At 42.7% G+C, this 144,179-nt stretch overlaps 7 protein-coding genes across 8 annotated transcripts in view; 3 read left to right on the forward strand and 4 right to left on the reverse strand.

Moving 5' to 3' along the window:
- Positions 1–291: 291 nt before the first annotated feature.
- On the reverse strand, positions 292–14,761 carry pcyt1ba (phosphate cytidylyltransferase 1B, choline a; the record flags this gene model as incomplete). Of its 2 annotated transcripts, none has more annotated exons than XM_080049811.1 (8): positions 292–519; positions 1,556–1,744; positions 2,413–2,555; positions 2,697–2,775; positions 4,297–4,448; positions 4,647–4,763; positions 9,953–10,052; positions 14,678–14,761. In XM_080049811.1, 8 exons carry the CDS (start codon positions 14,759–14,761, stop codon positions 292–294), a joined length of 1,092 nt encoding a protein of 363 aa, XP_079905937.1. The 2 variants fall into 2 exon arrangements, with proteins under 2 accessions (XP_079905937.1, XP_079905936.1); XM_080049810.1 differs by lacking the exon at positions 14,678–14,761 and adding an exon at positions 13,038–13,132.
- A 1,814-nt stretch (positions 14,762–16,575) lies between these two features.
- On the forward strand, positions 16,576–81,261 carry pola1 (polymerase (DNA directed), alpha 1). The gene is given in 38 exon segments (XM_080050638.1): positions 16,576–16,709; positions 17,195–17,325; positions 17,993–18,089; positions 18,181–18,258; positions 18,384–18,499; positions 18,641–18,703; positions 19,109–19,210; positions 19,344–19,494; positions 19,586–19,748; positions 20,108–20,280; positions 20,378–20,490; positions 20,662–20,775; positions 20,898–20,972; positions 21,090–21,228; positions 21,394–21,548; positions 21,689–21,773; positions 21,894–21,955; positions 22,254–22,343; positions 22,475–22,591; positions 22,676–22,851; positions 23,848–23,977; positions 24,462–24,581; positions 24,693–24,783; positions 24,889–25,013; positions 25,250–25,300; positions 25,303–25,401; positions 27,344–27,466; positions 43,023–43,055; positions 43,835–43,927; positions 44,029–44,234; positions 44,354–44,486; positions 44,640–44,771; positions 45,282–45,456; positions 45,949–46,130; positions 56,043–56,174; positions 66,542–66,658; positions 73,695–73,791; positions 80,330–81,261. Coding segments are annotated over 38 exon segments (4,425 nt in total). The 5' UTR covers positions 16,576–16,660; the 3' UTR covers positions 80,467–81,261.
- A 5,176-nt stretch (positions 81,262–86,437) lies between these two features.
- Positions 86,438–92,041, reverse strand: arxa (aristaless related homeobox a; the record flags this gene model as incomplete). Its single annotated transcript, XM_080049809.1, has 5 exons — positions 86,438–86,693; positions 87,414–87,748; positions 89,514–89,559; positions 90,964–91,534; positions 91,852–92,041. The coding sequence occupies 5 exons, from the start codon at positions 92,039–92,041 to the stop codon at positions 86,438–86,440; spliced, it is 1,398 nt and encodes a 465-aa protein (XP_079905935.1).
- A 13,340-nt stretch (positions 92,042–105,381) lies between these two features.
- On the forward strand, positions 105,382–112,872 carry hgd (homogentisate 1,2-dioxygenase). Its single transcript, XM_080050670.1, has 14 exons — positions 105,382–105,505; positions 106,806–106,877; positions 107,004–107,092; positions 107,198–107,303; positions 107,427–107,486; positions 107,582–107,673; positions 107,823–107,857; positions 107,996–108,075; positions 108,259–108,358; positions 108,605–108,729; positions 110,633–110,737; positions 110,879–111,005; positions 111,539–111,720; positions 112,255–112,872. The coding sequence occupies exons 1-14, from the start codon at positions 105,491–105,493 to the stop codon at positions 112,396–112,398; spliced, it is 1,332 nt and encodes a 443-aa protein (XP_079906796.1). The 5' UTR covers positions 105,382–105,490; the 3' UTR covers positions 112,399–112,872.
- Positions 112,873–113,318: 446 nt separating this feature from the next.
- On the reverse strand, positions 113,319–115,687 carry ndufb4 (NADH:ubiquinone oxidoreductase subunit B4). The gene is made up of 3 exons (XM_080050497.1): positions 115,506–115,687; positions 114,370–114,513; positions 113,319–113,464 (listed from the first exon to the last, which is right to left on the reverse strand). Exons 1-3 carry the CDS (start codon positions 115,680–115,682, stop codon positions 113,402–113,404), a joined length of 384 nt encoding a protein of 127 aa, XP_079906623.1. The 5' UTR covers positions 115,683–115,687; the 3' UTR covers positions 113,319–113,401.
- A 106-nt stretch (positions 115,688–115,793) lies between these two features.
- LOC307268072 (sperm-associated antigen 16 protein-like) lies at positions 115,794–116,633 on the forward strand (the record flags this gene model as incomplete). Its single annotated transcript, XM_080050590.1, has 1 exon — positions 115,794–116,633. The coding sequence occupies one exon, from the start codon at positions 115,794–115,796 to the stop codon at positions 116,631–116,633; it is 840 nt and encodes a 279-aa protein (XP_079906716.1).
- An 8,353-nt stretch (positions 116,634–124,986) lies between these two features.
- The window catches only part of LOC307268074 (uncharacterized protein), a gene marked incomplete at its 5' end in the record, with an annotated part of 26,291 nt that continues 7,098 nt past the window's right edge, over positions 124,987–144,179 (reverse strand). The window contains 7 exons of the mRNA XM_080050592.1: positions 124,987–125,426; positions 125,603–125,683; positions 125,945–126,061; positions 126,675–126,785; positions 127,913–127,960; positions 129,942–130,237; positions 141,308–141,419. Coding sequence (XP_079906718.1) covers positions 125,355–125,426; positions 125,603–125,683; positions 125,945–126,061; positions 126,675–126,785; positions 127,913–127,960; positions 129,942–130,237; positions 141,308–141,419 — 837 coding nt within the window. The 3' untranslated portion in view covers positions 124,987–125,354. The remainder of the gene's footprint in view (positions 125,427–125,602; positions 125,684–125,944; positions 126,062–126,674; positions 126,786–127,912; positions 127,961–129,941; positions 130,238–141,307; positions 141,420–144,179) is intronic.

Consider the following 144,179-nt stretch of genomic DNA (forward strand, 5'->3'; position numbering starts at 1 on the left):
ATCCTCTTCCTCTTCTTCTTCCTTCTGCCCACTTGGTTGCCCAGACAACAGAGTCAGCGTTGACTCCCTAGCCCAGCGGCACAAAACTTCATTTCCCATGATCACTCTGCCTTGCATATTAGCAAAGTCCTTTTTGGGGGGGGAGAACTGTTTTAAGTATCCAGACAGTGTTTAGTGTTGAAGTGTGTGTGTGTGTTAGTGTGTTAACCACAGTTCTCAGGCAGTGCAGGCCTACTGTGAGTGCAATGTGTGTGTGTGTGTATGTGTGAGTATAGTGAAAGTGTGTGTGTTCTACTTCTCATCCTCATCCCCTTCGCTCATGCTGCTCATAGAGGCAGAGGCTCCTTTGGGTGAGGTGGGGGGCGAGGGCCGTGCGTTGTGCCAGCGGGCCGGGGGTGATGGGGGCGAGGAGGGGGAGCGCAGGGGGGAGAGTTCCCTAGGTGGGCTGTTGCAGGGCGACCCCCGCGGAGACATAGCGTAGGACAACATTCGTCCGCTGCGCTCCTGGAACACCTGTTTCTGCATGGGAGAGAGGTAGGGTCAGCACAAGAAAGCTGCTTCTTACAGGGTTCCAAGATCCTTAAAGAAGTCTTATCAGGCATTGAATTCATTTATCCAAGATCCAAGAAAAAGGCATTAAATTGCTTTTAAAATGGCTTAAACCTGCAGTGTGTAGAATTTTGGGTTTTATTTCCTTGCAGATTTTGTAGAAAGTAATTATAATATCCATAAGTACGTTTAATTTAGTGCATAATAGCTGAAAAAATTATTTTAATAATTTTTTTCCCCCTTAGAAAGGGTCTCATACATGTCCATATTTCTGCATATCTTGGACCAAGGCCTAGTGCCGCCATCTTGAAAGTGTCATAGTTGGAATGTCATCAGGTGCATTGTTTAAAATTTAGAATTGCTCTTGTCCTTGAAGGCCACTGTAGCTTCTGTTCTGTACTATTCGAAAGAGGTGGGGTTACCCAGGGAGTGTTGCATTCTAGAACTTTGTAGAACTTTCTTGATGATGTCATATTACACACTGCACCTTTAAATCAATCTGGCAAAAGTCTTAAAAAAACACATGAAAAGACATGGGGAGAAGGATTTTATCAATCGTTTTTTTTATTTAGTTAAGTGTTTTTTAAATGACCTGAAATAAAATAATGACACACCAAATTAAAAATACCGATTTTTTCAACTTTTCAGTTCAATGCAAAATTGTCCCTTTCACAAAGTAATTGATGAAAAATTTTCTCTACAGTTTTGTTTTTCGTAAAATTGGTCTTTAGTTTCATTAAAAACAGTCTTAAATCTTACTCTGATCCTAACACAAATTATGTTAGACAATATTTCACAAGACCACAAAAAAAAGTGGTTTGGAATGTGTAAATATTTTAGAATGGAGTGGAAAATGGAGTACCCATTTTTAGATATCAAATAATGTCTGAAGTCACTTTTAGGTATCATCAAGAACAATGCTTCAATAGAGCGATATGGCACTAAAGAAATGTACCGACCGTGACAGCAGCGATTGTAATGATGCCTCTATCAAAGACTCACTTACCCAGGTCCCATCAGGTCCAAAAAGTTCTAAGAAGTTGCCTATAAACTCTCTGGATTTCTCTTCCCACTTCTGAATGAGGTCTGCGCTCTTCTCCTCCACGCGGTAGACAAAATGTTTGCTCTTCTCCTCCACCGTGCGAACCTTCTCCTTCATGCGGTCAACTTGGTTCTGCAACCGGTACTTCTTCTCCTGAGTGAGGGATTCAGTGTTGAGATAGAGAGAGAGAGAAAAAAAGGTTAAGGCTGTGTTCGAAACAGCCTACTAACGTCCTCCCTACTACATACTCAACATGTATACTACATACTGTTTACTTGAATATCGATTGCGTATGCGAGGATCATCGGACCGTTTACACTGAAGTATACAGAAGCATCTCAGCTGACATGAATCACGTCACCGTCGACTATAGCTACCAAACCGCTCTTATAAGTAAAACATTTTTTATAACAAATGTATTTTTACGTTTGGTCTACATTCTTTATGTTAGGACTTCCAGAAGAATGTTAATATAATTTTTTTTTCTACAGTTCCTTGTTCTCCGTCGGCTTCCATGTCGTTGCAATAAAGAATTAAAAAATAAAATTCTGTGTCGTTTGAAAAGACGCAATGCATTGTGGGGCGGTTGAGTAGGAGTAGTAACCTATCGATCCATACACAAAATCTTCCCGGAAGTAAGTTCTCATCCGGGCATTTCTCGCCTACACAAACTCGCATACACAACCACAACATACTCAAATTGATGTCAAAATTAGTATGAGTAGGATGACGTTAGTAGGCCGTTTCAAACACAGCCTCAGTGTTTTACTAATGAATCAGTAAAGAACCAGAACCTTAGGTAGAATGGGTTGCACTCTTACGTTGATGTAGCTAACGTTAAGCTCTTTGGCTGTGTAACCACGTTGGAGGTTACGTCGGGCGTAGACGTCGTAGTCCCTGACAATTCTGGTGATCAGGTCAGATGTTGAGATTCCCTCTGTCCGTTGTGTGGGCACGAACATCCCTGACACACACACACACACACACACACACACACACACACAAAACAAAATCATATGAAATTGAAAAGAAACTGCCCAACAAGGTATATATTTCTTTAAGAAGGAAACACACAAAGTTGTAGGCTATTGTGTTCCATGCTGACCTGCCTCCTTGATGTGTTTGTAGACATCCTCGCTTCCCGCTGAGGAGTATGGGATATCATCGTGAGCCACAAAATCAATCTGAGAACCAATCAAAGGACACGTACTGTATGGTGGAAAACACTGCACATGTCAGATATGAGGTAACATAAGAGTTAATCAAATATACATCATGGTCATTCACACACATGCATTTCACACACAGGTGTCAAAAAGGCCGAGTAGAGTCTAGCTGCAGTCCCGGAGAACAATACGCTGGCGGGGCGGAAGTACTGTGGCTGGGTGGAAGTGGTGTGACAGACGTGATTTTTGACTATTTAGCTTCCATAACATGTCTGCTGCTACGTCACTCACTTGCCCTAACCCTAACCACCCAGCTGTGATGCCTGAACATAATCTAATGTTCTATCTATATATATTCTAACCTCTCCCTATCCCCTTGCCCTAACCCTAACCACCCAGCTGTGGTGCCTGAACATAATCGCCAAAACAATATCATTTGTCTAAATAACTCCTGAGGTAGCCTATTTGTCTAAATAACGTTTGAAACATTTTTTTATTTTTTTGTTATGTTAATTTCAGCGATAAATACGTTTATTTGTCTAAAAAAAATAAGAATTCTTAGGTCACTTCCGCCCAGCCACAGTACTCCGCCCCGCCAGGGTATTGTTCTCCGGGGATGCAGCTGGATACTATTGAAAAGGTTATCTAATCTTACCACTAGGCGTCCTCATGCCATTGAATGATATCAAAACCTATATTCAATTACTGATTAAAGTCAGTCAGATTGAAACATTTATTTTTAAACAACATTAACAATTGAATTAAACTGTATTCAGTTGTAAATGAAGGTCAATTACAACAAAGTAAAATACTGACTTGTTTTTTTGACCAAATAAATATTCATCTTTTAACAGAGTAGGTCAACACTTACACATTTTTCCACCACATAATCTGTCGGTGGCCATGACATCAGTTTGATTTATTGATCACCTTGGGTTTCAGGAATGATTCTTGCTTTTTTTTTTTTTTTGTAAGATATTTTTGGGGCATTTTTATGCTTCATTGATAGTGTAGAGACAGAGGTGAAATGGGGCAGAGAGGGGAGTGACATGCAGAGAACGACCGCGGGCGGGAATCGATCCCGGGTCTGCTGCTTGGCCCGGCCCGGGGTGGGACGCCCTACCAACTGAGCTAAGGGCGCCCCCAGACAGCTGAGATCTTTAAAGTTCATGTGGTTTTCGATAGGCATTTTTCCAGTGTCCAAGTCTGTTCGCAGCCTCTGACTGTGAACAGGTCGGAGTGACTAAGGAGTCACTCTGCCTCTAACATCTTTCAGACTTAAGACTTGCTTTTAGTGCTTAAATGCTTTTGTGATTTCCCCCTGACTCAGGTAGGATCTTCTTTTAGCCGTAGGATGTTTTGTGGTTACAGCCCCTGAATTCTTCATGCACTGTTTAACACACGCACGCACGCACGCACACCCACACACACACACACACACACACACACACACACACACACACACACACACACACACACACACACACACACACACACACACACACACACACACACACACACACACACACACACACACACCTTGTGTTTCTCCAGGAATTCTGGTGTGAGAGTCCATGGTGCATCTCTCAAGATCTCGTCGATGTACCGGCAGTGTCTGAGCGCTTCATAGCGTTCAATCTCCGTCATGACTGTGAAACCCTTGTACTTATGGGTCAGCTCATCACTGCACACTGTTCCAAGCACATGGAAAGTAGACAAATATGTTACTTTTAGCAGTGGCACAATGGTGTCTGTCTGTCTGTCTGTCTGTCTGTCTGTCTGTCTGTCTGTCTGTCTGTCTGTCTGTCTGTCTGTCTGTCTGTCTGTCTGTCTGTCTGTCTGTCTGTCTGTCTGTCTGTCTGCCTGTCTGCCTGTCTGTCTGTGTTTACCTCCTACTATGAGGTAGGTGTTGGGGAAGAGGTTCTTGGCCTGCATGAGAGCGCGTGCGTGTCCAGAGTGGAACAAGTCAAAGATGCCATCTGCGTAGACTCTAACCGGTCGGTCCACTGAAGACACACAATAATAAAACAACACTTTTGTTCAGCTAACTGCGGTGGTATTATATACAGGTGAAACTCGAAAAATTAGAATATCGTGCAAAAGTTCATTTATTTCAGTAATTCAACCTAAATGGTGAAACTAATATATTATATAGACTCATTACATTCAAAGTGAGATATGTCAAGCCTTTATTTGTTATAATTGTGATTATTATGGCTTACAGCTTATGAAAACCCCAAATTCAAAATCTCAGAAAATTAGAATATTACATAAAATCAATAGAAAAAGGATTTTAAATACAGAAATGTCGGCCCTCTAGAAAGTATAATCATGCATATGTACTAAGTACTTGGTTTGGGCCCCTTTTGCACAAATTATTGCCTAAATGCAGTGTGGCATGGATGCTATCAGTCTGTGGCACTGCTGAGGTGTTATGGAAGCCCAGGTTGCTTTGATAGTGGCCTTCAGCTCGTCTGTATTGTTGGGTCTGGTGTGTATCATCTTCCTCTTGACAATAGTCCATAGTTTCTCTATTGGGTTCAGTTCAGGAGAGTTGTCTGGCCAAACAACACAGTAATACCATGGTCAGTCAACCAGTTACTTGTGGTTTTGGCACTGTGGACAAGTCTTGCTGGAAAAAGTAATTCAGCATCTCCATAAAGCTTGTCAACAGACAGGAAATATGAAGTGCTCTAAAATATCCTGGTAGACAGCTGTGGTGACTTTGGACTTGATAACACAGTGGACCAACACCATCAGATGACATGGTGCCTCAAATCACCACTGACTGTTGAAACTTGACAGTGGTCTTCAAGCCCCTTGGATTTTGTGCCCCTCCACTCTTCCTCTAGACTGTGGAACCTTGATTTCCAAATGAAACGCAACATTTAATTTGGATCAGTGATGATTTGAGGTATCATGTCATCTGCTGCTGTTGGTCCACTGTGTTATCAAGTCCAAAGTCACCACAGCCATCTACCAGAAGATTTTAGAGCACTTCATGCTTCTGTCTGTTGACAAGCTTTATGGAGATGACAATTTCCATTTCCAGCTAGACTTGGCACCTGCCCACGGTACCATAAATCACTGGTAACTGGTTGACTGACCATGGTATTACTGTGCATGAATGGCCAGACAACTCTCCTGACCTGAACTCCATAGAGAAACTATGGACTATTGTCAAGAGGAAGATGATACACACCAGACCCAACAATACAGACGAACTGAAGGCCACATCAAAGCAACCTGGGCTTCCATAACACCTCAGCAGTGCCACAGGCTGATAGCATCCATGCCACGCCGCATTTAGGCAATAATTCATGCAAAAGGGGCCCAAACCAAGTACTTAGTACATATGCATGATTATACTTTCTAGAGGGCCGACATTTCTGTATTTAAAATCCTTTTTTTATTGATTTTATGTAATATTCTAATTTTCTGAGATTTTGAATTTGGGGTTTGTTAACAGAATTTAGTTTGCTTTATGATTGTATAATATTTTAATGCACAATACATGCTTTCTGCCTATTGAACTTTGTCCCAGAACCTGAGAACTCCAAAGTGTTTTGCTACAAGTTTGTTGTTTAGCCTTGAAGACTGCCTAATAAGATTTTGGCCCATACAGAGGTATGACGCATTCATGTGCACAGTAAGAAAAGACTCCCTAAAATTCCCATATCCTGTTATCTGCCAAATTAAAACATTTCTGCTTTCGCCAGCAAAACGGGCTGGACACACCAAACCTAGTATGTGTTTGCGCACACACCAACTTCTCTTGCATATAATCTCTGTACACTGTTCATTCGATGTATTCAACCATGTATCAATCCAGGTACATTGTTGTTTGACCCTTGTATGCTGTTTGCAAGTAAATTCACCTGCTTCCAAGAAGGCCTGACTCAGTTTCAATTATTCAAACACTTGGTGAAATAATTCTAGTAACAAATGGTCCTTCGAGTAGCCGGATCCAACATCTTCTTCTCTGGACAAGACGAGCCTGCACCGTGACGACGGGGGAGTCCACGACTCTCGACAAAAGACCTCCAGTGAACATTGCTACAAAAGAGGCTGTCAGCAGACTCGACTTGGACGGAGAGGGGTGACGGAATCCGGAGCCTGAGCGAATCGGGGCTTTCTTGAAATCAGGTGAATATTAACAGCTGATTTGTTTTGTTTTGTTATGTTTGTCGATAGTCTACATCTGCTGAGTAGATTTATTAGTTTTGTTTAGAATACATCACATAGGGTGTTCTAGTTTTAAATTGGTGAATTTTGTTAATCAATTGGAGGGAATAGGGGTGTTCACCCTGTTTAAATAGATTACTGGGTAATTTGATATTAGATTTTACATTTTAAAAATTAAATTACTTGTAAAATGGATACATTTGATATAAAAATAAGCAAAGACCAGCTTAAAAGCCTCCTTAAGACAAGTGAAGAACTAACATCTCAACTCCGGCAGCTAGTTACAGCCTGTGAGGAGGTTGTAATTAACAATGAGGTAATTCACCCGACAGCTGAAAGAGGCAGAAAAAAAGAGTTTAATAAGAAACAATGGGGAGGTGGGAAACAGAGAGGGGCCACAGAGAAAGAAAGGCAAACTGGGTGTTTCAGATGCGGCCAGAATGATCACTGGCTTCGCAAGTGCCCCCATCCCAGAGAAGGGAAAAATCAATCAGAGAGAGGTGGTGGCCCAGGAGATGAATAAGAGAATGTTGTTGAAAGTGTAAGAGGAAAAAGATTGTTTGGAACTGATTGTTATTGTTATAAAGAAAGAAAAAGTATGTAGGGGAAGGGAGATAGAAGGTTTTAGTAAGTGTGAAACGCTTTAAAGTTTAGAGCTGAATATCTCGCCAATCCAAGCTCCATAGTAAACCTTAAAGATTAAAGGTGCAGTCAATCATTTGAAGTCCCAGCATAAACTTACAAAAAAGCGTTCTTTTGTGTTCTTTTTATGAAAATGTTCACTAAAAAGAATTGTTCAATGCTTTTGATTTGAATTACAAGTTAAAGGGGATTTTTATGCTGAAAATATGATCATAATGTGTATTGTTGATATAAATTGATTCAAAAACTGGTTAACTGTAAAGACACCTATACTTAACCTACATGTTAACTTTTGTTATTTGAAGAACAAACTATAACACCATGTCAGATTTGGAGAAGTAGAGAGCTTCTCATATCTAGAAGGAATGTGGTGTGTGTGTAATTCAGTCCCATGCAGAAAAGGGAGGGCCTGTCTCACTGACTGCCTGTGTGTGCTTGAATGCTGCCCAAACACAGACAAAAAAATGTGGAAGAATGAAATCAAACCTATTCTAAAATGTTGTTGTGCGTTAATTGTGACATCTAGAGCAAGCAAAATGGATAGGATGATATTTTAGAAACAACCCTGGCAGAATGATGAGCATTTCTTTTGAGAACATGTTACTGCTCAAATTCATTCTGTTTCAGATGCAAGGAGAAGACCAAGCTGACCATGCTTCAATAAGGACAATTGGACACTGAGGAACAATCTGAATCGGTTATGGTAATATCCTACATAACCATTCCCCCAGTGACTGTGATATGAAGGACACTTTGCGTCAGAATGCCACAAAAGGACTTGTTGACCATCAAGACGATCTTGGTTCCTGTTCCCTGGCTTCTGCAAAAAACTGTCCTCTCTGAAACTGTACATAGACTGTTGCACCAGTACACAAACTTGCATTTTCACAACTGTGATGTTGATGTACTTGATATTATTCTGCTTGACTGAAATATATCTACTCATATGCTTTGCCCTTTTGCTTTGAAGTGTTGCAAAAAGTTGCATTAAATATTATAAAAAGGGTGGAATGTTAACAGAATTTAGTTTGCTTTATGATTGTATAATATTTTAATGCACAATACATGCTTTCTGCCTATTGAACTTTGTCCCAGAACCTGAGAACTCCAAAGTGTTTTGCTACAAGTTTGTTGTTTAGCCTTGAAGACTGCCTAATAAGATTTTGGCCCATACAGAGGTATGACGCATTCATGTGCACAGTAAGAAAAGACTCCCTAAAATTCCCATATCCTGTTATCTGCCAAATTAAAACATTTCTGCTTTCGCCAGCAAAACGGGCTGGACACACCAAACCTAGTATGTGTTTGCGCACACACCAACTTCTCTTGCATATAATCTCTGTACACTGTTCATTCGATGTATTCAACCATGTATCAATCCAGGTACATTGTTGTTTGACCCTTGTATGCTGTTTGCAAGTAAATTCACCTGCTTCCAAGAAGGCCTGACTCAGTTTCAATTATTCAAACACTTGGTGAAATAATTCTAGTAACAGGGTTTTTATAAACTGTAAGCCATAATAATCACAATTATAAAAAATAAAGGCTTCACATATCTCACTTTGCATGTAAGGAGTCTGTATAAGATATTATTTTCACCTATAAAGTTGAATTACTGAAATAAATGAACTTTTGCACGATATTCAAATTTTTCGGGTTTCACCTGTATATTATATATATATAGAGAGAGAGAGAGTAAGTAAAAACAACATAAACAACATATAACAACACATCTGATATTCCAAAATAAATGTATTAATAACAGTCTTAGTTATCTTACAACACAACTGTAACATTAGAACAATATCAATAAAGGCTTTTTAAATTTTTCTTCAACCAGAGTACCTTGGTTTCAACACTGTTCTGCTGTTATTATTCTCTATTAAGACTTCTAGCAACAAAAAGGGTTTGTACAAGTTTTCTTTTCACATACAGTTTGTAGTTTTCCTCCACAAAACCAGTAAACAGACTTCAATGTGTATAATCAGTGCATTTCCCCCTTTTATCATAAGCACACCTGGGTTACAGTTACATGGTGGGAAGCCCCCACTGCAAATATGAACTAAAATGAACCACCTCTGCACCTCTTACATTTTCTTTGTTTGTGACAACAGATGCTACCTGGACCCAGATGTGCTGTGTGGCCATTTTACTTAACCCATTCAATTCGAAATATGCGTTATTAATAGTATGCTACAAGATCAAGCAGGACCCATCTTGATGCCCTTATTACATAATGAATTGTACTTTAGTGGTGAATAATACCAAAGGCATCAGTAAACATATCAGTAGTAGTAGTAGTAAATAGTAGTGGTAGAAGCAGGTGCAGACTAGGGGCTTGGACTAAAACAGATCAGTGTACCCGTACCCGGGGTGCCTCTGCGGGCCTGGCCGATGGTGAGTTTCTCATGTGGTGCGCGGCAATCGCAGCTGGTCTCCCTGGCAAATATGGCGGGCTCTGTCAGGGCCTAGAGACAGATAGAGAGAGAGAGATAGAGAGAGATATAGAGACAGAAAGAGAGAGAGAGAGGCAGAAAGAGACAGAGAGGGAGGGAGAGAGAGAATAGGTCAGAGGTCAAACACGGCACAGATATGACTTATCTTTGGAGGACGAATGAACAGTTTTATATGAGCCCAACACCCTCTAAACAGAAACGAAAGCCACAGCCTTCACTTTAGTGGCAAACGATATGCCTCCGTGTTCATAACCGCCAGTGAGTTATCGACCACGTCTGATGCAGCCTGCTCCATATTAGCGCAACGGATGGAGAGACAGGCAGAGCTGCACTTAGTGTTATTGATCCCTGTGTGTGTGTGTGTGTGTGTGTGTGTGTGTGTGTGTGTGTGTGTGTGTGTGTGTGTGTGTGTGTGTGTGTGTGTGTGTGTGTGTGTGTGTGTGTGCGCATGTGCGTGTGAGCAGATTTACTTTGGTGTGTAGACGTATGTGTACTAACATGTGTTAAATAAAAGGGGCAGAGCTATAATCGCTCCGTTGTGGAAGGCCACTAAACAATCAGCTGAACATTTCAAAAGGGAAGAACAAGATGGTAGAGGTCAAGAGGCAGGACAGGGAGAAAAACAATTCACGTTTTCAGATTAATAAATGCAGATGGAGCAGATAAGCAAGGACTAAAAGACATAGGGACATGGCAACGAAGACAGCCGGGGCAAAAATTATGCTTGTCGAGGCTCCATCAAGGTCAAAAGTGTTGCTGTTTTGAGCCGGCCGGAAAAAAATATGTCTTTGTGTGCCATCTGTAGATGTTTGCTATAAGGAATACTGAGCGAATGTCATTCACACCTATAAAAGAGAATCTGAGTAGGGCGCAGAGCGGAAAAAAAGAAGGTGTGGGAGTGTGAGAGGAGGATGAAAGAAAAAATGGAAAAAACAGATTTAGTCTCTGTGGACGAGACTGGCAACTGACGTCAACAAATCCTTCAGGAAACAGCAACGAAAACCGGAGTCTGGCACAATGACACACCGGTGGACATAAAGGGAAAGGGGCTGTGTTATCAGGGACAGAATTGTACCCCTCCGCCCCAATATAGCAGAGGTGATTCCCCCCCTCCCCCCCCCCCCCATAAAAATAGTGATCCCTTTAATCTGCTGTATTCAAAGGGACTATTTCATGATGTTTTGCTATTCTTGCCATGTCACTTTTTGACGTTGAAAGAAACCTGCCAAATTGTGGACGGTTAATTGTGTCATCCATCTCTTGCATGACAGGCAACGACATCATCTATGAAGTAAAACAAAACAGGGGAGAGTAATTAGGTAAGAACAGGCCGGGAGTTATCTGGCTGGTGTTCAAAGGGAGCTCTAATAGGCAAACATCAGCATATGGGAGGTGACTGGGTCCTTACAGTAGCCCTGGGGGTGGGGGGGGGGGGGCTTAACAGCTCAAAAACATAATTTTACATTATTTTATCACCATGACTTATGACAATTGAACTACAATCGCTTGTAAGTGTGATTCGAAACAGATGACATGTTGCAGAAATCCACCACAGAAAATGATGCCCTATGATCCCCAATAACATGTGCTCATTTTAGGTGCTGCACATACCATTGTCATGTGATCAAAATATTATAGAAAAAAGTGTGTTACATTTAAAAGGAAAAAGTAAAGCTTTATCCACTGTTAGCACAACTTGATGGATGTTAAAGGTGAGGTCAGCGATTGAGAAGAATGCTTGTTGTCAATATCACTTTCTGTCAAAATTGGTGAATATCTCCTCCTGATCTGATACCTGTACTGTGTATGTGCTGAAAAGAATCCAGTGTCAATACACAGCCTAGGCTCTGTAAGCGGGCATGTTGCTAGCTACGGTGGGCCCCTTTTGTTTAAATACCAGTTTGTTGAACCTAGGCTGTGTATTAACACCAGATATTTAGCAGATCGCAAGGAGATATTCTCTGATGAACAAGCGTTCTGTTGAATCGCTGACTCCCAAAAAAAAACACACATACAAAGCATTCCATACGGCCAGTAAAATGACATTTCCCCTTTACTTCACTGAATCTTTGGGAAAAACCATGGATGTAGGCAGCGATTTCACAGGTCTGGGAACAGGCTTATTTAGCGTGGACTTTTTAATTACCCTGCATGCAACTGTCCGTCAAAAGAGTATGTGTAGGCGGCAGGCAACACATTGGGGAGGTAAACGGCTACAGCTACATGAGGCAAAGACATAAGCCCTGATGTCAGGTTGCTTTTATGATATCCTCGTTTCATTTACATGCAGAATTCAATGCAGAATGCTAGCCAGTGAAACTACAACAACACCAACAACAACACCAACAAAAAGGTTGATCATCACCCATGATTCCTTGGGCAAGGTTGAGAACAGAGGAGGTGGCTCTTTAGCACGGACGCACCAGATGGTGAAGCTTAAACTGACCGACCTGGGTGGCTCGGGCCTATCAGGACGGAGGGCCACAGCAAAGCCCTCCCTGGCAAAGGCAGCTAACATCTGGCATTGGAAGGATTAAAGGCGGGCAGGCCAATGCAGGGGGCATAAAAGAACATCGGTGCTAAAGCCCAGACAGACATAGCCCATATACAGTACATGAATGCCGGGATGACAACGCACACACACACCGAAGAGAAAGGAGAAAGAGAGTATATCCAAAACCTCACTGATTCTCAATGCCGCAGTGTCCCTTAAGGCAGCAGGACGTTCAGGCTGGGTCGGTCGTCCCCTGTGTGTGTGTGTGTGTGTGTATGAACCTTCCCCTCCTTCATTCAAATGTCAACTCAGCATTCTAAGCACATCCAACAGCCCACCACACAGGGGATCTGTTTCGTAACAGGAGGGAGAAAAAAGGAGGACCCCTTTGTCTCCCATCTCCCACACACACATTCACACACAAACACACACACACTCTCAGACACACATCATGCTGGACAAAAACACGGAAGAAAAAACACACACACATCCATAGGCCCTACCGTTCGGGGATGGGGGCAGGTGTGTTCGAGCTCCTCCATGATTCCCAAAGACTCATGGGATGTGGCCGTGGTCCCTCTGTTATGTGACTCAGCATCGGTGAAACGATGCCTCTCTCCTCTCCTCTCCTCTCCTCAGCACTCAGTCTCTTTCTCCTTTAGCTGGGCTCACTCCCCCGCCCACTCCCTGCTCTGTCCCTCTGTCTGTCTGTCTGTCCTCCTCCTCCTTGTCTATGATGCCCAGCGGCAGAGAGGTGAATGCGAAGAGGAGGTCTCACTCTGCAGCTTTTTTTTCCCTCAGCACCAAAAAGGGTATGAACCCTGCCCTGATTCTGATGTTGTTGCAAAAACCATTCAGTTTGATAAAAAAAAAATCAGTCAAATCTAATGACTGTTAAAGGTGGAGTCAGTGATTCTGGAGTGCATTGTCAAAATTACTTTTTGTCAAATTCAGCGATCTCCTCACGATCCGCTACCTGTCAGTTATGTGTGTGTATGCTGAAAAAATAAGAATCTGGTTTTAACACACAGCCTAGGCTCTGTTAACTTGTGTGTAGACAAATTGTATGTAAACGAAGGGGTCCCACCGTAGCTAGCAACATGCCCGTTTACAGAGCCTAGGCTGTGTATTAACAACATATATTTTTTTTCAGCGCACACACAGTATGGACAGGTAGCGGATAGATATTCACAGATTTTGACAAACAGTGGTTTTGACAACAATTTTTCTCCGGTACGCTGACTCCACCTTTTAGCACTGATTCAAGCTATAGAAGTTTGTAACAAAGTCAAACTTCACCAGGCACCTTTGGAATCAATGTTGTGTTACAGATGATCAATAACACAAATGGACATGCAAAAACTAGGGAATTGAAATGCATTGGTGTCAATGTATGTTTTAAGATGAATTATAATTATAATCTTAATCACTTTACTATTAAAACTGTGACGAAATGAGCAACATTATATAGTAGGATATATCTTGTAAGATCTTGTGTGTGCTGTGAGTGACTCATCGCTTCAACAAACTGTCTTCGTTCGTTGGCAGAGCTGATGAGCTCTCGCCATGGCGACGGGAAAAGAGGAGAGAGCTCTGAGAGAGGACCAATCAGAGCAGAGCTACAGCAGTCCAGCAGTATACGCAGCAGGGATTGGTGGAGCGGTATAGCACCATCAGTGAGATGGCACCACCGGGTATCACTCATTAGTCGCGTTTACATTAGTAATGGGTTGATCGTATATATTGAATCGCGCCGTACCTATTTTGTAAAAGGCGCTGACATAGAAAACATATCACGAAAGTTAATTATTCGGCACGCTCAAATGTTTCTTCTTGCATCATATTGATTGGCCTAGTTATTCCCCATTTTAGAGAGATCTGATCTGCTTTTCAGACTACAAGCCTACAGCACAAGCACAGCACAACACTTACTTTTGTTCATGGTAAACTTTAACATGTGTGTTTAGGATTTTAAACTACACAAACTGCATTTCTAGTGTTCTCTTTTTCCCCACCATGACATAGCCTCGGCTACTTGGCCAACTTTCCGTCGTCGGGTTATTAAAACCCATAGAATACACCAGAATAACTATTGAGCCTATTGTTTACGTTGATGTGTTTTTGAGCAGGGATGCGCACTTACCCTCAGTGGTGGTACTCTCCTGCAACAAAGAGGCGCAACAGCTGCGCAAGAGGAGTGCGCTCTGACGCGTCGCTGTTTTACCATGGCGTCCACTTCCAAACCGTCATATCAAGCAGTGATGATACTGGATGTGTGCTGCCTGGTTTTCTGTCTGCTTTGCTGTGTAGTCTAGTTGTCCTTGCTCGCAGCGCAGCGGGAACGTGCAGCAGAGCGACGACAGCCCGTCTGTCCGGAGGACGGATCAGCTGTTCACTCCTGATCAGCAGCGACAACTGTAGGCCACGGTCCATTTAACAGGCCCCAATGTAGACCATGGGGCTATAGATCTGACTGACCCCTCCTTCTATTGTAGTAGGCTACTGTCTATATGGGGCACCTCACTCTTGAAATCTGCAACTCTTTAGGCTTAGGCAATTTTGAAAGGAGTGGACAATAGGCCAACATGTTTTACAAAACTTGAACGGAAAAAAAATAGTTGTAACATAACTAAGACAACATAATATTAACCCACACAGTCAGGCTAATAAAAGGCCTACACACATGTTGCCACTGTTAGCAGTTGACAACATGCTAGGCTATTAAATAGCCTAACTACCCACTAATAGGCCTACACACTAGCTTTAGCAGGAGGCTATACATATGATTAATTTTGTAAAAGCATAAATAGACCATGGGGATGAAGGACAAACCAGGCGTTGTGTTTCCATTGTTTGGCGCTCTGTAGTGTCCCTGTGGCCTGGATCTGGGACAGGAGCCCATTGTGCCCTCCAAAATCCCTCCCTGTCACCATGGAAACGAGCTTCATCATTATACACAGGCTGGACATTGCCTTTAGAAAAAAGTGAGCAAACCAACGGTAGCCTAGACTGTAATTTGAGAGTCCTAATTTAGGGATACAGTTGTTATGTCATGACCTTGAAAATACAGACAATTTCAAATTGAAATAGCTTTTTTTGGCATGAACAAACACTTGTTGCCAAAGCCGTAGGCTAGCCTATAGGCCTATGCCTATGCACACCGAAATACAAGGGCTATTACCCTACATACGCTGCTATAGGCCTAGATATTCAATTTTATTCTTTGATTGCTGAACCTCATACACTTGCCCCCCAGAAAGTAGGCTATTGTAGTACAATTTATTGTTTTATTCCAAACCTCCATTTGTCCTACAGACCTCATAACTGAAACGCAGCCTATTTCTGAGGGACTTTTTTTTATTATAAAAGTTTGAATTGGTAGCCTACATTTACTACTGTAGCCTAGGTATTTAACTTAGGCTATATAGGCCTACTGAGGAAGAAAGTGTGTAGGCCTACTTTGGTTATCTTTACTGCATGCTAAATTATTATTTGTGTGGTTAAGGTAAACAAACTTTTAGCCATTGTGTAAAATGTCCTAAAGCCTATGGACAAATGTTGCACTATCCAAAATGTCCCAGATTATATAGGCTATTATTTTTAAACATAGAAAGGCCTACATTTCTGAAAATGATTTTTATGTCCATGTTTTTTAAATTACTTTGTAAACGTGTATGTTAATAATAGAGGGCATTTTTAAGTTAGAGTAGAGCATGATATTCTTTTTGTAGGCTATTAGCCTGTTATGTATTTTGCAAGTAAATATTGCATTTACAGATTCTACTATTTTTGTCGCATACATGTACCCAGTAAAAAGCCCTGTAAAGTACTCATGTCTCACATAGGCCTACTGTAAAGTCTGTTATTGTGGTGGTGTGAAGAGCCTGTGAAGTCAATAAACTGTGTTACATTGAACAACACCGCCCCCACGCGGACAGAGGGTAGACTACGCTTCATTTTGTTTCTCCTTTTAATTGGTTGACGGCGCAGTGATGTCACTTCCTGTATATGACTTTCCCCGGGAAGACGATTTGGCGCGGACTGGGACCCTGTTGTTGTGTTGACCTGCCGCTTTGAGCAGCTGTCAGCGAGGAAATAACGTTAAAAGCCATACAAATAAAGAGCCATGGCTCCGGTATCAAACCCAGAGAAAGACACGGACGGACCGGCAGGCGGTGAGTTGTTGTTTTGCGTCGCGCGCTAGCTGACTTTAGCGCACTTGCAGAAGCAAAGCGAAGGGGTTAGCTAACACTTTAGCTAGCGTGCACTGTCACTACAACAAGGGACACGTTTAGTCCAGTTATACTCTTGGTGTATATTACTAGTTTAGCTAAAAATACGTGTCTAGCTTGCGTTGAGGCTTAAGAAAGAACCGCAGACAAAGCGTAAAATTATGTTGCTAACTTAAGTGCGCTGCTTTTAACGTCTGTTGTTATTTTCACATTTGGCTTTATCTCCACACTGCAAGTTTATTGGCACTATACGTAAGATACAGCCATGACTCGAGTATCCATTATAGAAATAAGAACCAAAACAAAAAGTTACAAAGTAGGAAGATACTAGAGTATTTGTTGAGGTAAACGTCTGCCAAATCCGCTGTAGTGCTCGCAGCTGCTGCTTGCGCGTGCTTATGTCCGTTGGTCTCTTTGCCTGTCCTCAGACGATGGAGGCGATGGCACCTGCGGGCTGGCCAAGTCTCGCTCCAGACGGGAGAAGAGGGAGAAGGTGGGGAGGAAGTCTGCACTGGAGCAGCTCAAGGCGGCCAAGAGGGGCGAGAAGATCAAATATGAGGTGAGAGCCGAGAGTAAAGCATTGTGCCAAACAGCACATATCCCCAGAATACGTGTGCTATAGTTTTTTTTTTAATAATGTCTTCGTGTGAGAGCATATTGTTGCCCTAATTAAGAATACAGGAACCTCATCACCTCACTTGTTTAGGATCCATGAGCATAGTTTGTGCTGACTGTGTTTGCTCCTCACAGTGCCGGGATGAAATATGTTGCACATACAATAGAGCTACATGTATAGTAGGCAGTGTCTATCTAAACAATATTTTAGATGATCAAGTATGAGCTGGTTTGAACAGATGTACTGAATTAATCTTTAGATTCATGTTTAAAAAAAAAAATCTCAATCTTCCATTGACGGTGGCGGTGGCGGTGTCCTGTTAAAGGGCAAATATTATTAGTCTGTTCATTGGTTAGTTATTTAGGTGAAAATGAAATTGAAAATCATTTTGATCATTATTACATAAGCCCCCTGGACTCCGGGACACAATGATGTAATATTTATACTTCTAAACATACCTAAGTATTCAAAGATTGTAGAAATAATGCAATGTAAAAAAGCAATAAAGTACTTATTTTTCTGCAACCGTGCACATTGTGTTTGGGCCTTTAAATATATTCATATTTATGTAGCAGTGCAGGTTATGGTCAACCCGTGTATGTTTTTCCAGGTGGAGGAGATGACAAGCGTGTACGAGGAGGTGGACGAGCAGCAGTACTCCAAGATGGTCCGAGACAGACAAGAAGACGACTGGATTATAGACGACGGTGAGTCTCGGTGTACTGTGTCCGCTACTGGAGTGTGTGTGTGTGTGATGGAGAGAATCTAATGGGAAATCTTATTTTCAACTCTACTCAGATGGAACAGGCTATGTGGAGGATGGAAGGGAAATCTTTGACGACGATCTGGACGATGACGTAGCCGAAAACAAAAAAGGTACACATTCGTACAGTATTATGTTGCACATTAACTTTTGAGTGTGTGGGACAAATTAGGGTAAATTGTTTTGTACAAAGAGTGAATTTCTTGGCATCGGAAAATGATTTGTTTCCTTCATGCAGGAAAAGCAGGCGCTAAAGGAGCTGACTCGAAGAAAAATGCGAAGAAATCTGCCGTCGCCAAGCCCAACACCATTAAGAGCCTCTTCATGAACAGTAACGTCAAGAGGCCGGCGGAGGTAAGTTCATGCTAGCTTCACTGACTTGCTTGGTTGGTTGCTTCAAATTGAAATGTCCCTCCTACATGAAAAAAAAAAAGAGATCCTCTTAATTTTTCTTGCTCGTGCATTGACCATAGGCGTACATTTTTTGTCTTACAGAAAGACGTTGACCTGTCCAAAGATGACCTACTAGGAGACCTTTTACAGGACCTGCACTCTGAGGTTGGTACAGCAGAATTAACATAATTAAACATTTACAAACAGTCGACTTGTCCACAGCGACTAATGCATTTGACTTTCCCTGTGATAGCCGCATTGAGTCAGGTGTTTCGCCTGATGACAAATCAAATCGGTTTTATTTGTATAGCCCAAAATCACAAATAAACATTCATCTCAGTGGGCTTTACATTTCATACAATATGATACAATATGACACCCTGCCCTTACACCCTTAGCTCGGCTGAGAAAAAAACTCCCTGTAAAAAACCCTTTACCGGGATTATTTTTTTTTTAAAGAAATCTCAGGGAGAGTCGACAAAGTAAGGGATCCCTCTCCCAGGACGGACATAAACAAACCCATATACGACATGTTGTGATAATTGCTTTTCAAATCTCTCCATTTCCCAGAAACCATCTCTTCTGACTCCTCCGCCGGTTGTCACTCTGAAGAAAAAGAAGTCTCTTGGATCACCCATGAATCCCTTTTCCATCAAGCCTCAGATGCCAAAGGTATGTCATAACTTCCTGTCATAGCCTTGAGACAAAGATTAAATTTACGATTGGAATTATCCGTCAACTTAGTCACTGGCCAAATTTGAATACAATGATTCTAAACTATTGTATGTCACTTCTCTAATACCAGGAGTCGCCTTCGTCTACGGGGTTAAAGGCCAAAGTTATCAAGCCGCCGCCTTCTGAGCCGACCCCCAGGCCGTCAGCCCGTCTCCCTCCCTCCAAACCTGCTCCCCCTGTGGAGCCCAAGAGGGTCAAAGTAGAGAGGGATGAAGAGGAAGGTAAAGAAGACTGCTACGATTGTTTGAGCTTGTAGCTGTTTTTCTCCCTTCAAGCGCCTTACCTTTTTAATAACAATTTGTTATTTTTCAGTGAGTGACGCTCTGGCCTTTGACGAGGTGGACTTTGACGAGCCGATGGAGGTGGGCTTTGAGGAGGAGAAGCCTGAAGTCAAAGATGAGGCTGAGCAAGAGCCTAAAGCAGCAGCAACAGTTAAAGTGGAGCCCAAAGCAGAGCCCCAGGACCCAGTCTTATTGTGAGTCCTTTATCTGCTCTCTTTACTTTGACTTGATGAGAATTCATGCACATTATTCTGTCGCAATGTTAAAATGTTGTACATACAGTAAAGATGCACTATGCAGTTTATAGAGAGGGGGATTTGTTTACATTTGCAGAGCAACAGTATCCTTTGCGGTAGCTTTCTAACCTCAAACAGTGTTCCAGGGATCCAATTTTCCCATGAGGAACGTTTGTTTATTCAGTCATGAGAATATACCTTAGGAAATGTTCACTTCTCCGACACACGCAAAGTTACATAGTGCATCTTTAAGCTAACATGTGAAGACTTCTTAAACAGTGCAGCACAAGCTTAGTTTTAAACATCCCTTTTCCCAGGTCCAACAGGGCTGGCATCTCCTGGGGACAGGAGGAAGAGGGTGAAGCCAGCGAGGCTCCAGCAGAGGTCCAGGTGGACTCCAGTCAACTCCCACTGGTGGAGGGGCCAGACGGGGAGAAGGTTTTCCGCTTCTATTGGTTGGATGCCTTTGAAGACCAATACAGCAAACCAGGTAAGGGCATATATGAGATAGTGTTATGTAATCTCAAAATCGATCATGTTCAGATGTGTAGACCACTTCCTGATATTTTAACTTTACTGTGTCCTAGGGGTGGTGTACCTGTTTGGAAAAGTGTGGATTGAGTCCGCACAGTCTCATGTCAGCTGCTGCGTTTCTGTCAAGAACATCGAGCGGACCATGTACCTGCTCCCACGAGAATTTGTAAGTTCCCTGCTCTGTCACATTACTGCCATGTTTATGTGATTGGACAGTTTGTCAGTTTTCAGACAGCCATACTTTAAAAACATTTGTTGAAGCTGTATGACTCATCCTGATACGTACTCACATAACTGTTATTTAATAATCTTTGTATTTGTTTGGCTGCTCAAACAGAAAGTGAACACTAAGACTGGGGAGGTGTCGGACACGGCCGTAGGAATGATGGACGTCTACCAGGAGATTAACGAGCTCTCTGAGAAGTTCAAGATCATGAAGTTCAAATCCAAGGTCCGTGCTAACCTTAGCTATGTATATATATATATTTAAATCATGACTGTCATTTTCTGGCAAGTGGCAAAGTTGAAGTTTTTGTAACTGGTGCTTGTTTTGTCTGCGTTTCCCTGCTTCAGAAAGTGGAAAGGAATTACGGTTTTGAAATCCCCGATGTGCCCACTCAGTCTGAATATCTGGAAGTCAGATATTCTGTAAGTAGACGTGCACGCATACACAGCACCTAGTTATAAGGTAGAAGTTTTCCAGGCTTACTGCAGTATTTCAAATGTTTAATCTATGTCTATGTGGTAAATATTGTTGTTTTGCAGGCTGAGTTCCCCGCGCTGCCTTCAGACCTGAAGGGCTCGACCTTTTCCCACATTTTTGGAACCAACACTTCCAGTCTGGAGCACTTCCTCCTCAGCAGGAAGATTAAAGGGCCTTGCTGGCTGGACATCAAGACTCCACGTAAGAAAGATCCATTTTTGTGTCTGAATAACTAATGTAACATCCTGCATTTAATTTCACTTCATTTGCTGTCTTTGTCAGAATCTCTTGTTTTGGACAGTGGAGAAATTCATATAGAAATGATTTTGAAGAATGTAATTGTACCTCCCTCTGTCTGTGTGCCAGAGCTGATGAGCCAGCCGGTGAGCTGGTGTAAGGTGGAGGCTCTGGCCCTGAGGAGTGACCTGGTGACTGTGGTCAAAGACCTGTCCCCTCCACCCATCACTGTCATGTCTATCAGCCTCAAGACCATCCAGAACCCCAAGACCCACCACAACGAGGTCAGAACACTGCCACCAATCACACACACTGTTTACCCTTTTTAACAGGAAATGTATTGGGTATTAATAGAATGATTTGTTGTTATAATTAAGCTTATCCAAGTGAGCAAGGACCTGATGATCTAAATGTTCCCCTGCAGATTGTGTCCCTCGCTGCACTGGTCCACTATGGTTTCCACATGGACAAAGCTCCACCTAAACCTCCATACCAGACCCATTTTTGTGGTAAATTATTTATGTTCATATATTTATGTTTTCAATGCGTTGTAATACATATATGCTAGTAAGAAATGTTAAAGCTCTGCTGACAAGAGAAAGTCTGAAAGTTTTTTTTCTCCTTGGTAGTGGTCAGTAAGCCGGCCGACTGTATCTTCCCCTACGACTTCAAAGACGCTGTGAGGAAGAAGGTGAGTGGCCACATGGACATGGAGCTCAGCCTGTCGGAATAAGTCTAATGAGAAGGACAAGGAAAAACTTAGCTCTGAAATGTTAAAAGAGATGAGCAGTTTACATATTTAATGGATATCTAATGATAGAAATTGACTCTGAACAATTTAATGTTTACAGAGAGTTAGTTGAGTATAGATTTAGACAATTTTTTATTTCATTTTATTGGATTTGATGGAGAATATATTTTAGAATCGCAGCACATACCTTAATGTACGTGTCAGAGACATTGATGACATGACTCCCTTCTTTGGCTAGAATGGGAAAGTGGAGATAGCTGCTACGGAGCGGACTCTGCTCGGCTTCTTTCTGGCCAAGATGCACAAAATCGACCCTGACGTGTTGGTGGTGAGTAGAGGGTGATGAGAGAGTGATTCTATGCATTGTTCTGACTGGATTACAGGTGAATCCTTATGTGGAAAAGGATGGATAGGAAGCCCGTATGATGTGCAGTGAGTAAGCGTATTCTTTTCCTGTAGGGTCACGACATCTTTGGTTTCGACTTGGAAGTGATTCTGCAGAGGATAAACGTGTGCAAGGTTCCCCACTGGTCTAAGATGGGACGCCTGAGGAGGGCCACCATGCCCAAACTAGGGGTAAGAAATGGAACTATCCTGGCACCCTTTTCCCTCTTTCTTTACCACATTGTACATTGCTAAGGTTTTTGTTCTGCGGGTCAGGGTCGTGGTTCCTTTGCAGAGAAGAGCGCCACCTGCGGCCGCCTGGTGTGCGATGTGGAGATCTCAGCCAAAGAGCTGATTCGCTGTAAGAGTTACCACCTGACTGAACTGGCCGCACAGGTGCTGAAGACGGAGCGAGTCACTGTCCCTCAGGAGAACATCAAGAATCTCTACAGGTGTTTTATGAAGAGATTAATACATCTTTCGTCTACCACAAACTAGGGGTGTGCACGTGTACACGTGTACACGTGTAACCGTTTAGTAAATCATAACCGTTTAGGAAAAATCAATAAACAAAAACCGTTTTTTTTTTTTCAAATTTCAAAGTTTTTAAATATGTTCTGGAGACACGCGTTTATTGATTTTACATCACTAATAAACTAATTGGGGAGGATAAAAGCTAGTCTGCCGAGAATCTGTCTCTCTCTCGGCGAGTGTGTGTGTGTGAGTGAGTGTGTGTATCGGCGCACACACACACGGGGAGTCGCCGTGCTGGGGCTCGACTCACAGCCACGGAAGAGAGATGAAAGATAACCTAAATATTAAAGTTACTCGGTTGACGTGAACTACGCTCGTAAGTAGCCCGAACTTTATAACACCTGTTCAACATGCATTTAACGTGGACATGTAGAAAGCGATAGGCTATATTAATCAGGAAATGAATGAAGCGCGATTATGACGGCGAACGTGTGTGTGTGTGTGTGTGTGTGCGTGTGTGTACCATGGACCTATTATAAGAGGTGTGTAAACGAGCGTAGTTCCTGTCAATTGTGTGTTTACAGGCGAACGAACGCGTATGTGTGTGTGTGTGCGCGCGCGCGCGCCTACAAGACGGCGGGGGCACGAGGACAATGACGTCACGGTTAACCGTGTACACGAAAAAAAATTTGTCGTGTACACGGTTAGGCATTTTTGTAAACGTTCACACCCCTACCACAAACTACACTGTTCCATTATAGTTCATTTATCTTTTCTTATGTATACAAGTTGAACATGTTTTCCTAATCAAATTGTTTAGCTGTTTTGTTAGCCATACCTCAATGTGGGCCCAAAGAAAGTGTGTGTATCCTAAACTCTCTGTGTGTGTTTGTTTGTAACCTTTATTTAACCTCGAAAGATCAATTGAGGGGTGACCCTCTTTTACAATGACGTCGTGTGTGTTTGTGTGTCAGTGACTCTCCTCACCTGCTCTACCTGTTGGAGTTGACGTGGACGGACGCCAAGCTGATCCTGCAGCTCATGTGTGAGCTCAACGTGCTGCCGCTGGCCCTGCAGATCACCAACATTGCTGGCAACGTCTTGGTAGGAACAAAAAAAAGTCCACAGCTGCTACAAAATATCCTCTTATTAAGCTTCAAATAACACTCCTAACAAACATCTACCTGTTCACGAATCATCGCTGGAGAAAATCTGGCTCTCCGGGTCATAAACATATCTACTCTACCAAACTTATTTTTCTTTTAAAAGAAAATAAAGTATAGCATTTTAAACTTGCTAGACAAAAGAAAAATGCAGCTCCTCTCGCTTATTGTAGATTTGAAACAGTCATCTTAATTTGAAGACAACAGACCAGACTCTGTCTGTGAATAAAGAGAAAAGACCTGAAGCTTCTATTATGGGTGTGTTTTTGGTCTCACAGTGTGTTTCAATGAGAACTACAAAATACAATCCCAAGTGTGGTTAGATGAGTAGTCAAACGTGGCCTCCGGTTGACCACTATTTCCCTTTTTCAACAATGTTATTCGCCCCCTGCTTCACTTGGCCAATTTGCTACTGTTCTCTGCAGTCTCGTACTCTGATGGGCGGGCGCTCTGAGAGGAATGAGTTCCTGCTGCTTCACGCCTTCCACGACAAAGACTACATCGTCCCAGACAAACCCTCCTTCAGGAAGACACAGATGGAAGCGGTAAGGCTACACACAATTGCACATAGCCTCTTTTAATGTAAAATTACCCGCTTTTTTCCCCCCCTTTACATTATTTTTTCTATATATAAATGATTTGCTCTTGTGACCCAGCTGGATGGAGAGGAAGATGGGGATGCGGGGAAAGGCAAGCGGAAGAAGAAGGCGGCCTATGCTGGAGGTCTGGTGCTGGATCCTAAAGTTGGTAAGTCTGTGTTTTTTAATTGAATGTTTTTCTCGTATGTGTGTTTGTTAGTTTACATATTACCATAACCTCGGCCTTTCTCTGTCACTCTCTCTCTCTCTCTAGGTTTTTATGACAAGTTTGTGCTGCTGCTCGACTTCAACAGCCTGTATCCCTCCATCATCCAAGAGTTCAACATCTGCTTCACCACAGTGCAGCGGGAGGCTTACAACTCAAAGAAGAAGAATGAGGTGTGTGTGTGTGTGTGTGTGTGTGTGTGTGTGTGTGTGTGTGTGTGTGTGTGTGTGTGTGTGTGTGTGTGTGTGTGTGTGTGTGTGTGTGTGTGTGTGTGTGTGTGTGTGTGTGTGTGTGTGTGTGTGTGTGTGTGTGTGTGTGTGTGTGTGTGTGTGTGTGTGTGTGTACTCCACCGCCACATTCCGTTCCCAAGTTTCCCTCACTTCAAACTCTTGTTTTCTATTGGTTACAGATGGACGTGTCAGACGAGATTCCAGAGGTTCCCGATTCAAACCTGGACATGGGGGAATCCTGCCCAAAGAAATCAGGAAGCTGGTGGAGCGACGTAAGCAGGTCAAGCAGCTGATGAAACAGCAGGACATCAACCCAGACCTCTACCTGCAGGTACACACACACACACACACACACACTGAAACACACATGTACAGTTACAGAGGTATGGACACTGGCCTCCCTTTTTAAGCTTGTATGGAAAGGTTATGATTTGACCCAAAAAGTGAGTCTACCAGTGTTAAGGTGGTTTAAAGTTATAGTCTGCACAAAACCGTATTTTTTTTCTTTCATGCCCAGTCAACTTAAACATTGCAATTCCTGAAAAAAAGAATCAGAACGTCCATAGAAATTGATCAATATCCCCTTCACTCCTGTGCAATATTTATTTATTTTTCTCTGCAAAACTGTGTGCTAATCTTACAAACACTCTCCTCCTATTGTCAACTATGTTTATTTTTCTTAACTATCATCAGGGTTCGACATAACGTATAGCCCGATGGCCCGGGGCCAGTAAAATTATATGCAGGGCAAGTTGATTGGCCAGTCACTGTCCCGCCACGGGCCAGTGACTGGCCAATCACAGTTCAGTATCTTTTTGTAGACTACATCATGGTTCATTGAAATGCGCGTTGAGAGTCGGAATGAAAGCAGTGTTTATTTAAGACTCAATATAATAAACCTAATATAAAATATATTTTTTAATGAAAGGCCAGTGGACAACCGATGCGTGGGCGTTTTGACAGGCGGAGCAACAAGCGGGTGCACTCTCGCTCCGTTGGCAGAGCTGCCTACCGTCCGCCTGCGAGTCGACAAATCAATCGACTTGCTTTGCCCCCTTTCTTTCTTCCCACAGCAGAGGTTCAGGTGCAGAAAATGATAACTGCGCTTTTCCTTTAGCTGCCGCCATTATGTTACAGTATTTGCATGCAAGCCCCAATGGTAATACAAATGAGAGGCTTTATTTAAACGCTGTGACTGCGTCTCCGGTGATTGTGTCGGTTGTAGACAGAAACCAACGGAGGGACTCCGCTCACTGTACAGTTCCTATAGTCGCGCAGTTTGGCACTGTGTTTTCAGGCTCGAGACATTCAATCAGATCGCGGAAGTCTTTCCCATTGAAATCGCTAACGGGGGGAATATCCCCGGTTATTATTTTAGCCACAAACCACAGTTCATCTGCGCGACGGCTCACTCGCTGGCGAGATCACACGGTGAAACGCTGCTATGCTCGGACGAAGGCATTGTGTTTCTAAGGTGATTTAACGTCATAGTCTTAGACGAGCGTTTAGCATTATGCTGCATATTTTGCACTGCATTGTTTTTTATCAATAGTTTGAAAAAATGGTCCCACACTGGACTCTTATGTGAAGCTGACACTTCATGGAGAAGTGACACTCGCTGCGCGCTCACGACCAGACGTGAACTCACATACACGGTGAAATCTCCCATTAAAAAAAACGGCATAACCCCCTGATTTTTGGATTTCTATTCTATTTTTAAAGTCAACTTGAGCGCAAGTGGAAAACCGGTCATTCGGTCATTCACATCCCTAATGCATAGAGAAAGTAATAAAAACAGCCTACCACACCACAAAGACTGATCAGACCTTCATCTCTTATTTTGTTTTATGTTTGAACATGACTTCTGCAGGTGAACTATTCATTAAACTGCCCAAATTCAAGAATAAAAACAACCATCAAACTACTGGACTTTAAAATACTGGCCCACTCTTTCAACATACAGTTGTAGGCTTCAAATTCAATATGTTTGCCTGGTTTTATATTATGTGTATGAGCAATATCAACATTTCATATAATTAACTAAAAGAAAAATAACCAAATCTAAAGGGAATATATATACTGTTACAGTATAGATATTCCCTTTAGATCTGGTTATTTTCTTTATTTTTCTAATACAGGTATTATAATAGGCAGTAGGAAAAAAAAGTTATGTTGAACCCTGTATCATCATTGGAGCTTAGGTGTTTTTCAGTGGAACATGAAATCCTTTTATATCAGTTTTGGACTTATGTTGAATCTGTCTGTCCCATCAGTACGACATCCGTCAGAAGGCTCTGAAGCTAACCGCTAACAGCATGTACGGCTGCCTGGGATTCAGCTACAGCCGCTTCTACGCCAAGCCCCTGGCTGCTCTGGTCACACACAAGGGCAGAGAGGTGAGTCAAACCTGCGTTACTGCACAGTAAACATACCTGTGGTCTTTATAGGTGCCCAACGTTTTCCTTAGCTTTTGTACAAGCTAATACAGATCCATAAATACTGAGGTAAAATAAGCTTCTGGTTGAACTTATGAAGGCACACACGGGAGCACATTCTGGTCTTTGAAATGACCTGAATGCCAACAAGAGGGATATTTATCCCATTTTCATCCACAAGAGGGCACTGTTGCATCAATTTTCCACATTGTGCACCACCACTCCTACCACTATTCCAATTTTTCTTTCTCACTTCTTCCTTCTATTCTATTTCTATTCTTGTTTTCCCCGTCTCACATTTGTCATCCTCTCTCTCTCTCTCTCTCTCTCTCTCTCTCTCTCTCTCTCTGTCTCTGTCTCTGTCTCTGTCTCTGTCTCTGTCTCTGTCTCTCACTCCCTCCTTGAAATAATTTCTCATTTCCTTCACCCTGTGCCCTTCCCCATTCTAAAGAAGATAATTCCTTTGAGTTTGTTTTGTCAGAATAAAAGTCCTGTTTTAGTGTGTGTGTGTGATATCAATAGCTCTGTGTGAGTGTGTGTCGGTTACAAAACAGTGAAACACCACGGGCTCACACTCTCTCTACGTACGGTCTTGATTGTGTAATGATGACTTCTTTCAACACACACCAATGGAACGACGCGGCACGCACACTCAATACATTGGCGCAAAGAGGCATGTGTGCTGCATGACATAAACGGCTAAATTTGACTGGTATCGTAACTGAACACCCCACAGACACACACACACACACACTCACTCACACTCTCCCACCATGTCAGTGGCTGTACTCATGTTCATTTAATGAGCTCGAACAGTATACATCCTCAGCTGAGGCGTCAAGCTTTGCCTCAGGGGAGTGCTTCATTAAGATCCCCTTACACACTCATTGTGTCCCCTAATAGAGGGCAGGGCAGTAACTGTGTGTGTGTTATTTTGTCACTCTCGTTGTACGACTGACGGAGCTAGATTGTAAAAGGTGAACATTTGATTTGCTAGAACAGGTCTGACCTGTACCTTTGTCAACAGCCAGAGGTGGATGGGTTAATTACCGTACATTTGACCTCGTTCCGGATGTCTTATAAGCTAGCAAGAAGTTGGCTACGTTTCCATTGTCTGAATTTTCAAACCAACATATATGATGGTTAATTCAGGTCTGTATTCCTACTAGTTTGGGAGACTTAAATACATCAATTTACACTAAACTTTACAATTTAATACTCAACCCTGCATTAATAAAAAATAAAAAAACACATGACACCTTTTTAATTTTCTTTTTTAAACTATTGAGCCTCGAAAACTGACCACAAAAACCCTTTCAGATTTCTCCAAACGCCCCTTATAGCTAAATCCAAAGTTCTCACTTACAGCACTGGTTACATCAAACAAAAAATATTCTGCCTCAAAGCCATTAGCTGCTCAAACGGCTTGCTGTCATTGAGAAATATCAGGAGGTAAACATGTCCCATGTGCATCCAGAGTTGTTTAACAATTTTTTTAGTATGCTGTACACAAGCTTCCTACTTCAGTAGTTTATGAATATGCTGACATGGATATATTAGCGCTCACTTATGCTATTACATTCATCGTATGTCACATTGGAGTATATTTAAACACTCGCGTCCTCTCGCCGGTTGTTCCAGAAGTGAGGACTGTTGATGTCAGAGAGGTTTTTCCCTAGGCCCTAGGCCTTGGAGAATCTATCTATCTATTTTATCTGATGGGCTACATACTTTTACTTTGAAAACTAAAATCCCAAAAACCTAAAAAGTCTATGCTAAATCTAAAAGGCAAATAAGGGGCATTTTTCATATACAGTCAATGTTATCAACTGAGCATTTGGAGAGCTAGCATGTTGAGCATCTTGAGTAAATATTTGTATATATTTTGAACCAATTTCTGGCCAGGCAGGGGATAACAACTATTGTGACATATACAGTATTCTGATGGTTTAACATGGTTTCAGATCATTTCAAAACTCTGTGATATGACAAATTGAAAGTGAAGTGCATCAAAAGGTCATGGGTCAGGTCTGAAGCCCTGCAGCATGCTGAGTGCATAGCGCGACCCCTCCACTCGCTGAGCTAGCAGGAGATCCCCCTTTGCATGTCTTGGTGTTTTGTTTACTTTGTATCCATGATCCTAGACGCACCGGCTAAATTTATACCGCGGCTTGTGTGTTTGGAAAGAGTTGCGGCATCAACGCCACCGGGGAGTCCGGCTGTAAATAAGGGGGGGGTCGTAATTAAACGTTGTCGAGGATCAGTTAGCGCTCGCTCCGAAAAATCTATATTTGAACGTCTATATGTCAGATATTCCGTTTTTAAATGAACCCCATCGAGTTAACTTTTACGCTATCTCGTAACGTTCTGAATCCAGTTGGTCTAACTTTTTCTGATGCATCCGATCAGTCACTGCTGTTTACAACTGCATTTAGAAGTCTTTTTACATTACCAAGAGTCATTTATGTTGATGATAATGTGACATTTCTCTAACACCATCCAGCTTTTACAACACTTGCGGGCTGTATTTCCAGTACGTTGGTCTACCACACTCTGTTTATGTGTGTCTAATGGCTGGCGCGGGGCAAACACGCAGAGGAGCTGTCTGGTTCAGGCAGCCGTTTTATTGAATTTGTAAAGAGCCCTAAAGTTAAATTACCGTAAGCCAAGTAGTTCTTAGTAGTTTCCGACTGCAGCGAGCCAGAAAGGCCAGCTGGCATTTTATGGCAGGGCTTTCTAGTGTATTTGTGGCTATTGCCGTTTGCACCACCACCCCGCCCCCCCCTCCCATTTTAATCGTCACATTTGCACTGCACTCTTCATATCGTGATTTAGGAGGCTTTTTATTTTTGTAATTGTGACACGTACACCCGACCGCCACTCTTTTCCGCGGCGTAAATCCAGCGTTCCAGCCCCCCTCCCTCGGCGCGTTCCCCCCTTCATCTGTTGGGACCGGCAAATGTGCATGTGTTTCTGTGTATTTATTGATTGGCTTAGCTCTCATCTTTCTCTCACTCTCGTTTTAAATTGATGCCTTAACCCCCCCACCCCACCCCCCACACACACACTCCCCCCAACTGTGGCAAAGACGGGTCAGTCCTCGGCCCACAGTGTGTTTCTCAGCCCCAAGGAGGGTTCAGCTGAGGGGGGGGTGACACTCTTGCGGTGGCTCTTCTGATCACACTTGCCAAGTCCAGAGGGGAAAGCACCCACTTAGCCACTCTCCCCCTCCTCCTTCTAACTCTTGTATATGTGTGTGTGTGTCTTGGGGTATGCCTTGCATCTATCATAGGCCCGCCGCATGTATGTGTTGATGTACATGTGTCTGTTGCGGCACAAGTGCTACTGGCCCGAACTCTGCCCTTTGTCGGGAGAGGAGCATTTGTTGTGGCCCCCTACTCTGTCCTGGTATGTGTGGGGGGTATTAAGGGGAGTATGATGGGTATTAAGAGGAAGGTGAAGGTTTAGGATTACACAGCCACAGATTGATGTCCCCCTCAACCCCTGCGCGTTATTTTGGGTTCTTTTGTATGTTGGCCAGAGAACAGTTGGGGTTGCAGAGAAACAGATAAACGAAAAGGCAGACGACGACGAGGACGACGTTCCACGCATGTGTGTTATAATGGGCTGATCAAATGCATTGGTCAAGCCAAGGAGGAGTTTTATTGTCCCTGACGTCAGACGTTCAAATGGAGAGAAAGAAATGTGGGGAAATAGGAGGAATTTTTCTTCAGACACTCTTGTAGAACTCCACCACATTTTGCCTTGGTGTTTGTGTTGATTTCTTTTACTTTTGGGAATGTTGCTCGTCAAAGCAAATGGAGAGGGTGTCTGTCAACAGTCAAGGGCACTGAAAAAGCTGCTGTGCCTAGAGTGTAATTCATCTTGTTTAATGACCTTTAGTATATCTTCCTTTTCTTGTTTTACTATCTTTTACCTATTCATTTAAATGAATCTACCTAATTACAATTATTTGATTTGAATTACTCTTTTAATTTGTACTTTTACTCTTAGCATAAGTAATTTTCCTTTTTTTTTTTACATTTCTTTAAATACAGCCGCTCTGAGTTGTTGAGTGTTTAGGATAGCGTTTCCTCATTTACTGTTTTATTGTTCCATTGATCTTTAACGCCATTTTGTTTTGTTCAATACGTGTTTAGTGAGTTTGAGTGTTTTTAATTTCTGAAAGTAATTTGCTGCTCTGCCTGTGGATAAGGGCGAGGGTATTGTTCTTTTTCTTTTTATTCTGCAAAGCCCTTTATGTTGCCTTCACTGTGTATCAAAGGTGCTTTATGAATAATGATTGACTGATCTTTCATTTAACATGGACACAGAATGAATCGGAACCTCTTTTATTTCCTCCCCGATTCCTATGTTTCTAAGAAAGCATGCAAGCCTTCTTTTCTACCCAACAACACAAACTTGTGTGTGTGTGTGTGTGTGTGTGTGTGTGTGTGTGTGTGTGTGTGTGTGTGTGTGTGTGTGTGTGTGTGTGTGTGTGTGTGTGTGTGTGTGTGTGTGTGTGTGTGTGTGTGTGTGTGTGTGTGTGTGTGTGTGTGTGTGTGTGTGTGTGTGTGTGTGTGTGTGTGTGTGTGTGTGTGTGTGTGTGTGTGTGTGTGTGTGTGTGTGTGTGTGTGTGTGTGCGCGCGCGTGCGTGCGTGTGTGTGTGTGCCCTCCTTATCGAGTGATGTTAACAACAGAGGCCGGGTGGAAGCCGCTGATTGTTTCGGAACGCAGATTGGTTCGACCTCCTGACCCTTTTGCCAGCAAATCTGACAACCATTAGCAGCTGTGTGCGTCTCGGTGGACGGAGGACGACTCCTGAAAGCCGTGTCTGCTGTAATTGAGTCTCTGTCCTTGTGTTTAAAAACAGCCTGACAGGAGCCTGTAGTTGACATTATTGGATGGCATGCGGTGGGGAAGGGGATAGAAGCGGGCTTGGGTAACAGAGCAAACTGAGGGTGCAGAGAGGTCAAAGTTTGGCTTAGGTTAAACCCCGGTGCGTACTGTGTGTCGCTGGGGGGCTGCGTGTGCTTGTAATGAAGTCTAAGTCAATATTGTTGCCCCCCTGGTGTCCCACATTCAAGTTCCCTATCATTCCTCACAAATCATTTTCCCAGAATTAGACACGGGAATACCTAAAGCACACTATAATTTCTCAGTCTGTCTGTCTGCCTGTCTGTGCTTTGATGATGTGAGAGTAAATATCATTGCCCCCATTTCTTTCTTTCAGGGTCTCAGTCGCTGCTACCGTTGTCTCAGAATCACAGGGGTCATTTTTACATTTCCCCGAATTAGACTTAAGAATACATAAGCCGCCTGGCCCACACTGATATGTGTGTGTGTCGGTGTCAGTGCCATGCATGTATGCGTGCTCACGTCTAGGGAAATGAGGGATGCATGTTTCCATGGCCCCGTAGCCCCCTTAAAGAGCTGGCTTTACTCCTGATAGGAGAGGGCTTAACAAATAGTCACATGGGAGCAGCGAATGCTATTTTGGCTGTGACGGGCTGACAGTGGGACAGGACAAGGTTTCAGAATCTAAACTGCGTCTTTAGTAACACCTACTAATGAGGCCATTAGGGATTATAATTTATTAGAGATTGCTCTGACACATGGCGTCTCTAGCAAGGGGCTTCTGATAAGAGTTGTAAAAGAGAGGATAATTATCAGTAAATGGTTTCAGCACACTTGGCAAGTAGGTGATACATATGTTCAGTTCTATTAAAATCTTCACATTTCTCGATGTATTACCCCCAGTGAATTTGATCCTGTATTCTACTTTGCTGTGTTTATTGTAGGGATGATGAAGGCATCAGCAAAATTACACCATTTAGTGATAGATATCAGTTTCTGAATAATCTAGCCATTTAGTCTCCTGCTGAAATAATTAGTCAGTTGTCAGAAAATGAATCAATTACTGTTTTGATAGAAGGTAGACATTGGCCTTTCATTGACAACATCAGCAGTGGAGGCTCACAAATGAGCTGAAGGATACAGTGCATTGTTATAAATGTTTCATTCAAATGAGAATCTGTACCATTTGAAACTAATATGTTAATGTTTATCTGGTCTACAAGTCTAGTCAGTGCTGTGATCTTACTGCAGTTTTAATTGAGGGAATTTTATAAACATGGCAAACATGTTAGCTCGCAGTTACTTATTTTGAGACGTTACCGACCGACATAATCGTTTATTTGCCCTCGTGTTTGTGGCCATCTGGTCTGTTACACTCTTTTTAGCTCTGTTTTTGTAGATATGTTTTTTCTTTAAAACATTATCCGTACGTACATACGGAAGTGACCCTTCGCTTTCATTTGAAACATTACTATAAAAGTATTGTAAAAAGAGGCATACTAAAATGTATACTGTATATGAACTAGACCTGACTCATTTTATGAGCTGGCTGCTGATGTGTAGTGACAGACAGTCATTTCATCTTCCTGAACCATCTGTTCCCAGCTTTATCACCACTTGATGAGCCCTTTTAGCTATTTACAAATACATTAACTTGTTTGCCTGGCAACATTGTGAGGATTCATTGGTGACTACATTGACTGCCCCAGGGTCGAAGTGACACATCAGGATGTGTCCTTTCCAGCCACTAAAGTGCCATAGTTTTAATTGAGCAGACAGCAGGAGGATTGTTGTCATTGCCGAGTTATTCTCGGTGAATGCCGGCGTTTGTGATCTCAGCCGGTTGTATTAAATCAGACACAGCTTTACAGCAGATTGACCCTCCCAGCAGCAGACATGAGAACACAGCTATGGCATCTGCCAGGACAGGTGTGTGTGTGTGTGTGTGTGTGTGTGTGTGTGTGTGTGTGTGTGTGTGTGTGTGTGTGTGTGTGTGTGTGTGTGTGTGTGTGTGTGTGTGTGTGTGTGTGTGTGTGTGTGTGTGTGTGTGTGTGTGTGTGTGTGTGTGTGTGTGTGTGTGTGTGTGTGTGTATTCTTGCATGCAAGTGAAATCAATTCAGTGAAAGAAGGATTTTCATTCTCTGTGGGTGTGTATGGAGGTGTGTGCACTAGCAGAAGTAAATAAATCTTTTTTGCATCTTTGTCTGTGTGCGATAGTGTTGGTGCATGTGCATGCACACTCCTGCGCCTTGTGTACATGTGTGCACTATGCCCCCCCTCCCAGCCCCAGCTCTGACAGTGGTGTGTTCCTCCACAGGTGCTATTTCAGACGGTCGACTGTCATCCCAAAATGCTTTTCAGCTGAGTGCTTTTCAAAACAATCGTCACTGGTGTGGTGCCCCAGGCTCTTTTTACAAGGGCCCTCTGCCGCACTGAGGTTTAACATGCTGTCTGTGATCTGCAGATGGCTGTCTGTTGCGTGTTTGTGTGTGTTAGAGCTGTGCAATTTATATGAAATTGAATCGCAATAAGTATTTTGACTTCCAACAGTTATGAAAATAAGATAATCAACTTTTACAAGATAATGTTTGTCAGTAAGGTCAAGCCTCTGCCAGGTCATGGTTTTAAGAGTTTAAAAATATTTAAATTCAAGGATATCCACTGTTAAAAAGACAGCTTCTCCAATTAATAAAAAAAAAGTTTCCAAAATGCATGATGTTTTCAACGTAATCTAACTATATAAAGCAAGGAAAGTCTGTCTGTCTGTCATTCTTTCCTCCTCAACGGCTTGACCTATCACGCTGAAATGTCACATGGCACCTCAGTATATACCTGGCCAGAGACTGAAAGAGCCATTGATCTCAGTTGTCATTGCAAACGTTGAAAAAAGCTTGATTTGTGATTTCTGTGGAGCATTTCTGCTGCGATCGCTGCTGAAAATCCGTGCATGCGCAACTGGGCCGACCGCTTTCACCGGTCCGTGTCGCTTCATTTGCTGCCCGGAGCAAAAGGAGAAGCAATATTTTCTGATTTGTTTTGTGTAAGGGAGGAAACAATCTTCTGCGTGTCTACACATCTTTTAAGAAGCAGAAATAAGAAAAGTAATGGCTGGCAACAATTGGTTTGACAGTGAGATCCCTGAGCTATTCTCAATCCGAGCTGAGGGCGAGATCACCGCCATATCACGGGGACACTAAAGGACAGCCCTCTGACTGCCAGCTCCAGCTCTTCTGCCCTAAATTCACAGGCCATTGTTGTTTAGAAAAAGCAGCTGTCCTGTGCAGCGCTACATTTATATGTCAGGCCGCAGGGCAGTATTGCAACATGATAACAACCCCAAACACACCTCTAAACGACCACTGCCTTGCTGAAGAATCTGAGGGTAAAGGTGATGGACTGGCCAAGCATGTCTCCAGACCTAAACCCTATTGAACATCTTTGGTGCATCCTCAAACGGAAGGTGGAGGGGGTAAGGTCTCTAATATCCACCAGCTCACTGATGTTGTCATGAATGAGTGGAAGAGGATTCCAGTGGCAACCTGTGAAGCTCTGGTGAACTCCATGCCCAAGCGGGTTAAAGCTACCCTTACCTTTGTTGCATTTTTACACTTTTTTTGGATTAGGTTAAAATGGTATTAATAAGGTAATGACACTCTAAAATGCAAGACAGACCCACCTGGAGTAAAAACAAACAATGATTTCAATCTCATAATATTTTGTGAAAACTTCAACCAATGATATTATTCGGACCGAACGATTTGATTGGCCGACAGACCTGTCTGTTTGCCATCTGCTTCTGTATTGCCCAACTAGAGGGTTTGTTTTGATTCCACGGCAGACAGTAGCAAGTAGCGACCATTGTAGAAAAGGCCCCAACATTCATAAGTTACAGTGTTGTTATTTCTTACAGTGCGTTAAGATGTGTTTTGTTCAGTGTGGATAGCAGTCAGTTAGGGCCGTGATGTCAGTCGGCTGGAGAGTCTGTTTAGTAAGTTTCCTTTCTCTTCTCCCTCGGTCAGATGTGTGACAGTGTGAGTGTGCAAGTTGCCGCAGTAAGCGATCATTCCACATGGAAACGTGTTTATCTGAGTTTAAATGTGAATCACCCGTGTGTGAGTATGTACATGCAGTCCCGACCGCTGTTATAATATAGTTTGCATGTTATTAACGGCTGCGATTTGTGGGTTGCAACAGCTGTTCTAGGGATCTCCTCACGAGCGGAGTTTAAGCCTTTGCTCTTTTCCCGCGATCTATATGCGGCTGTGCCTGTGAAAGAAGGAAAATAAAGAGCGGATAAAACCCTACTCCTCCTCTCCTAGTCTCATGATTATAATCTGATGCCTGAGAATGGACCTTCTAGGGGGGTCTGGGGGCATCCCCCTGCAGAAGAAACCTTATCCTTTTAAAGTTAAATACATCAATCTGGTGCACTTTGAGAGGCGAAATCTGTTTAATTCTGTGCTCTGTAAACAACTGTCATATGTCCTGCCTATAACTATTTTCTGTAATAATTTGGAGACACAAGCCACGTAAACTATTGAAGAAAAACACGTGGATTTCAATAAATAAAAACAATAAACGCTAAGATCTAATATAGACAGGTCCTGTCTAGTACTCATTTCTGGAATAATCTGAATCACCTCACCTTGAAGCTAGCCTACTGAAAACATTTTATTTATTTGTTATGCAAATAGCCTTGTTGAAAATTAATTAATTAACATAGGCTACACATCATGATTAGCCTATCAACATGTGTGCTACATAAGGCAACTTCCCTATTCCGACCATTATATTTCATCTAGCCTATTTCTCAATTTAAAACATAAAAATAAAGTAGGCCTAGCATTGAAAATACAAAAAAATAAAGCTTGTAGGCCTACTATGGCCTGCTGTTTTCAAGATAACTTAACAGTTAAAACAATAAATAAATTAATATGTCCCCTGAAAATAAATGAATGCTTTTCTGAGAAGAATGCCAAAGGCAGTAGCAGTGAGGCACTACTGTAAACTTACTGAAACGAGTGCATGCCGTTTTTTTCAGCGCTGTCTCTGCTGTTGATACAGATTGGTTGTGTTGCCACGGCGACGTAGCAATTTTAACTTTCTAAGTTTTGCTCAGCACTTTTTCCTGTTCAACGTCCCTGTTACTGAGTCCTTAATATCTCCACAGAGCAGGCGCTGGTTTTATTTTCGCCACTAGTTCAACGTTTGCTTGCTAGTCATGCTCCTGCTCATTGGCTTCCGTGTCTAACAAGTGCGCACCGAATGCACACGCGCATCGCGCCGCGCGCAGAACACATAGACACACGCAGACACACAGATCAGCTGATGGGATGATCAAACGAGAGGTTGTAAAGACAGGCGCACACGAGGGGTACACCGACAAAATTGAGTTATTTTGACGGGACAGTACATTTACACTGTTATACAAGCTGTAAACTGACTACTTTACATTATATCAAAGTGTCATTTCTTCAGTGTTGTACCATGTAAAGATATAATGACATATTTGAAGAAATGTGAGAGGTGTACTCACCTTTGTGAGATACTGTATATCACTGATATCATTTTTGCGATAATCAGGGAGGCTTAGCGTGATTGTGTGCATATTTGCCCTTTTTAGATGAGGAAGCAAATTGCTCATTTGTCCAATCATGATTCTCTCTGTATTATCTTCACCGCTTCCTTTTTCTAATCCATAAAACATTTATCACTAAACCATGGCAGGCCACGTGTAGACCCATGTTCTGATTTTAAATGACAGCCTGACAAAAGATGTTTTGAGGAAGAGGCGGGCAAAGTGGGAAACAAAGGATACATGATAGCGACAAACGACAAAACACATAAATCCCTAATAGATGAGGGCAACAAATAGCTTGAGCGACAGCTGGGAAAAGGCGGATATCACAACAAAGCTAGGCCTCTCATCAATTAGCATGACAGGGTGCAATAACACACAGCTAATAATGGGAACAACACATGTGTACAGACAGGTTTTATAATGTAAAAATATCCAATCTCCAGTTGATTTTGGGTAGGGTTATGGTCACTCAGCTGACAATTTATCCCCTTATCAGTCATGACCAATTAAACAGAACTACAGGTGTGAAGGTCCCCCAAGGAGATAATCCTAGATAGTACTTACGCCAAGGTAAACTGATGACTTGTTTTAGTTTAGTAGTGTGTTGGGGAACGAGCAATCAGTGCATGACAAGCCATGCCATCTCATTTGCCTGATGAACCTCCTTGACCCTCTCACAAGCCCAAAAGAATGCAAACTGACACTGCAGCCCTCACCTGTATCGTGGCCTAAGAAGGAAGGATGAGTTGTGGGATTTTTCAATTCTTAAAAAATCTGTTCTACCTAGAAATCTTTGCGGGAGCGTTTGTCAGTGAGCTGCTCAATTACCGCCCAGTCTAATTGCACTGTATTAACAAGGAGATGAAAAAGAGAATAAGGAAGGAACATGAGAAAATTGAGCGATGGTTTACAGTGTGAAAAGAAGAGAGAATTAAAATGAATTGGAAGATTTCAACAGATTTGTATAGAAGTATAAAACAATTAAGGAGAGTGAGAAGAAGTAAATGACCTTGAGTTGCTGTAGAGATAAAACTATTCAAATGGGACTCAGAGTAGATTGTCTAAGTAGACTGAACTTGAATGGAGAAGTATCAAATCTTAACAACGGAATTTCTTCTTGTTTGATCGGACCGAAACCCAAAGATATTCAGTTTGCTGTCAGAAGAATCGGAACACAAATTTTCCTGGAACCCATGAATTGTCTGCGATTTTATGCTAAAAGAAAAATGATAATAAAACAATAAAGTGATTTATCAAAATAGTCGCAGATCAATTATTCTGTCTAGCAACTCATCTATTAATTGACTAATTGTTGCAGCTCTATATGAATTTGTTAACCTATAATGTGGCTGATGTGCAAAGACGCGGTCAAATTACTGAAGTACATCCCATAATATCTTGATGCCGTTAAGTAACACAAGTCCTCTGCCGAGCTTTTTCAGATGTTTTTCCCCCAGTATGAGCGGCATGCGCGGTGATGACTAGTGCAGTCATCAAAGGAAAGACATACCCCCCCCCCCCCCCCCCCGGGAAAACACCTAACCCCCCCCCCCCCCCGGGGGGGGTTAGGTGTTTTCATTGGTCCCTATAGTTTGCGCGTGTTGGAATGTACTCACACACACACAAACGGTCAGCAGTGCACATTGCATCATGGTCAAACGACTTGTCTTTCACCCGGTCCATTCCTTTAAAGCTGTCCGTCCTGCTAGAAGTGACAGCATATGGAAAAACCTGTCTAAATGAGTCCACACATCAATTACATCAACACATTCTCACCTCGCCGGCCTCCACCCCTCCTTTTGCCTCACTTTGCTTTCCCTGTCTTTTCCCCCATCCCTCCGTTCATCACTCATCTGCCCTTTCCCTCTGTCTATTCTCTGATCACTCCACGACTCCCCTGTTGTCTCTCTCTTCTCCTTCAAGGAGACTTCTCCTTTGCTCTTTTATCATTGAGAAAAGTGTTACTGCAGAGCCCATAGTTCATAATGGAAGCCTGATTATAATGTAGATTAGTCATCAATAATACTGCAGTGCTTGTTTGGGACCTGCTTGTTGCCACTTGGATTTTGATGCGCGTCTGTTCAAACTGTTGTGCACTCCCTTGGGTCCTCAGAAATACACCCGCCAAGTGTGAAGTAGATCGTATGAGTGATTGGCGATAAACTTGATGGACAGACAAACATACACACAGATACGACTTCCTTAATACCGTACTTTTCGGACTATAAGCCGCGACTTTTTCCCAATTTTTCGACCCTGTTATTACACAGCACAGTATATGTTCTGCAGCTACTAGGGATGGGCGTTAGTAATCGAGTACTCCTCGTTTCAAATGAACTCGATTGGTGGATGAGGAAAATCGTTTTTTGTTTTTTTTAGTGTTTAGCCTTTAGGCCGGCCGGCGGGCCGCCCCTATTTTAAAATGTTATATACGTGTACAAAACGGCACAAAACGGATAAAATAAAGTTTAACAAAATTAAATATTTTGATGCAAGTGCAATAAACTGAGCGTTGTGTCAAAAAGCAACTGCAAATAACTGCCACCGCAGCGCAGCCTGTATTCTCCACAGCACCGCGGAGCTGAACACGGTCGCTCCTTTCTCCAGAACATTGTCAGGAATATAACTGTCCAATTATTTCAAAGCAGATGATAAAATTACGTTTATAAAAAGGGGAGATGACACCTGTTACTCTCAGTTAGTAATGAGTAGCCTAGACTCCAGGTGAGCATGCAAGGTGCTATCCGCTTGGAAAGAAAAGTAAGAAGCAAGGCTTACTTCAGGCACATTCGCTCCGAGCCAACAACAGTTAAGAAGCCTTCAATAGGGAATATGGGGATAAGATTCAAAAACCGACCGGTGTAACGTTCCGTTAATGAGGAATTAGTCGCGGTATATTCACGGACACGGAGTGAGCATTACGCGGTTGGATATAGAACTATCTGCTTTGGTGAGTTATTTATATGTATTTAAATTGTAGGACAATCATTTAATATTATTTGCTGCCTTTCTTATTTTAAATGGTGACTTAGGCTATTTTTTTGTTACAACTACAGCCCATGCTTTTTTTCTCCCCAACGCAGACCTACTCGATCGGATCGGATTGTGGCCCGTCGATTTAATTACTTTCAGTGAGGAAAATCTGTTTTAAACTTGTGGGAATAAATCCTTAATATCATATGGCAACTGTGACTGTTTGACAATAAGCACTGAGCGCTTTATTGCGGTGAACCGTTGTTCTGCAGACAGATGCGTTGCGTTCTAAAAATAGAAAAAAGTTTAACGAGGAATCGATTGATCCTCGAGGAATGCAAGTGATCACAAGAGTAGCGAAAACACTCGTGCCCATCCCTAGTAGCTACTATTGCACTAAATAGTAACACTTACGTACGTTATGCAAATATGCAACTTGTTTGTTGAAATGTTAATAATGGGAGCTTCCTCAAGCAGCCATCTCTTTCCCGACAATCCCCTCTGTGCAGGAATTCTTACATATGGTAATTAAACATTATAACACCACCTGCGGTATATAGTCCAGTGCGGCTTATAGTGCGGAAAATACGGTAGTTACCGTACCTGATGACAGTACATTTTGTCTATATAAAGTGATTTTGCAATACTTAATTTATACTGAGGTAGCTCTCCTTTTTACAACCTGTATTTGCTAATAAAAAAAGATAGTTGTGCATTGTAAGCGGCAATGCAATATGAATCCAGGAAGTGTGATTTGAGATCTGTGAATTTAATCAGACGCCAATACAATGCTCCTGTGAGACAGGAGTTACCTTACAATGTCCTCTACATCGTATACGCGTCTGCATGTATTTGACTTGCCACATTGCCGCACCTTGATGGGTGACTTCATTCGCAGTAGAAAAAGCTGCTGGGATTCACATTTAAACATAGAAGGGTAAAACATAGAAGGGTTAACGTACAAGATTTGATAAAAATGTCTCTCTCTCTTTTGGCTTTTGGAGGTATTAAAAATTTCTCAATTTCATTATAGTCCAGTCAAAAATTATGGTGCTACGGTTTGTTACGCTCCTCTACTCGCATCCCGAGTTCATCCTAAGGCTTATATCATCTGACGGGACTAGCCATATTTTCTGCATTAAAGCTTTGCGGCACAATTTAGTGAGTGTGCGCACAGGCCAAGATGTGTGTGCGAGTGTGTTAGTGTGACGAGACCTTGACCTTGACTGCAGTCCCTAATGGAGGAGGCTGTTCTGTGAATGACTCAAACTCCCCCCCTCCCCCCCATCACTGTACAGCGGTATGTAGCAGCCCATAAAGCATGCTTAAGTCCCACTCTGGTTTCAGGGAGTGGAACGCCCCCCCCTTTCCTTGTCCTGCCACAGCCCGTTTCCGCCCCTTCCTCACACTCTGAAATAGCCACGTCCTTGTCCACCTCGCGGAGCACAGTGTGAGACTGGGTGTGTATATATGAGGCGGTGGTTGATTGAGGGGCAGATTGCTGGTGACAGGTCACACTGCGTTCCGTCCCTGCGACCCCCCAGATTAGCCACCCAGAGCCCCCCCCCCACCACTACTCACCCTGCCCTCCCTCCCTCAGGGCCCCCACCTGTTGGGATCCCTCGGCTGCTCAGATCTCTCCCTCGCACACACACACACACACACACACACACACACACACACACGGTGGACAACCTGCGTTAACAGAATTCTCTTATTTGTCCGTCACTCACTCAGCGGGCGATGAAGGCCATTAGGAGTCATTAAGGTGTGAGTGCGTGTGTGTGTTAGAGTGTGTGTTGCACGGCCGGGATGTGTGTGGGTTGAAAAAGACGCCCGTCACAGCACGCTCTCATAATTGCCCTCTTAGCCAATTATCCCCCATTTAAAACCAAGTCACCTGCTCTGCTCCCATGTCCACACGAATGCACTCGCACACGTCACACACACACAGGATAAATAAAGTAGAAACTAAACATCTAATCGTTGTTTGTTCTTGAGGGTTGTGTTTGTTTACTATGCCGAAATGCTTGATTTCCTGTAATGCTTTTTTCAGTTTGTGTAAGACGCTCCATTCACACTGTTGTGTCTGCTTTTCCCCTTCAGATTCTGATGCACACCAAAGACATGGTTCAGAAGGTGGGTCACAAACAAGCTTATGGTTGCTCAGTTCATATATTTTTCAAATGTAGTCGAGGAAAAGTAAAAAAAAATATGGTATATCCAATATATTAGGAAAAGGAAAAGACATCCTGCAGTGCATATGTAAGTATTAATAAGTGCAACATGCATTATATTATATTAAATTGGAACTCATAGATGTTATTAGTTCAAATGAATGGCAATCAGACAAGTAATATACTAGAAAGTGAGATGGAAGCTGCATTTAGTCCTTGCGACACAATACTTGACTGATTGAATACATTTGGTTTAGCGAATGCAATTCACTCTTGCACTAACTGGACAGGACACACTGAAAATGAAAATACATCAGTGTGCTTTTGTGCCTCTGAACATATGTAAATAAGGTGCATATGCACAGTCAGTGAATACAACAAACAGAAATGTATGAGAACACAGTGAATCTTAAGTACTCTTATAAACAAAATTAATATAACTTCAATAGCCAGTATCCTAGAGGCTCAGGCCTCACAGCAGACCTGAGTTTGAAACCGACCCATGGTTGTTCTCTGCATTTCATTCCCTCTTTGCCCCATTTCATCTCTCTATCTGCACTGTCAACAAAGCCTTGAAAAGCCCCAAAAATTATCTTAAGGAAAAAAATAGAACTGGAAATCGATACTGATATTGCGTAACTAAATATCGCGATATATCGGCATATCGATTTTTTGACACAGCCCTATTCACTCCTATAATAGTTTTTTCTCTTTGTGTCATTCTCCTGCTGTGTGCCTCAGATGAATCTAGAGGTCATCTACGGAGATACCGACTCCATTATGATCAACACCAACAGCAGGTCTCTGGAGGAAGTCTTCAAACTTGGCAATAAGGTGTGTAGTAGAGAAGTTGTGTGTTTCCTTCGGGGTTACTTCCCGTGTTGGACAATTTCACTTAATGTGTTTGTGTGTGTGTGTGTGTCTATTATTGTCAGGTCAAGGCAGAGGTAAACAAGCTCTATAAACTGCTGGAGATCGACATTGACGGCGTGTTTAAGTCACTGCTGCTGCTGAAGAAGAAGAAGTATGCCGCCCTGGTGGTGGAGAACCACGGCGAGGGACGATACAGCGTCAAGCAGGAGCTCAAAGGCCTGGACATCGTGCGCAGGGACTGGTGCGACCTGGCCAAGGAATGTGGCAAGTACGTCGGATAAGTCAAATGGAGTTCTAGCCCCGTGCTAATGTTAGCATCTTATGAGAAATGTATACAAGTGCTCGTTAGACGTGATACAATTTGATTCCTCCCCTGCGCTCTTGCAGCTACGTGATTGGTCAGATCTTGTCGGACCAGAATCGCGACGTCATCGTGGAGAACATCCAGAAGCACCTGGTGGAGTTGGGAGAGAAAGTAGCAGCTGGAGACATACCACTCAACCTGTATGAGATAAACAAGGTCAGGACATTGCTAAACATGGAAAGGCCTTCATCTGAATCCATCAGTTGTTCTTGACATACAGCAGTTGACATGTTTTGTGTTTTTTTTTTCTTAGCGGTTTTGTTGATTGTTGCTCTCTTTCTCCTGTCTCTGTGGTGCTCTCTCCTGCAGGCCCTCACTAAAGATCCTCAGGACTATCCAGACAAGAAGAGTCTCCCTCACGTCCACGTGGCTCTATGGATGAACACCCAGGGCGGTCACCGGGTCAAAGCTGGAGATACCGTCTCTTACATCATCTGCAAGGTGTGTGTATCACGAAAAAAGAAAAAAAACATAAATATCATCTGTTAAGGGTAGGGATTGAACGGTATGAACATTTCACGATACGATATACCTCGATAACGAGTCCAAGTTCAGGAGCGAGTCCTTTTCTAAAAGATTTATTTTATTCATTATTTTACAAATTAGGCCTACAACATTTACAGGGGTTCTGTCATCACTTTTAAAGCATTTTCAAACACAGGCATTGGCGCTAAAATATTTTTGAAACAGTCTTATTTCTCACTGCTGTTCATATATTAAATATAAAAGCAAACGATACCATCAGTGCAAAGAATGCTATTTTTATGTTTTTCTTAACGCCTTTGTCCGGGTACGCTCGCCCAGGAAAAGCTGGTGTTGTATAAACACGACCGCATTTGTCCAAAGGGGGTGCTAGAATGAACACAAACAGAAAGTTCCCCGTAGCCACTTAAAATGCATTTATTACTCCTGAATACTCATTAGACTGTATGCCTTCTCCTTCTCCTGTAGGACGGCTCCACGCTGTCAGCCAGTCAGAGGGCCTATGCTCTGGAGCAGCTCCAGAAGCAGGAGGGTCTCAGTCTGGACATACAGTACTACCTGGCCCAGCAGGTCCACCCCGTGGTCTCCCGCATCTGTGACCCCATCGAGGGCATTGACAGCGTGCTCATAGCCACCTGGCTGGGTAAGTTGATGGCAGCTCTGGTGCACTCTAGAGAAGACATGAGGCATCAAAGTATTTAATTAATATTAAATGAGTGAACCTTTTTCAAACATATCAGAATTTGAATTTGCAATTTAAAGGTATACTAATTGATAAATAAACACTGGTATTTGTGGTGCGTAGCCTACCTTGAGTGATGGCACTAATCCCTCTATGTGTTTAGCATTGGTCATTATTCCCGTTTTATAGTCTGTCAACAGCTGAGGCAGCCAAATATAGACATTTGTCACACCTAATATCACAACAGCCCAATAAAAGTGCAGAATAGATGTTTCATTGTTGTCTCAAATTCATAACATGAAAGGGTTTAAGTGTACATTTACCAAGTATTTTTTAGCCTCCTTGTTCTAATTGTTAGATTTATTATTATTAGATTAATATTGTAGATTGTGAAAAAGAGAACTGGGACGGGATTAAACAATGAAACAATGATGTTTTTGTCCACCACACCAGGTTTGGACCCCAGTCAGTTCCGTGCTCAGCAGCAGTACCAGAGGGAGGACGAGGCTGACGGTACGCTGGGCGCTCCGGTCCAGCTGACAGACGAGGAACGCTACAAGGACTGTGAGAGGTTCACCTTCACCTGCACCCAATGTGGCACCGACAACGTCTACGACAGCGTCTTTGAAGGAGCTGTGAGTACATGCAACACGGTGTCAACCTTCGTTATTGTCCCCTTAATTGTCTTATGCTGCATTTTCGTTTTAGTCCCATGGCAATGGAGAAAGCACATTTCAATACTGACTCTTTCTTTTTTTGGTCTTAGAAAATTATAAAAATTAACAGGAGTGAAACATCCGGTTATTACACCAATCTTAGTTTAAATAGAACTGTGTCTGTTTCTAAGTGTAGCCGCCTCTTTAAGGTTCAGTTTTTCATCCGTTATATGAATAAGTTTGCTAATGACTCCCGTTTTAACCACACAACCATTGTTGTCCATCCATCATTAAATGTTGCTTGAATGACGTATTGTTCTGGAGCATACAGCTGCAGGGTTTACCAAATATATTATGTCATGGATTACTCATGGGAAAGTCTTAAAAGTTGCTTCAGCCAGAGCGCGTCAATGAGCTGTTAATTCTACACTTGTCGCGTATCCGTTGTCATTTCTCAAAAAGATTTAGCCAGTCATCGTGGTCATTCATTTGTCAGACGGATTCTTGGGCTTATTTGCGGTTGGAAAGAGATTTAGATTTAAGTCGATGCAAACGCTTTTCTTTTTTTTTTCCTCCCTAGAGGAATGAAAAATATGTGCAACCTAACACCAGAGTTTACATCATCCCCAAGGAAATGTTCCCCAAAACGGCTCCGTGGGATGTTCTGCTTGAGAATCCTCAGTTCATTAGGTCCACCTAGCTAAAACCAATGCCCTCTAGTCCCGTACATACAGTAGAGGGGCTTGTAACTTAGACTGCAGCAGAAGAATAAGTCAATAGGGTCACATGTTGTTGTGCAGTACAGAGAATCTCTGACAAATACAAAGAAAAACTTCCAATGACAAAGGCAAGCTGGCCTCTACACTAATGGTATGTTCCACCCGGGTGTAATGAATTAATCAGTCGTGACACAGATAAGAGTGGTGAATGGTGTGTCCGAAGGCATTTCGGTCAAACTTCCTGTGAAGGCTTCATGCTTTAGTCATCCTCCATATTGTGTCTCTGTCTGTATTTTTAGACAGCTGCCTGGCTCCAATACGGACTCTGTTTTCATTGGCATAGTTTGGACTCCACAACTTGAAAAGCCTTTCCTTAACCCCCGCTGCTCTATGGACGGACACACATACACACACACACACAGATCTCCTACCATTTGTCAGGCCAAGGTCGAGTGTGTCTGTGTGTGTGTGTGTTATCAGCTTCTAATGAGCAGCAGGGCACACAGCTTTTTCTTGTCTGGAAGACACCAATAAAACTGACAACCCCCTGTCCTCTGCTGGCGTAGAGACCTTGTATAAATTAAAAAAGGAGTGTTATTCACACACTCCATAAAAAGTTGATATCATTGAACACTTCAACAGAGACGCTGCTTGTTTCTACTGACACCAGCACAGGAAACATGCAATAGTGCTGTATTAGATTCACTTAAAGCCCTACTTCACGGGTTTAAAAATGAAGGTGTATTGAACTCTGAGATCCTATGTAGTATAAATGTGCAAACATTTTAGAAATCGGTTCATCCTAGCCTGAGAAAAGGCATAAAGATTGTTTTATGGTCTCACTGTCTAACCCTACATTTCCCCATGTGTGACATCACACTAGTAAAAATGTAGGGTTAGGATTAACAGGACAGCTGGGCCAAGGGAAGACTGAGGGAAGAAAAACCTCATTCATTATATTATAATAGTGATTTTATAATAATAGAACGCCGGTTCCGTATGGGTGAAGAATTCCTTTAAATTTACATGCAAAATTTAAAAAATCACTTGTTAGTTCTGTCTGAATAATTTAAAACTATTAACCATGATTCGTGCAATTACTGGTGTTAATTTTCCACCAATGTGTCAGAGGTCTGCACACACATGCACACACACACACACACACACACACACACACACACACACACACACACACACACACACACACACACACACACACACACACACACACACGCACGCACGCACACACACACAGAGAAACTGATAAGACAGGAAGTTAATTAGGGTGGTGAACATGGTCTAACAGCTCAGTGAGAGGGGAGGACAGATGGGCCTTGACTCCACCACTGACACAGAGCCAGCAGAGATGGAGGGAGGAGGCGCTGATGGATGATGGAGGACAGACAGAGGAGTAAAAGTTTGTTTGATGGGGGTAGTGGGACAGGGGGATGAAAAGATTAAGTGAGGAAGGGAGGGAAAAAATAAGCTGAAGGGATTTCCCTGAGTTCAGTTTTATTAGTGAGTTGGATATCCCACATCGGGCAGTTAAATCAACACGCTGTAGAAACGGCACATTGTCAGACCAAAGACATGGATGAAAACAGCCGGCGTCAATGCTGCACACTGTAAATGGTGCTTTTAAATTCTTAATTGTTTTAAAGCCTCTGGAAACCTGGTCTAAAATACATGAATCAATACATGATATCTAAGTTGGGTGTGTCTCAATAAGCTTTTACAAAAATCTGGTTGAAAATAAATATTATAAAACTTAGTTCAAAAAACATATTTGTTTACAGTCGAGACCATTTGACAGGACTGTGTGGATGTGGCCGTATCAAATGGTGTCCATGGCAACATTGTTATTGTTTTGATAGAACGTTCGGCCAGAGAACTGTCGTGATTGGTTCAAAATGCTTGTTGTGTAATAAGAAGAACCAGGGCATAGCCTGCCCAGTCTAAACTGAATTCCTATAAAGTTTAGCAAACTTAAATTATATCTTTAATTTGGTTTGACTAATATGCCTAACTCCCTTCAGATGCTTACTGTCATGCAACTAAGTCCAAGATTGACAGGGGCTCTAAAGTTAACGTACTGTTAGGAGTGCAGACGTGAAGTGGGAAAGATGACAGTCGTTGTAGAAAGTACTTGGAGTGTTGAAAGATGAAGTCCTTGGATTTCACTATTTTAATCTTTGGAAAAAACACAGACTACTTTGGGTGTTTGTTTTCACATTTCCATTTAATTGCTCAGCCTTAAGTAATAACTGGCCAGTAAGTGCAGTGTCATTTTCCAATATAATTTGTTTGGGAGGGGGAATTCTGTTATCAAATTGAAGTAAGGAATGAAACGAGGGAGATAAGGAGTGTGGGAGGAGAGATCATGGAGAGAGAAGAAGGGAGGCTGCTTTCATCCAGGGAAAAAAAACATGGAGGAAAGGAAGAGGAGGATGTACTGGGACGGAGTGGTTAATACATTTTGTGTATCTGTGTATTAGAAGGAGTTTAAGGAGTTGACTGACTTGAACTGGCAGAAAATCTATTTTTCTCCCCAAAAAAAGGATTGACATAAGGCAATAAAAAAAAAACGAGTGGGAGTGGGGTGGGAGGGTGTCACATACGTATTTTTTTCAATGACTACCCCTGCAGAAAGCCCTTTTTGTTGCTGTCAATGTGACAGTTAAATGGAGTTCAGGTTTAAAGGGAAGTGAGTGTTTTCAAGCCGTTATATTTGGTGTAATTATTACGTACTGTGGGCTACGTTTTTCATTGCATTAACTGTAAACCCTGCTGTCAAATGGACAATTCCTGGATATTGAGGTCACGTTGACCTCTTTCCTTCAGGCTACGTTAACATTTACTGAACATAGGGGTGCTTTAAGCCCCTAACACCTTCCAAATGCCACGTTCTTGCCCACATATTGAAGGTGCACTATGTAACATGGGTGTGTCCGAAAAGTGAAAGTTCTCTAAGGTATTGTAGTGCCGAATGGTTTCCCCATGGCGACAAAGACAGAGGCGGTAGACTGGACTTTTCATCAGTGTTTCAGGTTTATTGAAGGGATTCCAGAAGACATACAGAGGATTTCATGGAGCATGGTAGCAGCAGGGTGAGAGCCGCATGGCACTCTCTTAAAGCCACAGTACTGCGTTTATATCTCTGTGAGTGCATCACGTGTCTTAAATCTTCTACAAATAGACAGATCGTTTCATGACAACAAGTCGAACACATGTCCTTAATTAGGTGTTTTCGTCTCTCACCAGTGACCTTCCAACCTTTAAGACCTACACGCTCAGCAACTCTGGTGAATACAGGCCATTTAAATCCACTACAGCAGGGGTATTCAACTAAAATTCAAATAGGTCCAGTTAGAGAAAATGTCCTCAAGCAAAGGTCCGGAATATCATAATGTCTAACTTGCGTTATCATTCAGTGTGATATATAGTGAAGTAGCCTAGTAGTTCTATCAACGTCTGCATGTAATCAATATAGGAAGAACAATTCAAAAACATTTCAACAATATTTATTCTCACTTTTAAACAATTATACAGATATATAATACTGAAGATATATGTATTATTTAAGGAGGTTCAACTGACTCAACTGAAACTAATCTCTTCATAGAAAAGAAGGGCTGCATTTAAAAATAAAATGGTGAAAATAAATATAGGCCTAATAATAATCTTAAAATAAAGATAAAATATATAATTCATTTTTGAAAAATAAAATAAAGTATAGCAGCAACTTCAGTGTTCCCTTTGTCTTTGTGAATGTTTTAACAGTTTCAACCAATTTAAAAAATATATATATCTCAACACCAGGCTTGGTTGCAGAACATAATGACTCGGGGTGCATCTGAGATTAGAAGGGGTGCAAAAAAAAATGAATTATGCAATTTGAGAAATATTTCAATGTATAATTTCTAAACTTCACTATACCTACTACGTGTGTTCAACATAGTAATCTCCCACTTTGTCTAATACTGGATTTTTATTTTGCGATTTTGAAAAGCTCTGAAGAAAACTGTCAGAAACTAAACCCCTGTAGGGGGGTCTGGGGGTATCCCCCCCAGAATTTTTTTGTGTTTTTAAAATGTAATCGGAGCATTCTGGTGCATTCTGGGGAAAAGAATAAAAGAAAAAGTCAACATTTAATATAGTTAAGATGAATAGAAAAATTAACAAAACAACATAACTTGCTAGCAGCCAGATGCTTAACAACTGGACTGAGGGACGGATGACCACTAGCTTTCGCTAATGTTAGTGGGGCTACTATCCAAATATCTTGCTAAAAAATTAACCTTTATTTATGAAATTCTGCCATTACTAAGAATATGTAACACTTAAAATATAGATAATTGAAACTACATACAAAATGTTTTTTTATTTGCCTGTTGCTGTTGTGGACAGTAGCAGTGCTGCTGGCGATTGGTGATGATGATGCATGTCAATCTTATGTCTGTGTCATTCACACATAGGACTACATCAAGGTAATAGAGAGTCCACATGATTGTACCTTGACCGGTTTTCACCAGTCTTACAAAAGGGGAAAAAACTCAGCTGTTGATCGCTCGTTAACTCGCTCACCCGCTCGCTGACACACGGAGCCGGTGAGCGAGCGGGCGAGCGAGAGAGAAAGCGAGAGAGAGTAGCACCTTAGCAAAAACTACAGCAATTACATATATATTTTTAAAGTATATTTATAAAACAATTCAGTCCGCCCTCTTTCCCTAATTGAGGATTCAGAACTAACATTTCAATTGAGGGTGCAATGCATGTTTATGCACCCCCTTAGAACCGGGCCTGCATTGAACAGTTTTAGCTTCTCTTTCTTTCCCTCTTTTATCCCACTCCCCCACTTTCTGTTGTTCAGTGAGAGAACTGAGCTCTAGCTTGTCCTGCCAGGAGTTTAAATCTGGGCTGGAAGGATGTCAGCGCCATTCTCATGCACATGTGCAGGTGCTCATATGTGAGCCTGGATCGATATTTACTTTTAATTATGTTCATGAGACGGACTGGTTTTGTGTTTCCAGTTGGAAGAATGAACATGAATGAGTCTGTCCATTCTGGATTGAAGGCTCTGTTTTCGCTGTCTACTTTTCTCTTCTTAGAGAGCGCCATTTGTAGTTATTTTTCTGTCTCTTTTCTGTCTCGCTGTATTTCTCACTCTTCTCTGCCTTCTCCCGCTGTGTAGCCTACTCACTCCTCCCGCTGTCTTATCGGCCTTCTCCCGCTGTCTCTCACTCTCCTCCCGCAGTCTTTCTCACCCCTCTAACGCTGTATTTCTCACTCTTATCTGACTTATTTCGCTGTAATTCTCGTAATTCTTGCACTTCTCTCTGTCATCTCTCGCATGATCGCTCACTGTCTCTTTGTCGGTGAGCCAGCCTGAGCCGGGAATGCACAGATTCGATTGGCTGAGTAGCAGGAGGCAGGATGGCTTAACTCGAATGCAATTGGTCGGTGGATTTCCTGAGTCGCTAAACCAGTACCGTAAAGTCTAGAAAAGCTGCGCCAGTCAAAATAGAAGCGCCCCGTCAAAAATTGTAATTTAAATAATTTATTGACTACAGGTCCGGGTCCGTATAGGACGGCGTCTGGGTCCGGACCCGGACCGCGGTCCGCCTGTTAGTGACCCCCGCACTACAGTATATTCTGATAACTGCATGAATAAACATTTCTTTACATGAGAATTGGATCCCTGGAACACTGTTTGGAGTTAGAAAGCTATCTGAAAACTTTGCTGTTGCTGTTTACATCAGCAGGGCCCACCGTTTTCTCTACAAACATATTATAGTCTTACCCTTGGAATCCAGGTGTCTCAGAATAATTTTGCGTTGATTTATGATATCATTATTCTGAATTACATGTAGAGTAAATATGTTTTGTAAACTAACTAACGGCTCTGCCAATGTAAATAAATCCCCCTCCCCTGAAACTGCATAGTGCACCTTTAAAGGCCAGGACACACCGGCCAGATAATCGCCGTCGTAGTGTCGGTAGGGGGTCGGGACACAAATCTGTTTGGTGTGTGCCGTGACGTCGGCCGACGTAGAGGTCGTCGGGCTTGTTTTGAGCCGACAATCGGCGGCCGACTGTCTTTCATTTGGAGCAATTTGATTGGTGGAGGGCTAGCGAATCAGTGAAGCCCGGAAGTGAGGTGGGTAGCACAAAGCTAACAACAGCTAGCCATCGTTTTAATGTGTTTGTTCGTTTCGTTTTGAGAGTACTCGCATGCATCAACCCTTGTTGACTGCTCGACACCATGCTCAACACTCTCTGCTAAAAATTGTGCTCTTATGGTCCATAAATATAAATACGTATTTCTATCTATGTTTATGCTCTAGAGAGCTGTCCCATCATTTCCGGCTTTCGTATTTTTTCGGGCCACAATACAGATTAGCGCCGCCTGCTGTTGTGGAGACATTACGTCCCGCGCAAGCGCAGAGCGTACGGAAAATAAGCAGTCGTCTCGGTGTGTTATTTGGCCGCGACGGGAAGACTGGAGCTTCCTGAAACGGCGACTCCATTTTTTGGGTAGTCGGAACGAGTCGGACTGGTGTGTCCTGGCCTTTATGCACCATTCAAGAAATCTGCTGGGAGTGAGTCTGGCACTGAGAGCGTAGTAACCAGTGGCGTTTTCTCCCGGAGGCCAAGGGAAGCCAGGCTTCCCTGTTTTTTAGGCTGTAGTTGTCATCCAATAAAAACATTTTTATTAACAGTTTCGGTATTTCTTTGGTGCTGTGTTGTTGTCATTTCTTCCCCATTTTTCTCCTCTCATTGAGCATTTCACAATGCGCGAAACGGCGCCCCTTTACATTTAGATTCTGAAGACGCGGCGAAACACGATACTGCACACTGTATGTCTGCGAGGAAGCTAGCCCGAGCTGGCATCCCTTGGTGAAAAAAAGAAAGAAGGATTGACCAATCAGGTGAGGCTATTGTCTTGACACTGCCCTCCTGTGATTGGTCAGGAGGGTGCCAAGGGAAGCCACTCGGCCCTTGGCTTCACACCAATCAAATCAAAGCATCATTATCAACGTCACTGAAATTTAACAACAATAACAATAGCGGGAGATTAGCATGTTTGCATTGTTATCATATTAGCAAGAACAGTTATGGAGGGTGGAGATTTTGAGTATTTAGTAAAAAATTATTTTACCAAACTGCCAATTGAGGAGCTGTTAAAAATCAAATCTGACGGCAGGCCAATGCGTGTGGAGAGAAAGAAATTTTATCGCACTTTCAGGGAGGAGAACTATGTCCGCACCGAGTGGCTAGCTGGTAGCGGCAATCTTCAGCTAATGGCCTTCCTCTACAAATAGTGAGTAAAATACACACCTTCTCCCGGCGCGGGTTAACTGTTCCCTTTACTGTCCGTTTAGCTATATGTTATGTTTTGTGTTATTTTATTGCTAATTGTGCCTTGATTAAGTTGCATTGGTATCCACTGAAGTTGTTCTGGGTTGTCTTAAGTAGTGTTGTATAATGAACATTTGGCCTAGTTCTTAAACGAAAAGGATGTATAGAAAGTATGTGTGTATGTCAAGCACCTAACTGATTGTGTGAGTCGTGTCTCACGTGAACGTGAAACTTAAAATAGCCTATAAAACGTCTCCTAATTATATTGTGAATGAATTCGAATCTGTATTGGGCATTAAGCGGCTAGTTGTGCATTCCGGTTGGGGTGGTGGGTGCATTTATAATACAATGTATAATTTAATAAAACTATTAGGAGGTGTGTGTGTGAGTGAGTGAGAGAGAGAGAGAGAGAGCGAACGAGCGGTGTCGGACAGATTACAGGCGTGTGCAAGTCCTGGTAAAGTGACCTAGCTCTTAAACGAAAAGGATGTATAGAAAGTATGTGTGTATGTCAAGCACATAACTGATTGTGTGAGTCGTGTCTCACGTGAACGTGAAACTTAAAATAGCCTATAAAACGCCCCCTAATTATATTGTGAATGAATTCGAATCTGTATTGGGCATTAAGCGGCTAGTTGTGCATTCCGGTCGGGGTGGGGGGTGCATTTATAATACAATGTATAATTTAATAAAACGATTAGGAGGTGTGTGAGTGAGTGAGTGAGAGAGAGAGAGCGAACGAGCGGTGTCGGACAGATTACAGGCATGTGCAAGTCCTGGTAAAGTGACCAGGCGCTATAATAGCTCTTGTATTAAATACAAGCTGCGACGTAGCCTACTCTTTTCTGTCCCCCACCTTCCAATAAACATGTAGATTAAAGGTGTTGTCTCACTTGGCTTCCTCAAAAAAAATCCCCACGCCACGCCACTGGTAGTAACAGTCACTTTACCTACAGACTATTAAAAAAAAACTCAACAAATGTGAAAGGTGAACTACAAATTCCAAGGTGATCTTAAAATTATGCTAACGCTGCTGCTAAAGGTGAATTTTTTTGTTTGAAATCATGTGTTTCAAAGTCGTTTCAAGTGGCCACACTCAAAGGCAAAAAGCAACTAATTGACAAGCCATTCTGATGAGAGTACACTGGCCCTTTCAAGATTATGCCATCGAAAAGTGATCATACAACTTGCAGCTAAGACAAATTTAGTTTACAAAATTGGGCATTTTGCTCCAAACTGTAGAGATAATAAAAACTGGAGGTAAAGTAGAAGATTCCTGACTTCCTATGTTAAGTAACATCAACTTTATCTTTTAAAAGGAGCATGACGACATTGCGACTCCATTTCTTAAGTTTTATTACAGTTACCCAAATGAGACTTTGTGGCTTACATTAGAATTGTTAAACAAGAATCTGAGGAACGGTTTAATGTCAGCTTTGCAATATTTGACACCTTTCAATCCTTGATGATGCACACAATTCTTAGATTCTTATTTTGGTTTGGTTAAGTAATATAGCCCAGTGTGTCCTTTTATGTTTATGGTGTTCACCTGATTGCACTCACACGTTTTCAAGATAAATCGGCTGCACCTGATGCAGCATTGTAACATTGCAGGCTGTCCTGTCAATCAACACGTTTAAGTGCAGAAGTTTGAACCCATTTACAGTATTTGTTTGAACCACTCGACTGGATTGCACACAACGTTACTGCCGTCTGTTATTTCATTGAGTGTTTTGCTTGATGGCTACAGCTGATGATATTGTGTGCATATGAATGAATCTGTTGTCATGACACATGATCTCTCTCTTCTCAGGGATTAAAGTTGGAGCCCGGGTTGCTGCAATGCTGTCACACCGGCTGTGGGAGCAGCCCCATCGACTATGCTGTCAACATCGGCAACAAACTGCTACTTGACATCCGTCGCCACGTCAAAAAATACTACTCCGTGAGTAATTCTGTTTGAATATCAGTTTGAAATGGTGGTTTAGATACATATTACACACTCAATATTACAACACTGAAAAACACAAGCAGGAAGGAATTCATGTGTTTCTTCCTTAACCACATTTAGTTTCCATTCAGTGTCTAATGTGGTGACTTGTTAGTGTAGCCGGCTGGCCAGCTGATGAGTAATTATCTCTTCTCTTATTTAAAAAAAAACTTTTTCTCCAAAGGCTCAGATGAATTGAATTTAGTTCAAGTTGCAGTTATTTCACCAATTCAGAGAAAAAGATTTACTGAATGTAAACCTTTGTTCCACTAATGCCATATTTTAAGCTTAAGCACTGTGGCAGTTTTCAAACCACCATCAGCATGTTCTATATAAATACAATTAATGAAAATGAAGTGTCTACAATAGGCCTGGACTGTATTTAACACAGAGAGAGAGAGAGAGAGAGAGAGAATTATCCCTGAAAAATACATAAATGGTCATTCTTTAGGCCTGGACTGTATTTAACACAACGTGAGAGAGAGACCTCAGCAGGGCACTGCGCTGACCAAAGAGCACATTTGAGGGAGCATTATCCCTGAAAATACATAAATGGCCATTCTTACCTTGAATACCAATTTTGATATGCGCACACTGCCAGTTTTGAAATTTTAAATGCTGTGTCTGGGAAAACGTCAATGTATTTGACTTAATAGATTGGGACGCATGTTCAGGTTTTCCCAAGAGCAAGAGGTGTGCAAGTATGGATCCGATCTACAGACAGATAAACATATGACCATAAATATGATCAAATACCTGTTGAATTCATATAAATACAGACATGGCAAAAAATAATTCAAGGTCACTTTAAAGCGGCTACGAGTAACATTTAAATATCTTTTAAACAGCCTCATGTTTCCTCTGATAATCATAAATTACCTTTAACAGCAAACGAGACCATCAGTGCAAAGAAAGACGTTTTTAAATAGTTTTTATTACTGCTTTTGGTCTGGTCGCACACCCAGTCCGATTTTCGGTTCGCTCGTGCAGGCTCTATGGTCACATATCCGTATTGGTCGCAGATTTCAGTGTGGCGCAGCAACGTGAATTGAGAAGCCTATTCCTCCAGGTGAGGGAAGGGGAGCGGGAGCCTTGTTTGAGACAGTTATTTGTCGTCATAATGACTGATAACGGGGCTGAACCATCAAAGAAAAAATGCAATGAAGAAAAGCTAAAAGGGAGAGTGATATAGGCTACGGGCGGGACCAGGGCGTTGCCAAGCAACGTGTATACAATTTCACGAGATCGAAACTAGACTGCAGTGTTTACTCCTAAATGAATGAGCGGTTGGTACTAACACAAAGTTTGCTTTGCTTCACCATCATCAGATAACCATTATCTGAAATAGTCATTATTTACAACAATATAAACACATTACCTCATCGTGATCCATACTAACTGCCGTCTCTCGTTCATTCGCTTTCTGTGAGGAGTCGGACACGTAATCTTTCAGCTCCGTGAGAGAGAGAGAGTAGTTAGGTGACACTGCTCACTCAACTCATTGCAATCAGGTGTGTGTGGCAGTGACTGGCATTAGTTGATGCAGTGTCAAAACCACTCTCACGGAGCCGAAAAGAGTCCTCACACTTTCAACACACGGACATGCACTATATTGCTCCCGTCTCAGTTCACACTCGCGCGCCTGGCACGCGCTAGGAAACAGCTTTGCGACAGCGGGCGTTGTAAAAATACTACCGCTTTTGTCCAAAGGGGACGCCAACGTGCCATGTTACTCGTAGTGGCTTTAAGGCCATGTTTTCACGACACTGGTCTCGCTAAACTAAAACAAAAAAAAAATCCTTTTACGTTTTTAAAAACTTCTGCGTTCAACTTTCTCCATGCACACGATTTTGGAGAAACGGTCCGAAATCGTACGCATGCCAAGCCGGTAGTTGGCGGTGACACTTGAAGCCTAGTAGATATACCTCTTCCCGTGCAGTTTAGCGGATGTAAACAATATGTTTACAGTAACCGAAAATGAATGGCACTAACGTTCATGAAGCTTTTGGTGTGAGCTTAGGGTTACAAGTATTGTAAATGACTAACTTTCTGTCCTCTTTTTTCACCGCGTCGAACTTGTGGAAACAAGACATGCTAGCTAGTGACTGGAGCGCTGCTGGGTTGCAAAGGGGTTTGTGTTTGTGCTAAATCCTGTTCCTTTCTGCTTCAAAATAAAAGTCAACTCACGTTTGGCCAGTGAAATGCTTTTAAAGTAGAAAACCGTGTCCCGGGCATTACTGGTGGTGGCACAAGTTTATTAGTCAGTAGAAAAGCTGGCAGAGCACACATCTTTTACCAGCCAAAGTGGTGGGTGGTCTCAATAACTCACTACTCGCTTAGACCCCGTTTCCACTTGGCATTAACATCTGACTTTTGTAATCGGATCACATGAATAAAGCTTTAACTACAGGTGAAAACACTCTCAAGACGCATTGAGATCGGATCACAAAAACCACATTCGGAGGTGGTTTACGTCGGTTGTGACCGTTGTGTCTGCATTCGTTTGGTAGTGGAAACACCAATGTGACTCTTGTCCACTTTAGGGACCTCCTACTCAACTGCTGCCCCCTGCCTGAGCGGAAATACGTTAAAAGTGCATCACTGGCGTTCATGCAGCTTTTATAGAAGCCTCATGAACGTTAGTTGCATCCGCCAGTATTGCAAATGACAAGCTTTCTGTCCTCTGGTTTCATTTCACCGCGTAAATCTGAAAACACGGAGAGCTGCAAGGCAACGACTTCCTGTTCTTATCCGCTTAAAAATAAAAGTCAACTCGCGTTTGGCTAGTAACGGGCTTTTAATGTGAAGGCGCACAGGAAATATTCTGTTCGCACGTAAAGTAACTTAACTGCTTAAAGCCGTGTACTGGTGGTGGTGACAAGAGTGTATCAGACGTTAGAAAAGCCGCCCGGCAAACACACATCTTTCACCAGCCAAAGTGGCGTAATAACGTACTCGCCTAAGAGTTTTTACTTTTATATACTATCTATGATATTTCCCGCATTTGGCGAGTGTTAATGTAGAGCCCTCTAAGCAGTGTTGTGCATCGCTCCTCCTTGTCTAAATGAGACAGTAGCCTATCTCTTCAACCTAGACTTGTAATTATCTTCGCATGTAATGCATTTTAATAGCAAATGTGATTAAAACTGTGGCACTGTACAGACCTGTATGTTTACTTGTTTGAACCCCATCGGTTAAAAACAGCAATGCAAACGGAAATGATGTGTTGATTTAAATACAGCGCGGGTAAATGGAATCGGATCACAAGTAGACAAATAAGTCACATTTGAAAATACAAGTGGGAACACACGGACTGAGAGCTGGCCACTTGTAACAGATTCAAAAAGTCAGATGTTAATCCCAGGTGGAAACAGGGTCTTAGACTAAATTTACCTGCATTTGGCGAGAGTTATATTTGAGAAGTTGTAACACAACAATGTTTGGTCATTTTACATGTCAAATGACTTGTATCATGAATACGCTATTAAAGCAGACTCATGGCATCAATGCTAATGATTTACTATGGTAATCCTGTGTGGAAATTTGACTAATCTGATTGGACCACCAGAACTAGCATTCCTAGCATAAGCCAATGTTAGCATTCTAACACTCTTAACTGTGGTGGTGAGCATGGTATGCATTGCCATGTTAGCGTCCTCACTGTATGTTAGCCCGCTGAGTTTAGCCTTTAGCCCAAGGATACATCTCATCTTGTGATCACTATAGCTAGCAGATAGGCCATTATCAGCAGTCGCACTTCATGAATACATGACATTTCTGTGTTGCTTCAACATTTGCTCTGTTTTGCTGACTACTATATATTTTTATTACGCCTCTGATATGGAACACCGTAAAATAAAAAATAGACATTGTCTTTGGATGTTTGCTATATTGCGTTATTAAGATTCTGGGACTTCACTTTACTTCTCTGTTGCTTTTAAAAGATGCTAATGCGCTGTTATTTTGGATTGTTCTGGTACATTTAAAAACTTATTTTGACTGGTAGAAACTGAGGCTGCCTAAGAGTGAATAAACTGGACTCCTGTGTTGTCTTTGTAGAGCTCTCTCTCTCTCTCTCTCTCTCTCTCTCTCTCTCTCTCTCTCTCTCTCTCTCTCTCTCTCTCTCTCTCTCTCTCTCTCTCTCTCTCTCTCTCTCTCTCTCTCTCTCTCTCTCTCTCTCTCTCTCTCTCTCTCTCTCTCTCTCTCTCTCTGCTGGTAGCTTCTAACACCTTGGTCTTGAGCGAGTGGAATGTACTGTCTGTAAAAGTGTGTGCGTAAGTGGGGGTTACTCTCCCACAGTGCTGAACAGAAATCAATTAGTTTGGTGAATGTGTGGGGAGCGAGTCCCCCTCAACCCCTTTGTCACGATGTGTGAAACAGCTGCTACCACTGAATACTTACACCTAACACGGCAACACACACATGCACAGACGCACATACACACACACAACTGGAACAGCAGTGGACACAGCACACACAGCGGGGCAATGAAGAGGGGTAATATTGTGTAATTAAGGATTCCTTTCAGACCGAGGGAGAGTTCAAATAGACCTGTTTGTCCGGCCCGATAGAGTGAAAGCTCTGCACCTCTGTGTGTGTGTACATCAGTATACTTGTATGTGTGTTGGTGTCCTAAGCTAGGACCAAAGAGACATTAATCATTAGCGAAATTACCTCCTGTCCCCCCCCCACCCTCATCCCTACCATTATCAATAAACCAGCACCCTGAGAATGGGCAAACACTTGCTCTCGCTCTCTCACCCTTTCCTCCTGTCATCCCGCTGTCTTTGGCGAAATGAGAGATTTGCTTGTTTCCTGAACCACCCAATTCTTCTATCTTTTTTTTTCTTTTTTTTAACCCTCCCATCTAACCACCGTTGCCATGGCATTTAACAAATTATTGCAATTACCCTCGTCGTGCAGGTCGCCCCTAGAAACGGGCTGAGGGGCAAGAGAAGAAAAGGGGAGGGAGAGAAAGGGTGAATGAAGAGCAGAGAAGGTGATAATCCTGTTTTGAACAAAAGGTCAAATTGTTGAATAGAGAAGCTTTGATTAAGCGGAGGAGGTACAAAGTGGAACCGTTTGAGCCCCATTCAGTGTGTGCGTGTATGTGTGTGAGACAGAGTGTGTATGTGTGTGTTTGTGAAGTAGACCGATTTTTAGGTCCATTCGCTTTAGAGCTGGAAGTGTTGACTACTGAAGCACAAAAAAGCAGGGAGAGCTCTTCTGGTGCGCGTGTGTGTGTGGGGAAGGTGGATTCCTCTGGTACCGGAGTCATGTCACAAGAGGCAGGCTTCTCCACTTTGTTAAAGGGGAAATGATGCCAACATTTCTCCAGTCGCTGTTGCTCTTATGTGAATAATTTAGACGTATCAAAAGTTAAGTGAAGATTTTTGGACAGAAAACGAGCACATTTGAAGACGATACCTGACTACAGAAGAAGAAAAAAAGATGGAAGAGGGTTGAACATAGAGCTCTCACTAATTGCAATTTCCATTATAATTGAATTTGTCCATTGTCAACCAATACATTTTGATTGATAATAGTCAGAAACCTGTGAATAAATGAAAACAGTGAATTAGGGCTGGGCGGTATGGACCAAATCTTATATCACGGTATAGGTAATTGTATATCACGGTATAGATATATATCACGGTATAGGTAATTGTATATCACGGTATAGATATATATCACGGTATAGATATATATCACGGTATAGTATTTTTCCTTTAAACTCAATGGATTTAAATAAGTGTACTGTACTTTAATCACTTTAGATTATTTTCATCTTTTACTTCAATTTCCATTTAAAAGAGAAACTGGTGTAAAATACCACACCAGTCTGGCTTTAGTCAGTCATTGCAAAATAAAATGAGACAGCCTCAACCAAATGTGTAGCCTACATTTTTCAATTGATAGTATATCAATAAAATAATAATAATAATAATAATAATAATAATAATAATACTTGAATTTCCTGCAATATTTGCTCATCTTCATTTAAAAAAGCTGTCAAAATAAACTAGTGCGCAAATGTCTGGTAATAATTTCACCCCATTTTCAAGTCTGACATGTTTTAAAGTTAACATGAAACCAGCCTTGTTGGCTGTCTCCAGAGATAACAGCACTAAATAGATGCCAGAGATGTCAGTGTTAGCCAGCTAGCTCACGAGAGCTAACCCATGTAGTAAGCTGCTTAAAACCAGCCAACTCTGTGTCACGGCAACAGCACGCTGAAGCACCGCACACAGTAGCAAGTTTCCTTTGTCCGTTAACTTTTTTGACCGTTAATACCAGCTGCTCTGCCACCGTGACACAGAGTTGGTTTGTTAACTGTAAGTGGTGTACAGGAGCTAAACAGCTAGAGCTAACGGGTGAGGCTTCTTCCGCTGAGGGTAGAGAAGCTGTCTTGCAGCCCAGTGCCCCCTGTGGCGCGGTTGTGTTACTGTAGTGTAACTGTAGTGACCCAGAGGGACAGCTGCCTCCCGCCACATGAACTGTTCTTCTCCGCGGTATAAACGGTATGGCCAAATCTATCCTGGTAGAGCGTCCACGGTATGATACTGTCCTACCGCCCAGACCTACAGTGAATAGTAAATCTCCCAAAAGTGATGTGTACTGATTGCTTGTTCTGTTTTGACCAGCACTCCACACGTGAATGTTTTGCTTCACATCTGACTTACATGATTAATCAATTATCGCAGTTGTCATAAATTGATTTGGGCTGATTGTATCAACAACAAAAAAATCGTCTCATCACCCATAAGCAGCCATTCCATTAAGGAGCTCAGTCAGAAAAAACGGTCTCGCTGATAATTCGTTAATATCACTCTGTGTAAATATATTGCTGCAGCTTCAACAGCAGAGTACAGTACTAGAGAGGATTGTGAGTATCAGACTGTCAGTGCAGTGAAAACGAGAGCTTTGAGAGAGAGAGAGAGAGAGAGAGGGTTAAAACAAGCAAAACAAAGGAGCAGAAGAGAGAGGGTAGATTTCGTGGTGGGCCCTGTCGTGGCCTGGTCTTGCCTCTGTTTGGTTAAATTATGTGGAACTCATTTGACGTCTGCATTCAGCGTGTCAGGTATCCACTGCTATAATTATGCAATTATGAGCCTTTATTCTCTCATGTCCGACTGTACACCCCCCCCATCCCTCGCTCCGCTTAAATGCCTCAATTACATTTATTTTTTCCCTACTTTCTTCTCCTGCCTCGTTCCCCACGTGCTCCTTGTTTTGAAGTCCTTTCTTTCTGGGTCTGCTGCACTTAATGTCAATTAGTTTTTTGTGTGTGTGTTTGTGTTGATGGGCTGTGGGTCTCAGTAGCACAAGAGCATTGTGGGTAACTTCTTCTGCGCTAAGCTTTCACAGTTGTGTGTGTGTTGACTCTTTGATGTATGTCTTATTAATTCATTTTAATGCATGTGAATTGAAAGCGATTAATGTGTGTGTGTGTTGGTACCTCCTGTTAGTCCCATGGGAAAAGTAGTGTGTGCCACGGCTTGTGTCATAAGAAATACAGACACACACAAATAAAAAAGCAGCCGCCCACACACTCTCATACTCTCTTATCTCCTTCCTTTACCAACCATTGTCCTGCACGTGTCTTTATCAGAGACGCTGAGCCGCTCTCATTTCCCATGATGCTTAGCCCCTTTGTACAGGAGCGGCAGAGGTGTTTAGATAATTAGTCCTGGGCGCCGGGGTTTGTGGGTAAAGCTGTGAACCCTGGGACTTTCTAATTGATTTGGGACATATGTGTGTGTTTGTGTGGGCATGTGTTTGCTTTTAATTTAGAAGAGATCAGCTCTGTGTGTGTGTGTGTGCGTGTGCGTGTGTGTGTGTGTGCGCGCATGCATGCAGAAAGGGGTTTCTTTTAGATCTCTACATTACTGGAAATAATAATCTTGGTTTGATCATTTGTTAAGAGGCGACCTAAAGCATCAAATCCATATACAAATAGGTAGTCTGGAGTTTAGCTAAAATATACAGTATGTCACCATCCCAACATGCCAGAAAAACATCCATTAGGGCAAAATAGGGGGTGGTGAAGGGAGTAGATTAACAGAGGAATGATATTGTGGTTCTTTCAGCCTCGCTCATGGGGCCTGGAAGTGTTTCCTTCATCAGAAAGACTATATTATAACTGTAAATGTAGTTCTACCTCAGAAGCTTTTGCAAGTAGCAGGCATTTGCTGCTTTGGCCATCGTGCTATGGTTATGGCCTGATGTGGCTCATCTGACTGGTAAATGTTGTGCTCAAGTATTCACCCTTCTTGGAGCAAATCAAATTGTATGTGTGTTGTTTTGCAACTCAAAATCACACTGGGCGTAATTAGGATTTAGTTTGACAGCGATCAACACAAGGGAGGAGTCTTTAATCTCAGATGTCATCACTAGTGCAGCCAGTACTTTTTTGTTTTCGTTTGAGAGGTTACATAAGGAATTTGTTTTAAGTAATTTTTCAGAAAACCTGGTGTGTTAAGGAAGAACAAACCCATCCGCTTACACATAGTTGATGCTTAAGGTGCCTTTACTATATATTGACTAAAAAGGTCGATTTTTAGTTTAGTGTTATAAAGTACTTTAATTTCAATATGTTAATAGAGTACAGTTTCTGTCGATCAGTGCCTAATCTTAATTACACCCAAAGTGATCAAAAACAATAAAACATGAAAAGGTTCGGACAGGGACACATTTGTTTTGTGGTAGAAAAATCCTAACGTACTCTTTTATTTTATTTTTATCTTCAATTCGCATTGTAAGAAACCTTCATCAACCTCAATACATTCTTCTGTGCCATTGTATTTCTTTGTCCTTTTAAGAGTCACTTTAAATAGTCAACTTTGGTGGAAACTAATGCAGGAAACTTGTCCATTAAAACAATCTTAAGTTTACTCTGGTTGATTGTTGCCATCAAGGGCTATTGAAGGTTTTTCGCACTGTGGGAGGGGAAGGCGTTATGTGCTAGCGAAGTCCAAGAAGAAAGAGAGAAAAAAATATCTTTACCATTTCTTTTGTAGCTGCTGCTGCTCAAAACTGATCAGGACACGAGACAGAAGCCAAACATAACAAAAATCAATCCGAGAAACACTGCGTGCCTTTTGTGTGTGTGTGTAATGTGGATAGAAAGACAGGTGCAGTGGTTTTGAGGGGGTTTATTTTGAATGAATGGAAAGAGGGATTGATGGATGGATGGGGGGGAGAAGGAAAAGGCGTTGATGGCGGTGGGTCTTATGCTCTGTCATTAGTTGGGCATTAAACCCCCCCTCCTCCCCTCCTCCCTTTAGTAATGACAGGGCATAAGAAGCAGAGGGAGGGGTGGAGGGGGGGTCTGGAAGAATACAGGGGAGATTGAGAGGGTAAGACTACAGCACCTGCCCAGGGTCACTGCCTCGCCACAGGGGGTCCTAACTACTGCCGTTTTGGCCGTCCACCGCTCTGCCCGTCTGACAAGTAGTACTCACCACCGTGCAGGACACACACACGGCAGCTGAAGATACATTCAAATGTAAAGAGAGAGAAAGAGAGAGAGGGCAGGGAGGGATGTGAAGTCAGATGTTAACCCCTGTCTTTGCCTCTTTCTTTTTTCACAACCCTTTTTCCCCCCCCTCTGACTACTTTTCTTGTCATCTTTGTTTAGAATTAGAGTTGCTAAATGGAAGCGACAATTTCCAGCAGAATTTTCTCATTACCAGGCTTTTTAACGTGTCTCGATGTGACAACAGTCTTTTAGTTTTTTCACTCTTCTTCTTTCAAACAAAACAAACAAATCCACAAAACAAAGTAAGACACAAACAATTTTACAAATCAGTAATCCAGTAGGGTCGCAGCCCTTCTATGTTCATGTGTCTGATGGTGACACACTTTGTTCATGTGAGCGTTTGGACATGAAAAGCCAAGGGAAAGTATTGCTGAAATGGAAATTTAAAGAGTTTAATGAATTGCTCTGAATATCATGAAATTGCAATGAGCAAACAGGAGAAGTTAGAAGAGTGTATTTTCGCATATTGATTTTCTGAATGAATTCTGTCTATCGACTGATTTAAAGGTGGAACTGAAACTGGTATGTTAACAAAGGGAATGTTAACAAAGGGCGCCCACCGTAGCTAGCAAAATGCCAATGTACAGAGACTAGGCTGTGTATTTACTGTTGTTGTTTTTTACGGACAGGTTGTTGACTGAGTGGATATTCACTGACTATGCCTAAAAGAAATGTTGACAACAAGCATTCTCCAGAATTGCTGACACCACCTTTAATCCACTACCTGCTGATGAGGTTTCCCAGTGGGTTGAAGGTGTAACATGTGATGCTTTACTCGTAGGGCTGGTTGGTGTGTGAGGACCAGGCCTGCCAGAACAGGACCAGACGTTTGCCCATCGCCTTCTCCCGCCACGGGCCCATCTGCCCCGCCTGCACCCGGGCCACGCTCAGACCAGAGGTAACCCACAAACTAACCAAATGCATAACAAAACACACATGAAAATGCCAAATGACCATATTTGGTTAAAGAAAGAAATGAGGTTCAGATGAATGCACACACTTGAATTCTGTAGGCTTTTTTGTCCAGGTGATGGTGCTATGGAGCTGAAGTCGCTCCCCTCACATATGTGCTGTACATGTTAAGTCATGAGGATCACATATCCCTTTATACAGTACACGCACACACATAAAGTTTGTTACTTTTATTATTACGTACACCCTGATAAGTCATCTTTCCTTTGTCCCCCCCCCAGCGTTTGTGTGACAGTGTGTCCGCACACTCACTCACACGCCCTGCCTTCATGTCACTCGTAGCCGATATGTAGTTAAACCATTAAAAGCATCTGTCCTTCTAGCGATAGCCGCCTTTATGAACGCTTTGTTAGCTTGACCACTGGATTTAAAAGAAACACTCCCTTTCAATTTAAGAGTGACGGTTCAATCTATTTTTTTTCTTCCTCTCCCATTCTTATCATTCCTGTCTCGGTCCTTGCCTTAACTCTCTCTCTCTCTCTTGTCAATTCCTTTATTTCTATTTTTTATCTTGCGTTCTTGGCAACGAACTGCCCACCCTCCACCCGGCTGCTTTGCTGTGTCTGACTCTGTGGCGACAGGTTGTAAACCAGAAGGCCAATTTCTGCTGTCACTGAAGCCACTTAGGCGGCCATTGATGTGCCTGAAGGGGCCGTGGCACTTTAAACTGCAGGCTGAATAAAAAAAAATGTGTGTGTGTGTGTCCAGCACCTTTTCTGCCCTAAAACCTGTAGCCTCTCTTTATTTGAACCTGCTCCTCAGTCACTCTCTCACAACATATTTGTATGTACGTGAGGAAGGACGACTGATGGTATCCAATAAGGTGTACAGTGGCCAAGCTCAGCACTGCCTATACAGTATGAAAAGGAAAAAACGTAATGTTACTCCATACAAATAAATCATATGAGTAGGTTAATAGATTCAAAGGCATACTGCTGTATCTGATGGCTGCATGTTACCAATATCATCTAAAGAAAAACTACATTCAATCAACATAATATTTACTTGTACTACTTGGTTAACACCTATGCTCTCACATGCCCATCTCATTGACTGTATGGCACCAAAATAAATAGTTAATAAATAGTTGCTGACTGTCACAATTGAACACCCTCAGAAAAGAGAGGTTTTCCTCCCAGGGAATTGGTAAAACACGATTCATAAAAAGGCTTACGCTGCCTTTATTAAGTATTGGGTAACAGTTATCTGATTAATAGCCCGGCAGTTTACACATTAAATTGCTGCCGATTATGCAAAGTGTTTGAGAGGCCATTTGTGGCTGTTTTTAGCTGGGGGTAGATGTACTTGCTATTAAAGCTTTTGGGTTGTTAGGAGCTCAATAAGATTTCCATTCATCTAGCCACAGTCCGGGCTCCTGGATCGCTCTGGCCAAGTTGACCTTTATGACTTTTATCTGTCATGATCATCACAAATGATTAAGCTAATGTCATAAAAAAAAAAACTGCCAAAAAGACTGAGGGTTTTTCTTCTTTGTGCACGCTACACTCAAAACACTCTTGCCTGTGCCGGAGCTTTTGTAAAAGACCGTCTCGTTTGCCCCCCATTTTCTTTCTTACATCATGGTACATTTACCATCGCTGTGGGTGCTGCCTCTCCTCTCTCCTCCTTCCATCCTTTTCTCTCTCCCTCTCTCTGCCTCTTCCTTTTTCCTCCCTCCCTCTCTCTCTCTCCCTCTCTCTGCCTCTTCCTTTTTCCTCCCTCCCTCCCTCTCTGGACACCGACTCAGAGCGTGATCTGATCTCCATGTAATGGGAGAGTAATAGGCACTCTGCCTTGATTGGTTGGTAATTTGGGGGAGTTATGCACAGGTGCAATTTGTAATATTTTCAGTAAATTAAATTTCTTTCTCTTCCTCTCTCTCTCTCTCGCTCTCTATCTCTCTCGTCCCTCCCTCCCTTGCTCCGCAGCGCTTAACTCAAATGGGCCATTTCTCAAATCTCTGTCCTGACTTTGCCTTTCTTTCCTCCCTTTTATTCAATGCCTTCTTCTTCCCTGTGCTCCTGGCCTTTATCTTCGTTTTCCTTTCCCTCCCCTCCCTCCTTAGCTCTTCCACTCGTTCTTTCTTCTCTTGGCTCGTTGTTTCTCTCCTCTCGCCCTCCCTTTTCTGTCTCTCTCTTTTTATTGATGTACGCTCAGGCGCCCATTAGAGCTCCCTTTTTCCCTCTAGTGGAAATTGCGGCATGTTAATTTTCACACAAATTACGGCAATAGCAGGTATCTCTATTTGATACATTATAGCGGGAGCAATCAGAGATAATTGAGTGCCTTTCAGAGGGAGACGGCTGCATTCACCGCCGCCTCAAAGCTGCCCCATTATCGCCTAATCGCTCTTTAAACACTGAATTTTCGCCGAACAAAAATTCTTGTCATAATTTTGCTTAAGTGTATTTGGAAATCACAGTCCTTTTGAGCGAGGATAATTGAAATCAAATCCCTTTCACTGGAGCTGACATTTCTACATTTCCCTCCAATTGAAATTAATTTCAAAAATTGAGCATGAATATCTTCAAATAGCAGGCAATTATGCCTTTCAATGGGGAGAAATTACCGGCGCTGAATCGTTTTGGAGGCTTTGCGGGGCGAGAGCACCAGTTAAATGCCTTTGTTTCCCCGCCGTGTTTGCCTAGTAAAGATTTACATATATTGACTCATTACGGTGTCTTGTGAGGCTGATCGGCTGTGACTAACCACAAACCGGCAATAACGCTCATCGCATCTAAAAAAGCTCAAGAGTTTTTAAAGCCGTGTGGCCTCACAGCTGAGGCAAAATGTATGTTTGTTTCTCCCTCCCGGTTTTTTTTCTTTCTCTCGCTCTTTACCACAGCTGCAGTCGTGCGAGGGGCTTCAGGATATTGTGGCTTCGCTATTTACTATCGCTATTGCCAGAGTATAGGGACGTGTGTGTTTGTGACGCCGAGGCCCTGTTTGTGTCATTGTCTCTGCTATGTTTTTTCTCCGAAGCCCCTATCTATGTCAAGGCGCTGCATGGTCGCAGTTGTTCAGTAGCTTCCATCCACCATAACTGCACTGTTTCTGTTATTGTAGTTTACCTCCCTCACATTCTCACACACAGCCATATTGTAGGACTTGACTACTTTTTCATTTACTGCTTCACTGGTGTACTTGGGCTAGTGTGTGTGTGTGTGTGTGTGTGTGTGTGTGTGTGTGTGTGTGTGTGTGTGTGTGTGTGTGTGTGTGTGTGTGTGTGTGTTCCCTAAAAGATTGAGACAGGTGTTTTTAAGAATCCAAGGAAGCCTTGAGTGCTCTTTTTTTTTAAATTGTGCGAGCCGTTTCGGACTGTTGCACTGTGATTTGGATCAATTTGTATGATTAAGCCTCTTTCTCTTATTTCTCACTTTTCTTTATTCCATACATCCATCTGTCTTTTTTTCTCTCACCTATGTACACACATTTCTCTCTTCCTTTTTTTTTTTAAAGGCCTAACTGTTTGTGCGTGTGTACATGCGCCGGGATGTGTGTTGGTCTGTGGCGAGTAGTGGTGGGGGAAGTCAGCCGGCGATAGAGGGAGGCAAAGGAGCAAGGGGTACGCGGTGGGGGCTGGGGGGGTCCTACGCTCCCGGGAGAGAGGCAATTTCACAGCTGGTTTGCTCCTTAGGCAGTCAGGCTGAAAATGCTGCAGATTTGTGGAGCAAATTGAAATGGTGTCAGTGCAGGAACAAAGCGCCGAGCTGAAAGAACGAGGTAGGCGTGTGTGTGCGTGCGTGCGTGTGTGTGTGTGGGTGGGTGGGTGTGTAGGGAAGAGAGTGAGGTGGGGTTGAGGGGCCCTAAATTCAATAACAACCCTGTAACATTTTAGCCACGCCTTTTTTGACACCTGTCAGTCAATCTGTATGCAGCGACTGGCCCGCCCACAATCAGCATTACATTGTTTGAGAGAAAAAGTGTGTGTGTGTGTGTGTGTGGTGCTCTGTGTGTTTTTAATTTTCAAAAGGAAGAAGTGATTTGCGTTGTTTGTGTTCCGAGCGAGCTTGTTCAACCTTGGCAACCGTAACCGAGGCTCCATTATGGGATGTGCATGGTTTGGTTGTTGACTAGGCAGTGCATCAACGGTCAACAGCTGTGAGTGCCATGTGGGCAGCCATAGAAAGCCATTAAACCCATGTAGACACACACACACTCGCATTCCCCCATCACATGGTTTGAATTTAGTTGCATTAGATACTCTTGCCACTTGATTATGCCGCAGCAGTAAAAACTGAAATTACAATTACGCACACTGTCGATTGGCAGGTATAATGGGCACACACAAAACTCACTTCACTGGCTCACACCGCAGACACCGACACACAGGAATTGTCAGGGGATTCTTCCTGGTGGTAATAATAAAGCACTCGGCGCACACCTGATGGCAGTGTGGGGTCGGGGCTTAGCGTGCCCTCTCCAGCGTGGCAGGGAAATGACGAGCCAATAACTGCAATTAAACATGCAGTATAATGGCTAATCAAATTGACAGCCTCGGCTGTTCGCATGCCTCTCTCACAATGGCTTATCACAACAAACTATTATGAGGGAGGGTATTTCAGGCCTGATCCCCTCTTTTTCTTTTTCTCTCTCGCTTCCTCACTGCCCCTCATTCTCTCTATCTCTCACCTTTTCCTGTATCTCTACCCTTTTTTCTTCTCTTTCCCTCCCGCCTCTCTGTTTTGTTCATCCTCTCTCTATCTCTATCTATCTCTCTCTCTCTCTCTCTCTCTCTCTCAGGCTGTCATGTGGCTCCACTTAATTGCGGTGCAGATTAACAAAGCAAGCAAATTTGTTTTCTTGCTTTACTGTGTCACAGGGAGGAAGGGAGATGTTTTCAGGGAAGTGTAGTCGAATGAGCGTGCTGCACATTTGTAGAGTCACGTTGTTGCTCCAACTGCTAAACAGGGTTTATCCGTCTGTTTTGAGTGTCACACTCTCCACTCTCATTAGGCTAAAATAATGGGGGTATAATGACTCACTTATACAAAGGAAATAAAGTGGGTTAAGTAGTTAACTGTATCCAACAAGTGGTGACGTACTGTAAGTGTTTATGTTAAACGAGGGAATTTAAAAATATAGAGCAGACCATGTGAGACAAATTAGAACTTCATTAGTTAATAGTCTGCATAAAACGGAGCTTAGCTTGTAGTGAAGGGAACCACTTTTGATCTTCTTTATTAAAGCTGATACCATTCAATTCAAATATGCTGTGATTGGCCCAGTGGCGGCTCCTGACAATAATCTCAGGGGGGGGGGCAATTGTTGCCATGATGACAATGTCATATTGCATTTAACAGTTTGTTTTTCCTGTTCATCTGGCATAACCACTCTGGCAACATTAGACAAGCATTGTACTGTACAGTATTTTTGGACATTAAGTTAGTTAATTTCTTAAATAAAATTATTTTAGCTCTAAAATGATTTAATTATCCGGCTGTGGCCATCACAGATAACTTGTCATCTACCAGTGTGCTCCTCAGATAGGCTTCCTTTAAAAGTTAAGAGACCTGCTCTACAATTAATCACAATAATCTGATTGACTTGACAGTTGTGTTCTGATTAAACAAAAATGGATGCTGGCATAGCATATGTGCAATCATCACATTGGTTTGCATTACTACTGTCTACCTTTCTTTATATGTCCATGCTGTCTACAGCACCGTTACTTGGTAGGTGGGTTTATGTCGGACGGACAGCAGCTGTCAGAGTAAACAAACAGTCTATGGATCAGCTGTTGAACGGCGCTGGCTCGTCCATATGCAGATTGATGTTTAATGTTTGTTTTACCTTTTCTGAGAGATGATGCATAGGGGTGACACCCGAAGTTATCCATGCGGTGTCTGTGCTGCCATCAGGATGGATTAAAAGCCATTATACAGTCCATAATCATCATGCAGCGGCAGCAGGACAGAGCGTTAGCTCCTTAGCATCCTGCTAGCCTCGTCTTATCCGTTCAAACGAGCCCCGTGAAAATCTGCGTTTATACGATCCCCCAATCCATCTTGGTAGATACTTGCTTGATGGTTACATTTTGTCTGGAAAGGACCTAGTCCTTTTAATGACATGATCAAGTAGCTTGCCAGCCTAGCCTGAGTTGATATTAATTACATTGGTCTTGACTCTTGAATATGACCGCTTAGGGCAGCAGACCGAACATGTGACTGTATCAGTCACTGTAATTGGTTCATTGTTTACTGTACGTATGACGACAACATGTTAGGGCGAGCACCCCCGGAACCCCCAGAGATTGCATTGCGAGGCTTGCAGTTTGAAAAAAAAAGTTTTACATTGAAGTCTATGAGATCGCTCAGGGCGATTTTCAACCAGCCCGAAATCGCCCCAGAGTGACGGTACAGAGCACAGACGCTGATTGTACAATGATATTCAGACTTAGATGCAGGTAAAAACTGTATTGAAATAATAAATTATGATTATAGATACGGAAAAAAAAAAAATCATCATTATTATTATCCTTATTATTTTTTAGTTTTTTGCTGGTATGGCTCAAGGAGGACGTCGCCCTATCGCCCTCTATGGACGAACCGCCGCTGGATTGGCCCCAATACCAATACTTATCCCAATATTGTCTTGGGAAATCATTCGTTTATACATGTCTGCCTGTCATAGTCATTTTGCTACCACGTTTTTGACTTCTTCTTGGGTTATTAACAAAATGTGCTATCAGTTATATTCATTGGGTTTCGGTGGGCTGCAGGTACCTGCAGTTTAGGTAACGAACAATGTGAATGTGGCATTATTAATTATGGGAGGCTAAGTAAGTATGGGGACAGCCTGGGCTGACCCAAACTAAAGCTTGCTATCCACCGCAACACAGGAAGGTGTTTTGCTGCCATAACTTTCATCAAATTATTCAACACTGTTGTTCCCCTTTTGTTTTTGCCAAAGTACCAGTCTTTTAATGTGTATTGGTCTTGGTGTGTGTGTTTTCTCTACAGTACTCGGAGAAGGCCCTGTACAACCAGCTCTGCTTCTACAGGTTCATCTTTGACTGGGAGCACGCCTGTGCCAAAGTACTACAGACTGATGAGAGAGGTAAGGCTATGCACTCACACGTATGTAGCTTGTTACTGCACTGTAAGGCCTTGTACCTAACTTTCAAAAGTACTTTTCAATTTGTGAAAGGATTAATATCTAAAATGTTGTGCAAACAGGAAGCAGGCCTGCTTTTTTTTTAAAGAAAATTTTATCATTATTTTCTCCTTTTTTTGCTGTTTTTATTATTCTGCGGTACCGCCTTTGGAACAGAAATCAAGTTACCAGAACCGCTATTGAATTTTGAATTTTGATGTCTAACATGGCTTCCTCCCAAATAAGCATACAACATAGCATTAGCAATCAATGGCTCAACGTAAACCTTTTACCCAGCCTACACTTACAATATTCAGCAATGATGTGTGTGACACACACACACACACACACGTACGTACGTAGCGGAGTATGGGCATTGGATATGGGGAGGGGGGGTTAAGGACATTCAGCTCCTCGAGTCGACAGCCCTAATTTAGGAGACGGATTCAATCACACACACATACAGAATGCAAAACGCTCCAATCACTGGAAGAAAGAAGGAAAGAGCCCTCCATCGCTCTCCCTCTGCCCCTACCCTTTCTGTCCATCTCTACCGCCTTCTCTCCTTTGCTCTTTCTCTCTCTCTCTCTCCCTCCCTCTCTCCCTCTCTCTCTCTCTCTCCCTCTTGGACAGGCACTCGTTTGGCTGTGTTGATTGAAAACAGGTTTTAGATTTGGGGAAATGATAGGGGGAGTAATGGGCGCGCTGACGAAAGGATAGCCCTTCTCCTATAATGGGACATGGAGCGTATATTTCCCCCCTTGGACTCAAATAGACGCTACTCCACCGCTCTGGGCGCGCTCAGTAGGCGTCAGCCACAAGGCCTCTTTACCCATAGTTCTCCCTGATTGATGTCACTTGATTAGAAAGGGCCGCTGGGCCGAGTGATTCATTTATTTGATTAAATATTTATGTATGTATGTTATTTATGTATGTATGCCTGAACGCTGCGCTCGCCCGGAGCCGAGCGAGGCAGCCAAAGAGTGAGACAGCAGAGGTAAATATAACGTGTAATCAACAGATGACCACTCAGAAGATGGAGGGAGCTGCAATAGAGGGATTGGACCAGTGGAGGAGGGGGGGGGGGGCTAACATGATTATAGCCTCCATTTTTGCTTTCTTTTATTTCTGTCTTGGTCCAGATGCAAGAAATCATCGCCAATCAATTCTTGACTCTGGTCTTTTCTTTATGTTCCTGTGCTTTGTAGCGTTATTTGATCTGCGCCCGGCTTTCTTTCCTGAGTTTGTAAATCACAATACAAGCTCAATGCATTCTATACTTGGCGGTAAGGCCTGTGTGCTCACACTGCCCTGTACATATAGAAGGCCCAGCGTACAGTGCTCAGTATAGGACGCGTGTTGCATGGGTGTGAAGCAGTTTAGCATCTTGTCCTGCTGCAAGCATTTTGCGGTCCACTGACACCAGATCAGTGTCTGGCACCAGGAATCACATTTCACACACACCACAATTTATCTTCAAAACTCGCACTTTAAATGCAAAGTGTTAACCTTGCAGACAAGTGGTTTTCCAACATTTTGGGCTTGAGACCCCTCAAAATAAAGTAATGTTAATTTTTCAGGCGTTGTTCCAGGTTGCATATGTCAATGAGCAGTGAGTGTTGCTGCCAGTGAGGGATTTGGCTGATTATTAGGGGGGTGACACACACACACACACACACACACAGAGGACAGACTGCCTAGAGGGTTCTAAACCACAGCACCATATCCAGACAGCATCATGTTAAGCTGTTAAAGACTGTGTCAATGGAGAAGCAGCTACGTTCCTCTGTTCTTCCCTCTTCGGAAAAAAAAAATGCTTTGCAACATCAGGTTAATGTTAAGTGTCATTTCAATGTTTTTACAAAATCATTAAGAAAATCATTCTTTAATAACACACTAAATGAATTATATGAATGGTTGTTTGCTTCAAGTGATTAGCTAAGTGAAGTGGTGTTCCCGATGCAGCACACTTAATGTTACAGTTAATGATTACGGTACATTTCTATATCCATGCTGTAATGGAGAATCTGAACAACAGGAGGAGGGAATACGCTGCAGATTGAATTGTAACTCATCCATTACTCAAAACCAACCATAACTGAACTCACACTTACACTTCTCACTTGTTCTATGTAAATACAAATATAAAATAGATACTTAGACTGACAGAAATTATTTCACAATTTGTAATTGTAGCAGGGACATATTTCAGGTGTATATGTACCGTATAGCTGTGTCTATCTGCAGGTGTTGTCGACAAAGGTCTACACTGTATGGCTATCAGTTCATCTGGTCTTTCGACACTGACAAAACTAGTGTATCCAACGAAAAGACTCCCATACACACATACAAACCCTCATAATACTGTTTTTTCTTCCAATGGAGGAGGATGCATATATAGACGCTCACGCTGCTATAAAATATAGCTTTAAGTTGTTATCCCTCTGTCCTGGGGCAGTAATACCCCATATTACTGCATTACACACCCAGGGGCCACACCGCTCGGATTACATGGCGGAGACATACAATCCTATACACCCTACTCTACTCTGTTGTGTGGATCTGTGTGCTGAGTCTTGTCTCTGTGGGATTGTGTGCATGACAGGCCAACAGAGATATTGCTGTATTGCCCTTCTGCTAGTGTAGAGACTGTAAATAGCTTCTATCTGCTACTACAGCAGCTGGTTAAGAGTTTGAGCTGGCAACCTGAAGATTTTTAAATTCCATTGTCCAAGCTTAAGAATTGTTTTTTTTTTCTATAAAGTACTGTCCCTTCAGCCAGAGTCTGATATATCTTATTCCTCTGTGAAATAGACCTCAATTGTTTAAGTCTAGAAACACCCCCCAATGAGCCACACCATTGTGCTGGCTGTCATGCAGTTTATTTTGAGTTAATCCTACATAACCCACCCTGCTGCTGTAAATACTGTACCTGCTAACTCTTAAACTGGTATTAAGCCACGGCTGAAAATAGTCACCCCAACAATTTAAAATGTCCTCTTGTTTGAATAACATTAGCTCACATCTACCTTGCCCAGCTGTTATAGGGCATTATATGGACTTGAAAAAACAAAATATGAATGAAAAAGGTCGGAGATCCACAAATGTGTTGAAAGACGTTTTAAGACATTGTTGATTCTGGCCTTTTTATGGAATTTATTGACAAAATAATATATCATATTACAGTAGTGCCGTACCTGTGCAGCCATGTTTTGTTTTTGTTTTTTTTTCTTTTGCATGTTAACATGTGTACCGAACACACACGATAAGGTAATAAAAAAATAGCTTTGCATAAAAGAACTCTGCTGTCAAAGCTGAATGTAATTTGATCGCTTTGAATGTGTGTCTTTGCTGCAGTGCTGCACTGTGTGTGTGTGTGTGTGTGTGTGTGCACGTGCACATTTGTTAAGCGTGCGCCCATCTTATCTACATGTACATTGCATTTTGGTGCCTGATTGCTGCGACTGAGTAAAACATGGAGGCAATTTCATCCGCTGCAGGAGATCTCTAATAGATTATACACACACACACACTCAGAGACACACACACGATGGGAAAAAAAAACCACGCCGTCCGTTCCTTAGCTGGGAACATCCCGTATCAATGACTTTCAAATCATTTCAAGTCACTTGTCCTCTCCTCTCCCTCCTTGTGTCTATCTGTTGCCTTTTCTCTGTGTACTCCGTCACCCCCTCCCCTCTCCGGGTTTCAGTCCTGGAGTGTGGGCAGTATGATTGCGTGTGTGAGCAATAATGTAATTTTGCCGCATTGATAAAATATCAATTGTCCTTGAGCTGCGCTTTTTTTTTTCTAATGATCCATTTACCGACAGCTTCCCCGCCACCTCTCAGCACTCTGCATCTCTCAGCGCTCTTCTGCCCTCCCACTCCTCATCCGCTTTCTCTCTCTCGTCTTCTTTCTCTTCTCTCTCTCTGTCTTCTTTCTCTTCTCCTCTCTTTCTCTCTCTCTCTTCTTTCTCTTCTCTCTCTCTCTCTCTGTCTTCTTTCTCTTCTTCTCTCTCTCTCTCTCTCTCTCTCTCTCTCTCTCTCTCTGTGTTCATCTTCCCCTCCCTCCATCTTTCTCCGGCGATACAAAGCGGGGTGGCGAGAATCCGCGGGTGCGATTGTCAAATCAATTATTCATTCTGTGCAATTACACTCACACAAAGAAGTTTCCCCGTGCTCCGAGTGGTGATTAAATTAACTGCTATTCCAGCTGCCCGTCGCCACCAGCCTAATAGAATATTCATGGAGGCAGGGCCCACAGAATGGCCGATCTCCATTAACTTCATCATGCTCACTTAATTACAGGCTTGTTATTGTATTTACACCTAGTTAGAGCGTGCAGAGCCCCGATCTACTCGTGCCCGGCACCGCCAGAGTGTGCGCGAGTGTGTGACAACACCTAGTTAGAGCGGAGATAACCCCTGATACACTCACTGTGCGTGTGCGTTTTAGAGTCCATGTGAATGTGTGTCAGTTAAAGAGATGGTGTCTAATGCAATCAATTAGGCAACGTCTTTCGGATCTAAAGTGACATTAGCGTCTATAAGTATCCTCCCTATGTATATTTCATTTTACATCTTTCATTTCAGTCTTAGGCTGCGTTGTAGATCGCATACTTTTCTTTTTTCTGTCCTGCATACTACAGCTGATAAGAAAATACTCTAGTCAGCATGCAGTACAACTGAGACATACTTTTACTTTACTTTTACCTTGAATATATCCATCGCTTTGTTGGTTGTTTTTTTACTCGGAGGCTCCGTCGATATGACTTCACTTCTAAAAAACCTGGCCAGATGTAGTAGGGCATCCGAGTATTTTTAAGCATGCTTTATCTGACCACACGAATGTGACCATAAATAGTAGTAGTTAATAGCAGGAAAGTATTGGAAAGCGGGGTTAGTATCCTCCTTTCTTGGTTATTTCCACTCCTTGCTCGTTGTTTTCCCCCCTCCACAACTGCGGCCTTCCCAGCAAAGCCTTCCGCCTGACGCTCGCTCTTTAAGGGAGGCTATTTATTTGAACCGTGCTCCCTTCTCGCGACCAGGTCTCTCCCTCTTTATTCTTGTTCCTCTCCGTGACTCCTAAATCATTCTGTGTATCTGTTCACTGCGCAGTGATTGAGGTGGAAAAGAGAAAGGAGTGAGAAATGCGGGTGAAAAGAGGAGAGGAGGGGGTGAATTATTTTTTCCTACCTTTCAGAAATGATGACATGATTGCTTTCGCTTGATCATGCATCAGCCACCCATCCGCCACCCCTCTTCTCTTCCCCTGATAAATAGACTAGTTTGTCTCCATCCATTTCCCGTCCTTGCTAACTTGAGGATGATCTGGTAACAGTTGCCGCTGGCGTTTAAGACAACCACTCAATCTTCTTCTTTGTGTGTTTGTGTGTGTGTGTGCACATGGGTGGTTACTGACTAATGGATGTTTTTTAGTCGCCATGACTTTGATTTAGTGTGCTTTTTAAGTGTTTAACTGCTGCCAATCGTCTGTGTGTGTGTGTGTGTGTGTGTGTGTACCTCACTGTAGATCTCTGTTTAACTAACCTTTGTTCCCTTGGGCAGTCAGTGGGCTGGTATTTATCCAGCAGCCACTAACGCAGCAGGCAGGAAGGACTGGACAGGAGATAGGGCTGTGGCGAGGGCATGACAACAAGCCATATATGTGTGTATTTGGGATGTTTATATACAGTACAGGATCTAGATAAATAGCGGGCAATATTTCAATTGATTTGCTTGTACAACACTCTGAGGGGCGACTGTTGCTCAGGTGGTAGAGCGGGTCGGCCAATGATCAAAGGGTTGGCGGTTCGATTCCCGCCCTGCCACTTGTGTCATGGTTGTTCCGTCCTTGGGCAAGACAGTCGCCGACAAAACAAAACTTTAATTTCCATTTAGTCTCTCCAGTCAACACTATTATTCCTGGTGGTAACTGGCTGCACTCTTTGGTGTGATAGTGTGTTATTACTTGGTTTTTCACGATACTTCATCTACACTTGACACTCAGCATAATATTGTAAAGATTTGGTTTTGGTGGCCAAAGCCTAGCAGCATCTCAGTCTTCTCTCTGGCCTTTTATTACGGCCCACCTGAGGGGATAAAAGGGACCAGATATTGACTTCATGCTCTCATCAGTCCTTTCAATCGATCTTATGATCGTGTGTGTGTGTGTGTTGTCATCGATCCCCTCAGACCAATCTTGCGACGCCACTCCTGGCCCTCTCGGTGATAGCATTGCTGGCAATATAGCATTGGATCTGTTAGCTCTCCAGTTAAGGGTGAACACGCTCCCTCAGTGTTTATTAGTGACCAGACAAAGCCTGGCGTACGACTCTGCACAACCATAATCATAAGGATGGAGTCATCATAAGTGAATCGATCACTAGTTTGAAATGCACACGTCACAGTATAGCCTTTTGCTATTGACTTTGCAGAGGATTTGAATCATCCTCCATTGAGCTCCGGCAGAGATAACTCTTTTCTTCTCTTTCCTTCCAGCTCGTGCAAAGGGGTGGAGCAAAGACAGAGAGGTGTATCGGAAGCTGAAGGAAGTGCCCGATAAAGCTTTGGCCACAAGCGGCTACTCGGAGATCAACCTGGCCAAGCTTTTCCAGGCCTTCTCCTCCCTCAAGTAAAAAGAAAAACACAAAACAATACACACACATCTGTAAATGAAGACACCGCCCGCATGAGAGGCTCCGACATCTGACACGAAAGCCAGGGGGATTTGCACATTCGGGTGATCCAATATCGACATCTGTTTTTTTTCTGTTATTGGTTTCTGATGGCAGAGATGATTTTTTTTCAAGGTTTTGACCTCCGAACCCTCCAAATCATCTTCCCTGAACCTAATGGGCTCGTTATGTGTCTTTAACCCCAATCATACACTGTTCACACCCGGTTCTCCATATAGACTCACACACACACACTGATGGTAAAGGGGGAGTAGCAATCATACCTAAATGACTGTCTATTGTGCGTGTGGAGGCTAGGATGTGCACTGGGTGTGTGTGTGTGGAGAGAAAAAATGACTTCTCAGAGCAGCCAGTATACTCCAAAAGCTGCTAATTGGCCAATGATAGTGACCCCCGGCCACTGAGACCACTGGATGCCTGTGGCGATCGGACACTTGTTCTGATTACCACCATTCAGCCTGACAGTGTGTGAGAGTGTGTGTCAGATCAGGGAGCGAGGGAGGCCACACGTCTCTCTCTCTCTCTCTCTCTCCCTCCCCCCCTCTGTATCGAACAGCTGATCTTCTTCTCCTCCACTGCCTCGGTTTAACTCATGTCATTTCATCCCTCCCTCCTCTGTGCATATTGTCTTTTAATGCCTGTCATTTTCTATGTATCCAGCTTGTATCGCTCAGGTTGGTTTTATGTAATGATTTTTTTGTAATAAGCAGAATATTTCATATTGAGTATTTTGGTATTGACGAGAACCTTTTTGATATTGAAACATTAAATAAAAACTTAAATGGATAAGATGTTAATCTTGTGTTATTTGCAATAGTGTGTGGTTGTGTGTGTGTGTGTGGGGGGGGGAGGGGAGTGACAGAGAAGTGGGCGGATGGATATCCTGTTGTCAGTTGATTGTTACTGTTACCACCACACTCTGCAACACAACAAACAGGCCGACAGCAGTGACATATTCCTACATTTTAGAAGACTAAAGCCTATCCCACTCGCGCTGCCCTGCTGTAAGTACTCTACTAGTGCATCAAATGTGTATCATTCCGCTGCTGTAAGTAGTCCCCTCACTAATTCATTCACTGTTTATTTCTGTTTTCGTAGTGTTCGCTAATAACCAAGATGCCCAACTTACTTTTCCATCACTTTTTATGTTCCTATATTTTTATACACTTTCTGTATTCACCTATTTTGAAAGATTTCAAGATTTCTTAGTGGTTTCTATATAGGAATTAATGATTATATAAAATCCTCTTTATCAATATTGTTAAATAGTAGCCTACATTTTGTACTACAGACCTGGAATTTTAGCTTTTGGCTAATTCAGTGACTTGTACTTATCAGGTCAAGGTGGTTATTTACATTGATGTCAAAATTGTGTGGGAAAACTGATATATAACATCTAGGCCCTATGCAAACGGATATTAAAGGAACATTTGTATCTCATGGTATCTATTGCCTTATGATCACTTTCTAAATACTGTATTTTCTCTGCTGCAGTTACATATCAGCCTGTAACTCACTACATTAAATGTTTCACCATTTTTTTCCCAAGAAATTCTCCTTTGTGTTAATACCGACGGGAGAATTTTTACTCCATCCTACCGTGTGCATTTCCATAAACACTGCACAAATCACTTCAAACCACTGTGACTTGTGAAGGCAACCTTAAGTGGGCTGAACACTTAAACCATGATTCACTATTCAATGGATAGAACATGCGGTGTGTGTGCACACGAGATAATGTGTCTGGTGCATTTGCAGCCCAGCATTGCTCGGAACTTTACATATTTATTAAATCATATCAGCTCCACTACTACTTCTACATTTGCTTAGCCTGCTTTATGACGCGTCTACTCCTGTATTTAACCAGCTGCATGTGCACAGGCCTGCTATTCCCACTTACACACAACCCACTTTTTTTTTTTAAGTGAGGGGCCCCGTTTTGTCCTCCCAGTTTGGAACAAACCCCAGTCAAATTGAGTCCCCCTGAATTAATTCGACCCTGCTAAGCTAATAAGGTCGAACAAGTCTCTTTGTATTGTCGTGTTAAGCTTTATTGCTTGTCGTTTTGACCAGCGATGGACAAGGTAGGGCTTTGATGAGGGAATTAGTCACCTATTCTGTCCCCGTTATTCATAGCCCGGTGGAACATACAAGCACCAAGAGTAGGGTGTCAAAAGGAGAGCTGGTCCTATTGCAAAGTGTCTCCCTTGTTGGAGCTGAAAGGGCGGTTATGAGACGATAAACCGCTTAATACACTGAGCTAATTGGATGAGAGCAAGAGAGACGGGGGAATTAAGGGGCGCTCCGAGTGCCATGGCCCCGCTATTCAGCTCTTTTCATCAGGGCCGGTTCTCCGCCTGGAAGGGGGGAGTGTAGGGGGGTGTTCATCAAAGCGCCTTTTAGAGTTCCTCTCCCGGGGACCGAGTAGCCTATACGGAGTGATCCAGGCTGAGGCTGCCGTGGAGTGATTGGGCCTATTCTCTGAGGCGATTGATGCGGTGTGAGAAAATAGGCCCGAGAGAATCCAAAAATCACGGGCCAAATCAAGTCCAGTAGCCTAACTTGGGGGGAATGGCGGTGATGAAATGGGGGGGGGAGAGGCGACATTTTTTTGGGACACCTGGATTTAACCTGCAGTGGAGGGCAGGAGCACTGAGGCTGCAGTGCATTGACACAATTCACCAAATCATCATCATTGCAGCTAATTTGCAAGGGAAACGCCGCATGATTGCATTGTCGCCAGTTTTTTTTTCTATATATCAACATTCATTACCAAGATCATTCATGCAACAAGACGTCAGCATGAGCCCCCAATCCCCCAAGTCTTGAATGAAAGAGCTTCAGAGCACACATCCCCAACAAGTGTGACTTTATAAATCCAGAGGCGATTGCCCCTCTGCGACAGCATTTCAATTTTCTCCCCTTTTTGCGCCGCAAAGAAAGTTTAAGCCTCGCTCCCAGCAGGTCATCCGCCTCCCGGCATTCCCCTAGATATTAGGGACAAATTGGTTTGCCATTCATTAGTTATATTCACAATAAGATTACAAGTCCCCGGGACAATCTCATCAAAAAGCCCTATAGGGCCCATACAGAAACACACGCTCCACTGGGCTTCTGCAAAATAATGGGAATAAAAAAAAACATGGCGCTCACACGTTGTGGATGGTGTTTTGAAAATTGTTTTTATCTTTCTTATTTTTGCTTTATGTTCCGATAACGTAATGTGTGTGTTAGGCAGTGAGTTCGTGCAGTGTTTGGATAAATGGATGCTTAGAAATAGGCTATCTAGGCTAGCCTATAGGCTATCAGTCCCCCATCGGATCCAATATCTTCTCCGTTTGGGCTAAATTAAGTGATTAACAGTTATGCTATGGGACCTGCATGCAGCCCTGAATAAGAAGAGGGGATTTTCACATATGAAGACAATATAAAAAGAAGGGACTACTTTAATCCGCAGGGGTAATTTCACGCGGTTTGGACGGGCACCATAGATGGGTCAAATGGAGTAGAATAAGCATTGATTGCTGTAATAGTCCTGCATTAACAGAGAGATCCAATGGAGGAGGAGTGATTGGTGGGGGGGATTAACTCTACGAGGTGTGAGTGAGTGTGTAAGCCGTTTGATGAAGTGGTTTGTTACTTCATTAATGACAAAGGGGACTCGCTTCCATCGACATGGCATTACAGATGTTAAGACCAATTTAGCGCCTCTAAAGGCTTTTAAAGGAAGTTCTGTGACGGGGCCCCCCCAGATAAAGTGGACGATCTAATTGAAAAGCCCTCGCCTTTGTCGCACGTTTCACATGTTGGGGATTAGGCTCATGAATATATGGTCAGTATTTTGTCAACTGCGCTGGAGAGGATAGACGCACGCAGCGCGCTGGATTACACGCCTAATACATGAGCCTTCTTTCAGGCACCGAGAAATTCCACTCAGGAAAAAAAAATGTTTTTATCCTCACCAGCAGGTGTTTCAACATCAACAACCTAATACTAAAGTTTGCATGTAGCTTTTTTTACATTTTAGTCGACTAATGAGTCAATTATATTATTTCAAATGAATAAAACACTTGTTTTTCTTAAGAATTTGCAGATACGACAGAAAACACGTTTTCTTCATAACACCTTTTTATTAATAGTTCTATAATATTCTATTTCACATTGTTTATTTTTCCTGGTTTAGGCCTATGTCAGTCCTAAAGGAATTTGAAATAATAATAATAAAAGATAACTCATTTAATCAGTGTAATTTATTCAAATTAGCATTATTAAACCAGGAAACGTACAATCACTTAATAAGAAGAAAAAAAACTTTCCTTCACTCACTTTCTCAGGGAAAGATTTCTGACATAAATAATTCTCTAAAAACCTAATAATAATTCATTAACACAGGTGAAATCTACACAGGGCGACATTCATTAAACACTACACCGAGTGCAAATTATCAAAACACGGCCTCCTGAAATATACACGACCTTGTTTTGAAAATCATCCTTTTTTTGTGGTACCTTTTTTCCTCTTTTTACACAATATGTACAGTTTTCTTTCACACAGGCAGGTCATAAGAGACACTTCTCGGATCTCAACTTTGCTCCCGTGTCCTGCAGTCACACTCAGCGGAAATGCAACTCCACGGATAAAATAAAATAATATAATAGAGTGAAATAGAGTAAATCCGGCGCGGACACCGGTGGAAACGACTGCAAATGACTCCCATTTTAATCGGAGGTTAAAAAATGCTATCTAGGCTTCTATAGAGTGGTGTCTCTGAGTGTGACTGGTGGACATGCGAGCAGTGGAGAGGAGTCAGGCTATGGAAGGTCTATGGACAGTTTTCCTTTGGTTTTGGGGGGATGAAGGGAGGGGGGGGGGGGCTCCTCCGACTCGCCATTATTATAGACGCAGACAGACCCAGCCCACATCAATGCATACCGATTAACAACATCGAGCACTCGAGTTGTGCAAGTAGCACAAGAATCCTTCCTAAACGTCTGGGATCCCCTGCGGTTCCTCAGCCTGTGCGTGCGTGTGTGCGCGTGCGTTTACAGATCCTAAGTAGGCTACCCAAAGAAATAATAATACTCAAGATGCAAGTGAATGTCATGTTTTGAAAAATATGACTTAAGAAATAAAACAAATATTCAGAGTAAAATGTACTTTAAGTAGGCTACACAATGCAAAAAGAAATATATCTGATGATTAATAACTCTGAATGTTATATTAAAGAATAATTATAACTGATAAATTAATTTAAACTTTTTCACATACTGTTGAGCATAACACAATGTAATATTTTATATGCTCCTGTGACCTGTATGCAAAACCCTCATTTTTAAAGGAATAACTTACAAAAGAAATGAGTGCAGTAAAAAGAAAAAAAATGCTGTGAACTGTAGTGAAGTACAATTATAAAGTATAGCATCAAATGGAAATACCAAACTACAAATACCTCAAATTTGTATTTGAGTAAATGTACTTTAGTTACATTCTTCAATTGGCACCGTTTGCTTATGAATAACTTTACATGTCAGTCAATGTTCTATGGAGTCAAAGTATAAAAAAATCTTTAAAAATCAGTTATTGTTATTTAAATGGAAACAATATAAAAGTTATTGGACTGTCATTCAGAGAGGTGTGTATATGCAGTGTGAAACAATGTTTCGAGAGCTGTCATTACCACACACACACACACACACACACGCAGACACTGTTTTTTTTTTTAGCCAGTGCTCTTTTGAAATTTGGTCGTGCTATTTTGTTGGGGAAAACATGAAGGTAAAAGGGGACGGTTGAACACGCAGGGGGACGTCAGGACATTTGCCTCCAGAGGTATGAATGGGCTTTTGGGAGGGGGGCTGTCATGGAATGGGACAGGGGGGAGGCCTAGAGAGAGAGAGCTGCTGTCAAGTGTTCAGCACACCTCCTTCCCTGAGGCTCCGGCGGGCAGGATGTTAAGCTGGGTGAGCTGAGCCGAGTGTTCCTTGGCCTTGAGGCGCAACGCGGCGATGCTGGACGCCCGGCGGTCTGCTGAAGAGGAGGAAGAGGAAGGGTCAGGGAGGATGGGGCCCGCGTGGGAGGAGGAGGGGCTCTCTACAGGGGGGGCGGGCTGTCGAAGGAGAGCTGCAGCGGTGGAAGCACTGCTCAGGGGACCCATACTGGAGAAGAGCCTGGGGGGGGAAAAAAGAAAAGACATCTGAACATTTATTGGATGCGTACAACATGTTTTGCCATTATTCAAGTTTTTAATTGTTCACATAAATCTTTGTATTTCAGGCTAAAACTTTTGTCCCTTACATGTGAGAGCAGTGTTGACTCAAAATGCTGTCTGTGTGAAAGCAGAAGAAAAGAAAAAACCACTGCCTGTTAGTATAGAATAGATTTTCACCCGTCCCTCAGATGTATTTTCATTTCTCTAGTTTGTCCTAAATATGCTTAGATAATTTATTTCATGCTGACTAGAATAATACAACGTATAACATGGATAGAACAAGGTTATTAATGGAGAGGAAGAAGGCAAATGAGAAGCCAATTGTGACATATGGAGTGTACAGTGTCACCCCTCCTCACAGCTTGTCTGGCAGGATCACACGTTTGGTTCATTAATTTAGGCATTTGACAGAGTGATCACACACTACCGTCAATGGCAACATATTTACGATTAGACACTTTCAGTTCAACAGTAATGCAGTGTAAGTGTGGATTAGGCTACTGCATGTTGCATGATGTGTGCATGACTGCAACATTGGAGTCTTTTAATGTAAAATACAGGATGAATGTGGCGTACTACAGGTGGAGGGATTGGTTGATTCTGGTGTCAAATGAGTGTTAAGAACAGATATCAGGTCCAATAAGGGCAAGTCTGTGTGAATGGTTGCAGCTTTATATACCTGCCAAAAGTGGGTCCGATGAAGGCGGGATGTCGAAACATGGCCGCCGTGCCCAGGAAAGTGCCCAGGCCGAGCTGGGTGGCCAGGGGCGGAGCGGAGCCGTTGTGTGGCGGTGCGTGGGCCAGGCCCGGGAAGGCAGCGGCCGCGGCTGCAGCAGCTGTCCAGGCAGACTCCAGGGCGGGGTGAGGGTGGTGAGGGAAGGGCCCTCCCTCCAGGTAGTGGCTGAGAGGGTGACCCGCTCCCAAGGCGCCCGGGAACGGCAGGCCTGACGGGTGGGCCTGCACCCCGGCCTTCTCACGCTTCCTCCACTTGGCCCTGCGGTTCTGAAACCACACCTTTGGAGAGCAGATAGAGATGACAGAGATTAATATAAGTAATACTTTTATTTTCCAGCAGTTATTACAAAGGCAGCTTTAAATAAATGTTGGTTTGTTGAAGATAGATACATGTTTAGCTGATATGAAGAGGCTTCATGTTTTAAAATAGAGAAACAGCTAAATCAATATAGTAAAAGCTGTCAAGAGGCCTTTCCTTTTCTCTCAATGATAAGAGGAGGGTATGCTAAGTGTCACATGTACATAGGTCTCTCATGCTTTAAATAATCCAGCTCCTTGTCCTGCCTCCATTTAAGCAACCTTTCATTGTACTTAACACGGCTAGACTTTGTTGAATGTTGTGTCAGTGTAGTCCAATGGTTGTCTAGCTCAGGTGGTGGCCAATAGGCGGAAAGTCAAGGGTAATTACATGCACGGTAAACCCTGCCGCTCACGGTCCCTTTCAGATCTACTTTCTTTCTAATTAAAACCCCTGTCTCCATAGACGGGCTTTAGATCATTAAGAGCGGTGTTAACAAAAGATCCCGAAAATGTACCGCGCTGCACTGGCTCCAATAACAATTAATGCGCTTTAAATTAAATTCTTAAGAGTCGGGGAACAAGTGACTCCCTATCCAAGAGAGTATTTAACTTTCCCACGCATCAAACCCAGTTGCCCAGTTTGCACTGCAGAAGCACGGGGCGCTCACAATGAGCAAAATGTCAACACGAGGGAAGTGATTGAACGGGGCGAGCTTGAGCGACAGGGACACACACAAACGCACACATGCATACACACACACATTATTCCCAGAGGGCTGTTTAGCATTACACAGCCCCTCGGGAATTTATGAGTTTTTATCACCTCCTGATGGCGCCCGTTAAGTGATTTGTTCACCTACGGCCCCTAAAGAGACATCTGTTGTTTTACCGGCGGCCATAACCTCCCGGAGCTTTCCACCATGTTTGAACTGTCTCTCTGGTTATGAGCCCGGGCTTTCGACATGCAAGCCACGCTTTCAGTGCGAGGCGAAGGAAAGAGAGAGAGAGAGAGAGAGAGAGGGAGGGAGGGAGGGAGGGATGCAGAGTGTGCGATGAGAGAGGCGGGGGGGGGGGGGGGGGGCGCAAACACCTTTAATGGTCTCTCATTCGCTCCAAGTGCAAAGCATCGGATCAATGCAGGTCTATTGCAATCACATAATGGGAAATCAAATAGCATTATCCCTCCCCTCTTTCTCCCCCTCCTCCTCCCTTCTCTTTCCACCCCCCCCCCCCCCTCTCTCTCTTTCTCCCACTCACACACACACACACACACACACACACACACATCTCGGCCTCGCCCCCTCTCTCTGTCCCCCTCTCTGATGGGAATTCAAACACCATCTCATCCCAGGAATAGGCCATAGACAGTGTTTGCTCCCGCACTAAGTGAGCTTTTTATGAATCGCCAGCGTCCGCCTAATTGCCACTAAAACGTTCCCCCCGTCCGCGTGTAATAACATTCAATAACAGGAAAGACCTTCCCCGCGCGGCGAACATGGGGCCATTTAACACATTTTAACTGTAATAAATTACTGCCTCAAATTGGCCCGTAATCGTTGAGCCCCAATCAGTGACGCATATCACCGGTTATTATCCAGCACTGTGCGGCGTGGGGACATTTTTTTTTATTGTTATAATAGAGGACATAAAACATTAGTGGGTGCTGCTTTTTTCCACCACTCTTTTTTGATTTACAAGCCACAGGCTCCGCTTTTCAGATCAAGACAAACAGAGAGCCACTTACTTGAACACGGGCCTCGGTGAGATCCAGACGCATTGCGAGCTCTTCTCTGAAAAGAAGATTAATAAATAAAAAGAGAGGAAGGGAGAGAAAGAAAAGATTCAAGGTTACAGGCCGCAGTTTGGAAGCAACGCTGAATTGCTGTTTTGTCCCCTCCTGTGTTCACTGTCAACAATAGACGACGAAAATAGGCTTGATTTTTTTCTTACTCACTCTACCTCCCTGCACGGTCTGGAGAAAGACGCCATAGCCATATTCTATTTTGCCTGTCACTGATGGGTAGAAATAGGCCTAGTGATTGTTAAGAGTTGCCTTAGCACGGGCCTGTCACTGTAACAACATAATGGTTGAAATAATGACATCTAAAACTAGCCATGCCACAAAGCAATTGTCGCTCCCTTCAGCTGCAAGATGGGCTCGCAGTGGAAATTAGACCTACGTGTCGCCTTTAAGTAAATCGATTGGAAAATATGAATAATACCAATGGTTGTGAAAAATCGAAAATGTAGGCTATGTTCTCGTGTCTTGTAGTGCCAGAACAAGCTTTCATTCCCAAGCATGAAACGCGGATTTATTAATTATCAAAATATTAATCGAGCAGAAAATAGGCCTAGAATTTTATTTGTAGAGGATTTTGTTCTGAGCTCTACAAAATAAATCAAAATAATGTAAAGCTATTTTTATGAATGGTAAAGATACTCCAGAAAATTCAAATGACTAAGCTTTGCAGTCTTCGCTGTGCACCTGCCCTCGGGCTTGAGGTAACTAGGCCCCGAGTTTCTTTTTGCAGGCTGTATTCAGGATGATATGCAGCAGGTAACCTGAAGTGGAGCCGAGGAATAACACCGCCGCCATTTACAGCGGATACATGTAACAAAACGTCCCCAAGCATTGTTATATATAGCACTCACATCAGGCCATTGTGTGCACTTACGCAAGGGACGGGTTGTGTGTTGGGTCATTGTATGAGGAGTGATCCTCCGTGGGCAGTTAAGAGACGTGAGGAATTGCTAAAATGTTATGAGGTTGGGTAGTGGCTGAAAAAAACTGTCATTAATTATCACTGGAATATGGAATATTTGGAGAACAAGTTTGTTGTGTTTGTGTTTATGTGTTTTTTGGATTTTATGTTCAAGCCATCAGTGGAAAAATGATAATAATAAAATAATATCTGCTACCTGCCTATAGGCTACTTTTAAAAATTATAAAATTGTTAAGACTCAATTAATATAGACTGGTTTAATTATACACGTTTGACATGCATGCATGTTAATTACATTTGTAGGCCTTTATTTTTTGTGGATGTTTTTCATACGAAGCAGAATTAGTTTGATCAAAGGAATATGCTAAATAATTAATAATAATCTAATGTTCATTTTAAGGGAGATTTTTTCAAGTCTTTCCTGACTAATTTATAGCCCATTTATTTTTTAGCCATTTGAATACGTCTTACCTGGTGAAGACGTCGGGGTAGTGTGTCTTCTGGAAAGCCCTCTCCAGTTCTTCTAGCTGGTAACTGGTGAAGGTAGTCCTGTATCTTCTCTGTTTCCGTTTCAGCATCCCTTCCTCCGAGTCACTGCCCGCCGACAGACACACGCTGTCCTCCCCGTCCCTCACGTCCCCATCCCCGGCGTTCAAGCTCTCCCGCTCCTCGTCCTTCGGGGACAGAGTGGCCGTGTCCCCGCAGCTCTCCTCCTTATTCCCCGCGTCCTCCTCGAACTTCAACGGACCGAGCTCCATCAGTCCCAGGCTCCCGTCCTCCGAGCCACCGTCGCCAGGGCTCTGGTCGCCCTCTCCCCGGCTCTGCGACGCGTTTTCCCGGTAAGACTTGCTGCGGCTGATGCTCACCTGCGGTGCCTGGCTGATTTTGAGGCTGTCGCTTGCGGCTTGCTCCAGGAGAAGCCGCTCCCTGTCCAGCGTCTCTGCGTGCTCGTGGAGATACTTCCCCCCGGGTCCGTACAACCGGCGCAGCTTAGGCGGCAGGTGCATGTCAGCGCTGAGGGAAAGGACGTCTTTCGTTGGCCCTGAGAAGAAAGCGAGTAAAAAAATGTCAAAATACCAAATAGGCAAAAAAAAATGGCAGTGAAAAAGCAGAACATAAAATTCCCTCTAAATAAAGTTTGATAGGCTACTTATGTAGGCCTTAAAACCTACATAATTATTCACCGTAAAACATGTTGACTAGTGTGGCCCACAAGTTGTGGGCTACATGACAACTAACACGCTAGCCAACTAGGCTATTTGAACATAAAACTTATTATTTTTACACATGTCGACCCGCCACAAAGCTCCCACATAAGCAGACTATTTTTTATTTTGCGTCACTTCAAGGAAAACTTACTGTCCGCCGTCTTGTCGAGCTCCCCTCTGCCGGGCAGACCCGCCAAACTTTGCGCCCCTATCAGCCTGACCTTACAGGGACTCCGGCGGCCCAGAATGCTGTCTATGCAGTAAGAGGAGAGCAGCGTCGGGGATTTACTGCTCTTCCTCTCGCCACGTTCGTGGATATCTTCCTCAAACTGACCGCTCATGTCGACGCTTCGGGGTTCGTCTAGTTACGGTAACGCCTGTCAGTCTCCCAACCCTCTCTATCGCTCTCTCTCGCTCGCTCGTGGGGTGCTCTTCTTTTTCCACCCAGAGCGGTGTGTCTGTCTGAACCAGGACCGTCCACTCCTCCTCTCTCTCTCTCTCTCTCTTGCTCTCTCTCTCCACTTCTCTGTCACCCCTCTCAGCTAATGACTGACAGCGATTAGACTGGCTCGCGCTGCTGGGCGCTTCTCCGCTCCGCGCGCTCGCTCTCTCGCTCAGCAAACGTGTAGGCTGTTATCGCGCCGCCTGATTGGCTCGTAGCCTGTGTGTGTATGTGGGGGGAGAGACAGCGAGGAGCTGCTTTATATATTTTTACGATTAAAGTTAATTTGAGGGAAAGGAAACAAAACCCGGAATGGAATAGTTTTTCCTCAGCGGAGCGAACTCGGCAAATAGTTGATACAGTTGCCATAGGCTAGGCTACAAAAGCAGAGAAAAACAGCATTCCACTGCTATAATTTGATAGATTCGATGAAAAGATGAAGATGTGAAGATTAGCTGCTCCGGTTTTAAGGTCATTGTATTTTCACTGGCATTTTCACAGGCTCATTCGTATAAAACCATTATATTAGTGACCTATTATATTCCTGCTATGACAGGTGGAAATTGCTTTTGTGAAAGAGGCCTATTCTGTGCAATTGCCTTGTTGCTCTGGACATAGGTTTAAAGGTCTACAAGACAATGTAGCATCTAGGCTAGACTATTTTTATGCCACAGAGCATTAAAGTAATAACATATTTTCACAATATAATCTACAAGTGCACACTATTATTTATTGATAATGGATACGATTAGAATTAGTATTATAAATTTCTACTAATCTATATTTAATACCAACTAATAATACAAATAGGCTATTTTTTTTTAAATAATAGCCTAAACGAACAACTTGAATTCAAGAGAACAATGTAATTACAGTGGAAATAGACATTGATTTTTATTTTTGATTGATTTTATTATTATTATTATTATTATTATTATTATTATTATTATTATTATTATTATTATTATTATTATTATTATTATATTTGGGTGGTTAGGCTACATGATGAACTAAACCCCTGTTTTTAGTAGGCTATTTATGTATTGTTCATTTTGCTCATTTGGCCATACAAAAGCTGACCCTTGAATCCTTGTGCCAAGATTGAAAAAAATCTGTCACGGAGTTTGCCCTCAACCTCAGACAGCACCTGTCAGAGATTGAGACACATATATCAACATTTGGGAAGATTATGAAATCTAAGCCTATCTATCTATCTATCTATCTATCTATCTATCTATCTATCTATCTATCTATCTATCTATCTATCTATCTATCTATCTATCTATCTATCTATCTATCTATCTATCTATCTATCTATCTATCTATCTATCTATCTATCTATCTATCTATCTATCTATCTATCTATCTATCTATCTATCTATCTATCTATCTATCTATCTATCTATCTATCTATCTATCTATCTATCTATCTATCTATCTATCTATCTATCTATCTATCTATCTATCTATCTATCTATCTATCTATCTATCTATCTATCTATCTATCTATCTATCTATCTATCTATCTATCTATCTATCTATTTTTTTCCTTGCCCTATCTCCCCCTCTCCCTCCAATTGCCTGCTCTTTGCTGGAGTTGCAGATTGACTTAAAAAGTGCGGGTGGCGCTCAGGTGATGAGATGCAGCACGGGGAGCCGGGATGGCACACAGGGACTCCGCGGTGGAGAGAGAGAGGGGGAGAGGGGGGAGAGGGGGGGGGAGAGATGGATCGAGAATGTAATTTTAAATGAAAGTCTATTTAACCCGCTGTGAATGGCATGACCCTTATCCTCGCCTCAGAGCCCATCACTGTTAAAAGGATCATTTTCAGAATTCAATCCAAAAACTTCAGCAAGGTGCAATTTACTCTCCCCATCTCTCTCTCTCCGTCTCTTTCACCTATTCTCTCTTCTTCCTCCGCTCCCGTTATGTATCTATACCCGGACTACAGAGCATCGCAGCAAACGAAAAATAACAATACAATATAGGCCTATATCCAGAAAATGACACTTTGTAAGCGATAGCTTTATGACCTTTTTGTGATTGGAACTGACATGTGGGCGCCATTGATCTGTTTAGTTAAGGTGCAGGCCGCTTATAGCATTTCTCACCTATTTCTTTAATTTAACAGCCTCACAAAATGTAACCAACACAGAGGCTATGAAATGTATCGGTAAATAGCACTTAACGTAGAAAATAAGGCTTTTCTGGCCTTTTTGTGCAGCACATTTCCTCTGATAAATGAGATCAATGTTTTCAGACAGCACGGAGTCTTTTGCCTGGATAATTTTTTCAACTTCACGCATTAAGAAAACAAGCTCTGTTAGTATTATAAGCGTGTAGCCACACGCTGTGAGATTCAAATACATCCGCAACTTTTCTTTTTTTATTGCAGTGTCACAAACTTCGGAGCTTGTTTATTTGCAGGCAAATCAATGTAATGAGGGTAATAACAATATAAAATGTTATGCCTTTTTCTCTTGCGCGGTCACAAACAGACGCGCGTAATACAGACGGGTATTTAGAGTCGCTCTGTAATTTGGGGGGCACAATTTGATTCATTTATCCGCACACTGTTATTAACCCTGTGGAAAAAGAGATGTCAGCCGCCATTTCAGCCAGCAGGACATCCGCGCTTTGTTTAAATGCACTAATTACGCGCATACATTAGAGGAGGAGGGGGGGAACTGAGTGTAGTTGGAGCGTAATTTTCACATTTCCAATTTTCCGTCTATTTGACGCGCAGGTGAAGGGATGTCGGAGTGAAAGGCCGCCTTCCGCTTCAGCAGCACCTCACCGCCTCCCCCATCTATATTTGCATGTCACCCTAACTTGGTGAGATCCAGAGGGGATGGGGGGGGGGGTTGTTTATAGGGCAAGAAAAGCATGTGAATGCAAAATGTTTTAACAGACTTCTCCTATAGACCAACTTGATGTAGGCTGCCGGTTCCCTCTCGTGCTCTCCAGTGAAGGCCACAGAAGTGATGCTAATCAAATCCATCGTTTAGGAGCAGCAGATTGGGCTTTGCCTCTTGGGTCTCCTATCTGGCGCCATCTCCTGGACGGAGAAGTAAACTGCTCTAGCAGGTAAGGAATGGTTCACGTTTTCTATTTGTTTGCATGCCATGGTCCGTGGGTATAGCCTATAAAGTCATTTCTTAAAAGTGACTTTATAGGCCCCCCCTTATCCACCTGTAGACGATGGAAAGACCAGGTAGGACACATGTTGGGGTAGATCTATTTTGAGTTTGATGTTATCCCACAAGTGTGTTCCATGTGCAACACGTGTAAACACTGGTTCCCAACGTGCACCCACATACACGGACTCGTGGCCCTGGTGACGACGACTCATCCTCCATCCGTCCTCGCGCTCTGACATAATTGGACACTTGCTCTGCCTTTAAGAGGCCAAGCAGGCAAAGAAGGAAAAGGAGGGCGAGATGGGGGGGGGGGGGAGGGAGTGTGTGTGTGTGTGTGTGTGTGTGTGTGTGTGTGTGTGTGTGTGTGTGTGTGTGTGTGTGTGTGTGTGTGTGTGTGTGTGTGTGTGTGTGTGTGTGTGTGTGTGTGTGTGTTGGAAGGGAAGGGAAGGGGTGGGAGGCTTTTAAAGCACGCGTAAGCAAAGTTAATTAGCGGTTATTAACAGCCCGCATAATGAGAGCGAGAGGGAGTCAATTTAATGACTTTGTTAGCAGCGAGTTCAGAGCGACAGGCGATGATCGAAACAACAAAGGCGAGCAGCGCACGCAGCCATCATCCGTAATTTCCAGCGGTAATGCGGTCTGATCAGAAACAAAGGGTTCTAATTTCGTTCGACTGACTCGATAATTTGTCCTTATGTAAGGAAAATAATTAATGACTTAATGCTTCAACAGAAGTAGTTTTCTTTTGGGAGGGGAGGGGGGTGGTGGATTTTTGGATTCCTCGTTTGCTGGAGAAGGTCGTAAGGAAATCAATTTCGAGGCCTATAATTATTTACATCATGAATTTAAAAAACGTGGACGTGTGCCTTTGCTCACGGAGTCTTGTTAGGAGAAGGAGAGGAGTCTCCAGATCATCTTCCCTCAAACAAATATTATGTGTGGCAACAAATGAGCCACTTGTCATAATGTGGAAGTAGGCTATTACAAATCTGGCCATCACACGAAGAAAAAATCATTCAGAATTGAGAAGACAGGCTATAATTTTTTTTTAAAAAGCCAGATATAATCTACAATCAAACCAAAATGTGATATTTAATATCAATGATCAAACGAGGTTATGCTGACATGATACCCGATCATATCTCGGAGCGGAGCTGAATTGACGGCCCTCACGCCTGTAGCATACCTAACCTGTTCCTGACAATTTGCCATCGGTTGTTGTGGCCACGCTGCGTTGCAAAATTATCCGAGGCGTGCGCGTCTTTACGCATGATTTCATCATTCCACAGATGGCTTGAGTCGGAGGGGAAAGATGTGAGCAGCGCTTTTATCGATTACGGGGACCACTCTTGGATTCATGGCAGGTGGATAGGTCACCCACACGAGTGCGGCAATTTTGCGGCCCCCATTGTCTCCACTGTGATTACTGCTTTGATCACTGGAATCCAGGGACTCTCTCTCTCTCTCTCTCTCCAGTCCAGGGGCGAGCGAGCTGAAGAGGTTATCATCTTCCTCATCCTCATCATACCCTCATCTCCATCCCTATACTAGTTGACCATGCAAACCTGGGGTGCCGTGTGTTTTCACAGCCGCATTGCCCTTTTATTGATTGCGTGCCTGCATTTTTAATTCGATTGCGCGAGTGAGTGTCAAAAAATTCCGTAAGAATCATCCTCCTAGTAATGAGATAATCAAAGTAATGTATGCAAATCAGTTATGTTTGCCAGCTTATCAAAACCGTAGTGCCCCCCCCTTGAGTCTGAAGAAGTCCATTTATTCAGTTAGTGGCAATATACCTTTGCACAAATGGCGCGATGCAAATGACAGTTGATTAGACTAAATTAAGAAGCTCGTTTCTCCCTGACCTTGTCTGAGTTTTATGTAAATTATTTTTTCTCTCTCTCTCTCTTGCTTTAAAAAGAAAAATGCATGTTACACCCTGACCTTTTTATAAATCGGAACAATATTTTCCATGGCTGAAAACAATGGTCAGCCTCAAATAACTCACTGTATGTGTCAGTAGCTTGGATGATTCTCTCTGACTGTCTGGGTTTTTCTATCCATGTGTCTCTCTCACAGATCTCAGTGTATCTTGACCCCGGTGCAGCTCCCACAGGGACAGAAAGTGTGCCCGTGTAACTTCCTTGCTGTGGTGGGAGTGTGCCTCCAAGATAGACCAGGTGTGTGTGCCTCCTCAGTGTGTAGTCTGCTGCACGTGTGTGTTTACACGATTATGTGTGCCCATGTGTGTGTACCATAACATATTGTCTTAGGGGGACAGGGAGAGTGCAGTCCAGACTTCCTCTCTGTGGGGTGTAGTGGGGCCTGTAGATGGGAAAGGAATAAATCCAATATAGATTGCAGGGCTGCGCTGCCTCCCGCTGGGGACCCTCAGACTTGCAGGCCAGGATCGAAGTGCTTTTCTCCACCTAAATTGGCCCGAGAGGCCGCAGAAGCAGCCGAGCTACACCCCCCAACTCTGGGACTGCCTACGACCTAATGATGGTGCTGGGGACAGACACACACACACACACACACACACACACACACACACACACACACACACACACACACACACACACACACACACACACACACACACACACACACACACACACACACACACACACACACACACACACACACACACACACACACACACGCACACACACACACACACACACACACATATATATATACACCACCGGCATACACAGAGACACCAGAAAACTCACACAATCATTCCCGGATTGATATAAAATCAGTCACACACTTGGGACAAGAAAACCACACAGATATAAACACACCCTCCCACCTCAGCTCCCTGATGTTGAACACACTCATTGCTTGACCAAAGACCGTCCGCCTCAAGTTTCCCTCTTCACACACAACATCAGACCAGCCCCTCAAGAACTACCTAGCTAAACTACAGATTTAGAAGAGGCATCCTCACTGCCCAGTCCACACACTCCAGAGGGAGGGGTGAATAGTATAACTGGCACCACACACTAAGTGTCTGGACTGATACACACTCCTGCCCTTTTGGTTTCCCCTGCGAGGAAAGCACCACCAGCAGCACCACCCCGATGCCATTACGTTTCCCTGCCATGCATCCAGCCACTGGCATTTTGGGTCTGTCCAGGGAGCTAATTCTATTTGAGATGAGGTGTCAGCTGCTGTGTTTTTGAGTTGGGTTCCAGAGACGGTGTGACAGAATATCCTTTACTGTAGCTGGACATTTGTGGCTCGGTATGCCCTTGCTGCTGGACATGTTATGTTAAATACAGCATGCCTATACAAAGCTCATCTGTAGAGTTTAACAGGTGGATGTGGTGAAAGCTATAGAGCCATGCATACATGTAACCAACTTCGTTTCTTTCTCACCTGACGGCAGGAATTGTTGGTTTTTTGGATGCTTGCATGGTGTGTGAATAATACCATATTATTAACATCACCCAATCCCAACTAATAGTGAATATATTCTTATTAATGTACAATAAGCAGTTAATCTATTGACATAATGCATACAGCCTAAATTATTTAACTTACATTTTTGAATTGACTGATTGGAAATTATTACATTTCAAAATAGATCATTGTATTAAGAGCCATGTATTCCAGACCATTTGTATTTTTATTGTATTCCTCCAAACACTAGGGGGTGTATGTGGAAGGCCGAGGCTGGCCACACAGGTCATTTAAGTTCAGGCCAGATTGGACATGTGTTGTTGATGATGAAGTAGGCAAACTGTCTTTGTCTGTATTCTACCATCGTCTTTTTAGTAGGCTATTTATTAATTTATTTGTTTTTGGAAGACTAAATGGAAATCACAATCTTGGCAAGCTGAATATCATTTGTTTCTCTGAACGTAGCATACGTCTAAACAACTCAGTACCAATCAGCAGCTAGCAGCGGTCTAAAGTGTAGAACTTGGTGACTACAGAAAGGGACTGACATACACTGTCCTACAAAGGCTGAGACATTTGTATGCCATTTTAAAACAGATTATTTCACAAAAAAAGAAAGAAGCTTAATCAAATCAAATCAATTACGTAATTGTTTCAATTGAAAAGGTTGGAGATTGTGCCCTCTGCTAATAAACTAGCAGGCTACGAGTTAAGCTAACATCTTCTCCATCACGACTGGATTACGTAGTAGAGAGCTTGTTGTTAAAAAGCATTTCTGTGATGACATTGATTCAAACTCAGGTTTCAACTCAATTTTGAACAAATATTCAACTGGATGTATGCTTTGTAGTGCAGTAGCACTCTCAACATCTGTTCACATCTTCTACTTTGTTACATGTTTCATTTTGTTCTCTCTTTGACCTTGAAGGCCCTTGCCCACCGGACGCGTTTTATTCGTGCGATTAATTTGTTTATTAACGAACGTATACAGAGTCAATACAAGCTCCCACACCAGCGCCATAATTTGGCTTCGCGAATTTGCGTCTTTTATTTTTTCGAACTGAGTGTAATTTTTGTGGGGCATCGCTTCTTAAAGTGAGACGCGACAAAATTCACATTTCAAAACATTCGCTTTTACGTGCCGTTTATTCGCGTCGCGCCCGGTGTGCATAGGCCTTGAGACGGGACCCAATGGAAGCAAACTGAAAAACCATGCAAGATCGCACTCCGCGACTTTTTGAATCGTTTCAGTGGACGTGAACATGCTCGCAGGCTAGCTAGTAGCTTGAGCGCCAACGCATACACGTCCTGTCACAGCTTTCCTCGGGCCTCATGCCTCCTTTCTTATCTACTCTGACTTATCCCTGCTTTGACATCTTGTAGCTATCTTTTCTCTCCTTTCAGTCGTCTGTGCTATTTTCCACTTTGTATTTTTCTCCCTTTCATGTCCGTCACGCCTCTTGTTTCTTGACGCTGATACACCTCTCACCTTGATGTCTTCAATCGTCCACTTGTGTCTCTGCCTAGCTCGTCACATTATGTTTTTCTCACGTCGGACCAACTGTTGTTGTGGCTATTTTTCTGTGCTTGTTTTTTTTAATAACTAATCTGTGGCTGTGCAGTAAGCGACATCGCTCACCATGCAGCATACACCATAAAGCCTACACACAATAGCAATGAAAAATGCATTTATGCACAAAAGCATGCAGTACATAAACATACTGTAGACTACAAACAGATGCACAGCAAAATCCTTTTGACATCAATAATTGGTAAATCCTCTGATTAACTTGTAAGAATTGTCCTCAGAGTGCTTAAGTAATTGTGTTTGTGTGTCCCTTTTTTTTTATTGCATGCACCCCCCTCTCTTTAAAGCACATCTTTATAACCAAGCAATTCCAAAGCAATTTTCTCTGTGGGAGGAGAGTGTAATTTTCTATTCTGTGACACTGTGATGTGTAAGAAACTGGGAGCTGGCGCTAAAAGGCGTCTGCAGTGTATGTGTGTGTGTGTGTCTTGGTGTGGGTGTGAGCAGCTTTAATGGCCAACGCGGGGCGGTTGGCTGCGGCGGTGGTGAGCGGGTGCATGTCATGGAAAGGCCATCATTTAATGACTCCCAAATAGTGCCCTCCTCGTTAGAGCTATCGTCCTGGAAACACGAGGCTGTGAACCAGGAGAGCGCCACACGCTGCAACAGTCTTTTATCTTCATATTAAACCATTTGCATAACATTAGCGCGATAGATAGGGATTCAGGAGATACTCAACCTACTCAGGGAGAGACAGAGAGGGTATACTACATGTCCTTGCAAATCTAATCAGCGTTAAATGGAGCTGTCAAACGCGGGTTAGTGTGTATGTGTGTGCCTGTGTGTCCCTGTGTTTGTGTGTGTCCCTGTGTGTGTGTGTGTGTGTGTGTGTGTGTGGCACTGGTTGGCTCATGTCAGGAGTCATTTAACATTAAGCTGCAGTAGTGTGTAACAGGGCTGTAATTACAAAATACAAGAACCCAAGCCATTTCTTGTTAGATGTGACACCCAAATACAGCAGTTATACCTTCTAGTGATACAGAAGATGAGGCCGGGTGGCAACACTTCAGATGTAACACGAACTTGTGTCCTTCACAAAGCTAAGATTTGATTGGGTTTTTCTAGACTTACTGAGCAACATTCACATAGCTGTAGCAACTCTGCAGAGCACGATTGAGTTGCAAATTAGAACAAATTGCCACACAACCATTTTTTTGCCAAATTGCTGACAAGGTTTGCAACGGTCGAATGGTTGCATTTTGTGTGATATGAGCAGGCCAACAAAAGATTGGATTGTATGTATTGTGTAGATTACAACAGACCTATCTGTATTCAGTGGTGTTTCTGCTTTGCTTTGTGTCTAAATGAGCATGTCTGACAGCTGCTTCCCTCTCTGCTCATAGAGGAATACAGAGAAGATGAAGGAATCTCGTTACTATAGAGAAACAAGAGCAGGAGAGTGTGAAAGCACACACTAATTAGTTGTTTCTACTTGCTACTGCCTGATTCATTTAATCAGAAGAGCACTTGGTCCATATATTACTACCTGTGTGGATGTAGTAAATATGACAAATTGGCAGATACAGTACAATGCACTGCTCAGGCTCTAGAAGCAAAGGCCGGTGACCTTATTTATTTGGCCATTCTTGTGAACGTGATATATCAAAAACTCTTTGAGGGATTTTGGTCAAATTTGGCACAAACTCACACCTGGACTCAAGGATGAATTGATAAGATGTTAAAGGTCAAGGTCACTTTGACCCAATGCCTCATGAACGCAACATGTCAAGAACACTTTGAGGGGTTTTCCCCAGATTAGGTACAAATGCACACTTTTACCATAAACGGCTTACATTATGGGGGTCAAAGGTCAAGGTCACTGTGACCTCTTGTGAAAAATGTTTTAAGAATGCATTGAGGGATTTTTTTTTGTCAAATAAAGCCGATCTTACACTTGGACTCTATTGTGAACTGATTAGATTTTGGAGGTCAAAGATTACTTCTGTAGGACCTTCATTTTGTGAGGTCACAGTGACCTTGAACCATATTGTCGCTTCTTAGGAGCTTTACCTTCTTTAAAGCATTGCCTACCATAACTGTACTTTTAATTTTATGCGTCACAACAAGAGGCATATAACCACCAGGCGGTTGTTCTAGTTAACAACTAATAACTTGAGCTGTATATTTCCTTCAACAAATATTTGAGAATCCCTCTGTAAATTCTGGACCTTATGAATGATACATATTGTAAAGCATGTATGGCATCGAACAAGCTAAGGTGCATGATGGAAACTGGCACCATATAAGATACAGTACCTTGGTAGTATAAAAAACCCTGCAAACCCATAGTAAACCCACCAGACACAGAAAGTGCTTGATTGACATTTCCCACTCTATTGGGCAAATGGCAACTTATATTCTTATCGGTGCACTGAGGTTAATTCTCAGGAATAGACTCTTGCAACTTTAACCTGGATGGGTGTCTAATCACCCAGAATAACTATCAACACCTGTGTGGGTGTATGGGGCCTTTAAAGGATAAGTTCACCCAAATAACACCCTGAGGAAAAACATGTTTTTCTCAGATGCCTTTAATTGCTCATAGCCATGCAGATAGACTGAGCCGCCTCATGGACCCAACAGATTAAATCAGTATAAAGTCTCAACAACTTTATGAGTTACATTAATGCACAATTATTGTATTATTATCTAATTATCATAGCCTGCCTTATAATGTGAACATTTGCATTCCTTGGTCAATGTTTTGCACATTTTGTTCTCCATTTCCGACACTTGACAGGCCTTTTCATTTTCATTTTGAAAACATATATTTTACATATTTTTTCAAAGTTTTACATTTTCATTTTTGACTTTTGCACTTGAATTGTCTTTTTCCTTTCAATCGTTATGAATCAAATACTGAAGCAAATCCCTTGTATGTTGGCAACAAAATCTGTTTCAGGTTCTGATTGTGGAAAGACACATTGCAGTGAGTTTTCCCATCAAACTCTTCGATGATTTGAGCAATATGCAAGACTTTGAGGGCCAATATCTTAAAAGTTTGTCTGATAGATCTGACGCAAAATTTTGAACATGACTGGATTCCACTACTAGTACTGCAGGTGGGATGCTATGTTTTAGTGTTTGTGATGTAGGTTAAGTGACCTTGTAACGAAGGTCAGAGTGTAGAAAATGGGGTCGGAAAAATAGCACATGCATTGGTATACATAGGGTATGAAGATTTCGGCAATTGCGTGTGATACGGGAAGCCAAATATGTCATAAAATCCTATGTGCGTGTGTGTGTGGGGGTGTTTTTGTCTGTGGATGTGGTTTTGTGTTTGTGGATTTGGATATTGGTGTGTCGAAGAGATTGCTTGTTTTTTGCATAAGGGGGCTAGACTGTGCCAGGTGAGTGTCCCATTTACTATCAAGCCATTGAGTTCAGCAGGCATCTAATAACAAAGCATTTACGGCCCCACTTACGCATGCATAGATATAACTGTCAGTAGGCAACAACAGTCTCCTCTCTGCCCGTCTCCAGCTATTCCTGCCTCTCTTAAAACACACACACCACCGGATTGGACCACAAATACTCTAGAATTCTATCATCAGACTTTCGGGGATGAAATTAAAATCGCTCATTTTCTTTCTCCATGCAAGGAGCAGATCAATTTCCGGAGATTGGGGACGTGATATTTTCCTGCCATTGGGCTTTCTCGTCTCTGGCACAGCACCCTGACTGGCTGCCAGCGGGGGGCCCCGGGCCTGACTGCACGCCTCGCCGGAGAACAGTTACTTCTGCCGCGGCGAGTTTATTTGCGCCTCGCTATGAGAATTGCCATCATTTACCCTTCCCTCCCAAACACCTCCCCGAAAAAAGAAAAAGAAAATAGACAAGAGGGGAAGCGAGGCGAGATTGAGAGAGGCGAAATTGATTCTTTTTTGATACATGCTGCACGGGGGACATTAGGTACCCCTCGTTTGACCATCTATTTCAAGAAAATGAACTGAATAAATTTGCCGTAAAGTAATGTAGCCTATAGGCCTTTTTTAGGAGGCCTTTTTTGCGGTTGTTCACATCGACAATGAATTGCTCACTGCAGCATGCAGAGGTTATTTCCTGTATAATGGCGGTTTAAGAGAAGTCAATTAGTAATGCTATACAGGAAGGATAACTCGCTTTAAATAAAACTGTGGCGTGTTAAGCAGGACACAATTAAGGACAACTTGAATGAACCAGCGGAGCACTAAATCCAGAGACATGGTGGCCCCCGAGCTAGTGGCATGCTCGCCTCCATTGTAGTGGAAACCTTTCACTTTGCCTGAAGAATAAACACACAACACAGATAGGCTTCAGTCTGAATGTCCAGATGTTGGCTACATGTTTGGTTTTCCAGGACGTGAGGATGTGCATGACAGCATTGTTTGCACAAGCAGGTCCGTATGAGGTCACCACAATTTGACCATGATGACAGTCACAAAACAGACAAAAACTTCATGATAGCCTAAATACAATATGTCTCTGATATAGTAAGTAAGTATCGAAGTACATCCGTTCAAGTATGGAGGCACTTGTACTTTGCTTGATAACTTCTGTCATTTTTACTAAACTATTGTTCGGAACTTCGGAAGCAAATTGTACTTTTAATGTCTCTACATTAACCTTTACTAACTTTACAGATTCGGGGGGATTTTCTTGCTACCCAGCAGAAACTGAATAGTATTTAAAAGTAGCTCCAGACTTTTGTTTGAAACATGGTATATCTGCTGTGGTATTGCTACTTTGACTTAACACAGGAATATGTGAGAATATGCATTTTTTTCCAACTATGTTGAAAAATGTGTTTATTAGGTTTTTATTTCTCCCCTTATCAAAACAGATCATAGGTTTAAAAAATCATTTCGGGATTACAGCTGTCAGTTACCCTAAAAAGTCGTATTTTGCATTACCTGTATATTGCAGTCGAATCTTATACCTAATCTTGTTTGTTGTGGGTCTTGGCTGTTCCTGTGTTTGCTAACCTTTTGGCCATCTGACCCGTCCTTTTCTAGAATGAGGCTTCCCTGTTGCGTCACGGAGCCTTTCAAGGCCTAATTGAAACCATATTGAGAAAGAGGATAAATCCAACCCCCTTTCCCAACTCAGCTCATATACCGGCATGCACTCGCCCTGCAGTGGACTTTTGCTGAAAGGAATGCATTAAAAGTTAATTTTTCACCACCGGAACACTTTCAAACAGCTCCGAAGAAACTTTTAACAGAAAACGAAATGGCTGGACTCAAGGTAAGGCAGCGTTTACATATTAAATACTATTGTGAACTTTATAAACCAGTGTTCGGGAACTTGTACCAAGCCCCAAAAGTTTCAGATGTGCGGTAAAGGATTGCAATCACGTGCAAACATGCTGTAATTTCGGTTTATTTAGAAAACGAAGCGAAGGAGTAGATCGTGCATTAATAAGCAACGTTAAAAAAACTGCATCGAGCCGTCATTCATTATAATAGAAGCAGTACGGCTGACTGAAGGGCGGCGTTGCCCCAAACCAATCAGAGTGCCGCATTCAACAACTGCCCAGATGTTTTCTGAAAACAGCTTCACGGAACAATAATAGTTCAGTTCAAACGGTTTATTTCAACAGAATAAAAATACATTTACATTAATGTATTTTTGCTATGAACACTAAACGTTAGTTCCAACCCACTTAGTGTTGTTGATCCTCTGTGTACATTATGAATCCATTGTTATAAATAAAGCAACGTTTTTCTTGACATCAGTTGAGTGTAGGCTTATATCTAAATGCGTTCTATGGACGAGTTTAATAGTGTCAGCTCGTTGGCAATAGTTCCCACTCTTTTAGAATGAACGCGACTAAATGACAGTTTGTTCCATTTGTACAACGTTTTGTTGTTTTTTGTCTGTCTTCCTAATCTGACACGAATAAACATATTAAAATATTAGAAAAGTAGGAATAACATTATTTTTTTTATGTAGGCTAAGTTTCTGAAATTTCGCACGAACTGGAGCCTCAAACACACCTTTTTTACGCACGCTCCAAATGGCGCACGAACGCGCAAATATGGAAACCATCCGTGGCCGTGAGAGTGGGTTTCGCAGACTAACTGTGACTCAGCAGGATTTCTTCAGACACTGTGCCAAGTTCGTGTTTATTTTCTGGGGTTAGGGAGAACAGAGATGGAAGCTGGTGCATCAGAGCCAGTCTAGACTGATATGTAGCGATAGAGTAATGATCCTATTATAATTGGAATATTGATCAAAAAAGTGCTGTGGAGTCTGTTAGTGTAATTAGTCTGCGCCTGTAGCACAATAACACAAAAGATAATGGATGACTGCGAGGGGGGAAATTTGGCATAACTGCAGTTCGTTTTTTTTAACCATGGATCTAATGTGAATCAATATGACAACAATTAACCAAAAAGACGAGCCTTAATGACAAGCCTTCAAATGTAATTATAAGCAGCGTGAACACATTTATCCTGCATTACAATGAAGCGGCATGGTGTTTACGTGGGTATTTTATTTCTTACCTTAATTTTAGCCTTGGCTGTCTGTCTTCCCCTTGCAGTACTTGAGCGGTTTTGGGAACGAGTTCTCCTCTGAAGACCCTCGTTGTCCTGGATCTTTACCTGAGGGACAGGTACCACACACACACACACGCACACACACACACACACACACACACACACACACACACACACACACACACACACACATACACACACACACACACTGTCTGAACACACTTTGTTATACCCCTCTGTAGAACAATCCCCAGGTCTGTCCGTATGGCCTCTATTCTGAGCAGCTCTCTGGCTCTGCCTTCACCTGCCCTAGACCAGCCAATAAGAGGAGGTATGCTTCGGTTTCTGACATTTCAAATCAGCCCACTCACTACTATAAGTTCATAGACATAAGGAATGACTTAACATTGGTTCCTTTTCATTTGTCTTTCTGCAGCTGGTTTTACCGCATCTTGCCCTCTGTTAAACACAAGCCTTTTACTGCCGTGCCCTGTGGAAATCTAACAGAGAACTGGAACGATGTGGAGCCTGACCCTAACCAGGTATATCACGGCTCAGAAAACCAAGAGTTCCTGCTCTTGAAAATGACCACTAAATAATCACAATTAAACAAGCAGCCAAACATTAAGGTTTGGAAGAGATTCTGACTGAGCTTTCTCTCACAGCTGAGATGGCTGCCATTCACCATCCCCAAGTCAACAGAGAAGAAGGTGGACTTTGTGGCTGTAAGTTTAACCCCCCTCCCCTACCCTATATGACACCTTTTCATTAAAGGTCATCAGGTCAATGATAGGGATTTTGCACATGTTGCTTGTTGCAGGGTCTGCATACTGTCTGTGGTGCAGGAGACAGCAAATCCCGCAATGGCATCGGCATCCACATGTACACCTGCAACAGCTCCATGGTCGACAGGTGTGTATGTATTTCAGCGCAAATGTACTGTATCTCATCATGCAACCAATAGATGCATCTCCATCAAATGTCTACAAAATCCTTGCCGATCATTTCCAAGCTCGCTCCACCCCATTCCTCTCCTTTTATTTATTTTTTTCATGTTCCAGGTGCTTCAACAACTCAGACGGAGACTTTCTCATTGGTGAGGAAATGGGCCTCTGTTGATGTTTTCACTGGCATCTATCACAAGAACAATGATAGCTCAACACCAAACCCTTCTTTCCCCTCCGGCAACATTTTTTCTTTTTCTCTGCTTCCCTTTGTCTATTTCTCTCTCTAGTCCCCCAGCAGGGCGAGATCCTGATCACCACAGAGTTCGGGAAAATGATGGTGGAGCCCAACGAGATCTGTGTCATCCAGGTGAGGTCCATATTTTTTGATCTCTTGAGTTTTCTCACACAATAACCTACTTGTGTCTGCCCTCACACCCCCACTTACCATATTTAGAAACACAGTTTGATTCTCATCGAAAGTGCCCTTCATTATTTATCAGCATATCCCACATTTGATTTTTCAATTCCACGTCTTGTATGTTTTGTCCAGCAAGGGATGCGCTTCAGTGTGGACGTGTTTGGAGAAAGCAGAGGCTACATACTGGAGGTGTATGGAGCCCATTATGAACTCCCTGACCTGGGACCCATAGGTGTGTGTTTGTAGGATGGTTGTGAGTGTGGATACTTGTGCCTATATATGTATTCCTCCATTGCATTTTGAACAGTTTAACATTGTCATTGTGATCCTGTTAGCCAGTTGTAGTTAGCAATTAGCTCCAAGTGTCCTAAAGTAGAGCCATACAAAGCTCCTTGCGTGGCTACAGTATTGCTTATTAAGATGTTGATATATCTTTTGTGTGTGTATGTGCAAATGTATGACAATGTATGTGTTGCAGGAGCCAATGGTCTGGCCAACCCAAGAGATTTCCTTTGTCCAGTTGCTTGGTATGAGGATCGCACAGTGCCCACAGGTTACACTGTCATCAACAAGTACCAAGGAAAGCTCTTTGCCTGCCAACAGGTGTGTGTGTGTGTGTGTGTGTGTGTTAGTGTGTGTGTGTGTGTGAATGTGTGTGTCACATTTGGCCTATTACCCTTTTTTGGGCTTGTGTGTGCTTCAGTGAATGCCATGGAACTGCAACAATGACTAACAGGAAGCTGTCCCAGTGAAGCATATGATCCATTAGCTGCTCCTGCCGATTGAATTGCCATCCCCGATGATTTAATATCGAGGCGTTAGCTGTTATCCATTCAGCAGGTTTCCGCCTCGACTCCCTTATGAGTCTTAATCACTCATAATTAGTTAAGGCATTTTGGAGTTTGCAGACGGCGTATACCTGTGAAGCTTTGCTTTGTGGGAAAAACCTTTCCTAAGTTAAGCGTTCATTTCGCCGTAATTCACTCAGAAAATGATCCCGTCCCTCCCCGAATGTCCTGTTGGGCGCATAATTGGATCGACACATAATGTCTGACAGGAGTTTATTTTTTTACCCAGACAGGAAGGAGGTGGGAGGAGGATAGAGGGGGGGAGGGGGGGGGGGTTTGGGGGGTTGTAACCGTGGAAACCATGTCAAACCACACTGTAATTATGCAGTGTAGGAAGTGCAACAGGGCAAGATACTGTCCTTTTTCGGTAGCAAAACAAACATTTCGCCCAGACCTCTCTTGCAGTCTCTGTCTGAGTATCTGCCCTCTGTTATGTGTTGGGAGGGTCAGAGGTGGAGGCTGCTGGCTGCAACCTGACACTCTTTCCCTGGTGTCCACTCATCTCCCCAGTTAGGAGGGTGAGGCTACATGGGCAAGAGAATAAGGTGTGTGTGTGTGTGTGTGTGTGTGTGTGTGTGTGTGTGTGTGTGTGTGTGTGTGTGTGTGTGTGTGTGTGTGTGTGTGTGTGTGTGTGTGTGTGTGTGTGTGTGTGGGGGGGGGGGGGGGTGGGGGGCTCATCTCAGGGAAGATGCTGCTGCTGCTCCCGTCTGGTCCTGCTGTTTTGTTCCCCCGCAGCGCGCTGAAATTGCTCAAATTAACTTATTATTTGCTTGACTGGGCCAATATGTTTGTGTTTTGTGTGCATGTGTGTGCTCGCCCTCCTCTACACCCCCCCCCCCCTTTTCATTTTAATCGAATATAGTGGCGTCACCGCAGATGAATGTCCAAGAGATTTACCTGCAACTGGCTTTTCCCTAAGGCCTCTTTTGTGCATCGTTAACTACTGTACATGGTTAAGTGGTTAAGGCTTTTTCTTGGGTGTTTATTGGTTACGTAATGCATATGAATGTACGTAAAAGCACATGTCTGTGTATGCATATGGGTTTTGTTGAGCTTGCATTGTGAGTGTGCGTTAGCTGTTCGTGTGTGGAAGAGTGTGAGTGTGCATGTGTGTGAGGAGCACCGAGGTCACACAGGAGGCAGCTTGAGTTGTAATGAACTATATTGATTTTAGAGCTGCTGTTGAATGTCTTTTTTCGCAGTGACATTATCAGAACAGAGAAGCTATATAAAATTGCTGCAGTTTTAACAATCAAGATAAAGAAATATCTCTGCACCCACTGTTACTGCTGCTCCCTCCCCCCGTAAATGCTGCGCCGCCAGCGTCAAAATGCCTCAAAGTTTGGGAAAGTTTGATTGTGAAGCCAATTACCCCATAATACCTGGAGCCTCGTTCCACAAAGAACAGAGGGGAATGAAAGAGAAGAAAGAATGGAAGAGCGAAGCACACCCTCGTTCACAATCAACCCTTTTCATTACCACCAGTTTTTTTTCTGTCTCTTTATGTCAAGAAGTGCTCTCTCTGCGATTGTAAAATTACAAAGAGATTATTCATTATTCCCTCTTCTCTGTGAAAAGCTCAATTTAAAGTCTTTTGTGTTTGTTGCTGGGGTAGCGACGTCTTATTTGTTTGGTTTTGTTCTGTTTTCTGCACGCAGGATTTCTCGCCATTCAACGTGGTGGCTTGGCACGGGAACTACACGCCGTACAAATACAACCTGACCAACTTCATGGTTATCAACTGCGTGGCCTTTGACCATGCGGTGAGAAATGAAACCCACACGCACACACACATTTCAGCACACTAGTACTTTTTGAGTACATTCCTCTTTTGTTCCTCCTGCCAAGTGACCCCAACTATAATTGACTAGTTGTATATTGTTTTACTTCTGATTTTCTAACAGGATCCATCTATCTTTACGGTGCTGACCGCCAAATCCACGCGACCAGGTGTGGCCATCGCTGACTTTGTCATCTTCCCCCCTCGGTGGGGTGTGGCTGACCACACCTTCCGTCCCCCGTACTACCATCGTAAGACTTCTATAACACACCAACACACACGTGTGACTTGCACACCAACACACACGTGTGACTTGCACACCAACACACACATGTGTGACTTGCACACCAACACACACACATGTGACTTGCTTTAACTCATATAAGTGGTTTGTCGGATTTCGGAGGAGAGGAGAAGACTTAAAATAGAAGAAACAATAATGTTTGAAAACCTCTGCTGTGAAGGCGAGGGTGAATTTGAATCATAATTTCAATGGAAATGTCAAATTTGGTCTAGTGAGGCTAATTTGTAGTCATAATGGAGTCTAACATGTCCACTTACCCAACCAGTGTCAAGAGAGTAGAGGATAACAATCCACCTGTGTATCACTCTTTTCAACTGGGGCACCACCACCACCACAGCCCCTTTTTTCTGTTTTCGCCACAGATCTATAAGGCCATCTAGTGGAAATCTGTATTTTCAGGTCATTCTTCAAACAGCAGACATTACCCAGTGCAGTCTAAATGCAGTGTTGTGTTACAGCTCCCCCTGCTTGCCACTTCAGGTAACTGCATGAGCGAGTTCATGGGTCTGATCAAAGGCCACTACGAAGCTAAAGAGGAGGGCTTCCAGCCAGGAGGGGGCAGCCTCCACAGCATCATGACCCCGCACGGACCAGACACCGAATGCTTTGAAAAGAACAGCACTTCTGAGCTCAAACCTGAGAGGGTGGCTGAGGGAACCATGGTAAGATAATAAATAGAATGGAATACATATACAGTAATGCCTTAACGTAAAGGTGCACTATGCAGTTCCAGAGGGGGGCGGGGGAGGGGAGGAGGATTTGTTTACATTTGCAGAGCGTTCAGTAACTTTACAAAACTTATTTTCCCTTGATGAAATTCTTACAACTCAATAATTATATCATTCCTAAATTAAAACTAAGTTATTTTGAGGCACATGGAACCAGTCAGTCTAGAATATGTTTGTAAACAAAACTGTGGGCCCGGCTGCTGTAAACAATAACGGTTTCGGTAAGCTTTCTAACTGCAGTGTTCCAATTTATATATATATATATATTAGGAAAGTATGTTTATTCAAATATGAGAATATACCTCAGAAAATGTTCACTGCTGCCGACACACCCAAAGTTACATAGTGCACTTTTAATCTACAAAAACTACTTTAATTGAGAATCAAAGATTACGTTTTAGGTTAGAAAAACTGGAAACAGAGTCCGTGCCATCAGTGCTTATGTGTTACCTGTCTTTCTTCCTCCAGGCTTTCATGTTTGAGTCATCCTTCAGCATGGCAGTGACCAAGTGGGGTCTCCAGACATGCCAGAAACTTGACAAGACCTACTACAAGTGCTGGGAAACTCTTCGCAGCCACTTTAATCCCAACTGGAAGCCCAGCAAACAGTAGAGAAGTGCCTCAGCAGATCTTTAAACCAAATATATCATACAAAAATAAGAAAAGTTACATGATAAAATGTAACCAGTCAATCCAATGTTTGTTGAACTTGGCTTTCCAAGGTCGGCGCATGGAGGAATAAATTCATACATATAATGAAGACAACTGAAGTAAAGTAAGATAAGCTGTTTCGTGTTAAAAGTACCAGTCATATTCAGACCGTTTGAATTGATTCTGTACGCATACCGGTCTGTGCAGGTCAAAGATGTTGAAAATATGTGCATTTTGTTCGCATCTCCTGCTTTAATGTTACAGTTTGGAAATGAAATACACCATGAAATGGACTATTCCTGCAAAACAGAGTGTGAGATTCGTAAACAGAAGATATGACACAATCTTCTTATTACAAATAAAAAAGGCAATTCATGAGCATCAAAGGGCCTCTCTCACTTCATTACAAACCGACTTTGCTGATACAATGATCTGTTATGACCAGTAGCTAGTGTTGGTAAACTTTAAAATGACTTGAATATTACTCTCTGACTAGTTCCACTCTTTTACTAAATTCAAGATTGTTTAATAATTGTCACGTGTGGTTACGGTTTAGCATTTGTAGTCTTACTTTGAACGGTGACACGTCATTCATCGTTAGTGATGAAGACAAGTGTATCTCATTTACATTTCCTGTGACGATTGTAATGTATGTGGAAAGGGATTTCATCAAGTAACCTTACTGTCAGCAAAATGTTAATTCACTCTCGTCTCCAAGATGAACCTTCCTGCCCCAGTGTCTCTCTCTCTGATGCATGTTTGTGCATTGTACCACACCTGATCTGTGAACATCTATATTGTGCACACATTAACATTATCATCCGTCATTCACACACCAATCAAAACAATGACTTTTTTTTTTTTTTTTTACATTAGTATTTTATTTGGTTGATAATAATTACACTGACTTGCATCACTAGAACATAATGGGGGGGGGGGGGGGGGGGTCTTCATAAGTTGTAGCTCATGATGACAAAGCGAACCTGCGATCGAAGGTTCCAGCCTTTCTCATCTCCTCGTTCCTATCCTGTAAGACAGACGATAAGCAGATGGCGGGTTGATACAGTTTCTATGGCAACAAAGTCATATTCGGCCTCAACCCTTCTTTTTCATCTTGTGGACAGTTTCTCAACCGCATGTTTTATAAGTGAGCGTTTTAGAATTTTCAAGTAGGTTTTCTTTCTCTCCTCTCAACAGGAGAAGGGGAGACTAACATGATAGCCCCGCAGTGTTACAATTGCACCAAATTCTCACTGGAATTTATATTGGCGAGGATTTAGAGGGGGGGTCTCCACTACAATGGGGATGAAAGTGGAAAACGCAGGCGGCATTTCAAGTGATAAATGGAACTGTGCTGTGGCAAAATATAAAAACTAGAATAATGATAAGGGCAACACTGTTCTGTAAATCAAACCATCAGTTTATATTTGATTATCAAATACAACAGATAGTACCATAACATTGTAATGACCGTTCAATGCCCAATGTTAAGTAAAATCATTGATGTTTTAGACCACCATTTTGGCTTTGAATAATGTCAATATAACCACAGATAGATGCCATGAAAGGAGACAGCAGTAGAGATTGGAAATTAAGTTCCGACACGTCACCCGCACACTTTGAGATAAATTACTTCGATCTTTAACATGGCGGTATGTATTCTTCTCTTTTCTCTGTTTTTATTAATCCTATTTTTGGTTCTGGCCTATCAGTCTTGCTCTTTTTATAGCCTTCGGAAAGTCAGGGGCCAAAACTGCTAAAAAATGGTTGTCTAAATGATCAACGTTAACCTGTGCCCTTGTATCTGTAGAACATAAACACATGCACAAGGTGGTGGTGTTACAAAACCTGTTGCTTAAGGAGAAAAGTTGTGTCATTCATTAAACACTGTGGTAATCAGTCTAAGAGAGGTCATTGCATCTCATGTCATACCCTGTCTGTCTTGAAGACGAAGTAGAGGGTGAAGAGAGGCACGACTCCAAACAGCATCCCCAGCAGAGAGGTCTTGAATGTGGGCCTGAAGTTTAAGTAGGGGTTGGCGCGTGCATGCACCCAGCGGGTCAGGGCAGGGTCTTCCTGTAAAGACAGAGGTAAGCAATTACATTTCAGTGATTACCCCGTATAAACCGAAACTCTGCATGTTGAAAAAAATAGGCCTTTTGTCAGAATCATACAATACTATTATTTATTCTTTACAAAAAATACCATGGGGATAAAAAGAGGAAACCTCGGGGTAACCAACAAAGGAGAGATCATCACAGCACATTGTCATGTCATAGTAGAAAATGCATAGGTGTAAATAATCAAATGAATGTTGGTTGAATTACATGTAGCTGCTTTGGCTTCAGGGTCTACAGTTTACACTCTAACCTAAGCCATACGGAATAACGTTATTATCAACTGTGCTTTCTCCTACTATAACGAGGCCACATCGTGTACAGAAGTAACAGCCGTAGTACTACGACACATAAGGGAATACGCGTAAAGAATTTCAGGCCAATAGAAAATCTGTTGTATTCTGTTATCATATGTTAATGTCAATTATGGATAGGATGCAAGGCAGTGATGCAAGGCAGTGATTAACTGACTGAATCAGCTGGAAACTTAGCTTGGACATGGTTAGTTAAGATGCAGGGTGGAAAGCGACAGGTATGTAGCAGTTCTCTCACATTATGTTTGACTTAAAGGAGTAAAGTCACTGTTGGTGAATTTAGTACACACAAACACACAGTTGGCAACTGTATAGCTCACGAATACATTGATAGGATATACAATAAACAAAAAATGAACAAGTAATATTACAGTTTGCACTATCAACACCAGTGACAACCTTCTCCTTAGTTAGCAAGCTAATGCTACATTCTAACGTTTTTCAGAAACACATTCCCGATAACATTAATGACATCCACTCACACTTAATGCACAAGTGCACAAGCGAAATTATACTTATATACTTAAATGAACCTTGTTCTAAAATTGACGTATTTATGTGCGCTAACATGCTACACGAACAAGTAGCCTGGGCCACTTTCAAGGGTGACATTGCTAGCTAGCTGATAGCCACTTACAATGAGCTCTTTTCTGTGCGGGTTGTTGAGCTGGGTCTGGTACTGCCTCTTTAGATTGGCTCGGATAGATGCCCTGTCTGTTTCGGCTTTTCGGAACTGAGACGAAAGGTTGAAATACTCGTTCGGATCCAATGTTTTTGGCCGAGTGGCCAAGGGCGCCTCTTGATAGTCCGCCATGATTGTTTGGCTAAAGAGAGAACGTGAACTCATATAATCTCGCGTTGGTTGTCCGATTCGTTACCATAGCGACATCAAACTTTCTCCTCCTGGATGTCTGATGATAAAAAAATGAACGCAACGAGCAGAAGCCCAGAAGATGACAATAGTGTCCCTGCTGAAAGCGATGATGACTTTAACTATGAAGAAGTATCACTAGAAGACGACTGGAGTTTAACAGAGGGAGAAGAGGATTTAGAGGCCACGGTAAAAGCTATCATAGACCGGGCAGAGGCCAGCGCTGCAGCTACCGGGATCCGAACCTCCACCAACAACAACACACGCCGAGCCGAGTCCGTGGATGACTTCTTACGCAACTTCCTCTCTCAAATGGGCATGACGGGAACACTTGACTGTTTTCAGGCCGAGTGGACTGAGATGGTTCATAAGGGGATTTTGGATAAAGAAAGAGTGGGCGTGGTGCCGGACGTGTACACTGACAACAACCGTCTGGACAGCGAGCTGAAACACGCGCTGCGGGAGGGCGAGGAGTACAAACTAGCAGTCTCCTCCGCGGCAGAGACGCTGGCGAGGGTCCAGAAGGCCAGAGACCACCACCGGATGCGGCACAAGCGGGTCGTCCAGGAGAAAAACAGGCTCATAGAAGAGATGAGGAAGCTTAAAGTGCAGTGCAACTCTAAAGAGCCCGCGGTAAAGAGGATGAATGAAAAGTACCAAACTGTTTCAAAGCAGACCATGCAGTTGACTTTGGAGAGGGACAAGGTGTCGGGACAGACCAAGCCTTTCTGTGGGGACTCAAGTGGAGGAGGAGGGCCAGTGAACTGGACAGGAGAGTCCAATGTCAAAGGGACAACACCTCCAGGGATCCAGCCAAGACCTCCAACATCTCCACATGTCCCAAGGAGTCAGTCCAGGGTTTCATTCAGTGAAGACACATGTTTCTTGAAATAAAATGTGTTCACACATAGCCTATCTACCTTTCCTTGGGCTACTATGTTAAGCATCATTAAGAGACTTTCTGGTTATGTTGTGCTACAGTTCAAAAAGGAAACTCTATACAGCACTAACCTTACTGACCACTGTTGTGAAAATGTTTGTGTAGAATAGGATTTTACTCCCCAAATACTGTAGTTGCATAATACAAAATATGACATAGGCCTACTACTACATATCTAAACCTATCCCGCATATTCATATTGACACATTAATACACTGCAGGTAGCCTATTACATGAAATAACATCTTTTATTCTGATTCAGTTGTAGCGAAACATCAGCCTATACGTTTCCGAAACAGGCTAATAAAACATGTTTGATTTGTGATTTTATTTTACATATTCCTGCCTATCATTATATGCCCGGTCCAAGGAAGGCCGCTTTTCCTTGAGCAACACACTCACTTTAAACCCATTGTTATATCAATCCTATGTTCTTCATATCCTAGGCCTGCAAGATAAGTATACGACATTCCACAAAGATTTCTGCATTTGCTCCACCTTTGGGAGTGATTTGCTAAATTTCCTCACCCTTTGCTCTTAAATGTGTGCTGTTAAATCTGCACTGATTGCTTTGGCACAAATAAGAAATATATGGATTGTAGGGGGCGGCTCAATAGTTCCTCTTCGCTGTGGAGAAGAGAGTGAACGCTGCCAGCCAAATGAATGTTTGGTCATCATTACGGACATGACCACCGCGGTAATCAATCTAAGTGGGTCCCCATGCACTTGTATTCAGTTGATCACTCTCCAGTGTTTTACTGTTTGCTTTTCCAATCTACGCTCCAGTCAAGATGAAAAAGTTTGCTTCTATATCACTCTGTCAATGCTCTGTTGTAAAAAGGTTAGACATGGTTGCAGGGTGGGATATCACCACAAGAGGGCGATCTCTAGCTATAAGAATATCAAGCTAAGTGCAGCCACAAGAGGAATCTGCTGAGCATTTAAAAACCAGTGACATACCGGTGTCATTCCTGCAATAATTCCTGCTCATTTTCCCCTTTGAAAACCACAGCAATGGAACAACTTGCCAGCATGATGTTTGGATGGGAGTAAGCCACTAGATAGAATAGGCAGTGACTTCACTTTAAGCTATGCACTGGAATTACACTAGAATGTTTTCATGACATTTCCAGGCTTACTTTCCTATGTTCTTGCAGTTCTATTTAGTTTGTAAAGAGTTTATCCGGTTGTACTTTTTATTTATTTATTTATTTATTTATTTATTTATTTATTTATTACTGGGCTGTCATAGGCTACAGCATGTTCAACGATATCTCAATGGCATTACAAATGAATGACACAACGCCTGCTGTCAAAATCACTTTTTGTCAAAGCCAGTGAATATCTTTTAATGACCAGTGCACAGCAAATACAGAGCTGCTGAGGGAGCTGTTTGATCCGGAGAGGTCCAGGCGGAGATACGCTACGTGTGACCAAGTGATTTATTGCCCTCTCAGGACCTCTGAAAGCGCCCACCCCCTGCTCTGCCGTTTAGAAACCTCCATTTATGACTTCAAAATTCAATGTGAGACCACACTCTAGGGCCAACAAGACTCTCTCTCTCTCTCTCTCTCTCTCTCTCTCTCTCTCTCTCTTTCTCTGTTCCTACCCATAATGTTCAGAAAAAGATTTAGCCTCACATGAAAAATGAATATGTTGCTGCTCTGGCTGACAACCGGCACACCTCCTGGACTTGGGAAGTTGTTTAAGCTGTTGTCACAAAAAGTATTCCATCTCATTTTCTCTCCCCCTACAGCCTGCCTCCCTCAGTATTAACATTCATACCCCTTCTTCATGTCTTTGCCTCAACAGTACATTTGGCATTTTGTCCTTTATCGTACATCAGTGATGCTGACTGACGTTTATTGTGATGCACTCACCGTGCAAAGCTTTTAACAGATAACAGAGATATATGGGTGTGTTGTGAAAAAAGAAAAGAAATAGAGGCATTTACACGCCGAGAGATAGATAGGGAATGAAAAGGCAGAGAGGCCTTCTAATCAGCAGTCTGTGCTATCTTGCGACGACTTGATCACCCCCAGTAATCAGAAGTCGTTTTGTGCTGTTTTGGTCTTTTTAAAATGACTTCTACATGTGACTATGGCTTGGAAAAGAGGAAGGAGGTTTCTTTTCCGACCACAAGCTAAAAGTATTTTTCTCTTTACTCCTCACAGAAGGCCCCTGAAGTGGTTTGTGGACTTTAAAGACAATGACCTAATGCGTTCTGCTGCTCTCTTGGTACTCATCCATAATGTTTCCTGGCCCACTGATTCCATAACTCTGCTGCCCCTTGAGGAATGTAAGTGAGGAATGTAATGCTCCTTTCCACCCTCGTTTTCATCTAGTCTACGCTACCGTAATTGCGCCAGTTTAGAGCCTTTGTAATTTTCACAAATGGTTTAGTCAATGGCGGTGGCTTGGGGCAGGGGATGGCTTGCTATTTCCAATTCCAGCTAACATTTTTGTACCTCCCAAGACCAAATAACCTTGTTGAGCCTGCCTGATCCCTCCCTCTTTCTTTACTGAGTTTGAGGGGACATGGTTGTCTTTCAAAGCCTCCTATAAGAAGTTTTCAACTTTGTGGCTCTGTCTCAAAATCCCTCAGGCTGATTTGAATTCATCGCCCGCTTGCACAGTTCCCTGTGCGGGGCAGTGCTGCCGGCTTCACTGACAGGCCTGTCCACTTCACAGCGCTCGACGACCTTGCTGTCATACCAAATAGAAAGGAGAAACTCAGCCCACTTTGCTCAGGCTGAACCACACCTGCCTTTTATTTATCTTCCATTCGGATTCCTTTCTTTTGTATATGCACCTAAAGTTACACCAGGCTTTGAATTTGGATTGATTCAGAGATGTCTTTGTCCCGCCTTGTTCCCAGCCATATATAGGCCTTTATGATGTGTTGGCTCCTTTTTCTTCCAGACATATTTTTTTTTAAATGCTCTCAATTCATCAATTCTCTTTGCCATCCTATTCCTATCTATATATGAAATTGATTCACCCTGCCTGACAGTATTCCCTTCTTAATAAATCTGCTTTTCCGTGGACCTGTGTAGTGGGCAGCGGGTCAAGCTCAGCAATATTTTCTGCTTTAATGTACTGAGCAAGGTAGTGATTGGCCCATGGCAGTGACTCAGCGGGCATCCATCAACTTCAAGGAGAGCTATACCTAGATGGATTGCCCAGAGGCGGAATTGACAAAATCCTGCATTCTTCTCTCGGCTATATGCTCCTCTCAGCGCCCAGTTTTTATGTCAAGTTTCAGATTTCTCTATAAATATTTGCTCCTACAAGAAAGGCATTTATTGCCCGTGAATCGCACGCTGATTGATGTGGGGACTCCAGTTGCCTGTGCTGTCAACATGTGGACTTCGGCATGTGTACACCTTGAAAAATATATGACAGGAACCTCGAAAATGCATGGATAAAAAAACAAAAACATTTTTTTTTGCATGTTTGCTCTGACCCTGAGGCAACCGGCAGGGACTGAAGTTTTCCAGTTGTTTTCCTAAGCTAAGCTAACTGTCTCCATTGTTTTACCTTCTTTTTTAGCATGCACAAATGGTATCAGTTTTCTCCTGTTCTACAAAAAAAGTGTATTTCCCAGAATTGTTGAAATATTGCTTTAAACAAACACAAATCTTTCCCAATTCCTGACAATTTATGACAATGACTTACGGACATGGTAGCCAACTGTAGCGTCCACATTCTGCATTAACTGTGGGTCAAAGATGACACTATGAGACTAGATATGTGACCTAAATTAGACGTCAGGAATGCCAGAGAAATCTTGAAGATGTTTGTTTTTTTAGTGACAAACCGAAAGGATTGCAGAGAGCAGATTACCTCTGGACGCGCAGACAAAGGGTTTGATTAGAAAAAGAAGCTCACAGGGCTTGGGAAAGTCAATGAATTCTGCATTGGCCCATAAATTATCCTCCCTGCTGACATGTTGAAAGGTCAGCAGGCTGATATATTGAGCTGACGTCTCAACACTGTTACTGAGGACTTACACATATCACCCACATATCATATCATATCTGCTTCTGTGTGTGTGTGTGTGTGTGTGTGTGTGTGTGTGTGTGTGTGTGTGTGTGTGTGTGTGTGTGTGTGTGTGTGTGTGTGTGTGTGTGTGTGTGTGTGTGTGTGTGTGTGTGTGTGTGTGTGTGTGTGTGTGTGTGTGTGTGTCTGTGTCTGTGTGTCTGTGTGTGTCTGTGTGTCTGTGTGTGTGTGTGTCTCTGCTTTTCCTTCATTAGAGCCTGAGTGATGTGACAGGGCCGGCCTGCTCCGACAGCAGTTATAGAGGAAGTTTTGACAGGCAGAGATAGGGAGGCTGTTTAGTGGAGGAGGTGTGGTGGTGTAAGGCTGGAGTGTCACGATTTGAGCTGGGAGACAGCCGGTGCCTTGTATCTGATCTGATGGGACATGGCAGGAGATGAAGAGAAGCAGCAGAATTCAGCCTGAAAGCCTGGTCACTGTGTGAGGTCAGTGGGAACAGAGAACAGAGGAGGAGGACCACTCCAGGAATACTGAGTAGTAGGCTAGGGAATACCTCATGTTGACTGTCAACCACAAAGAAATCACACTTTACTGACAGTCTGCAGTTGCTACAAAACTTTTCTTTTTCTTTTTACTTTTACAGCCTGACGCAAAGAAGTTCAAAGACCATTCTGGTTTATTAAAATTTCAGTTGTTTTTGTGTTATTTGGGCCATTCTTAATCTCTGTCGATTACGATAACATTGTACTGAACAAGGTAGTTGTTTTGGTATAGGATCACGGAAATACTGCTTCAATGTACAACGAATGACTTCTTGGGTATTTTACCATTGATTTTCTTCTTCACATCAGTTTTGGTAAACCTGATAATCACACCAAAATTGCCATTTTATTTTTTATTTCATTCATTGAGCCTGACATACATCAGCTGCTGTAGCTAACTTTTTCACATTGATAAAATAACTATGTCGCCTAAACATTACTGAGAATTATAAAAGTTAACTCCACTCTCTCGTTTGTGGCTACACTAAATTTGAAGCTACAGAAGCAGCCGGCTGACTTAGGAGCTAGTTAGGCCTTTTTCCTGGAGTTTCATTAGCAACTGGTCCCAATCAATCGCTGGATCCCAATCCAGAGACCACGTCCTTGGATTGGGATCCAAGCAACCCTGATTGCTGCCAACGGAAACAGCCTTGTCAACGGAGGAAAAAAGAAAAAGAAGTTGCCTACCAGACGAAAAGAACAAAAAATACAAGAAAAAAAGAAAGGAAGAAAGGAAGATACAAGTTAAGAAGATGGAGCAACACGTTCCTGTTTTGTTATTTTTTATTTTATTTTATGCCATCTCTGAAAAAAACGCAATGAATCTTGGGATATGTTGGGCCGCGAAGGATCCATCTGTTGCAGCCTTCAAAACCGTGAAACGAAGGCTGCATTTCTCGGCCGCATATGAAGGAGCCTTGCAAATCCTTGCAAATGGAACAAGCCTTTGCGCGCCGCTATGACGCAATCGGTCTTCAAATGCAGCCTTCGTAGGCTGCAACCCCTGAATCGAGATCCAGCTAATGTCTGACACATATTGGCTAACCCCTCCTAATATGGTGACTTTTGGTTTTAAATATTTACATTTTTCTAAAGATTGAAAAAGATAAATAGGCTAAGTAATGGAGCTTTTAACAGAGTTGTTTGCCCTTGGTTTCTTGCTCTTTGTGATACGCTTAGTTGGCTGAATAAGCACCACCTGATTAGCTGTGATAGGTGAATCTTAGCTGGGAAAAGCAGCTGAAAAAATCAGAGATGTGGCCTGTGATTTTGAAGGCTGGAACCAGACGAAGTTCGGCTAGGGGTTTTCATAAAAACTGTATCATTTGACTGCCCTTGTTCCTTGATTTGAGCAGTTAACTTGGTGAGTCTTATTCAACCCTTATCCAATTGCTGGCCAAAGCTACAGAAATAACCAGCTCGTATCACACTGGCATTATCCTTTAAATAGAAAAATACTGTCATTCATTTTGTGATGATAATTAAAGACAAGACCCTGTAAAAGTGTAGTTCTGACTCATAGAAGATCCTCCTTAGGCCTATAGACAGTCTCTCTCAGCACTGCTAATGCACAACTTGTTTACCACTGTCTTTTCCCACATTGCATGTTGTTTGGGATGAGAAGATGCTCCTGTCAACACAAACTAATACTTACGCCGTGGTTTCCACTATACTTGAAAAGGATGTTGACTAAAAGCCACTAACTGCATGTGGACCCTACTGAGCTTTTTATGGGAAATTCCGACATTTCACTTTGCTTTGCGCCATTTCCCGCCACAATCCTATAGATTGAAGGCTTCCAAATAATTTAGTGAGGAGTGAATCTCGTATACACTTTGTTCTCAAGGGGATGACTGACCCCAAAGCTGAGTGGAAACAATGCCACACACCATTACACAGCCGCAATGACAGACAAAAAAAAAGCCTTAAGGGTTCCCTTTGTGTTGACCACACACAGTGACACATGCTCATGTTGAAGTCTAAACTTTGATTTAACATTTACATCAGCCGAGGAAACGGGTTTATGGTTGACTTTTCTACTTATAACTTATCTGTGTGTGTATAGGCTTTAAATAATGGATCTGTTTGTGTGTGTTTGCACTGACACACACACACACAAATAAACTGGCACTTTTGCCTTGTTCTATCAGGTCATCAGCCCGGAGTTTCCCAGGATGCATTAGCCTAAGGGTAGGTCAATCAGTTACAACCTGCCGGCAGCTATCACAGCTCTCTCTCTCTCTGTGTGTGTGTGTGTGTGTGTGTGTGTGTGTGTGAGAGAGTGTGAGAGAGAGGTGATAGCAGGGGGAGTGAGCTGAGGCGGTGTCTCTTTTGTTGCTCCTAAATAGAAAGCGTAAGAAGAACGTCACTGTTTCATTCTGAGAAATCAGAATAGCATCCTGCGGTGGTACATCACCAAGGCGACACAGAGAACCGTCTCCAACCAGCTAATGCAGGTTATCTGTTGACTGTGTCAGCAGCAGCAGCAGCAGCAGCTACAGGCACCCTCCACCACTCTCCCAGAGCGAGCTGCTGTAGCATACGCAGCATCAATTAGGTGCTTCAGGGAAAATGCAACATTTATAAATAACATTTAGTTTTTGTGTTATTTTTTTCTGCTGCCTTCCCTCTGTTTGTGTCCTTAAAACCATAATAATGAGACAGTGAGTACTGAATGCCTACGTCATGAGCTGAGGGCTGTGATCAGTACATGAGCGGAGGATGAGTCACCCTATTCACTGAGATTGCCTTACTCTATTACTAAGGCTTGTTGCTCTAATCAGATCAGCCTCATACAATGGATTTTCCAGGGGCATCGCAATTTTAGATATGATTTTGACCGCTTTTATTTTTTAACCCCAACATACACTCATTGCAGTGCAGTACTGTGTTTTCTCCGAGCCGAGACACAGCTGGATTGTCCAATCTGATAGGCTGTAAATAGGTGGAGAGACCCAGACGTACAGAGCTGCCCGCAAAGAGCAGATTTTGTGCACACATTTACGTCAGTGTCCTGCAGAAACACTCACACACAGATGCCCTGGTCCAGACTGTACTGTGTTTCCATCTCTGGCCAAATGAATTAACAATGACACAAGACATTTAAATAGACCAAATTTGACTCCTGAAACAGATGGTCTGGACTACATTTAGATTCTGTCTCTCTCTCTCTCCCACACACACACACACACACACACACACACACACACACACACACACACACACACACACACACACACACACACACACACACACACACATACACACACACACACACACACACACACACACACACACACACACACACACACACACACACACACACACACACACACACACACACACACACACACACACACACACACACACACACACACACACACACACACACACACACACAGGCTATTTGCCCTGGGCTGCTGTAATGTGAGTGGATTAGGGCCTTTCAAGGAAAAGAGTTTCCTGCTGTTTTATCCTGCTGACATATTTTCCGGCCACGCACTATACCTGTAGCACTTGCCATCTGTAATTGGGGATTTAGTGGTGTTTCAACCCCATGATATTTCCTTTGATGAATCAGGCGCGGGCACTTTGGCGGACCCTTGTGTGTTATTCTGGGAAGGAGAGAGGGGAAAGACTGAGCTGCTACGAAAACTCTTTCACGCTTTCTTAATGGAGCCCAGAGTGTAAAACTATTATCCAATTTATAGAGAAGGCTCCAGTGGAGCATTACGTGCCTAATGTTGAAAGACATTCACACCATATGTCTCCACTAAAAACTTTTATTGAAATCTGTTAAAAACACAAGAAATATTTCTGCAAAAATATACCCCTAATCTTCGTAAGGAATCTGTGATTAAATAGGTTACAACACAATGGCAAACTAGAAATATTAATAAGGGATCTTTTGTGAAGTTATTTTAAGACATGCAGGAATATATTAGAAACTTAGAACAGTATATAAAATAGTATCCGTAAGTGCAGGCTAGCTGGTGAAAGCACGCTAGCATACAGTTGAGACAGCAATGGTGGACACGCACATCAAACTCAAAGAAACACATTTCTTATTCCATATGTCACACCAATCTCCAGTTATTCTTTTTTTTACATGTTTTCTTTGGTAAGAAAGTCATTTTATTTTGCTGCATTCATCTTCTGTGTGCTTCTTTTGGGTCTGCTGTTCTGTCCGTCATTTCCTGGATCTCCCTAGAGAGCACAGAACACATCACGTAAATATATTATTCAAATGTAGTCAGTGTGTGTGTGTGTGTGTGTGTGTGTGTGTGTGCGTGTGTGTGTGTGTGTGTGTGTGTGTGTGTGTGTGTGTGTGTGTGCGCACCCATGTGTGTGTGGGAGAGAATAAACAGTATATAATGACTCACAAGGACAGAGAAAGCCCCAGAACGGCCTGATGACCCCCTCTTGGAAGGCTCCATCTTCACCTGTCTCCTCGCTCTGGTCACCTAAAAGTTAAATTCAACACAGAGGAGAGTTTTGCTTTTTAAAAACTGACATTTTCTGCAAGGACATGAACTTATTACAGCATTACTGCAAAAAGAAATCCATAACAACGGACATAGCATAGAGGTGGTGAGCAGACCCAACAGATCCAATCAAACAAACTAAGTTGGCCTTATTATAACTCTGCCTAATATCTGTCACATCCGGCCTCTTTGACCCAGCTGTTTTCCTCAGTTCCTCTAGGTGTTGCCATGGAGACTCACCTGTAGGAGGTTGACTTTCTTGTCGTTGCTAAGGAGGGAGTAGGAGCCGACGCGGGATTTACGCTTGTTCTTTTTCTTGTTCGCAGCCTGAGCCAAGTGTCGCCTGGACCTGTCAGCCTACAAGAGTTCACAGACACACGGATGAGTTTGTGCATTGATACACGCCGTACACACACAGACACACAGATGCACAGATGCACAGACACACACACACACACACACACACACGCACGCACGCACGCACGCACGCACGCACGCACGCACTCACTCACTCACTCACTCACTCACTCACTCACTCACTCACTCACTCACTCACTCACTCACTCACTCACTCACTCACTCACTCACTCACTCACTCACTCACTCACTCACTCACTCACTCACTCACTCACTCACTCACACTTTCAGGCTACTGAATTGAATTAGGTGAATCCCATGCAGCCCCCCTGTTTTGACCATTACATTCTCATCCCCCTCTTAGTGTAGTGTTACTCTAACATGGAAGCTCTTATATGGTACTTTTGTAACAATTTGGTGAACAAATAGTGTGGTTTCAGTGGATTATTTCCTTGTTTCAGATGATGCAGCATGACTAAACTTCTCTGGACCTTTGGCAACCACGGCTGTAAACCACCACTGCTGAAAAAAACCATTCCCAGCTTTTCCCCTCCGCACTTGGCTTATAGGGCTCAGTGTGACTCCAGTGTGAGTAACGGGAGCGGTCTATTACCTGGATGAGAGTGTTAGGGAAGCCTCTGGCAGAGAAGGCACCGGGCAGGCTGGAGTGGCTCAGGTGGGTGGGCCCCCTCCGCTCCAAATGTCTCTTACGTCTGAGCGAAACCTATACAAGGGTGAAGACAGTCACACAACCACAGAGGGATAACAACCTCTCCTGCTGCATCAAGTCATGGGTGAGCTGGATGCTGAGTGAAGCACACTGTTTTTGGTTTCCTCTCTTTCTCTCTGTTTGTTTCTCCCTGTGCCCTCTCTCTCTCCCTCTCCCTCTCTCTCTCTCTCTCTCTCTCTCTCTCCCTCTCTCTCTCTCTCCCTTTCCTGTTCTGTTCTGTAGTCTAGTGTTGTCTGCACATTCACTATCCTCTTGTGTTTATTGTTATTATTGGCAGTCAAACTCCATATTAAAGGGAAGGAAACTGCAAAATTGTTATTGCCAATGGCTCGGGCCCATTTCCTGCATTTGGCATTGATCGGCACATGAACGAGGCACTGCTATCGATTGGCCTCGTCACTTTGAGAAACAACAGGTTTCAGCATGCCAATTAGGGGGGACTTTGTGGTAGATTTTTAACCATGCCCGCTCTTCACCAAGCTCTATAAATGCGGGAAATAAAAAAGTCAACAATTTTCCAGTAGTGGATAATAACTTCCTCCTCCTTCTTTTTCTTTTTCCATTCTGCTGAAAACAGAGACGGCTACATTAGCTTCAAGATATTTGCCCTCGCAATCATTGGAGATGCCATTTTGAGAGCTCACATTGATTGCTGTTGGCCTACCTTTTTATGATTTTCTTTGTGGATTGAGCTTTGTGAACTATTCCGTACAGCTTGGAGTTGAATGGTAATTGCAGTACGTGTATGTTATTGCAGGGATGCACACATTGCTACTGTGCGAAGGGGACTCCAGTCACTTGTGCTAGTCTGTTTTTCAATTATATCAGATCATTATTTGTATCAGTAATATAGTTAACTGGTTCCTTTCGCATGGACTAACATAACTGTGTGTTGTGTTATACATGAAAGAATGAACTCCAGCAACCTATCACAACCATCCTCCCCTTCCCACACCAAATTCATTTAACTCGGTTGCTAATCTTCCTACTGGCATGATGACGTCTTTTCCTCTTATCTGCGTTCCTGTGACCATGAACTAGGCTGCCTTAGAACTAAACCTGCTCCCACAGAGCATTATTAACCCCTTGAGTATGACAGTAGAGTAAGTGTTGGAACATACCAGTCCTTCAGCTAAGGGGAGCGCCCTCTGCTGCTTCTGTTCATCATACTGGGGAGAGGAAGAGGAGAGAGGCTCAACACTGGTGCAGTACAAAAGTTAATTTATATTTAATACAAATACTTAGAAAGTCACACACTGCAGCAAATGCTAGACATTGTTTCCACACATACTGTACAGCTAGCTACTGTAAAAAGCTGGACCATTTCACTGGTCCGTCACGCTGGTTAGGGTTTGATTTTACTATGTGTTCCACACAGTTGAATGGGGAACACATAGTAAATGTTTTTCTATGGGAAAATAGCCCAGTGACCCAGTCAAACCAACCCAACCTGTCCTTTCTAACAAAATATCACAATGAATGGCTTTGCTTGACTAAACAAATAATTCTTCCAGTCAGCCAAGTCACAACACATTGCAGCATTTCTTGGTGGGAGCTGCAATCCTTGTGCATTTTTACATGTTATGTAGGCCCATGTGTGCATGTGTGTCTGTTTTTTATTGTGTGTTTGAGTGCGTGTGTGATATTAACTAAAAATATTCTGCCTCCATCATAAGCTGCCTCTATCCATCTGGCTTTCCGCATGTCGTGCTCGTTGTGTGTGTGTGTGTGTGTGTTGACGAGTCTCATAAATGACTCATTTAATGTATTCCAATCCATTATAAACATAAGTGACCTCGCTGGGGGAAGAAAAAAAAGGCAAAAACACAAGTAAACTAAGCCAAATGTTGCCTCTGCAAAAGATGCTGCATCGGGTATTAGTTACAGTTCCCACCGCATTTGAGGCTTCAAATTGCTCACGCTGTAATTAAAATACAAATAAGGGCTGCAGAAAAAAAAGCCCTTATGCGGCACAAACGCCCTCAGAATTCCCACTTAAGAACTCTTTCATGTGAGGGTGAAAGAAATCCTCCCTTCTTCTCCTCCTGCAGCTGTCGAAAATCCGTTGTCCAGATGAGGGTGATTACTTTGGACAGAACACGAGGACTGACCCACATGAGAGAAAAAAAAATGTGCTAACCACAAGTTTAAAGTATAACAGCCGGTTGCCACATGAAAAAGCCAAAAAGGGAGCAGAAAGGTTTTGTTCCACGGAGGGGTGTATTTTTGGTGGGGTGGCATTACGGCTGGGAAAACCATTACAATGAGACTTTGTTTCTCTTAGACTTAAAAAAGATGAAGGAAAAAAAAAACAGATATGTCCCCACAGGTCAGGGTTAGACCGTGCACTTTTCCGGCCATCCTCGAGACACACTTGACCACTATTATCGTCACAGCAGTCTCTTTTCCGAAAGGAGTCAGAGTGAAGTAACATTCCTGCAGGGTTACTGGCTTCCTCTGACCTGAGGTACTACTGAGTAAACACTCACCACACTCTGTCTGAACAAAAAAAAAACTCAGACCATATCACTTCAGTAGGCTAGCCTTCTTCATTTCAACCCAAACTAAATGTACAACCTGTTAAAACAATTATCATTCTTTTCATGATTGATACTGTTTGACAAGGTCAATGCCAAATGATCTCCCTTATTATAAACATGTGCCAACCACAGTCAGGGATTGTTAGACAAAAGAGTTAAGAGACCAATTCATGAAACTCTTAATCGACTCAGATGTGGCTTGTACAAAAGCGGCAGTAAAAGACAGAAAATGACTATTTTGGCAGTTCACAATTCACATTATGTAAATTCAGTCATTTTCCAAAACATTAAACAGGCTACTGCTTTATAATTAAACCCAAACTGACTTCCCACTGCCAGCTTACATTACATAAAATGTTTAATAGCTGCCTTCCTGTCGACAAAGCTGATAAATCAGATTCTTTTCACTTACATTTCACAGAGAAGTCCATTATCATGTCGCTTGGTCCGGCAAACAACATTTAAATCTACTCACACAGGTTGCACTTACACTGTGTAGTGTCATCACCACTGCCCTGACAATGACTGATACATAATGAACACTTTGGTGACCGCTGCTCTCACCCCTAACTATCACCTCCATTGTAAGGTGTTGGCCTATATCTCTTACCTGTCCGTCTGCGGTCCGTTTGCTTACACACAGCTCTCCCTGTGTTGCTGCCGAGCAGTCGAGGGCGTGTGACAGCAGGCTGGCCTGCAGGCAGAGTACGCACATCCAGACAGTAAACCCCATGATCCAGGCAGCAGGAACTAGAGAGTGCTCCCAGCCCCTGTCAGCTCCCTGCTTTATACTCTCGGCTCTGCTAATGGGGACCAGATGCAGGGGAATGGGAGGCCATGCCAGCTTCACGCAGACAAACAGCCCACCGCAAGCCTGCGCTCTAAGCCAGCCAGTGGCCTGCGGTCCTGCAGAAACATGTCAGACATCTTGAGGGGCCTCCCCCTTTAAATCCCCCCCCCCCCTTACCTAAAGAGGAGTATGAAGGACATTTTCCACTTATGCCTGCACTAGAGCTTCCACCAAAGTGTGTGTGTCTGCTGTTGTGTGTGAGTGTGTACTGTAGTGTGCGTGAGTGTGTGCTTTAGTGAGTGTGTTTTAAATAATAGAGACCACAGAAGGAGTAGGGAGAGAGACAGAGAGAGATAGAGAGAGAAGTGAAACTGGTGTTATCAAACCTCTGTTCATAACAAATGAAGGATTGGTGGTTAGGTTTCTAGTAATGCCAGATTAGGTGGTGAATTTGTCTCCAGGCTCAGCATCGATGAATCTCCATCCTTGTGCTTTCAACGATGACTGCGGAACTGTTTATACGGTTCCGCACTGTTCCAAACACCTCAGTAAGCCTTTTGGAATTACAGTAATTACTCCTCAGCAGACTTCCCAGTGGAATATACAGCTGCTGTCAGCACTGCCGATCCATCTTTCAGCTAGCAGACTTCTGTTGACTGAACAAGAAATCCCAAACGGTCAGATGTGAATACAAATCACCATAATTCTATTGGGGGTTATGGACACTGCACATGATCATTTGGGAAAGAGAAAAAACTGGGAAAAACATAGAGAGAAACCTCATTAATCTTCTCTTCAAATTGTACTGTATGTTTAACAAGATCTGGAGAGCATTAAAAGCCTCTGCAGGAGCTTATACGGGCCTTTAAAACACAGCACACCATAAAGAATGCATCTCCTGATGCGGCAAGTTGTAGATGAATAGGCACCCTGTCTCAAGGTGTATTACAGGATGGAAAGAGTGAGTGGGAGCGCAGAGAGAGAGAGAAAAAAACAGTCTTCAAGCCTGCAGGCTCTGGGTTGCTGAGGAATAGTCTCCGCACTGGGACTAGAAAACTGCTGCAGAGTTTCATTTGCGGCCCCATAACAAGACAAGCCCACATACCACTTGTGCTATCCTTTATCATATCGGCCTAAAGGTGTTGCTTCTTCTAGCTCAACAAACTTGAAAACTATTGCGAAAGCGTCTGTGCCGTCGTCTCTGATAGTTTCCCAGTGAGTCACGGTTTGAGTCGGTAGAATGAAAGATGGTTATTCATCTTCATGGCTCCCCCTTTTTTTAAATCGTTTTTTCCCCCCCTGAGATACAGTATGTTCAACGCTGTGTAGGAACTGTTGTTGCACACTTCTCCCTGGAGGTTCTTTAAGACCACTGGCTAGACAGCTACAGGCTATCGAGGGTGTGTGAAGTCAGGAGACAAAAGAAAGGCAAGAGTGTAAAATGACCTCAAAACAGCAAACATTGCTTTACTTGGCAGCCGACATATCCAAAGTGGATATTCTACGGGTGGACAGACATGGACATGGTGGGCGTTTATACCGGACAGGCCAAGCAAGTCATTCCAGGGTCATTTCCCAGCCGAGCATGTGCCTTGGTGTAACAAAACATCAGGTGACTTCTCGCAAGAGGTGTGGAAATGGTGTTACCAGGGTTACGAGTGTACAACGTGGTCATGCAAAGAGACAGCAATCACAGCGATGGAGAGTTATTTCATACGCCCAAATCCCTGTTATTCACTCCACACTTTCAAGTTTGAAGTAACTTCCTCTCAGGGAGTTGACTGTGTTAGATATTAGCTATGCAGAGCCATTCTCAGTGTCGGCCCTCTCCATACCTCCCTATGGGAAGTGTCATTCATCAGCGGCTTTGCTTTGAGCTGCTGTCAATGTGTCTGAGGATCATGCTCTAGCAGATTCTGACCTTGTTTATATATAAAAAACACATTTTCTCCACTGCGTACTGTCTGCTCTGAGATGAGAACACAGGTCATTTGCAGCACATACAGTAAGTGCTTGTAGAAATGTGTTTGTGTCGCAAACAAAGCGGTGTGGCGGGAAGACGGACCAGGGAAAACAGAAAATGTGACTTATAGGAAACAACATCTGGATCAGGAGCCATGACTCAGAAAGTGATGGATGTTTCGGATTATGGAATTCAAACATCGGCTCTCTCCCTGCACCGTTTTGTTCAAGTTCTGGTACACCCAAATTACAGAGAAACAAATTCTTAACTCTTATGGTACCTATTCGTGCAGACAGTTTTGGTTTTCAATGTGCCCAGAATTTTAATAAATCCGTCTTTGAAAATAATTCCCCTTCACCAATGATATAGAGGTGAATTAAGTTTGGTTTGTGGTGTGCTGAAAGCTTTGCTAAAACATATTCAGACATTTCAAAAGTATGTTGTCTTCCCTGTAACATCGACAACCCTTTCTGTGAACCGTTTTTCCATTCCTTTGGCAGAAAGAAGTCCATATGAAAATTATTAACACAATGGGACTAGGGGTAAGTTAAAATATGTCTTTTGTTGAAATATGAAATCTGATCTATTCAAAAGGAATAGTTTGATATCCTTGGAAAAACACCAAGTCACCTTTTTGCAGCTTAGCATAAAGGCTAGAAACATTGGTACATTTAGCATCGCTCTGCCAAAACCTAAAAGAATGTACTACAGCACCTACAAAACAAGCAAGAATTTAAATGGCGTTTTTGTAACCTTTGGACAGTCACGCTTGCTGTTTCACATTAGTTTCTCTCCTGCAAATCAGTCTGGATTTTCTACAATCTCTGTGGGGAGGAGCCTTACCCCATCCGTTAGTGGAGGGCAGCCCCTGATTGGTTCATGTAGTAATCACTCTAGCTTCAAGTCAGACAGGGCCCTCCCTACTTTCTGTCAGTTAGTCGAAGGCAGAACCCTGATTTGCTCTTGTTGTCTCTTGAGATATAGCCATCTCACAAGGCTAGGTTTGAGGACTACATGAACCAATCGAAATTTGGTAATTTTTTGAGAAGACTCCTCCCCACGTAGATTGGCCAAACTGACCTGCGGGATAGAAACAAAGCACTGAAGATCAGGTTGGTCTCATCAGGCTAGTTTCCACCTGCCTTCAGTCCATATACTGAGCTAAGTTATTTGGTGGTTACCTGCTTCTCCTCATCTGGTCATCTTACCCTCAGACAGAAAGCAAATAAGAGTTTTGAGCACCAATGTGACTGTGTTCAGCTCATCCTCTGTCTGAACTCCAGTTGTCTTTGTTAATTCTCTCTGTTCTTTCTCCTTTTTCTGTCTCATTATGTAAATGTTTCACTTAAGTTGAAAGCTTCTCTACTCACACAGATTCATCGTTGCATCAATTTACGCTGCCCCGGGGGAATTTGCTTCTAAACGTGTCTTTCCTTTGACTTTGTATACAGCTGTGCTGCATCTAAAATTTGCATTGTGTTCCTTTTAAACACAGTAAGAAAAAACTATCTAAGAAAATCACTCTTCATCTGGAGAAAGCCGTGTTCTCACATACATATAAAAGGATCGTGTTAAGCAATTTGCTTTATGAAGCAGTCTTGCTGTAAATGAAACACTTTATCCTTTATAGCCCTGCATAGCCTATTGGTATGTGCATCGAATCACTTCAGCAAACAATAGCCAATGTGAGTGGATTTGCTTCAAATGGAGGACATATAACATGCTTCCAGATTAAATGAACCAGACACAACAGTATATTAACCTCTTGTGCATCGAGGTGAAATTTGTCTCATCCAGGCCTCCATTTGGAAAACAAGCTCATGCTCCAAAAAGCACCTTCCAATGTGATGAATGGAACTTGAATGTGTATAAGGCATGACCAGTGTGGGTTTAATGTGGTGTTACAACCTCTAGCTGAGAAATAAGGGGGGTGAAACGCAGGTCTCCTCTCTCCTGTCTGTGCAACTGGACAGGCTTATAGGTCTGATTGCAAATCAATAGTCTACTCTAGAGCACATTGACCTCTTGTTTTTTCTCTGCCGCTGCTTTGGTAACAGCGTTGTGAAAGGTGTTAGGGAGAGAAATACGCAGCGAGGCTTTCAATCCACTCATGTGGAGACAGTAGAGGAAGCCAAGGACGAGGCTGAGGGAAAACAGTGTACAGCTGGGCCACAATTTGTCTGTTTGTCATTGAACAAAGAGCAAATATTGTCTGACTACTTCTTATTGTATGTTTCACTTTACCATTATGTGTCCTTGGCTGTTTGAGCATTAGTATGCTCAAACGGAGGAGATCTCATTTCACTCAACGTGCTTATTAGATATATATCATCAGTTACTGACTGTATTTGTCTTCATCCCTACGCTATTTGACTAAATAAAAAGGCACTCTGCAATCACGGCACTCATTTTCCCAAACGAGGCAGATGAAATACAGCTTTATTGCAAATGCAGTCCTTTGAATCTCATCAATTTAGACATCAAAGCTCCCAGAGAAAAACATTCATTCTGTAGATAATCAATTCAATCGTACGTCACATGTCACTTGGGGCTCTCTGGAGACGTGACGTGACTCAAACGATTCAACACATACCCGCAGGAACTCCTATCTTATACAAACACAAGAAAATAGGCTATGTGCATGTTGAAACATTAATTCATATAACGGAAAAAGTCACACTTGCTTTCATACACTACGATTGTCTGGGTTTCTTTGTTGAGAGACATGTAGTCTCGGCATGAAACGATATGCGGTTCACACTCTTTAATAGTAGCTATTTTCATAATTCACCTTCAGTTTGGTTGATTCCCAGTGTGTTTCTCCTATTTCATGTGAACAAAAATGGCTGCCAAATTCTCGTATCCTCTGTAGACCAGAAAACAATACGAAAGTTAAGAGGTTGTTGCGTTCTCTCGGGCGGTGGTTCCAAAGCATTTTTAAAAACCATGCCAGACCTTCAAAGGATTTTTAAAATTTTGAATGGCACCTGCACACATGACGCACATACACACACTACCTTTTCAGCTAAAAAACCAGACCATTCATGTGTTGTATGTAAGTACATTGATGTGAGTTATGCCAACATCAATATGAAGTGAAATGTCTGTTGCAAATCTCTCAGAGTAACATGAGGAGTTCAAAAGGTTTTCAGCCAAATAGCTTTCATTCTACAGTCTGACTTTTGGTCGGATCAATTTGGTCCATCTCACGCAGGGTTGAAGGTGTATCTGCATTTCTTTGAGCCCTTGCAGTATCAAATGTTTCCGTCTCTTGCTCTGACTTTTGCCTTTTGATGACCTCTATGCATCTGGAAAACTCCTGCCAGAGAGTGTCAGCAGGCAAACATCTGTCACGCCACTAATCATAGTTTGGTCATAATTGCATATTTAGTACTCTTTCATACAGTGGTTTTGAAGTTAATTGCTTATTTTTCTGTTTTGATATGTTCAAAATCCTGCCCATCACCAAGAGTAAGATCATTTATTGTGTACAAATCAGTGTCCTAGAGAAGAACTGAGGAATGAGGGGTGACTGTGGCTCAGGCAAACGCGGGTCGGCCAATGATCGAAGGGTTGGCGGTTTGATCCCCGCCCTGCCGCTTGTGTCATGGTTGTTGTGCCCTTGGGCAAGACACTTCACCCACCTTGCCTCGTGTGAATGTGGAAAAGTTAGCCTGCTATCGGTGTATGAGTGTGTGTGTGTGTGAATGGTAACGTGTGAATGGGAATTAGGTCTCCCTTGAAAAAGAGTCTCCAGTCTTAATGGGATTTACCTGTATAAACAAAGGTTAAAAAAAAAATAATAATAATAGTATTGTATCCTCATGGACAGTGCCATTCAGACTCGTCCAGTTATTATAATACGACCACAAAAACCAACCATTGTTCATTCAGTCAGAATACTGAACAGGATATCATGAGAGAGAGAGAGTCTGACGTGGTACGGGTCGTGCCCTCCAACTATCTCTCATTTTTTATCCCACTCTCTCTCCGTTCAGGTTACCATGGCAGCAAGCAGTTAGATTCAAACAATGCCACAGAGAGTTTGAAGCCTTTGACGACAGGAGGGAGCCGACCATATCGGTATCTGGGGGAGACGAGGTGTGTGGACGGGCTCATGTCTCTCCAGCTGCAGCCGAGCATGCGTTATTATTACACACTTCATAATCAGAGTATGTCTAACATGTTTGTCTATTTCAAGGGAATATGGATCCATAATGAACCATGTTGTTCTATAGATGTACTGAGATAGGAATCGCCTTTGTGGAATCAATTCTATAATCACATTAGTTACTTGTCCCTGGAGAGCCCACTGACAGGCTTGTTAAAGCTGGCTAGCTTTTTGTCCTATACACCATGTCAGATGTGTTGTGATAAAGTGAAGGCTTTGTCATTTTGGCTGCTATTCTTTGCTTAGGCTAAGAAAAGGTTATGTACATGTTACTATATGCTAGTTTATAGCATGTTGAATGATCGGTGCATATATAAAAAACAGTTATGTAACTGTATTTCTTACTTATGTCCTCAAATTGCATGTCATTTTGTAAAAATCTTCACATATCTGGCAACTAAGTCTGCTAATACATCTGCAATCCAACAACATAACACATCACTTTGAGAAACATTCACTTTTTTGGCACCTCTGGGCAAAGCAACATTATCATGTATTTTGTGCCTGGTTTTGGTCTGCTTGATGAGACCTGATGAGTAATAATCGATCTCCTTTTATTTCTGATTTGGTCTCCACCATCTCTTGAGTAAAATATATCGGCAGCTTTAAGCTAGGTAATGTTTGCTAGCTGGCCCCTTACTTTGTTTGTTTACCATCTAGGCAGGTAGCATACAGAGGGTCAAATACAGTTTCATTTGCAGAAATCAGCTGTTTGTTGCAACTCGAAAAATAAGGTTGATGAGTGCCTTGAGACCGAACCAAAACAGTAAAAAAGAAGGAAGCAAAAAAAAAAAAAAAAAAGAATGGTGCAGCTTTAACTTGTGTCATTTGTTGGAAGTAGTGGTGATATCTCTTTGGACTAGAAGATAAAGAAACAACAAGCTGGTGCAATTTCATTTACTCGTTTATATTTCTTCAGATATTGACAAGCGCTCATAGGTTGCTGGAATAAATATAGTCCAGGCTGAGGTGTGTGTGTGTTAACAAGCAAGACTGAAACTCAGACATATAAATATCCTACAGTCCTGCGTGGCTACTAGCAACAAAAACACCTCTGTCGTAAACAGCTGGGGCTCAACTTGGCTGCTGAGAGCTATTGGCAAGCGTACAGGGGAATTGGAATGGCTGGCAAATTTACTCTCAGTCATCCACATTTGTGAAAGAAAACACGGCAAAGGAGGGAGGTTAGAAAGCTTCTGTGCTGTGTGACTAATACAGTCTAGGAGGAAATTGACCAGTCAATATGTTGTGCTTTCTGAACACTGGAAGGGAACGCAATTAGTTCTGGGTCTACTGGAGGCTAAAGGGAGCGTCTTTGAGTGTCACAGGAACATCTGACCTCCTGTTGTCCCGATACTTTACTTTCCATGGCCTGCCATGTTCATTCACTAACAGTTTGTTCACTTGTTTGAGTTCGAATGCAAATCGGTCTTAATGAGCATCTGCTCTGAAGGTATTTTTGCAGCACCTGAGCAAACTGGCCCCATCCAGCACTAACAGCCACAGCTCAGCTTGTGCCTGTAGTGTGTCCTGGAGGTAAGGTTGTTTTCAATTACTCCTTCAGCTCCTTCTTTAACTCATTACTCAACCCATGGGACAATCATCTCTTGTTTATTAGCTATATTAACCGGGGAAATGGCTTCATGACTCTTCCGCCCGGGCAGAGCCCCATCACATGGAAAATGACTAAACTTGGAAACGGTTTCTCTTTTTGTTTCCTCTAAATTAAAATGAAGTGCCCCTTCCTCTCCATTAAACCACACTGTGAGTAACAGCACAATGCACAGAGTGACTCACTGTGTTTGTTTGGTATTTGTGAGGCTTTGTTTCCAACACTGGCATGCATGGCCACTTATGGGCAATTAGTCATGCTGAGTAGGCAGAGGCATCACCTCCACCTCCCACCACAGGACAATGTATGTTTAAATGGAATAAACTGATAGTCTGCAGACAGAATAAGCCGACGGGTATTTAGTTCATCTTGGTGTAGCAGAGGACTTAACACACATGTTATTGTGGGATTTAAAAACAGGATCTTTAATCCAAAATCAATCCCTCTGACCCAGAGGTCTGCAGTATCTCAAGCCCGTAATACTTTTACTTTCATAGCTATTACAACAAATTGTAGTTTGCTAATTGTTTACCATTGATTGTTTAATTATTATAGTGTATCCTTTATGGGCTGGTACACTTCTGCTTTATGGCCTCTTGCAGTTTACAAGGTAATCTTACATCATTCTACTCAAGAGGGGTCATACTTTCCCTTCTGTTAGAAATGATGCTTTCTATGTCTTAACACATGCATGTGAACTGGCTGAATTATATTATCCATATGGCTAATGAAAGTGACTAGATCTGCACCTTTTCTGACAATTTGCAAGTGTGCAATGCAGAGGCTATGTTTGATTGATCCTTGAAATGAAACCATGTTGTCAACATATTTATTCTGCAAACGAGGACTTTACAAGAGGTGTGATCCTAATTCATATGTCAGATGTGATTAGACACCTACAGCCAAAGAGGAAGTGGTCCGGCCTCAAAAAAGGGTCCCTCCCGGATAGATCAAAAGGCCCACAAAGGCAGGGTATTGCCACCGTAACCAGGTGGAGACAGAGGCCGGATTTTGAATGTAGGTCAATGTAGATCATGGATCACTGGAGAGTGACTCAATGTTGAGTGCAGCAGCAGGTGCAAACGCCCCTCCTGTTTGGTAAGCGCATCTGACGCATCTGCTGCCTCCCTGAAAGCTTCGACGTCACCACATTTTTATATGACAGCAATATGATTGACGATGATATGATACGAAATGATACAATGAGTCACGCTGTTATGGTTGATCCATTGTTGTTCTTAAGGGTGTGGTGGGATAACAGAAAGGTACTGTAACATTTAATTAAAAACCTTCTATCATCCTGACACAGCTAGCATACTGATGTTAAATGCACATTTGTTATGTAATTTAAGTGCAATTAGGACAGCTGTAAAAAACCTATTCTTGAGATTTGTGAGAAACATGTACAGAAATGATTTTCTAATTCTTTCTAATGAATAGTTTTTTAAAGCTTTTTCCAACATATCACAAAAGATGAAATCCATACGAGAGATGCAGCTGGCCATGCCAAAATCTTTGACTTTGTTAAGAAATTTTGGAAAATCATAGTTGAGGTGCACGTTGACATGTTGAGGGGTTTGTATGATGCCCCAAATTTTGGATAGCAACCCCAAAATGTGTAATTTGTAAAGAACAACTCTTGATTGATTACCCTCTTAAACACATTATTTTTAGTGCTTGCTTTGTATTCAAAAGCATAATCCAAAATTTAGGAGTATTTCACGTTTTTGGGTTAATATAACAAAATCATGGTTAGCGTCCTTCAGCACATTCAATAATGGCATTAATTCATCAATCAACTGGTGTGTCAGGTTTCATTTTGAAGGCCCACTAGTGGGAGGGCAGGGGTTGGCTCAAGTGGTTGGTGTGTTTTCCTGCCAGCATAAAGTTACAGTAGCTGTACAAATCGTTGCTCATATAGTGTGCCGAGAAGCTCTCAGAGTAAAAAGGGACCTCAAATGCCAGCATTCAGGCCTGTTGAACTATAATCTTTCGCCAAACACACAATGTCACAGCTGACAACACACACAGGATCACTGTAACACCAGCATGTGACACGGATAGAAGGCCCAGAATGCTTTGCTTTGTCCTTAGTCACTGTTATTCACTTTAAATATTCCCCTTTAGCAATCACACAACCCTCCCACCCCCCCCCCCCCCCCCCCCGCCCCTGCCCGAGGGAGGCTTTTGGAAATTATAATGCTCACAAACTCTGTCACACATTGCATGTTAAGGCATGCCGCTCTGACCTGCTGATTGCATTTTCACGTAGGAAAAACCTTGGCCAATACGCCACAATATAAAGAGATGATTCCTTTGTTCACCTCAAGGCTGCAGATGTAAACATAGGCTCATAGGTCAAGTGCGTGTAAAGCATAAACACCTGTTTTACGGCAGCATTAAGCCGTTAAAGAGCTTAACTCAAACATATATATTTAGTTGCCTTAAGGGTAAAGAAATGTGCTTGTGACCAGAGGATCTGAGACGTAAAACCCATAGAATAACCCCTCGCTATACACGGGAGCTACTCCGTGACCAGGCCCAGTAATCCTTCTATACCAGGGGTTTTCAAAGTGTGAGAGAGTGAGCCCCCCCTCAGAGAACAAATTTCAGCGGATGATTATTATTTTACAAATTTAAACATATTTTTGAAACATTCTAAACATTTTTGTGCGTTTTTAAACACATTTTTTAATACATTTTAACATCTTAATCCAGTGTTTTAATCCTGCTTCCTTTAAGCATGGATAGTAGTGACTGAGTGTGCAGCGGAGTGAGAAAGATTGGCAGACAGACTTGCCCAAATTATTGACTAGTTAAATGTCATTCACACACCCAGTGTTTTTTCGCTAGTTCCTCCAATGTCTTGCTGGAGGAAAATAGTAGCCAGCGGAGAACCAGAAACTCCTAGGGGGTCCGGGGGTATGCCCCCCTTTTTAAAGTGAAATGCATGAATCTGATGCACTTTGAGAGGAAAATTAAGAGGCTAAATATGAGGAATTTTGTGTGAACAAATAATATGGAGACACTGGGTCTGATGAATTAGAAGCTATTGAAGAAAGACACATGGATTTTCCATAAAGATATTAATTTAAAATAAAATAAATTATGCAGGGTCCTCTGGGTTGGGCTTGGTGCTCTTTTTCTTTAACGAGACCTATTTCTCTGTAATATAATGAATGCATTTAAATGCAGTGAGAGGAACGAAGCAGAAGAACTCTTGTCCAGCTATGCCGTGCTCTTAATATAAAAAACACATACTAAAAAAAAATAAAAAATAAGAAAATAACATATTCATCCGCGCCCCCCCTGCCATAACCCCGCGCCCCCCACAGTTTGAAAACCACTGTTCTATACCGTAAGGACAAACGTTTTGGGTCACCAATACAGAAGGCTTTCTACTAGATTTTGGAATGTGTCAATGGGACTTTTTTCCCAACCGTCCAGAATAGCATTCATTAGGTCAGACACTGATGTTAGACGTAAGGGCCTGGCTCGCAATCTCTGTTCTAGTTCATCCCAAAGGTGTTGGATGGGGTTGAGGTCAGGGCTCTGTGCGGGCAAATCAAGTTATTTCACACCAAACACATCCAACCATGGCCTTTTAGGACCTTGCTTTGTGCACTGGGGTACAGTCATTCTGGAACAGAAAAGGGCCTTTCCAAAATGGTCCCCACAAAGTTGGAAGCATAGAATTGTCCAAAATGTCTTGGTGAAGCTGAAGCATTAAAATGTGCCTTCACTGAAACTAAGGGACCAATAGGCCAACCCAATAGCATTATCCCTCCACCACCAAACTTTACAGATAAAGAAGCCTGATGATCTGGTCACACCACAGATCATATTTTAGATGTGCCAGAGTCCAGTGGGGGCTTGCTTTACACAACTTCATCCAACACTTGCATTGTGCTTGGTGATGTTATTTTTGCATGAATTTGCTAAACCATGGAATTATCATTATGCCGTGAAGCTCCCGGTGCAGAGTTTTGGTGCTGCTATTAATACCAGAGGTGGTTTAGAACTGTGCAGTTATTGAGTCAGCAGAGCGTTGCCACTTTTATGCACTATGCGCCTCAGCACTCGGCAGCCCCGCTCGGTAACTTTACAAGTTGCTGTGGTTCCGAAATGCTTGCACTTTGCAATAATACCATTTACAGTTGATCGTGGAATATCCAGGAGGGAAGACATTTCACAAACAGTGGTTTGCATGGTTAGCTGCTTGATTGTATACACACAAAGGGACTGCATGAAACACCTGAATTCAATGATGAAGTGGCCTAATAGTTTTGTCCGTATAGTTTATCTTGTCATGATGGTACCTGCTCTGTCCTCCTCTCCTCTTAGTTTCACCTGATCAAAATTATTTTTTGTCTTTCCTCTGCCTTGCTTCTATAGTGTCACACCAGCAGCAACCCATGTAGTTACAGTATATATTTCAACAAGTTTCGTCACCTCTGCTTTAGCTAAATTCTACAGACAAAGCAATTGGTGGAAAACTGCCATTCAACAGGCAGACGATTTATTTAAATCTCCCAGCAATGAGAAAAGAGCAATGAACCATAATAAGCGCACTCATTTTAAAGTGCACCACTGAACATCCACTGTGCAGTCATATTTTGCTCCAGTTCAAAGATTTGAATAATCCCCGCCCGTGACCTTCTCACAATAATTGCCAAGAACCTTATATTTCTACAATGGGCTTATTCTAGCCGTGACAGAAGGGTACATCTTTCATAATTATAACATTTTGGCCCAGTGTGTCTGAGCCTCTTTTTGAGAGAGAGAGAGAGAGAGAGAGAGAGAGAGAGAGAGAGAGAGAGAGAGAGAGAGAGAGAGAGAGAGAGAGAGAGAGAGAGAGAGAGAGAGAGAGAGAGAGAGAGAGAGAGAGAGAGAGAGAGAGAGAGAGAGAGAGAGAGAGAGAGAGAGAGAGAGAGAGAGAGAGAGAGAGAGGGAAAACTTGATTGAAAAGTGATGCAGCTGATCTTTTTGCCAGTCTAATTTGAAACAGCCTGTGTGTGAATGTACCTCTGTGAACTGCATTTTCATCTGGGATTAAATATTTGCAGTACGGTTGGTGTTTGTATTAACTGTGTACTTGAGACTGTGATATGAACCAAATACCTGAGATTGCAGAGGGACTTGCCTCAGCAGCAGCAGTAGCAGCTTTGTGACTGATTCTCTACATGTAGATCAAGGGTGTGACCCACAGACCCACAGGTTTCCAGAACAGAAGTCCATAATTACTCAACACGGAGGTATTTTCTGCAAAAAAAAGAAAATAAGGGCTAATAGGTAGAATATATGACTTTGAAAAATTCTCCTGGCATTAAGACGCAGCCTTAATCAGACTTGGGATAAAGTCAGCCCAGCTTGATTTATGAGCTCTAAAAATGAGCCTGTTATTGCAATTTATGGATGAGCTCTTTATCTTGCTAAAGATTTACCACAGCCCAGAAAGTGCTCTTGCTATGCACCACTGTCAGCATGTTTCTCCCATAGGGCTGAGCACTAATAAAGAAAACAAACACTGGGAAGGTTTTTTTTAAATTCTTTTTCTCCTCAACACTGATGCTCTGCCAGACCACAACTCAGGAAGACAGTGAGTATTGGTCCTGTGAAACACAATCATGCCGTTAGATAGATAGATATTCACATTGTGGAATGTATTCTCGCTGTATGGAATTTAGATTTTCTTATTGGCCAGAAGTGAAAAATGTAACAGAGATTACAGATGATTAAAGCTATAGCGTGTAATTTATGTTGCCCCCATGAGGAATTCTGATTATTGGGGGGAGGGGGAGGGCAGGTTTACAGAGTTGTGTGGAGTTGATAGGCTTAATAAACTTTCTGTCAATACATTTGGCGATGGCTTGATATAAACGTCATTCATATGAAAAAGTTACACACTATTGCTTTAAAATAGTGAGGTGATGCAATGGTTTAAGAGGGTTAGGGTTAGACGGAGACTTGTGACATTTCAGAGATCGATGCTGGATTAACTGGGATTGTTTCATCCCTCTGTGAGACCACTGTGACTGGTTTTGTGAATGGAGCAGCCAGCCTGTTCCTCCTCCAACTCCTGCAGGAACAGCACTGCCAAATTGGAGCTCATGCATGATGCCCTGGTGCCAGCACAAAGTAATAATAATCTTTGATTTCAAAGCCGCAGTTTCCCCTCGATGGCTCCATCATCCCGACACCGCTATGTGTCACCATGAATCAATAGAGGAAGAATCGAGGGCTGGGTGCCAATCCCTCACCTCTCGCTAGTCTCCCTCCTCCTCCACCTCCTCCTCCTTCCATGTAATACAA

Source organism: Ammodytes marinus, assembly GCF_949987685.1.
Source record: "Ammodytes marinus genome assembly, chromosome: 21".
Taxonomy (NCBI): domain Eukaryota; kingdom Metazoa; phylum Chordata; class Actinopteri; order Uranoscopiformes; family Ammodytidae; genus Ammodytes; species Ammodytes marinus.

Coding starts and splice junctions, on each gene's coding strand:
- hgd (XM_080050670.1), top strand. Junction 107,304..107,426: donor TGGAGCCTGACCCTAACCAG/GTATATCACGGC, acceptor TTTCTCTCACAG/CTGAGATGGCTGCCATTCAC. Junction 107,674..107,822: donor AACAGCTCCATGGTCGACAG/GTGTGTATGTAT, acceptor TTCATGTTCCAG/GTGCTTCAACAACTCAGACG.
- ndufb4 (XM_080050497.1), bottom strand. CDS start 115,682: ATGGCGGACTATCAAGAGGCGCCCTTGGCCACTCGGCCAAAAACATTG. Junction 114,514..115,505: donor CGCACAGAAAAGAGCTCATT/GTAAGTGGCTAT, acceptor CTGTCTTTACAG/GAAGACCCTGCCCTGACCCG. Junction 113,465..114,369: donor TCGTCTTCAAGACAGACAGG/GTATGACATGAG, acceptor TCTGTCTTACAG/GATAGGAACGAGGAGATGAG.